At 38.1% G+C, this 118,249-nt stretch overlaps 3 protein-coding genes across 6 annotated transcripts; 1 reads left to right on the forward strand and 2 right to left on the reverse strand.

The window, feature by feature from the left end:
- The first annotated feature begins 9,922 nt into the window (after positions 1–9,922).
- WASL (WASP like actin nucleation promoting factor) lies at positions 9,923–58,841 on the forward strand. Of its 2 annotated transcripts, XM_062583186.1 has the most exons (12): positions 9,923–10,100; positions 32,550–32,684; positions 33,968–34,054; positions 34,625–34,721; positions 39,043–39,066; positions 41,964–42,005; positions 44,139–44,307; positions 47,642–47,684; positions 48,090–48,243; positions 52,412–52,932; positions 54,977–55,085; positions 56,131–58,841. In XM_062583186.1, exons 1-12 carry the CDS (start codon positions 9,987–9,989, stop codon positions 56,190–56,192), a joined length of 1,557 nt encoding a protein of 518 aa, XP_062439170.1. In that variant the 5' UTR covers positions 9,923–9,986; the 3' UTR covers positions 56,193–58,841. The 2 variants fall into 2 exon arrangements, with proteins under 2 accessions (XP_062439170.1, XP_062439179.1); XM_062583195.1 differs by lacking the exon at positions 41,964–42,005.
- Positions 58,842–77,592: 18,751 nt separating this feature from the next.
- On the reverse strand, positions 77,593–84,370 carry LMOD2 (leiomodin 2). The gene is made up of 3 exons (XM_062583207.1): positions 83,958–84,370; positions 78,648–80,006; positions 77,593–78,024 (listed from the first exon to the last, which is right to left on the reverse strand). Exons 1-3 carry the CDS (start codon positions 84,228–84,230, stop codon positions 77,998–78,000), a joined length of 1,659 nt encoding a protein of 552 aa, XP_062439191.1. The 5' UTR covers positions 84,231–84,370; the 3' UTR covers positions 77,593–77,997.
- An 8,876-nt stretch (positions 84,371–93,246) lies between these two features.
- ASB15 (ankyrin repeat and SOCS box containing 15) lies at positions 93,247–112,374 on the reverse strand. Of its 3 annotated transcripts, XM_062601615.1 has the most exons (10): positions 112,306–112,374; positions 105,112–105,249; positions 103,577–103,629; positions 103,345–103,476; positions 102,746–102,904; positions 100,759–101,004; positions 100,001–100,172; positions 99,057–99,627; positions 98,348–98,501; positions 93,248–95,795 (listed from the first exon to the last, which is right to left on the reverse strand). In XM_062601615.1, the coding sequence occupies exons 2-10, from the start codon at positions 105,225–105,227 to the stop codon at positions 95,614–95,616; spliced, it is 1,785 nt and encodes a 594-aa protein (XP_062457599.1). In that variant the 5' UTR covers positions 105,228–105,249; positions 112,306–112,374; the 3' UTR covers positions 93,248–95,613. The 3 variants fall into 3 exon arrangements, with proteins under 3 accessions (XP_062457618.1, XP_062457599.1, XP_062457610.1); XM_062601634.1 differs by lacking the exons at positions 102,746–102,904; positions 103,345–103,476; positions 103,577–103,629; positions 105,112–105,249; positions 112,306–112,374 and adding an exon at positions 101,170–101,221 and having other exon boundaries at positions 93,247–95,795; XM_062601626.1 differs by lacking the exons at positions 103,345–103,476; positions 103,577–103,629; positions 105,112–105,249; positions 112,306–112,374 and having other exon boundaries at positions 102,819–102,858.
- Between the last annotated feature and the right edge of the window lie 5,875 nt (positions 112,375–118,249).

The raw sequence follows: 118,249 nt of genomic DNA on the forward strand, positions 1-118,249 counted from the left end.
CAAATTCATAGTTACAGCAGATACAATCAATATTGATGAATCCATGACATAAACTTAGAGAAAATGAATTTTCTAATTTTGATATGTTTGAAATATCTACCAGGAGGTATTGTGATAGTTATTTGCATTTTATTGATGTATTTGTTTCAAATGAAACTTGCAAGTAAAATATCCTGCTCTAAAGGGATATCAAAAAAAAAAAAATCCATAAGTTTTTAAGTTTTATATTTGCGTAACTGCCATTTTGACCACTATCCTTGTGAGTAAACAGTGCTTAGATGGTTGTTGCTTACTGGTAGATTCTGTACCCACCAGACATCCCATCTTTCTGATGATATGCTTCCGGTGTTTTAGATCAGCAATTCCCAACTTGATCCATTTGCATAGTTATACAAAATCTCTAAAAACTATCTTTCAAGGTATTGCAGCTTAGTGCTCCCACATAAAAGGAAAACAATCTATGTTGTTATCTAAGTATGTTGTTTAACAGGATTATGTTTAAATTGATGATCTGTACAGATTATCAGTCCAAAGCGTACAACCCAGAACAGAAACTTCCTCCAAGAGACACCTTCTTTAACCATTGACTTCTAGATACCAAGTACCAGTGGCACGCTGTAAAGAAGTTATAAACTTGTTGTTGTTTTAAACTAACCAGAATTCAATTCTGAATTTGACATTTTGTTACTTTTTATTAAATGTAGTACAGATTGTCTCTTATTGGAAAGTGCTAAATAGAATGAAAAAGGCAACTTGAAAATGCTTGTCAGGCATATTTTATCATGTATTTTCTATTCAGAGCAATTTCACCATTACAGACTAAACAAAGACTTAAATTTAGATTTTTGACAGATTTGTTTAGAAAGCTATTGTTCTCCAAATCCGTTATTATTTTTATATAACTTTAGAAAGAAGGATTCTAAATTCTTTCCATAACAGAACTGTTTTTAATTTCTATTTTTTAGATGGTAAGATACCTGAAGGACAAATATGAACAGAAAACATGAAGGAATTTTCTGAAGTCCTTTGGTATTAAAGGCAACACTTTATAAAATCCCTTTCATAAATGTATCATTCTCTATCTTAAAAGTTGCTCAATTTGTTGCCCTCAATCACTTGTGATGGAAAAATGTTGCTGACCCTGATCATCCTTATAGTTAGGAATCTGTAAATTTCTGTCTAAATGTATTCATTATCAATTTCTTACCTTTTTTTTTTGAACCCATGTTGTCCTTTGCTTTAAAAAAGATATTTATCCTCTGATTTATCCTCTGACTTCACAAAGTCCCTCATCATCTGATATATAAGGATTCATTCACTGTGGATTAACTGTTTAAAAATTACATTTATATACAGAAATGACATATATTCAATGATCAGAAAGTACATTACATTTAAAGTTATACCTTTTTTTCAGGTCTTTTGTTTTTTATTTTGCCATGGCTCCTCTTCCCTATTTTCCCAGGCATGCTGTCTTTCCTCTATACCTGTTTGAATCTAAATTCATCTTCTTGAAAATGGGCAGGCAGAATCATACACATTATTCCTAATAAGGTCCATTAGAGCCTTGCAGAATGATACTAATATTTCTCTGTTTCTAATGGGAATCTCGCTCCTGAGGCATCCAAGATTTCCATTTGCTATTCCAAGACTACGTTGGCACAGTAGCTCACAGTCATTCTCAGGCCCTCCTAAGTTGTTCTCAATAAAACATTTGACCATAACCCTTTTTACTGCTGGATTTCATCTCATCCCTATAACTCATCCTCAAAGCCACTGTGTTCTTTCTTTCTAATATTCTGAACCTATTCCTATTAGGAGACAATAAATAATGGATAAAGACAGCTTATATTGCAAAATTAAGCAGGCTGCAGGTTATGGATTGCATCATATTTGAAATAAAACACACACATGATCACAGAGGCTTTGGCAAACATTTTGTATACTCAAGAACAGTATTAAAATTAAGATTAAATTATTTTGTCCAAAACATTTTTTTCAGTATAAATATGAAATGACTACAGCTTCTCTTTTGAAAAGGTAGTGCTTATGCATTTCTTCCACTCTATCTGTTTTACCCTATTCCATGCTTTATACCATACCATTAGGCAATCAGCTAACAAAGGATTATTTCAGTGTGAGGAAAGTCTCCATATGACACAGATCTGGTGTAATACTCTCTTGCAGGATTGACCTTGCATACAGAGAGAGACAGAGAAAAGGGCAGTATGGATATAGTTCAGCAGTTAAACACACCTAAGCCTACTTTGGAGCTACTCGACTTGAACCGCAATTCAGTTATACTTGATTAGGGATTTGGGGAAATAGGACACCATAAAGCTGGCATGACCACCCCTATGCCCCCAGAGATATGCTAAGCTTGTGATCACGAACAACCTGGAAATGAGTTTATTTCTTATGGTTACATGTTGGTAGTCTAGATGGTGGTCATATGTAGGAAAATGTAATGACTGAAGGCTGTCTCCCCTTCCACTAAGAGTAATCTTTCTCATATTTATTAGTTTTGAGACACTGCAAAATCAATCACTGCAGCTATTAGAAATCAAAACACTTATCCAAAATAATCTCCATAATATATAGTTATGGGAATGATCCTGTATCTCCTATCTATACTGAAATATCATACTTCAACCTTTGCTATATACAACCTATGAGACACCTCAAGAGTAACAACTTTTTTTTTGTTATTACTGTCAACTTGAATAGTATGCATTGCTACATCTTTACTTCAAAATTTCCCTTACATATTCTGTTTCTACTCTGCATGCTTTGAACCGGGTACTGTTCTTCCTAGAAAACTACTTATTCCTTCAGTAAAATATTCTGTGCAGGATGTGTAACCACAACTGAATGAAATGTGATATTATTAAAAAGCCTACTGACCCTTATTCCATCTGATTTGAACAAACAACTTTCTATACCACCGGTTAAAAATAACTTAGCTTCTAGGAAGTTCAGTGAAAAATTAAACTCCTCTTAAGTAAACACCATGCAGGCTATGCTAAGAAAAATTATTCTCACAGTAATGAGGTGTACATGCTGAAAAACTTTTTCTTTTCTGGGTTGCCTAGCTGTCTACCAACCTCCTCTGGCTCCCTGCCATGACCTCTGAGAAAGAGCTGTTATAGCAGTAGCAAGTATTTTCCCAGAAAGCCTGATTAACTGTGCTCTGTTTCTAGTCTTCAAACAACTGTTCATCTTAGTGAGAAAGTATTTTCAATGAAGAAGTTTGGTTTCATCTTTAAATAGATATGAGAAAACTCAAGGCCAAGAAACATAAGTGAACAAAGCAGGCCAGCATGTACATTATGTGGTTACAGTAAATACTACAAAGTTACATTGAGAATTATGAGTTCAAATAAATGCAAATTTATCCCTCTTAAAATTCACAAAAAAGCCCTCGGCATATCAGCTCAAAATAGTAGGTCAGATCTGAAACTGAGACACACGGGTTTTTTTAACTAATTTGATGGTAACCTTGATTCACGGTGACACCCACAAAAAAAGAGGTATATACCGTAGGTCACACATCTTCCAAAATGTATTTGTCACAAATGAGAGAAAGAAACAAAACTGATTAAAAGAACTTAAATAAATGTGTCTACTTCATATTCTAGCCTACAGGATCAATACTAACTCAATTCTGGTTAGTTTTAAGAGGCAGGTATCTGTGGATGTTTGTCTCCAAGATTAATATTTGCTCCCTCCGGATCAGCTACTGGGTACACACGCATGTATAAGGCACCTAGGCAGCAAAACTATACGGGGCTTTTAGCACTACTGGACTACACATACAACAGTATTGTAATAATTAAAAGATAAAACAATTAGATTAGTTCTTACACAACAAATTAGCAATTAGCATCTCCTTCACATCAGTTTGAGTTGTCAAGTGTGAAAGCAGTAGATATTCACATAAAGCACTAATATCATTTGCATGTGCCATCTCAACATACAGTGGGAAGACTACTTAATTGAAGGCAATAATAGGGTAGCCATGAAAATAACAATTAAAATAACTTGGCTGCCTGGTGTTATAATTCTTCTAGACACTCCTAAGATCTTAAAGATTTGTGATTACTTTTATTTACTAGGACACATTCAAAAATGAAGATTTATTTGTCTCTGAGGTGTCTACTTGTCTCTGAGGTGAAACAAGAGGACCGACAGTTGACTTTCTTGTTAATGTATCACACACACAAGTGGCAGTCAACTGACCATACACATAATTTTGAAAAAATAGAAGGCTGATATAAGCAATCTCCCTGAACACAAAAATCAGGCTAATCAAGATATGCACATTCTCAATCTTGCTTTATGAACTGGACTCATAAACCTTCAAGAATGCTAATGCATAAAGACTGCTCTTTTTTTTAATATTTGCACCAACTAGCAAAACTATGCAGAAGTAAGGCTATTGAAAACATACGGACACTGTAGTGACAGTTTGCTACAACAACGAAACACCAAGGCTGAACATATCTGTCAGATGAAGGATGATCTTTTGATAGAGATTTTGCTCCTTGGCCTAATGGAGGGCGGAAAAACAAGAACTGGCCTGAGCAGGAAGTAGCTCAATGTTACAACAAAATAGGGCAGTAAATATCTGATACAGTAAACCCCAGTAGAAGACAGAATCTAAAGACAAACAAGTCTTTCAGTACAGTTCATGCCTATGCATTATGGTTGTCATCCACTGAACACAGAATTTAAAAAAGGAAGAAAAACTACATGACAGCATCCACCTGCATCCAGATTGCAACTGTTGCTGAATTACATTACATATTTGACAATCATTCAATGACCCCGTCGGTCATAAATTACTGATCCCAAGCCAGCTCGTAGAGGGCAAATACGTACATTGTACTTATTACTTCCAGGAAAAACAGTAGATTTTGAGTATACCTGACTGTGCTCTCCTTACTTCAGTAAAGACAAGGCTTCCTGGTCAGGAACAAGCAGATTGGGAAGGGCGTTCAGTCGTGCTGCAAGGCAGAAGCCAGAGCAAGCCTTCTGTCATCCATGGGATCTGCTACAGCAACATAATTGCAGAATCCAATGAAGAAAAGAACATGTTTTCCTTCTTCTTTTTCTTTTTGTTTAAACTGGTGAAATTCTTGAGTGTTATGGTGAGTGACTAGTGGCTGAAGGAAGATTTCATTACATTTAATTTAAAAAGGTCAGGAAACTTAGTTGAAGGAATAAATGTTCCATTTAAGATCTGTGGCTAGATCGAAGTAAACTAATTTATTCCACTCGCTTACCACTGGCTATAAAACTCAGAAATCACACCTCTGCTGAGGTATAAATCAAGCAAAGAGAATAAAATCAATGTCCTTACAAAACCTGTGGATATACAATTTTTGGAGATGAGCTTTGATGCAAGGCTGGATGCTAGCTAAGTGTTCCACAGTTTCTACCGCCAATGATCAGTATACCTACATAATAAAGAAATATTAAGAGGAGAAATAGGATGTTTCTGATGCCACTATGTGTTTTGGTCTGTCTTCTACACAGCCCTGAAAAGGAGGACAATACAGTCCAATGTTTCAGGCCACTGAGGAAGTGGAGAGGAGCTCCTGGAAAGAGCTAGGTCTCCCCACGGCTGATTTCAAAGTTAAAACGTTACCTCAGAAACCTTGTGCCAGTATATTCAAAATACGATTCTTCATCCAAAGCAAAATCAATGTTTTTCTTTGCTAAGCAGAATGCAAGGATATAAATTCCTCTCCTTCATCTTAAAGTCAACAGTCTGATACTGAAAATGAGAAAAAAAAAAAGGATATAGCACCCAGAAATAAATAAATAATGAGTAGTATAGGGAAAGAAAAAGTTCTAGTTAGCATTCATGCACTAAATGAAAGAATTTATTCTCCTGCTTCGGTGGTTCTCAGGCTACAGCCTGCTCATTCTGGTGGTAAGGACACTTTGATGTGGCTGGCCCATGAAAGGAGATGATTCTTCCTACTAACACTACAGGTTCATATATACAAGGAATTATCAGAGGCTTTGCTGACTAATTAAAACAAAACTTAATTGCCAACTTTGCAACTTCTGTTGCTACTTCATGTCCTTCTGTAGCTGAAATTTTTAGTATATAAACTCAATATGTAGAAAAAAAAAACCTTCATAGGCTCCTGTCCCTGTTTATTCCACACGATTTCCTCCCTCCACCCCTCCCCTGTGAAACAAATAATCAAATATAAAATCTCTGTGAGAAAGGAAATACAGTAACTGCATCTGAAACGAACCATAAATTAATAGATGATTTAGTTACTTCCAGAGTAGGCTGGGATTCCAACACATTTAAAGGTTCAATGCACAGAGAGATGTGAATGAACTTCTTTTCAGTAAAATAACTAATATGTTATTTATTGATTCAGTAACAATCTGAAACAAATTCTTTTAGATGAGTTCTATGTTGAGAAAAAAATACTTAAAAAAGAGAACTTGTATTTTCACAAACATTCTCAAACATTTCTAAAACATTTTTTCAACTACAGTGAGATTTTTTTTTTTTTTTGTTATCACAAGTGGTTTTGCAATAAATGGACTAGTGTCCTCTAAAGACACAATCAAAAAGGGTGCTCAGGGAAACAAGGCCTTCTTTCCTTTTGCTCAGTCTTTTACTGTCCTGTTGACATACCTCTTAAATGTGGTGACAGTAATTATACATTCTTACTTCTGTTCTCCCCCAGCCATATTTATGTGGTTGCTGCAATGATGTACACACTTGTACTGTACTGTTCCACTTCTCATTGAATATCATACAAGATGGAAGAGTGAAGGTAGGAATCTTCCCCTACTGACTGCTTCATTCCCCTTTAAGCCTGCTTTGTGTAATCAACCATCTTTCAGTTTTATTGAAATTAAAAAAAAAAAAGAGGGGGGGGAAAAAAACAGACCGTGTGACCTAACTTCAGTACTGGGACAAAATCAAGATTTGGAAAATGCAGTGCCACTACTAAACAGACAAAATCCTTGGTGAACTACTTCCAAGTGGACAAATTTCATCTCTTTTATTTAGTTAATTAAGCTTTATGTTTTAGAATGTGACCCCCACAAAACCTTTAAAATACACTATGATTCATAGTGTTAGACAGATCTTTAAGTAGAAAGTGTTCCTCTGTTTTTTGCTTTTTTTTCAATTGCAGAATTTTATTTCTGAAATTGTATGAAAATTTGAATTCTTAAATTCAAAGCATGCAACTTCAGAATAGTTGTAGTATTCAATTTTCTGCTTGTGACAAACTGCTGAAAAATGCAGAAGTCCGCATATAAGGGTAGAATTCAGAGATACATATTTCTGTCAAAGATAACTTTGACAAGGATAATAATTATTAAGTAGTTGTTTATAATATAAACCTTTAAAATCATTATGCTTGCTTATATCAATAGATGTATATCACTTTCAATGCAGTTCAGTACCTGGGGACTATGAGCTGGTATCTCCAAAAAATGAAAAAATATAAAGGAGCATCAGACTGCTACGAAGCTTGTAGGCATCAGTAGCAGGTAATGCATTTTCAACTTTATGGACTACAATGAGAAATTCAGAGCAAAGCCTACAATAAAGGACAGCATTTACTGCAACTTCTTTAAAAAATAGCCAGGTAATTCTGGTTTGTGGCTTTGCTTAAAAGAACTTTCCTTGAAATCAGATACCTTATGCTGGAATAGCAATTTTCTGGTGGTATTACTGCTAATGTAAAAATTGAGGCAAAAGTCTATCTTTCAGTGAGTCCCTTGGACTCATTACCAACTATTGACATTTTAATTTCTCTTCAGAACTCACTGTTTTGCCAGGTATAGAAACAGAAATGGCTTTTGTATAATTAATGAAACGGAAGCTGAAAGCAGTCACCTCTCCCCCACCCCCCCCTTTCCTGTCTACCCCTATTAAAAAGGCCAAAAACCCCTAACAATAGAGAAGGCCCTTAAGAATAGCTACTGGCCAGCTGATCTGAGAAGAACACTATGAAGCAAAAAAGTACCACCATTAACAGCAGAACTTTATTTAGATACAAGGATCCACACAATGAGGAACAAACAACAAAAATGAGAACACTGAACTTAAGGGGTCAAAGTGAGGAAAGTACCTATCACAGGCCTACTACATCCTTAATTGAGCTATTTACATTGTAATCACCAACACAACCATATAAATTCCCTTCAATTGGAGTTTTGCTATAAAATAATCGATGGCTTTATGAAATAAAAATACAAGTGCCTTGTAAAGTAGTTTCACGTCTGTTATCTTTTTACATACATTTTCAATCAACGAAATGCTGCCAGTATTCTAACAGGCTTCAACTAAACTAATTCCCTTTCCACTGCAATATATTCTAAGTCTGCACACACTTATACAGAAGAATGAAAACTGAGTAACCTATTAGTGTTGAAACATAGCCTGTAAGTAATTGGGTCCTACTAATTGGTTTTCTTATGTAACACGAGTTCTAGCCACCTATGACATCTGCACATTGAGGCGTCCTGTATATGCCTTTATCTTTTTGGTACCGGAGGCTCAGGATTCCCCCCCAAACTCTCTCTTCCTTACATTTTCAGGCACCATTACAGGCTCTTTTAAGTAAGGGTACAAGCAGCACAGCAGAAGAGTTTGCCATCTGTTCCTGCCTGATCTTTTGGAAGACACGAAGGAAAGTCGGTACAGCTTTGCACAAAGATTTGTGCTCGCGCGTTCTCCTCCCGTGCTTCTTCAGGGTTTGGGGTTTTATTTCCGTACAAAGTAACTCATCACGAAGCGGGGCCGCTTCGGCATTTTCCAGATGGACAACGAATCCACCAGAGAAGACGAGGCCAACGCAGCGTCCACTTTAAAAAACGCTGAGAAAACTAGCAAGGTGCTCGCCTGGCGTCTGGCGGTCACCCGGGCGCGCGGAGGGGCCGCGGGGCTCCCAGAGCTCTTCACCCCCGGCCCCGGCTGCGGCCCACCTCCGGCGGAGCCCGAGGGAGCACACACCGAGCAGGCGAAGCGCCCCGGCGGTGCACAGCTCTCCTCACGCCTGCCCCGTGGGAAGCCTCTTATTTCTGTTTTCACCGGGTATTTCACCGCGGTCGGTAAGAGGCGGCCGTTAGGGCTGCGAGGTCTCGCGCACCCGCTCCGCGTGGGCGAGCGGGCAGGAGCTGCCTCGCCACAGCCAGGGCTGCACAAACTACCCTCCACCGCCGCCCCCTCCGCTGCGGCGCCGCCGGGAGCGGCGAAAGCGACCCGGAGATTTCCGAGATGAGCCGTACGGAGGAGGAAACCTTCTCCCCTCCGCGAGGAGCGCGCAGAAGGTTTCTGAGCTTTACATTAAACCACACGTGACCAAGAATTTAACGCGGATCCCGGGCCCCCGCCCCGGCCCCTTCCCCCGCGAGCGGCCGAGCCGCCCCGGCAGGTATCTGGGGGCGGGCGCGGGGCGGCCCCCGCCCGGTGCAGCGCGCGAGGCCCGCCCGGGGGCGGGCGGCAGCAGCAGCAGCAGCAGCAGCGGCGGCGCCGGCGGGGCCCCGCGCCGCGCCGCGCATGGTAGCGGCGGCGGCGCGCTCGGCGGCCTCCCCTCTGGCTGCCGCCGCTGTGGTCTCGCCCGCCCCCGCTGCCATGTTGGATTGTGCGGCCGCCGGAGCCGGGCCGAAGTTGGAAGTTTAGTGCCTGCCGCGGGGGTGGGCGCGATCCGGCGGCGCGGCCCGGCCTGGCCCGGCCCGGCCCGGCGCGGCCCCTCCCTGCCCTGCCCTGCCCGGCGCGGCGCCCCGCCGCGGGCCGCCCGCAGCTCGCCGCGGCCCGGCCCGGCCGCCGCTCTCCCCCCGCCCCCTCCCGCCTTCGCCGGCCCCGAGAGGGAGGCTCGGCGATGCGGCTGCCGTGAGGCCGCGGCGGCCGGCGGCAGCGAAGCGGCAGCGGCGGGGGCGCCGGCGGTCGCAGCGCGGCGAGGGCAGAGCCAAGCCCCGCGGGGCCGGCCGCGGCCATGAGCGGCGGCCAGCAGCCCCCGCAGCCGCGGCGGGTCAGCAACGTGGGCTCGCTGCTGCTGACGCCGCAGGAGAACGAGAGCCTCTTCAGCTTCCTCGGCAAGAAATGCGTGGTGAGCGCCGGGGAAGGGCCGCGCCGGGCGCGGGGCGCCTGAGGATAGGCCGGGGGCGCGGCCGGGGAGTTGGGGGCCGCGGCGCTAACTTGTCCGCCCGGCCCGGCCTCGCCCGGCCCCGACGTGGGTCCCAGCCCGGAAGTTTCTCGCCGGCGCCCGGGCCGGGGACGGCGCTGCAGGCCCGGCCTGGCCGAGGAGCCGCGGCCGGCGGCAATGAATGAGGCGAGCGCGGCGCCGCCGCCGGCCGGGCCGGGCCGGGGAGGCCGCACGCAAGTGGCGGGGCCTGGCCCGCCCGCGGTGCCGAGCCCCCTCCGCGCCACCCCGCAGCCAGCCGCTGGCGGGGGGGGGCCTGGGCCGCACGAAAAGTCTCACGGCTTGACAAGGCTGACCCGAGCCCCGGGTGCACCTGCGGTGCAGCAAAGCACGGCTGGCAAAGTTGGAGAAGGGCTCCCGGCGCTCCGAGGCCTGCCTTGGGTTCAGCCCCTGCTCCTGGGAGCCCGAACAACAGGTTTGCGTTTTCAGGCGCAGCTCTGATACTGTATCTCTGCCTGTCAAAAAAAAAAAAAAAAAAAAAAAAAAGGCAGTATCAAAATTAAGAGGGGGGGAAGTGTACTAGATGTGTTCAGGTTTATCAGTAAGTTCTTACCTTCCTGAATAGCTCCTTGCATATTAATACATTGTATTTATGAAGTATATTTTAAAGCTGTATTAAAAGTAAACTGTTTCAGAGCTTCAAAAGTTAACTTTTTTTTTCCTAAAGCACCTATTTTTCAGATTACCTTTTTGAAGGCACTTAAAATGATGCTATCCTGATATCTTCTGCTGCTTCGTGTCCAGTGCTTAGATTAGTAACATTAGGCACCTACACCTTTTTGTGGTGCTATTTTAAAGCAGGATGTCAGTGTAATCATAATAGTTCCACATAATTCTGTGGACTTTGAAATGGTATTGTTGATCAAACCGAATGTTGCAAGTAAGGCAAGAATTGTAACTGAACAGGAAGTAGGTGATATTTGCATTGGAATGAGTTAAATAACATGATGTCATCGTAATTAAATTATTGCCGTTTAGAGATAGGTCAGACAGTGTGATCATGAAACATGTAAAAAGGCTTTTAAAAAGTAATAAATTTGTAAGAAACAGCTTTATTTAACACTTATCATGCTTTTGGTTCCATTGCAAGGAAAAACAAAAGTGAGCTGTTGTCTATATTAAAAAGAAACACATGAATTTGTGTATTTAAGTTGATTTCCAGATTGTTTTTCCTGTGACTTAAGGGTGTTTTTTTTTGGGGGGGGGGAGTGTCAAGGAAAAGTCTTTTTGTTATGCTCTGCTGTAACACTTATCTTTAGTTTTTGAAATGTGTTACTTGGGATAAGTTAAACAGGCCTCAAGGTAACTATCTTCATAGTGTCTGGGTGATGTGTGGTTTGTGACACGCTGATAGTTTTATAGATACATGTAAGACTGTGTTTTGTTTCTGAGACTAAACATTTTTGTCATTTAGTCTGAATCTTGATTACTTTCTAACTGAGGATTTTATTTATTGTGCCCAGCTCCTTTACCCTTTTCCTCCTGCATTGAATGTTTTCTAGCTTAAGCTTAGGATCATCTTACTGTAATCAAGGGTCTGTATCATATGCTTGAAGACATGGATCCAGAAGACTGTCAAATATGGTAGTCTAGACCTTTTGGCTGTCTGAGCCAAAATGGTGGCAACTCAGAAATTAATTTATGAACAAACTGAACATCTCTATCCCATGGATATCAGTATCTCCTAGAGAAGAGGGATGGGCACCTAGGGATGGTAACAGCTTCAAATTTCCAATCTGAATCTACTACATCTGACAGAGCTGTGTGTTACTCTGCATACCATTGACCTTCTGGCTTGATTACAGCTTAATATCAGGCTGCTGTGCTGATTATTATTATTTCTTTTTAACTGTAACGTACATATTTGATAATGTTTGGAATTAGTCATTGTTGAAGCCTTAGATAGTAAATGTTACTAGTATACAAAAATTTTTACAAGTTTCGCAGGCTACAGTTAAAGTATCTTTGAAAACCGAATCTGCCATGAGCAGGAGTGAGCTATTTGTTCATAATTAAAGTTGCACCTATAACTAAATCAGATTAAATTTTTAAAAGTTTGCTTTGACCTGAGTTGAATTGATTGTGCTACTTGGATACTGTAGGTGGTGTTTTCATCACTTTGGGCATGAATACGCTACCAGATGTGTACTTCAGCATCTTTACAGGTTATGTTTTACTTAACCTTGTGTATGCATGACTAATAAAATGAATGACAGAGGAACAGTTGAGGCATGCAACTGTGCACCTAATAATTTTTTATAGTAATAATTCATAGTACTTTCATGGAGGATGTAATGATAGTATCAGTCCTGAAGTCAGGAAAACTTACGGAGTTCTGAACATGGCATGTTTCAACAATCTTTATTTTATAGACTGATGTATTTGGCTGCTTGCAAGGCAGTTACTTTGAAGTTATATTGAGGATTCATCTAGTCAGTTCTTGTTTCATGGAAAAACAACAGAATTTAAAGAGTAGTTTTATTTTAAATTAGTACTGACAAGCTAAGAATTTCAATACTGACATAATTTCAATGGAATCTTTAAATCATTATGAGTGGTAACCACAAAAATTACCTGGGAGTGAGGGAAGTGGTGAAAAGGCTGCCATTGTGTTGGTGATACTGATATCACTCTCTGGACTTCTTCTAATACTCTGGAGATTTCATTGTCTAGCAGAAAATATATACATAAATAATATTACTGATTCTGGCGCACACTTTTTTCATTTGCGGAGCTGTAATGCTTGCCTGAATCTATAAACAGCTAAAGTATCTTTGAAAACTGAACCTGCCATGAGCAGGAGTGAGCTATTTGTTCATAATTAAAGTTGCACCTATAACTAAATCAGATTAAATTTTTAAAAGATATTCTTTTTGGCAGTAGGTATCCAACATACCTACTGTGAAATCCATCATACTGTATTTAGTAGCTTCTGTCATGCTTAAATGTACCAAAAGCATGTAACTAACTTTGATCCAAGTACATCTTGTTAACTATGTCAGGGGTAAAATTTAACATCTGTAGAAATTTATCAATAACTAACTTTTTATCATACTGTAAATGTATGATAAACTGAGCTATGAGATTGTTTACGGTTATGTTAATGAACTGTTTCTCTGCATGTGTTAAACTTGGAAATTTTTTGCTGAAATCTAAATTTAATTACAAATCAGTCACTCTAATATTGTACTGAACAGTAAGATTTTTTTTTTAAGGGAAGGTAGGGTCCAATTAACCATTTCTAATAAAGAAAACCTCTTTAGTAAATTGCAGGATTTATTTGTCATGAATGTCACTGGCTGAAAATCGGTTTAGTCTGTAGAAACAGTTTTATGTTTATATATGAGGAGCTTTAGGAAAGAATATCAGTGTATATTTAAGATTAGATGCACATAATGGAGTGTGGATATCTTACACTTCTCAGAAGTTACTTGAAGCTTGGACAACATGTAATTAATAAATCTAGTAATAATCTATTATTGGCAAGATCTTGCCTTGACTGATGTGATAAATGAGAAATGCTGGAGGAATGCAAAGTGACAATAAGAGTCATAAACTGAGAAAACTGGTTTAAAAATGCACTGATCAGAATACAACTGTATTTGTCAAAGCCAAAGTACAAGTCGCAATAATAATTGAAATAAGACAGAATAAAAATCTGAATGGGAGTTTTAGTTCTTAGTTGATAAGATACAAAGATTTTTTATCAGGAAAGAACTCATAAGACTTCTTGTGCTTATGAAAACAGCAGGAGCCAAGACTTAAAGACGACTTGCAAGCTGAGTGACAGGCAGGTTTATGTGACTGAGAAGTGTTTCAGTTCGTGCTTATGCTGCTGTCTTTGCATCCACAAAGGTATCTGAAAGGCTGAGATTTTAGTCTGAATAGAAGGTATCTCTGGGGGAGAGAACTGATTCACCATTTTGGAAGTGGTAGATGAGATGAGAAGGGAGAGACAAAGTGCAAAGGATAAGGCCCTGTGAAACATGTGAGTATTAAGGAGTATTAAGAGTTATGTCTAGATTTCTTTTGAGGTCTCTGTCATGTTTTATCAAAAGTCGTGCAACTTCATGTGCCTCATTAGTATCCAATTGAATAATTTCTCTAAAACAACTTGTCAGCAATCATCTTCCCTTCTAGTGAGAATCTCATTGTTTTTTGACAATTCCTTTGAATCAAACTTGTGCCTACAAAACTGATCTTCACAGGAAGAGGTCAAATCAGGCCTTTTGCTGCAAGTGGCTGCCTTCGTGTATCTACAGTAGGATTACTTAACATAAAATATTTCATGCTTATTAGCATATATTCAAGTATTTCATGCTGTAGCTTGCTTTTTGACTGCAGCTGTGAAATGTGCTGTAAAAAAAGGTTGTTTAGTTGTGGATGAGAAATGTGTTGAGACCACATACGAACACTCTGGTAGGCATTGTGTCCTGTAGTTTTTCACATTTGAAACAAAGCATCAAGTCACCAAGAATGGGATTTGGTTTGGGATTAAGAGGCAGCACTTAAGGTGTTTGAATTTCATTATTGTCAATAGACATCACTGGCTTTTTTCTTGATTACTTATTTTTACTTGGCTTAAGGTAGATATGTATGACTATGAACTGAATTTCTCTTTTGGTTCCTGTGAGTATATTGGTTACACCTCTCCTGACTGTGCAGGTAGGGAAGAGATGTAGCTCACATCAAACACACGTGTGTGTGTGTCTGGACCTCTAAGTCCTACAAATTTCAGTCAGTGTGTATCTCTGTTATGGAGTGTTGTGTTGCTAAGCATGGGGAAGGCTTTTCTATTCAACTCTTAAAAATTCTTGAGAATTCTCCAGAGCTTTGGCATTCCCTTCTGAGCTGCTTTGCAGACCTTTCCTGTTTTGAAGGTAGTCAAGTGTCAGAAGTCTCTGAGCATCTTTGTGGCTAATTAGCTGGTAGAAAACACCACCCATGCTCCTGATAATGTTGACTGGAATCCTGTGGTGTGCAGGTGCAACAGGATGAAAGCAATTTGCAGTCACATGCTGCTGTGTTGTAATTTACCAGCTCTTCACGGCTCAGAATCAGGTGGAGTTTGGGAGAGTACAAAGTTGGAGCGTAAGTTTTAATATAGGATGCAAATGAACATCCACAATATGTTTTGACTGCAGAACTTCCACCGAGGTGTCCAGATCCCCCTTGTTCAGGAGAACACAAAAGAGAGAGCTTTTTGTGAGAAGATAAATTGTTTGAGTTTGCTATTTAATATAAATGTGTAAATAGAAAGACTCTGTTTTGCTTCTCCTTTAGTGAAGAATTTTTGATTTCTCTGCATCATCTGATTATAAGCATCTGTTTGTCATCACTGACGTATGTCCTCTGGGAATGTTTCTTTTGGGACTTCAAAGGAATTTAGTATGAATCCTATATACTTAATACACTATCCCATTTCAAGGTTAAAAAAAAAAGCGGGAGGTAATCGTGGAGGATACTCAAACTTTAAACTTCGAATCTGTTATTTCAGAGGAGTTCTGGTACTTCTGCCGGCAGAAGCTTCCATGTTTCTTCTGTAGAGCTTTTTATGTGGCTATTATTGCTCTACTGGTAGTGTCTCTAGTAGTGCAGGGATTCAGTTTGCTTACAGCCATCACTGGTAAGTGTTGGCTGTAGGTACCACCAACAGCAGCAACTGATGTGGGCAGCTTCTGGGTCTGTGCTTGAGCCTGTGTAATGTTGAAGAGGATCGCATAGGATGAGCAATAGTCACTTGGAAACTGCAGCAGAAGCTCCTCAGCAACTGACATAGCAAATGACTTGTTTCTTTCACGGATCTTTTATAGGCAGAGCTTTGCTCAATGGAGGCAGGTTTTGGTGAACTCTTAAGTATTTTGTTTTTCAGAGAATGTGTACCACTCATTTAAAGGAATGTGGTAAGATTTATGGTGTCCTTCTGATAAGAATCTTTCACAGACTCTTCTCCTGAGAAATCTTTAAAATTTAGTATAGTGCAGAAGACTCATGGTTTCATGACCTAATGCCTTTATTACAGTAAAAGGAAGTGTTTTTTTTTAAAAAAAAAAAAAAAAAAAGAGACAGAGTGAGTGAGTCCTGGGCACTAGGCAGTTGTTTTTTTCGTGTGTTAGAGCATAATTTCCTCAAGAAACCTTGTCAGTGTGTTACTTGTTACTGGGGCACAGAGGGAATCTTTTATTTGCTGGTTTGTTAGTAAATAAATTCTACAAACTGGATTTAGCAGAACTAAGTCTGTCTTAATGGGTGGTTTTAAGTATCCACTTCATCAGGACATGATTCAGCCATAGACAGAAGCTGTGCAAGATATCTTTGTTTCTCAGTGTATTTACTTGGGTACACTGCCATGCTGACTCCTGTGGTTTTCAGGCGTATCGTTTGTGCCTGTCTAGCTAAGGAAAATAAGTGAAGTAGATATGCCATTACCTTCATAGATAAATCACAAATTCTGAAGTGTACTGTGATCTTTGTGTCACAGGAGCACTGTACTTGAAGGGCCAAACTGGAAAAGGAAAGATGTAATGGAGATAGTCATAGGGATGCTTGCTTAGAAAGCTGCTCATTTGCTTAATTCTTCAAATTTGGTTATTTTCAGCTACTTTTGCATTAAAGGTAGACAATTTTTCTGCTACCTTTTTATGTGCCTGGCATTTTAGCAATCTCAAATTAAAATTCCTTTATTAAGAATATGTGGTTCTGGAAGAAGCTCATTAAAGCATCTTACAAATTACTCAGTTCCTGTAAACTTAACATTCTATAAAGGATATAATTGCTGGCAAGGAAACTGTTGCTATAAGAGCTCCATGTTATACTGACAAATGCACTATACCAGATTGAGACTCACCTTTGGTGCTTGCTTTCGCACACAGTCTCACTGACATGGGAATGTATTTACCCCGTACTGTTTATTCAGCTATCTTTAAAATCCTTAATTTAGGTAGTTCCCCCCTGCCCCTCATATGATACAAGTTTGCTGAAAAACAGTGTTAATGTATTTTCTACTTCTCCCAGTATGTGTAGTTTAAAGCTAGAAGATTGCATTAGAGCTTGTTAATCAAGGTCATGAGTGTTTCCATTTCTGTAACATAATTTCCCACACTATTTTTTCCCCTTCATAAGCTTATACCTAATTCAGAATTCCCCTGCATTCATCTCATTTGCCTTCAAAGTGAATATGTTATTTTTGCCCTGTTCTCTCCTTGCTAATTAGCCTGTATGCAACATCCAAGTGATGTAGTTGTACAAGAACCTATTCATGCTCACTAGGCGTATTTTGTATGCTGGGGCATTGTGCCTGCAGTTTGAAAAATACTGACCTAATGAAAGAAAAAATAAAGTTTTTTTTTGCCTCCTTGAAAAGCTAGGATGACTTTTCATTATTTGAGCCCTTAACTAGGGAAGAAAATTCTTGTCTTTAATTTTACAAACATTTAAAAAATGTGTTTACTTCAATTGTAAAAGATGACAGCTTTCCCGAAAGTCAAACAAGGCACTTAGGAGGATTATTTACAAGAAAGGTCAAGTTAAAATATGTATTCCTAAATAACATACTGTGAATGTTAAGTAACAAAGCCTAGTAATTGTATTTCTATCTAGCCTGAAGAACAGCAAGAACATTTGAATGTGGGAATTTGTCACTAAACTGTAAATGCTTTCTGTTGGATTTAAGTTAGAAAAACATGAATCTGCAATGGTATAAGAGAATACAAAAAAGTGTAACATGTTTCTCACCTTTCTTGTAGAGTATATTTTACAACAGAAGCAGTGTATTAATTAGTTCCTCAGAAGAGTCTTAGTTTCTATATAGAAAATGGAACTCTTTATGTTAAGAATTTTATCCAACAACTTACAGTAAAATTTGTAGTGATATTTTTAGGAACTGTTTCCCTTGTTAGCTGCCTCTTGCAGATTTCTTCCATTTCTGCTCCTTGATCTCTGTTCCCCAAATCTCATATTTCAGCTTCCAGCATGGGTTCCTTGAACCATTGTTGTTCACATCATTTTCTGCTCCTATGTCCCAGCCAAAGGCTCTTCTCCCTGATTTCCTTTTCCACCTTGTAGTTCAAGTACCTCCAGAATTTTTCTTTCTATCTCCAGCCCCAGCATACTTAGTTTGCATAAAGATTTCAAGGTGTTTCCCCTAAATTCTTTTTTTCCCTCAACATTCTTTCCTCCACTGCCTTATCATGCAACTTCTTTCGGTTCCATAACTTTTTTTTTTTTCTTGAGAGACTTGATGTCTTATAGGAAATGTAGCCCTACCTATTCCTGGTGCTGGAGTAGGAACAACCTATATACTCCTTACTCAACAGAGCGTTGCAGGAGGAAAGTTAAGGAAAGGAGGCAGTCTCTATGCCAGCCAGCTGTCTGCTCTTGGATATGTGGAGTGCACTTCAGCCTAAGACAGATAGACCCTCTAGGGGACTATTCCATCTTCATTGGCCCAAAGTAAATCTTAATCTTTCTACAGAAAATAGACTCTCTGGTGGATGAAAGGGAGAAACAAAACATGGACATAATATTTCTCGAGCTTCTTGCCCTGCTCCATCCTTCTCTACTTTTTTTCTAGGCAGGACCAGACTCTCTTGTTTGGAAGTTCCTATATTATGGAACTGTATAGTGGAAGATATAGCTTCAGCAACTCTACAAGCTGAAATTTGAAACCACAGAAATGCTTAGTACTGCCTTGAGTGAACTGTAAGTTATTTCCTGCTCCTCTATCCATGTGACAGTTCTCTGAGCTAAGATGTGGTCATCCTTTGTAAGTAGGAACTTACTCTTTTACTATTCCTCAGCCATCCAAAACAAATAGAACCATCACTTAGCTTATGACACTAAATATACATAAATATGTCCAAATAGGCTCCTGTCTATAAAACTGTCATTGATTTTTGTGGTTAACTGAAAAGAGATGAAGAAAGCTATGAACATCCTGTAGTGGTATGTGTTCAGTGCAGTACCACAGGCAAGCTTCCTCTTCCATTTGCAAAAAAAGGAAGCAGAACATTATAATAAATAAAGTGGCGATCTGCCTTTTCTTTATTTGTCTTAGTAGCTAGGAGTGTTTCAGGTAAGAAACTTGTTCCATAATTGGACATACAGGATTATTAAATGAGTTTTGAATAACCTGCCAATTAACACTTTCAAAAAAGTATAAGTTTATGGCTTAACTTTACAAAATTTTACATCAATTGGTATTTTTTTATCCATACAGTAGAAACGTGGTGCATTCTGATAGTTTTGACCTTCTTTGAACGTACATTGGACTATTGAACAATTTTATTGCCCTGCTAGTCACTGTTTTCAATTTGTATATCTGGAACTTTTCATTTAAAACTGCAGAAGTTTTTAAAGTGTTAGTGCAACAGGAAGTGTTTGTTGCACTTGATTCTACAAAGAATTCAGTATTCATTCAACAAATCACTCACCTATTTAAAAAAAAAGTTGCATTTTTAAAGATTTGTCCATATTCATTATTCAGATATGAGTATTTATATAGCTGAGAGACTATGTCTGTACTTCTTTATGGAGCACGCTATTCCTTATCGTAGTTCATAATTATATATGATGAATGCCTAGTGGTATTTTAATTTCATTTGGTAAGTTGGGTAGAGTTGAGTTTGACGTTAAACGTTTCTCTAGAAGACAAAGCTCTTGCTCAGTCTACCTCGTGCTTTCATTCTGTGTTTTTATGACATTTAGCAGCTATCTCTTTCAGTGCTTCATTTCTTCGTTGAAACTTTTATTTAACAGCATCTTTGAACATCTCTGGCCTTTACTGCCTGCAGACAACAAATTCTGTTAGTTACTCTGCGCTCTATTTATACTGTTTAGATGAGGGTTGCTTTTTGAACAAATGTTCCCTTTGCTGCTACTCTAGACTTCACACAGTGTACCCAGAGAGTCTATGCCTTGCAGAGTCAACGCAGATTTTCTTGCCAGCAACAGAATTCAAGTCTTGCCCCTCTGCTCCTAGAGACTGCCTTGCAAACCTGAGAAGATTCAGATGGCTGGAAGTTTCCAGCAGATGAAAGTGTTCCTCTGCATGTAACAACTTACCTCAGTTGACAAATCATCAAATGCATTTGACATACTGTGAATACAAACTCATCAGGCTCCTAATCACCTTTTCTGATTTCAGAATGTGTTTGGGGAGTCTTCTGGTGAGGAGAGCTGATTAATTTCCAGCTATTCTTTTGTAGGCTGCGTTATACACAGCAAACATTATCTTAAGGGCTGCTGCATTTCATTTAATATGCTTCTTGATTACAGAGCACTGGCCTACCAAGAAAATGTAGTATTGTCCAAGGCTTTGTTTTTTGATGGTAACAGCTAGTTTGTAAGTAATGTACAAGAACTGTCCAAGTTACGTGTGATCTTTCTCTTTCCCTCTCCCACCCCCTTTAAGGCCTGCATTTATAAGTCAGCACTGGCAGGAACTGGACCCCTGGTGATGCTGGGTGCTGTATAAGCTCTTCTTCCACAGCAGGTGGTCTTTGCTTCAGAGTAGAAGGGAGATAATAATCCATCATGGATTTAGCAGCAGAATGCTTTTAGTGTTAGTTTTAGATTGTGATTTAGTCATCAGTAATTATAGCTGCAATAATTGTGCTAGAAATCAAATAGTGCAGTACCTATATCCATACGCTAGTGCAGTTTATTGGAGATAACTTTGTTGCTCTGGGGTCACTATGTGTGAATTAGCAAAGGGTATTACAGTTGACTTGTACCAAATAAATGAGCTGTAAATGAGGATGCCAGCCATATATTCTAGAGGCTGTTTTTCAGATAAGATTAACGCTTTTTTCTCTCCCTCTCTCTCTCTCTTTTTTTTTTGAGAGCTGAATACTGCTGCAGTGCAGCATCACGTCCTGTTATGTCAAATTAATCTGGTCTTGAAGTAAGGTAACTGACAGTTTGATTCTGTGATTCTCCAAAGAGCTATAATGTCTGTCTCAGAGAACTAGTGTTCTTATATCAATATCGGGAGGGTCTGTGATCTGAGGTTCCAGATCAGCTAACGAATTACTCTGAAATTCTGTATCATGGTCTTCATCACACAGTTGATATTAGAGGCCTTTGTCACTTAAAAATGCTTTCTTTTGAAGCATATACTTTTGAATAAAAGTGTTCTACAGGACACTTCAGTCACAGAGTTGGCTAGCTTCACTGTATGTAAATAATCTATGTGCCTGGGATTGGGGTCTGGGGCAGCAAGAAATCTGTATTTTTTTTTTTTTTTGGTTTAAGAGCTACATATGTTACTAGTGCTGCCCTATTTGTGTTTGTAACAGTGTGAAGCTTCTAGCAAAAAACTTAATTCCTAGATCTTTCTGGAATTCAGTTATACAGTAAGCCTTTAATCTGATGTTCACTAGATTGAACCTTTAGCAACCTGTCAATGCGATGCTCTTGTATCTTGCTCCCATTCTTGTGATTGTTTCTTCCAGGATACTGAAAGAGTTACTCTATTCCTATACCCACATAAAGTGTTTTGTGTAGTGTATCACTTTTCTTGAGCTCCTACTCATCTCAATCTGTAGGTTGAGAACCTTATCTTAATCGGGATATCAACTCGTTTTCTCTAAACTGTATACTTCTGGGACTGATGCTATCTTACGTATTGTCAACATGAAGAGCTTTCTTTTTTTTTTATGTTGACAGAATCGGATGATTTAGGTAGAGCTCAGAGGAACTGCTGTATTTAGCTGGTCACAAAGAAAAGGAAAGTTCATGCAAAAATTGGCAGTCCAGTGTCTACTTTGACAAGGTGGAGCTTTTTTCAGTCATGAGGATTTCAGTTGCATCAGTGCCCTTATGGAGAACTATCTCCTTTGTACTGTTATGTTTGGAATAATATATCACTATATGTCACTAATAACCCTTTTTTCCCTTATTATTTAATGATCAGTACTAATAAACATTCTTATTCCATTAGTAGGTGTGTTGCTGTACTAACCTGTCTTTATATACCATCATGAAACCACTGTAACTTATCATTGCATAAGTGGAGGTTTTCAGAAAGGTGACAAACACTTGACCTGACAGTAAAGCTGTTGCCAGTTCTCGCAAGCAGCAAGAACTACTGGCATTAAACATGTTAGCCTCATTGTCAATAGCTCCAGAACAGGTTGAAATACTTCAATAAAAAGAGTTTGGAATCTGAAGCACATAACGCTTGATTAGTTTAATGATACTGGCTGATTAAAGTGTCAGTGCAATGCAGATTGTGTTCAGTATTTCATTCTCATTAGGACTGAGAAGAAAGCTATCTTAAGTTTTTTCATTAATTATTCTTTTGGCACAATTTGTTGCATTTTATTAATTCAGGCAATATTAACCTAAAAGAATAAAGTTCAGTGTCAGTCTTACTAATGCTTCTTCTAAATGTTCTTTAAAACAGCTATTTTCTATTAAGAGTTTATTAAATAACCTAAACTACTGTCTTTGTGTTAATTACATTGGTGACTTTATGGATTCTAAAAATTCCTATATTGATCTAATCTTATATTGATTTTCTTTAAGCGTTGCCCCTCACACAAGATCTAATGGTACGTTAGTATAATATATATCTGTTATAGTAGAGTAAAATCACTTTTGCATTATCTGTGAATTCAGACCAGTACATACTTTTATTGTGACATGTAGCATGTTTGTTTTTAAACTACTGAATAATATTCACAGGTTATGTTCATGAACAGGAATACTGAACAAATGCAAAGTTCATCATCTTCAGTTTTCACAGGGGATGCTTTTATTTTACCACATCCTAACATATTAATTTTTAAGAATAAAAGTTTGACAATATCACTGCCTCTGTTCCTCAATTCTGTTCCTAAATAGCTTATTAGAAATGCTATCTAAAGTTACGCTACTAGCTCTGCACTAAAAACAAAAAAAGTATGTCTTATGATTTAAAGCAGAAATTGATGGTTTTTTCATGAAGAATAAGTAAATGTAGACACTGAAGTGTTGAGTGTAGAGGACAAACACATCCTGCTGCCCCCTCTCTGCAAGATCCTTATTGTATGAAGAGACAACTTCTCAACTGCAAATTAGTAAATTCTGTGCAGATTTTTTGTGCTCTAGCTTTGCCTAGCAGAGTAAGCAGCCTTGTGATATACTAAGTGACAAGCTGGAATTGTGAGGAACTACGGAGCAAGAAGTTGGCTTCAGGAAATGTGCTTTCCCATCTAGCAGTCCTCTGTATTTATTTTTGAGTAGTGGGTAGTAAGTTCAAAAAGGCAAATGTCAACTCCATTGTTAATCTTGAGCTACAGAGCCCATGTCATGGGATGTCACTGAGGGCAAGATCTCAATATAGATTTTAAGAGGCAAAAATAGCAATTCCAAAATTCAGAGCATCTATAGTATGTTATATTATGTAGCTAGAATACTTAGAACCTAAATGTGTGGGGTAATGATTACTGTCTTGTTGAAAGGCTCTGTTAGAACTAGTCTAGAGAGCCTTTTGAGAAGTACTTTTGTTATGTGATCATCTAGTTCCTTTGAGGTTTAGCTTAGCTGGTTAGAGCATGGTGCTCATAATGCCAAGGTGTAGGTTCAATCCCCGTATGGGCCACTCATTTGAGGGTTGGACTAGATGATCTCCAGAAGTCCCATTCAGCCTTACCAGTTCTGTGATACTCTGTGATACTCTATGGTATTGCCAGTGTCAGACTTTCTTTGTCCCTAGTCTCATGATTTGCTAGATCCTTCTGTCTTAAGGAGGTAGTGAATGCTACTACTGTTAGTTATAATAAATATCACTTTAATCAAGGTTTCATTAATCATGATGGAATGATATCAGTATTTCCTGGTCTTCATGATTATAACATGTCTGAGACAGTTTGAAGCAGTCAATTATAACTGCAATATTAATGGGCATTCATGCATTCTGGGGAAAACTAACTCTAGCAAGGGTTATATAGCTCCCCTGAAAGTAATGGATTTGTGTCTGTAGCAACTTAATCCTTTTTTTCTGTAAGGAGTTTTCAAAGCTCTTTACAAATACAGAGGTCAATATCTGTATATTACAGAGGAAGCAACTGAGGCACAGGGGACATCTATTTGATGCTTTCACTATTAGATATCTGTCTTCCTACAGAGGTTTTTAGCATTGTATCCTTGGACTGAGCTTTGAATTTGGCCAGGGATTGTATAACTACTAAATCTTTGTGCTTTTTTTTCCAGTGGCATAACTACTTTTAAAGACTTATAACGGGGAACAATTTTCTTCATAGCAGACTCAAAGCTATTGATATAAAAAGTCATATGTAGAATTAAGAATTTCCTCATCTTGACTTGAATTATCAAAACTGTTCTGTTCAAACATGAACTGCTGAAGGAGGAATTAAACGTTTAATTGTTGCACAGCAGAAGTGGGAGGAGTTGCATCTGTAACTACCCTTATGTAAACGGATTGAGTTTGCTTTATGGGACAGGACACAAGTCATACAGGATTGCAAGAGACCGGTTTTGGGCTATTATTCAAAGAGGTTTTACTTTTAATAGCCTTTTCTCAAACTTGGTTTGTATTTTGAAGGGATTTCTTTGTTTTGTGTTGGCATGAAGTTAATGTTCTCTTACAAAAGAGATTTTATTTTAAAACAACTTAAGCTGTTTCATTGCAGTGTTCTCTAGGTGTCTGAAGCTAGCATTCCTGAATATTATACTCTGTCCTCAAATGCAAGGACCTTAAAAGTTCATGTGAAACTCATTTCTACAAAGCAAATGTTCGTTTTTTTTTTTAATCTGTACATGGGAATACAACTAGATGTTAAATAGAATTTTCAAGGGTTCATTAATGAATATTCCAGAATGAGCACAAGTGAGGAATTCCTGAGGTTTATACTTTGCATTCTTTCTTTAATCAATTTAACTTGCTCTGAGCACTTATGAAAGTGATGATGCAGATACCATTGAGTGGGTCTATAAAAAACATAAGTAGGTCTAAAACGCCTTTTTTTTTTTTTTTTTTTAAGTTTGTGCTGGTGTTGGTTTTCTTAGACGAGAGGTCTGCATTCTAATTTATTTTCTCAAAGGCATTTTCAAAGTAATGTGAAATTCTACTCTATGAACCTTCATTAAATATAGAACTAGCAAATAACATTTGGAAAAGAAGTTAATGAGTAGAAAATGAAGTGCTTCATGAGGCACTGAAGAAAGACCTGCCTGCATGAAGGAAAAGGTAGTGCTTGGCAGAGGAGCAGAAAATGTTGAGACAGAATAGTTAGTCACTATTATAACTAAAAAAGCAGTGGTACAAGATAAAATAGATTCTACCTCCAATTTTGTCTCATGGATTGCTTTGAAACTGAGGTGTTTCCAGCCATATAAGATTCATGGTACAAATCAGTTTGCCAGTCTCTACAGAACCATAAAACATATTCTTGGGAACCAATTAATCTAAGTATCTGTATAGGGCTTAATTCATGTAAGGGTCTCATTAGTCTTGGGAGCTGTAAGGGTCTCATTAGTCTTGGGAGCCTTGGTTAACTTAAAGTGGCTTAAAATCAAATGTAAACATTTCATCTAAAAATTGTCCAAACTTTGGAAAAGAGCGATCCTATATATGCCTCAACTTTGAGCTCCTTAAGGGAGAATACAAGACAATGGATCTTTCATAGCAATAATTTTTGTTCTGTGGCAGTAGGACACAGACAATTTTGTCCAAGATCTGTGCACTCCACCTTTTCATTAGTTCTGAAAGTAACTAAATGTTTAATTGTAAGAGCAGGACACAAATACTGGAGCATTTTGTCATGTGCTTGCTGCTTTCTCTTCAGCCAAGATTTCGAAATGTTAAGGCATGAGACACAGCTGATTAAGCTAGTAATAATGCTATCCAGGTAAACAGGAAGTGACAGTATTAAAAGGTTATATGTCATCTAGTAAATTAACTGCTACCTGAGATAGACTAGTTTGGGATATTATAATTTTCATTGGGGCGTTGTTGTGTTTACAGTTATATCTCTGGAAGGGTGAAGACTTGTGTTTATTTGAACCAAGGTTGTGGGATTCAAAAATATCTTTATTCTATGTCTGATAAAACCATTTTCATTTTAATTAATGATGTGTTATTTGATTAGACTAAATGTTATGTTGCTTATTCACATCTTAATTGTTGGACTTGTGACCCATAGTTGAGCAGCTTTTGTGATGTGACTATTTTAGGAAGCAATGAGCACTTGAAAGGTAATCAGCTAGCTCTGTCTAGCCAAACTGGAGAGTTCTCTAAAGTAAGTACTAGAAATGTAAGTGAAATTGCATCTGAACACACTCAAAACACATGAGCTGTCTGTAACTGCCTGAGTGTTAGGAGTGAAAGATCACTTTTTTAGATAACTACAGACTTGAACCTGGACAAGCACTTTTATAATCACATGGTTAGAGAAAAGAAACAATTTTTAGTTATGAAGCAGAGCAAAGATATGTTTCCCCACATAAGACTATGAAAAGAGTATCAAGATCTGTGGGCTTTTTCCACTTTCCCACTGTGCAAATCACATTATAAACTCAACCTAGCTTCCAAAAACTTACAAACCAGGCATAATTTATCAGTTTGTCTGAACTTATAGATGTGTGTGCAAAAGTAAACTTAAGTTAAAATATGAAGCATATAAAATCCTCTAAGTTTAAAAAAAAAAAGTATTTCATGTCTTCAACCTGTTTTCACTAATTAAAAATTTACTTTCTGAGAAGTTGTGGGAGAGAGAAGTTCAAAATAGTAAATTTGCACTATTATTTATGCTTTGTATTAAGTTTAGGTTTGTCAAACACTTGTTTCATCCCTTTTTCCATTATAATGTCACTTGTCACTGGCAGCTTCTCTGCATCAGTAAAAGTTTTTGAGTCAGGATGTTGCAGCTGATCAGAATAAGGTGGGGAATCTGTTCTCAGATATTGATATTCTTTAAATTGTTTTAGTCACTTGATTCCTTACTGTTTTGGGCTATGGTGAATGGACCTAGCTTAGATTAAGATCTTCATATTTCTAGGATGATATGAAATACCTCAGGTGGCTTTCTGTTGAACAGAACTTTCTGTTCTGTTTTCAGAAAATCCTGTTCTCTGATTTTTCCTTTCACATAAGTAAAAGGCAGCATCTTTAATGCTATGGCTTCATTTAGCATAGCCTAACTGTGGGTAGGTGGAAGAAACATGAATTTCTTAGCAGCTATTCATAGCTGTTGGTAATTGTGGGAAATTAAGGAGTGAGACGCAAGCTTTAAGCTTAAATTGAACACTGATTTTAACAAAAAGAATTCTATGAGTGATAGAACTAATGAGGCCCCAATGTCTTGCAGTTGAATAATTTTTTAACTTGCGTGAAATAAAGCTTCTCATGTGTTTGGGCATTTCCAAAAGCTTTTTTTTTTTTTGTGGATTCTGTCAAATATAATACAAAATCTTGTTTCAGTCTTCTCCTCCATGGAGTAATCAAAGTCTATCTTCTCAGAATAATTTCCTATAAGCTACATTAAAATTGCAAAATCTGTTTCCAGCTGTTTGACTTTGTTGAAATCTACAAGCAACCTTCCAAAGTCCTATATTTGTTTGTATGGAAAAATAATTGTAAATCCTATTTTTGCATACATTTTAAGATACAATACGCAATTGTCTTTAAAGCTAAAATTATTAGTGCTTCTTGAAACAAAACCCATGAAAGCTGTGAAAGTTTAGTATAGTTTTCCTGAATTGTAAATTATTGAAATCCACAATCAATGAACATTACTAGATGTAGGACTTCTGTGTGAAGATTCAGAGGATAATCTGCTGCTAAAATACAAATTGTAAGCCAGCCTGAGAGTTGCAAAATATAACTTACTAAAATCTAAATTTAATAGTCAAAATATTGTAGGGTCTTTAAAAGGGATATTTACAGAAGAGTCTCCATGTATCTGCTGCTGAGGCAATATCATCATAAGCTAGTTATACAAGATTCAGTGATCATAAACGGGCTAATCCCTGCTCTTGAGGCTTCCCTCAGGAGACTAAAATGGCAGTTGATCACCTCTGTTTTACTTCTTCCATCATCTTATTTTCTCAGCATTGCTGAGTGATGCCACAGTCCTTGTGATTGTTCAGATGGGGTCAGCAGAAAGCAAAACCAGTCTACCCTTACTGTTACCAGCCTCTTCTCTATCTGCTACTTCTTCCCATCCCCTTCCCTTTGTAAACTGCAAAATTAAGTAATTGGCAGTTGACCCTTGTGTATATTTATTAATAAATCTTTAAAATTTGATGAAGGAGTTGATTTACATTCATATTTTTAGCAATGATGCCTGAGGTAAACCTAAACTGCTATTGCTGGCATCTGTGCTTAAGAGATACTTGTGTTACTTACTATCTGGGGCTATCAAATATTCTGAACTTAATTAAGGTCATATTTGCTAAGTTTATGTGAAAGTGCTAGGAAATCTTTTTTTTTAATTTATTTATTATTTTTTTTTTCCCTGATGTAAAAAGCACCTCTGCTGCTTACAATGTAGAAACTCTTAGGGAAACATGCTTACAGGTCATTTAAGTGGCCTAATTAGTTACGGATCATCTGGATAGTGACAGGCATATTCAGTTCATCTAAAAAGACTAGTTGGAGACTATTGCAGTGTTTGCCTTCTGTATGAATCTCTTCATGATTTGAACACTCACGCTGGAATTGATTATTTGCCCTTCCTAGTAGGAAGGGATCATGCTGTTCCCACATGGCAGAGAACATGGCAAGGCCAAGAAAGTGGCACCAGTTTCTCTTAAAACTGGACCACTGTGCAGAAGGGAATTGAAATTACCAGAAAGAATGAGCAGAATTCAGTTATGTAGGCTACCAAAGGCATTCCCTGGGGAAGGGGAGGAGGTTCCTGAATCTTATCCTTGCATCAGGCTTTGTTTGTGCTTTCTGTGTTAAGAGTAATGCGATAAAACACACAAGCTGTGTTGAGCACTACACACACTTTTTTTTTTTTTTTTTTTTTTTTTAACAATCACAATCTATTTTTGACACAGCTAATCATAGAATATTGTTCAGGTATTACATTGCCTGACTCTTAATTTTGTTTGCTTTGAATATCGTGATTTTTTTCTTTTTTAAGTATTGACATTTAAATGCCAATAACTGTGGAACATCAGTTATTCTTTTGACATGAGCAGAGCTAATGCGTCAAGTGATATTTGTGCTTGATCAGTCAGTGCTACATGTTATCTCCTTTTTTTTCCCCCTTCTCTAGATTACAGGGGTTCTACTGGAAATACCAGCCACTGAATTACTTCTGGTCGACTAATTTCTTGTGGATTAGGGTGACTACATATTTGACTACCCTGCATTTTTCTGCTTCTTGTCTTTTTCTTCTATGAGTCTTAGTGAATTTCCATATCTTCTGGGATTCAGATAATGCTAGGCTGTTAGAGACTTTCTCAGCACTGAAGCTTCCCCTACCTGCTGTGGTCAAGATTAGGGTTATACATCCTCATGAAGTGTTTACCTCTCTGAAGTGGTACTTGACTCTAGCACCTCTCTTCCTGAGCCCCGCCATCTGAAGAAGCCTATTACTTACCACTGTTTTAATGGGATTGAATAACAATAGCCCTTTTCTTGAAGAGTTACTCTAGAAGTGGATGAGTGATGCAGTAGGAGCAGCCAGCATCTCCTGGTCAAGATGCTCCTGCATGTTGGCTTAGACATAACAGGGATTTCCACCATGGTATGCTTTGAAACAAAACATGCCTGTCATGGGCAAGCTGCACAACAGTAATATTATTGAGGATAGCTTGCGTTGCCTTGTTTTTTATTTTTTTCGGAGAAACAGGCTGAGTTGCTGTAAGCCATTATTTTGACAGGTTACTTCAACAGATATTCACACTAGAAGCTAATCAAAGTATTTGGATATCTCCTGCCCAGCTTCTAGGCAGGAAACTAACATTGGCTGATAGGATTACGTTATTCTACTGCAAGTTAGTTCTGGCAGGCAGAAGGTGGTTCCATGAACCTTGTGTTGATAATGCATGTTCTGTGGTGTGCCTGCACAGTGATGAAACGAGCAGAGCAGCCAGTATAAAACTGGCAATGCTGATCTGTTTCTGCTTCATAGGTAACCAGTTTGAGGTGTGACAAGAGTACAGGTATCTCCAATCAACAGCTTGTCCTCCCACAGAGCATTGACTTTGGGAAACATGGATGGAACTGAAGGGTTTTGCCTCCTCCCCACCTGACCCTCTCCTCCCCACCTGACCCTCTCCTCCCCACCTGACCCTCTCCTCCCCACACACACACTGTTGTCAATTTGTGGACTAGCTTATTTCTTTTTCAGTCCACCCTTTCAAACCTTATAGATATATAAGAAAGACAAGGTCTCAGCAGAATTGTTAAACACAGCAATAGTGTCAACTTTAAAATCCTTCTTCTGAAAATACAGTAATAACTTTAGGTATTAAGTAACATCAAAATTTACTATAGCTAATGGAAACTCCCCACACATACTAATTAGAGTATTTAAGGGCACTCCTGTAAAGTCAGTGGCATGACCTCTCTTGAAGAAACATTTGTACATAATTAAAACCAAACAAACATTTTTAGATGCAACATTCTGTTCAGGAATGCTATGCGAGAAATGAGCTGTATGTTATAACTGACTTTACAACAGACAAATTGAATGCTGCTTCAGAAAATGCAATTGTATGTTTAAATTATGACATTGGCTTAAATGTCCGTAGGCCCTGCAATTACGCAATTAAAATTGAAAAACTTGTAACTGAATTTGTTTAGCTGAAATTCATAATGACTAGTGGTGGATGAAGTTTAGTCATGTGTTTTTGCAAGTTACAGGTTTTACTAGTAAGTTTGTAAGTTTCTGAAGTCAGTGAATGATGAGAAACTAAATGTGTTTGTCGCCTGTCCTCCAGAAATGGAGTAACATGAAGCATAACAGCATTGCTATGTATGGCAAAAATCAACACTAGCTGAGTAAAAGAGCTGGATTCTTCCCTAATTTGCCCCCTTCCTTCCACCCCCCTCCCCCAAAGATATGTCATTAGTTTTTCTGTGTTGTCCCTTTAGTAAAAAAATAGTAGGGGCATGACAGTGGAATTTGGAATTATGTTCTGACACGTGAAAACTTTGTTGTAGTCTGAATGCTAGGAATTTGCATAATACTAATTAATAAATTAAAATGTAATTGAATTCTAGACTTAGTCTCAAAACAACACCTGAAACACAGTGAAATTATTCTTTAACATTCCAAGTAAGCTTTACATGCCAAAGGGCACCCAAGTGTTAATTAAATCTGTCATGATTATGCAGAATGAAGGTATACTCTCTTTTTGTGTAGTAGTCTTCCTTCTGTTCAAGTGGTAGGTGGTTTCCATGACCAGAAAATTCATAGGAATGAGTGAAGAATTCTGTGCTGGATCAAGGCTGTCGTGGAGTTAAACCTATTACTGATTTACTCAAATAATTCAGTTGGTGCTTTTTTTCAGTAGGTGCAATAGGAGGTGATGTCTGGAAGGAAATCCTTCTTGATACTGATCAACCATAGTATTCTATGCTTTAAAGTTAAGACATATAAGTCTTGCCAAGGCCTCCTACTACTTTGGTAATGGAAGCAGAATTGGACTTGTTTTGGAGGGTATTTGCCAAGCTTTCTTGGAGTCAGTTCTGCTAAGCTTTTTCTAAGCAACCTATTCCAGTGTTCAGTCACCATCACAATAAAAGAAAAGCTTAGATTGAGACCTTAGGTTCAGAAGGAGCTTCCTGTGTTTCGGTTTGTGCCTAGTGCCTCTTCTCCTGTCACTAGACATCACTGAAAAGAGTCTGGCTCCATCTTTACACACTCCCTTTGATATTTACACACGTTGATAAGATACTCCCTCCATCCAGCATCTCCAAGTTAAACAATCCTAACTTTCTCAGTCTTTTCTCATCTGGGAGATGCTCTAGTCTGTAATTTTGTCCATAATTTATTATGCATAATTTATGCCTACACTAGAAAGTATATTCAGGAAAATTTGAGTGTTAAGGCCATCTGGTATGGAATAATCTTGATCTCTATCACTAATATTTCTTAATTTGAAAACATGGTTTTATACTGCTAGCTGGGAATGATCATAGCTCACGTGAATTCTCAAACCATGCCCAGGAATTTTAGCAAGGGGGTCACTTGTGCTCTTTCACTCACACTCTATTATTCTTTCCTCATCATCTAAATCATCTTGCAAACATGCATTTAATGGAGTCTGATCTTGACAGTTTTACCAGGGTTGCTATCCAAAATGAAGAACAAAATTAAGAGATACTTTGCTAAAAGGTGAAATGTAGACTTGTAATTTAATCCTAAAAATAATAGCTTCTTTTCCTTTTAGACAATGTCTTCAGCAGTTGTTCAAATATATGCAGCAGATCGCAATGCCATGTGGTCAAAGAAATGCTGTGGTGTAGCTTGCCTTGTAAAGGACAATCCACAGAGGTCATATTTTATCAGAATATTTGACATAAAGGTAAGTAGCTTTTTTGGCTTTTTTTTCCTTCTTTTTAGATTTTTTAGACTCTGTATTCATTCACCATTTTAAATTGAATAAATTGTTAGATCTACAACTTCATACAAGAATTCTGAAGTAAATAAATGTCATGCTGTGAGCAGTATAATTACAATGCTTATTAATAGGTATTTGTGCAATTTTCTCAGCTATTCTGAATTCAGTAATGTCATTAATGTCGGCTTTTGTGGAACAAATAAAGATCAAGTATTTTTCTTACAGTTCACAGAAGCAGTTTTCTACTAACCTGATTAGTAAAACTAGTAAAAGTTAGTATAATGTCACCAGTGTGGATAGTTGTCAGAATTATAGCAGATGTCTGTACATTGTGTAATCTTTTCAAATTAGGTGTTGTCTTTGCAGGGATGAGAAAAAGAAAGTTTAAGATTGGTTCGGTAGTGCACATGAAAACTGCAGAACAAATGAGTATTTTGCATGATGTTTATGTTCATATTGAAGATCTTCATCCTGCTGTAATATTTCACTCAAGACACAATAGGAAATAAGAGCTGAAGTGTGCACATTACATCTTCATAAACTGATATGGAGAAGCATAAGTGAATTATGTGACTTAGTGACTTCCACTAAGACTTTGGAAGGTTTCCCATTATCACTACAGCTAAAAGAAGCTCATTAGCTATGAGCATTCAGGGCTTGACTTCTGTCATTTGTTCAAGAATGCCTTTTGGCATTCTTTGTGATGTGGCCACTTGATTGTTAGATTTGAGTAAGAAGTTTGTTCCATGGGTACTGAACTGCATGACCATTCAAATATATAAAATTTAAAAAGGTGAAATTTTTGGTTTCCTGAAGTTGCTATTTGAGGGTTGACCTGGAAATAGTTAATGTATTAGTAGAAGTCTCCTTAATTGTTATTACTATTATAACTATATTATTGCTGTAACTGTTATCACTGGTGACTGTTACTGCTGCCAGTATTGGAACTGCAGATTTGTAGAATTTGAAAGTTTTTTTTGTTTTTTTTTTTTTTTTTTTTTTTTTTTTTTTTTTTTTTTTTGAAAACATGCAGGAATTTGAACAGGAGACAGTGACCTGGAATAGTCTGGTGCCTCTACATTTCCCAGTGTACTTTGAGCTTGTTCTTTGGGTGAATTGGCAGGGTAGATGCTTAACACCATGGAGCTTCAAACTCTTAAGTTCTGTTGTGAAATAAGTTAAATTTGGCAGATTGTTTTCAAAATATTTTTCTTTTTTTTTTTTTTTCCTTTTTGTTTTCTTTTCAGGATGGGAAATTATTGTGGGAGCAAGAGCTGTACAATAACTTTGTATATAATAGTCCTAGAGGATATTTTCATACCTTTGCTGGAGATGTGAGTCTCAATGTCTTTGAATACCTATTTTAAAATGTCTTTTATTTGCACAGTAACTTCTTCTAATATAACTGAGGTCTCCACCTTTATTCTGTAAATTAGTTATAAAAGTACAATACTATTCCTTGAAGATTTTTGTTTATAAACAGTTTGTTTGTGCCTCAACTGGAAAATTTAATCTATAAGACAGAAGCATAAAATGCACTTACTTTTAGCTCCCTTTAATAATAACACATTTAATATATTTTCACTTGAAGATGATACTTGTGAAGTTTCATGTGTCCTTAAAACACAATTTTTTGCTTTTTTTCTCCTTTTGAGTTCAGCCTACAAGATTTTGCTCAAATTTGATAAACTATGAGCTTCAGAAACTTGATTAGTAGATGAATGTGCCTAAGTTCGAATATATTTCATTAAGACTTGGAGCCAAATTTAGTGTGGTGTTTTTTTCTGTGGGTTTTTCTTCCTCTCTTTCCCTCTCCTCTCCAATTAAACCTTCAAAAGGTAGTCATGAAAACTTTTGAAGTGTTTTCTTAGTCATGGGTGGGGGGGAATATTAATGTTTTTCAGACATGTCAAGTTGGTCTTAATTTTGCTAATGAAGAAGAAGCTAAACTATTCCGAAAAACAGTAACAGATTTACTTGGACGACGGCAAAGGAAATCTGGTAAATACTCAAATTAATCTTAAGTTCAGGCTTGTTTATGCTGTTTTTTTTTTTTGGGGGGGGGGGGAAGGAAATTACTTCTACATCTGAAAGCTCTTGGAGGCGTTACTGCCATATTTGTATGTAGAAGTAATTGCATTATGAAACTTGTTTCATTTTTCTATTGTGCAAAAAAAATTTTTTTGAAGTAATATGTTGCTCTTTGCTGTAAAGAAAACTATAGGCCAGAAAGAAGCGAAAAGGGTAAGCTGTCAGTGGGAAAAGTAGAAATCTTCCCATAAGCCGTTTTTGCATTTGACTAAACACTCTTTTAGCTCTGGGCTGTTGATAACTAATTTGTTTAAATTCAGCCCAAGTGGGTTGTGACAAAGATTTTACCATCTGGTATATTCAGTAGTCCATGTGAATGAATTATTGGCATTGGTACAGTGTTTAGTAGAGAAATGTGTTTTATTCACAAGCAGTAATCTTGTCAGAAGCTGGGAACAGAAGACATAGTGTGTCTATAGTGTTCCTAGCAGTACAGGACAGTCTGAAGCACGACATGCGTTTTGTCAGCTGCAGGATGCCTTAGAAGCACGGTCACTGTTCTAAAGGGAGCTCGGGCTTCTTATAGATCCTGTCTGGGTCCTTTTATGAGGCGCCCATAAACAACTTGCCTGTCTGACAGCCACGTGGCCATGAAGAATAAGCTGACGTTAAATGTGGGCTGGGCACACATGGATGTTCTCAGGTTTACTGTAAGCAGTAGCATGGACTTATGTTGAAGAAGCTGCAGGATGCATTTTTGTACTCCATTCTGGACTTCAATAGCACTAGGAATGCAGTATAGTCCAATGTAAAAAGAGGGATCCCTGATCTTGCAATGCCATCCCTGCAAGTGTTTGCAGTAACCTACCTGATCTAGGTAGACATTTAGATTTCTTTCAGGTATGGTGCCTCTGACAGAGCATTCAGCCTGGGAGCTTAAATGCTTTCTTTAAGTTTACCTCTAGGTAAAGTTAGAATATGTTAGTATGACTTCTTGAGAAGAAGTGAGGACACTAAAAAATGACACTAATAATGTATATTTCTGATTTGTAGACTAAAAGTGATCTTGTATCAGCTTGCATCTCCTGTTCCTGAAGTTTCATTCTATTAGTTATTATCTGCCTAAAATACTGCTCTACTGTGCACAGACATGACTTGTGAGGAAATATGTGTCTGAGTTGTTGGCCATGGTAAATGGTATTTGAAAACAGTGGTTCAGTCAAAAAACCCTTTTTGTGTTCACAGGATGATCATAATCCTTCTGCATTTAGGTTTTTTCTTCGCAGGACAACAAAAGTACTCCTGCTTACACTTTGAGTAAATGTTTTGGTTCATGTACTCAGTCATGCTGTAGAATGAGCTTACTAATTTTAAATTTATTTAACTATACGTTGAAGACAATTTAAAAAAACAGTTCTTGTTCAGTTCAAGAATCAAAAAAATCCAAAGAATTCTTTGAAAAAGCCACCAGATGGAGTTCTGTATTTATGCCACGGACAGGATTATATCTAATTGTGATTCTAAAATAATGGGCTTTACACTTACCCAAGTCATAACCTGATTTGCAAATTGGTGTAATGCTACTTAATGCAATTAACTTCTCAAATAGAGGTATAGTATAGTATAGTATGTATAGTTTGGTATTCTTGATACTCTTTCTATTTAAAGAGTTTTTGTCACCCCTGTACCTTCAAAATAAATTTTATTTCATCATGGTGCACCTAACGTATTTTCTACTGATGTGAGTACTCTGTATGATCACTTAGCAGCATCTTTTGACATTCAGGGCTTGCTAAGAGATTTTCCAGGAGTCTTTTGTAAAGCCCTTGTCTTTGGGAGGTAACAAGAACAACAGTTCTGCCTCAGAAAGCTTGAGGCTGACCCTAGTACGCAGAATATCATCTAACAGCTGCTAGTTTTCTGCTCTTTTTCACTGTGCATGAAATGTATTCCAGTGTGCAGACAGCTCTAGAGTAAGCGCATCTGGACTTCCATGGAGGTGAAAGTACAGGTCCACACTGAATGTACAGAAGCAGTTTGTTTATGAGGTGGGTGTAATAGAGAATAGAATGAGAGAGAAAGGAGGAGAAAGAAAATGATTGAGGTGAGGTCTTCATATTCTTAGTATCAGTCTGGTTTTCATCTAGCTAAATTCTCTGCTTCTGTGCAAGCTTTAGCTCCTGATGCCCTTCCTAATGCACTTCAGGAACTTTAGACAGTGAATGCTGCATATGGAGAACATCTTTTGACTCTTTAGTCACAGCTTTCAATTTTACTGCCTGGGAGACAAGCATCTCTGAAATATTCAGTTTGCATGGGTTCAAGTCTACGCAGAGATCCCTCTCATTTTCAGGAATACTTACTTACTGAAGGGATCATTGCATTTCTTAGACACAGGGAGTTGGTGCAATTGATGCTTCTTTTTGGGTCTGTTTCTCTTCAAGAGAAGAGAAATTACTGTGATAGAGTACCCCCTCTTGAGGTTGCTCTCCAGTCAGGTCTTCTGCACATCTGAGTGGGAGATCATACTTTTCTTGTGTGTAGTAGCAACTGTAGGAGAACAGAACTAGTGGCTTTCACCCACAGATTAACCTTCTTATACACACTCAGTGAATATTACTGGAAAAAAATATTTAAAATGTCTCATTTTGTTTTCCATTACTTTATCTCTTGAATTCTATTTCTGCTAATGAAAATTGCAATGGTTTCCCTTGATTTAGCACAAGATCACTCAACATTTCCTAAGAATGTGAAGTGCTTCTGCCAGCAACCCCTCCTGTGCCAAATGACTTGCTCTCAATCCTACGCTTTACTGTCTCTGTGAGTTGTTGCTTCCTAGATAGGACTGTGAGTATGCTCTGAAGGTTGAGCAGTCTTTTTTTGGCAGTCCAGCATGAGTAGTTTCTTACCCTGTGTATGCTCAGGGAAAGAGAGCATAATATTGGGCAGAAAAGTCCCTTTTTGTCCCTCAGACCTGATACCATCTCTGTGCTTAAAACTAAAGCTCTCTTGTGAGCTAGGAGGCAATACCTGTCCTCGAAAGGCTTGCTTGGCCAAAGATAATTCTGAGAGACTTTTGGTCATATCTGATGAAAGTTCCATGACCTTGAAAGGTTCTTTACTCCCACCTGAAGATCAGTATACCAAGTCAAATTGCCTTGAACACTTAGCATGGGTTGGATTTTTTTGTTTGTTTGTTTCTGATTTTAGGTCAAAACAGTCTAGAGATGCCTGCTCCCTTCCTTGGAGAAGACTGTGTTTGTGTCTTGAGAAGAGTAACGGATTGGCAGCTTTAGAATGGAATGTGCTGAAAACTCAAATATATATTACAAATTTGTCTTGCCACAAAACTCTTTGGAGTCCCTCTTAGATTCCAGATACTCTTGATTTAAAAGGGAGAATGTAGAGTCTTTCTTAGGGAGCCATGTCGTATGGCAGGGGAGATGATAAGCCCATATGAGTACTACTAAATCCAAAACTTTTCAGAATGTGTGCATACCTATAGTGTAAATGTAACTGTGGACTATGTGTCATGAAGTTAAATGTCTGAGGTAGAAAGCAATTAGTAGTGAGGGAAATGCCTTCTAAAGGAGAGTTTACCTTTGTAGGCTGACAGTAGTGCCTGAAGCTCCTGAGGTGTGAAATGTTTGCAACTGCACTCTTAACATGTGAAACAAAATTCTTTATGCTCAGTGAAACAGTTTGGCTTAGTGAATAAAATAACAATGTTAGTACCTGAGAAATTGAATTCTGTTCCCTGTTTTTCAGTTATCTGGTGAGTAACATCAGGTAAAATGAGTTACCTCTCTGTCTTATTCTTTGCATATAAAACAAAAATAATTGTGAAGTGCTTTGGGGTCTGTAGGAGAACATCACTATTTAAAGTAGTAATTGTATTTCAAATTAAAATGAAGGACCTGTCTCATTTACTAGTAATCAAAAGTATAACATACTATGTAGAAATTCTGTGTTGATAGGTTGTATCAAAACAAAGTCATTTGAAAGCTGCTTGTTGACTGAAATTTGGTGAAGTATTCAAAATGTATGGAACTCAACCATTTCCTTATGTTCATATTTAGTTTGCCCACTTCAGATTGGTGCTTATTTCTAAGATGGTTTTTATAGTTTTGTAATGCTTAATTTTGTTCCAGTTGGGAGTAGCCAGTAGGCTTTAAAGATGTTCTTAGGTTCGAGTTCAAGGTCATTCAAAACTTCACCAGAAAAGTAAAATTTAGAATGAAAGTTTCCAGTGATACCGATGAATAAATAGCTCTTTTTCTTCTTTCAACAGAGAAAAGACGAGACCCACCAAATGGTAAGCTTTATATATGAATCACTGCATTTTATTTTTTTCTCAAAATCTTTCAACTACTGTTAGTGTGTATCTTTACTTTGGACTTGTTCAGGATAGTTATGTGGTGGAAAAAGCAGTAAATTTGTATTCTGGAGGTTAGTATATTTGTTTTGCTTTTGTTCTTTGGTATTTGTTTAGTTCTTGCTTGGAAGATTTGTGGCTTAGCTGGCACTTGTAAGGTATGTTTTTGGAGGAGCATGTTTTATTGCAAGTAGAACAGAAGCCCTTCAGCTTAAACTATGAAGAAGGCTTTGTATTTTTCATTTGCTAGTGGGTCTTCGTAATACACGTATATAAGGTTGATATATAGAACCTTGCTGAAATTAAAAGGTAGTTACAGGGGAGGGTATTTATTTAAAGATAGGTTTAGTCATGACAGAGCTCATAAAATATCCATAAAATCTGAATTTCAGTTTATCCAGCTAACTCTGTAGTATAGTCTTTTGGACATATATTGTTCAACTTCAGATGTTTTTCTTCACATAAAAGGATACTTTGGCTTTATTTGCCTCTCAAGAATAAATCTTACTTATATGAAGGTGCAGGCTCCTCCTGTCAGGATAGGAGATCCTCCTATCACTAAATTGATGGAAAGAATCAAAACTAAATGTAACTTTGATTGAAATAAAATATTGTTTATTCCAAGATCAAGTGAAAAATGCACATCAGTGAATATGAAGCTTTAATCTCATTATGAACCCACACTGACACTAAAAAGTGATTTAATCTGTAATATTTCAGTTAGTGATTCAGAGTGTAGGTCATGTTACCATGCCTGTTAGTTTACTACTTGAACAAGGATATAGTCAACTGATTATCTGATGCTCCTAAACCCTGAGGAGAAGTAGTAATCTTAAGTCTCTAAACCCAGTCTTGAGGAGGTAGTCTTAAGTTCGTTCTAGCCAAGATGTCTAAGCATCTTGGTAGATCTCAGAAGTAGTTTAATTGCTAACTAATCCTGATTTACGGGAACTACGAATGGCCTTTATTTCCAAGTAAAGCCTCTGCAGTGTAGAATTTGTCTCCAAAAAATGAGCGTTCTCGTAAACACTTAAGTTTTGAGGAAGCACGGACGGTAATGCTGGTAAATCCTGCTTAACCCAGCCTTTTCTGTTATCCATTTCTTCAGTTGGATTCCTTTGGTTACTTTATGGTGATACCAGTCTGTGATCCTCTAAGTTTCCTGAGCCTTCAGGTTGTAATCTACCTTTTCAGCAACATTTGCCTCCCCTCACCTAAACAGTATCAGAAGATAGCAGTGTCTGCAGGGCAGGAAAGAAAAACAGTAGTTGTGATGCCATATAGCACCATGTGCCACAAAAATATTATATATATATATATATATAAAATTTACAGCAGACAAATACATATATATATATATTTTTTTTTTTCTCTGCTGTAAATTTTTACCTACAATAACACAGACAAATCATTTGCCTGACTTACTATCTTTGACTGGAATAAGATTTAAGAAAACTAAATCTGTGGAAACTTCTGTACTGAAAATATAAATGGTAGTCTATTATTCGTCCTGTCGTAGTTCAGCAACAGCAGCTTCTTGGAGGAAAAATATCTGATAGACTCATTTGCATGCTTTGATCCCATGCATTTGTGCTGAATTACTGTATAAAAGACATAAGCTTACGCTTGGTGTTTATGCTTTACAATCACTAGTCAAAGCTCTGAGCATCTCTGCATTTTACTGACCTCGTATGTCCATGTTTCTTTCGTGATCTGTCTACCTCTCTTTTATGATTTCCTTGAATTCTGTAAAGCTTGGCTACTTTAAAGGTAAAGGAATTAAGATTAGATTGGCTGAATTCCTGCCTTCTGTAGTCTCAGGTGAGACATGCCCAGGACATAGATGAGATGCATCAGGTGGTGATGGCCTTAAGACTCTTCATTTCAATACTTGCAGTTCAACCTAGAACAGAAATATACTGTCAGTATGTAACTGAAGAAAAAGCTCTTGTAGAATAAGCTGGTTTTTCTGTTGCTGTCTGTGACAGTGATTTTTTTTTTTTTTAAGAGGATTACCTGCTTTTTCTGTACTGTGTATCAGTACACAGTTACTTTAAAACTGAAAAACAGGAACAGTCACATTTCTGTAATCATATGATCTATGCTTGAAGTACTATGGGGTATTTTGTTTTAGCTGGGGCTTGTTTGGATTTTCTACGTATGTTGAGGTAGATGTAGAGATGTATAGGAAAAAGCTGTATTGTATGATCTTTCCAGTGGTATAGGTTTAAGTTTTTGGGGGTTTATTTTGTTTTTGCAGAATTGCAGGATTAATCAAATTAGCATTAACAGTTATGTAAAGTGTATTAGCCTGTAATTTCCTGGGATTTACGTTCTACTCTCATTTGTAATGACGAGGTCTCTTCATGCAAATAAAGAGGAGTTACTGTAGTTGAACTGACCTCTTAGTGAAGTTCCAGATGAAAGAAGGATTTGTCAGAGAACTGGTCTTTGAGGAAATCTCTAAAAATCATATGACAAATTTATTTAAACTGTTAGCTAGAATAGTTTACAGTTATTCTAAGGCATCTTTTCCAGGCTACAGACAGCCCAGAGAAGTTCTATCATATAAGGAATTTTATAAAGTCAAAAATACTTCAAAATGTTTTGTACCACATTTGCTGGAGCGCCTTCTGAGGATATCACAGATATTGATAACAGTGGATGCTTATGGCCACTGTATTGCCAGGTACTTCCTAATGATGAGCTCTATATGCCTCTCTCATCTTCATTTATTGAGCTGTCTACACCTGATGGGGAAGGTGCATGTATTATGATGGGAAAACTTTTACTGGATATAAATATGGCAGTTCTAGAAGAATATAATTCTTTTCAAGGTTCTTGTATCCCTCGTGGACATCTAAGAACTAAAGCTGACGGTAAGAATAACTTTATCTTAAAGATCTTTCTGTGATATCTAGAATGAATATTATTAGTGTCAAGGAATCAGGCTATCAACCCTTAAATTGAGTTCAGGTGAATAAAATCTCATTTTGAAAGTGACTTTTTCTTCTCGTAACCTTTTAATGGTTAATTTAGGGTTTTACATGCCAAAAGCAAAGCATGTATCAAAAAACTGTCAGTTGTGAGTATAATGAGAACTTGCTAGCAGTTTACATACTTCATTTTATATTTCAGTACAGCTTGAAAATATAAATATAATAGTGAGAGAGTATAATCAATGATTAAATAGAAAATGAACTGCTACAGTGTTTCATATTAAGCTAATGAAATAAAGACTATAATTGTCCATTCATCCTGAAGATGTACTTAGCTGTATATTGTTAAGTTTTGGCTTGATGGTATTGGACAATTAGTGAATTCAATGCTAGTTTTAAGTGTTATATACAAATTGCTGTGCATAGTAATATGTGATCAATTTGTGTTTTAGTCTCTTAGACCACAGCACTTCTAGTTTTGTAATTGCTGCTAGCAGAAAACATTTGTTGTTCCTTGTGCCATTTTCATGCAGTTTTAAATCTTGTCCTCAAACACTTATACTGGAATATAGGAGCTACCATACGTTTTCAGATGAGCTTTGTCTAGCCCAATGTCTTGTTTCTTTTCTTGTTTATTGTTCTGGTCAATATTAAACACTTCCTGCAGAGGTATTAAACTGCAAACCTCAGATACTTTACTTATTACAGTGCCTGCTTTTTTCTGATCCAGAGTCTAGACTGTGTAATCTAAGGCTTCAGAAGGGTGGTCCCTTCAGAAAGTTTGTGATGATTGAGTACTCCATACAAAATGCAGTTGTGGATAGATGATGTCGAAATAATGTTCTACTTTACCAAAGTCTGATAGATGTTTTTCTCCTCCATTTCAGTATAAGGTTGAAAGCCTGAGTTTAAGATAAAATATTTTAATTGACTTGCAGACCATTGAGTAGCAACTCAGAGGGGAATGGAAGATAGCTTCAATTTTGGAAGAATGAGATTACTTGTAGATGTTTTGGTTTGGGTTTTATTTTATTTTATATTTTTTGAGGGCTTAACACACACACACACAAATGCACATACGCCCTATATATAATAGATATTAATGTACAACATGCTTAATTAAAGTATGTATTTAAACACTACTGTCATTTGCCTAAGAGCTATCTTCAAAGAAAATTTAAAATTTGGAGTGGAAAACCTGCTAGGTATGATTCTTTACCAGTATTATGGAAATAACATATACAAATAGAATGTTAAAATTGGCAGGAATATAATCCAGATATGTTTAAAATAACTAGATTAGTAATTCAGAGTTCTTTATCTCAAAGAAGAATGAGGTGTGAGAACTTAATAAATTGAGTATTTAATTTGTGTTTTCACTACTGCTTTTATTGCTAGTACTCTTCAAGCTCTGTTTTTATCTTAGTCTTTGATTATTTTGCAAACTTGTCAAAGAATGAAAAATGAGAAGTCCTGAGTAGCTCTATAAATGCTCTGGTGCTTCAGAGGCTTGATAATATATACAGAGTGAAGTCTATATACAGCTTGAAGTTCTTGTGTTAAGTTCTGTGTGGTGTAACAGACATCATTCCCATTTGATGCTTGCTAAGCAAAAGATCCCCTTCAAGATTCAGTTTACTGTGCCATCAAGGTAATGGCAAGCTGATATTACTGTTTTATTTACGGAAGTCAGAGTACCTGTATCTAGGATTGTAGTTAAGCTTGTTTTTGTGTACAAACATACCTTAATGTTTCTTACTCTAATGATTAAAAACGTTAATGAATTCTGTATGCATCTTAGTTCTTTAATTTCAATATATTTCCTTTACCAAATTTGCAAAAATTAAATTCCAGTATACAAACCTAGTCTGGCATTGCTGTGCTGTAACAATGCTTTTCTTTAGCAAACACTGTAGTTTATGCTTCTGACACCCAGAACTCAGAAGCATGTGGCATGTAGAACAATACAGGTATTTTCCCATTCCAAAAAAAAGTATTCAGGGGAGCAGTTAGTAGGTTAAATATAGTTTTGTAGAAATATAATGGTAAAAATCTTGTACTTTCTCTTCACAGGTCCAAATCTACCAATGGCAACTGTTGATATCAAAAACCCAGAAATTACAACTAACAGATTTTATACTCCACAAGTCAACAATATTTCATATACCAAAGAAAAAAAGAAAGGAAAAACTAAAAAGAAAAGATTGACAAAAGCAGATATTGGAACACCATCTAACTTTCAGTAAGGACGTTTTTTGAGATTTTTTCAGTTACATATGCAAATGCTCCAGGCTTAAACTGTGCGACTGTTGTGTCATCTCAACTGTAGTGAATATGAGTGGGCATACTGTGAAGTTTAAAGCAAGTTACTTTAGACACAGGTGGAATTTGGTTCAGTTCTAAACAAACACAAAGTAACTTGCTATTTTAAAGTAACTTAGGAAACAACTTAGGTTTATAAAGATGCCTTGGTAAAGTGGTCAGTTTAACAGCTTCAGTGATCATCTTTTTATTATCATCATTCTTAGGCTATGCCTCTACATTGTCATACAAAATGCACATGCAGTTTTGACTTGGCATGCTAGCAATATAGCCATAGCTAGCAATATAGCCATAGCTAACAATATAGCCATATTTGATATCTTTGACTTCCTGTTTGTAATGTTACTTATTCTTATATGTGGGCTGGCATCTGCATCTTGTGATGAAAGTACAGTATGCATTTGTATACCTGTTAATCAATTGAGTTTGTGTTTTAGCATTTGTTACATGATTGCTATTGTTATAGATTGAAGATATTATTTTGAAAAGCTCTACTTTACTGGATTGTTAATGTTCTTTTAAGCTGTAATTTGATGATTTGATCTTCTGCATTTTAAAACAAGTATACTTTAAATTCCTGTTGCTTTAGCAAATAAAAAGCTTGAGTTAATTAAGATCAATTTCCTTGAAGTCTTAGAAAAGCAATGTTAGGATTACATCCCAGATTAGTAAGTCCTGTCCTTTTGAAGCGTTCTTTGACATCACTTACACTGATATGCTTTCCTAGAGTAAAACTTCATAAAATACTGCTAGTGTTACCAGTCATATAATATTATTATAATTATAATATTATAATAATATTATAGTGTTTTGAGAGAATATTCTGTAGAACAGGGCAGAGGACAGAAAATGAGAGGGGCTAAAATGCATCCCTGACCAGGTTGTCCTTAGACAATCCAGACATCAACTGCATCCTTCCTGAGCAGAGAACTGAAATGCTGCATCAATTAATGTCACTTAATACTGAAAAGCTCAGAAAATAAGAAAGTGAGACTTAACCTGTAAGGAAAAGTGAGTAATGATTGGTAGTTGGTCACTGCTGTAGCTGTTCTGATAAAGCTGGCACAGGCAGACAGAACTGCAGTTCACAATTTGCCTTACTGCACCTTGCCTCTGATCAGAACTGCAGGAGGGGTGTAAAGCAGCGCAGATAAATACTGAGTATGAGACTTCGTTTATAATGTCTGTCACGCTTTGACAATTGTGGAACACTTTATGTGCACTCATAAAATATTAAAATTGTCCTAGAAAAACCAAGATGATAAAATATTTAATGAAGTTCAAACAAAGGCTGCATTCTAGTTCATGTCAATATTTGTATACAGACTAATGTTAACTGTAGTTTTAAACTGCGTGTAGTGGACCTGCAAAAAGCAGCTTGAAAATATGTTTTGGGTTTTTTGTTTTATTTTATTTTTTCTTTCCCTCCTCTCTCAGGTTCTAGTTAAGTTTCCTGTGAAGTGCAGCTAAATGTCACCATAGGATATACGATATTTTAATTACTGTTTTTATGCAACTACAAGATAAATAATGTTTGCAGTGGTTAGGAGAACATATCAGTTGAAGTTGTATGTAACTTGAATTGACAGTGTTCTTCATCAGTATCACAGTGTTCCTTATTCTGGATCAAAGGGGTGATCAGTAAATACAATTTTTTAATTCCTCTTGTTATCTGCATGTGGACTTTGACTATCCTGAGCAGTTTTCTAAAAAAAAAAATGTACTTAACATTAATGTAACATTAATATAACTGACTGCTATATACACTTTATAAAAATAACACAAATTATGGCTACCTTATAAATATAAACCTTTCCAAAGGTTTGTTTTTAATTGCAATGCATAACGTGTTGTGGTCATTATGTACAAATAACTTATTTTCTTCCATTTGAAGGATGAAAAAATAAATGAAAAATAATATTAACGTTTTACTTCATATGAACTTTAATGTCAATAAAGTGCAATAGTGATTTCTGATCAATAATCTCAAGCTTGTAAAAGAATATTATGAAATGTACAGGTGTGCAGAGAAATAGCTGTAAGATTATATTTGCTAGTAAACTTCTGCTAACTTGCCTATGCCAATTAATGTATTATAAATGGATATGAGACTATACATATTTGGAAATACACATCTAGCTTACATGAAGCAAGCTGTATTTTAACATCCAGAATAATACTGTAGTGATAAGTCTGACCATACGTTGGTAATGGAAGGAATTTAATATGCCTTCCGTTTAAGACACGTTAAGTTGTATTAACAAACATTTAAGCAAAGCAGAGGGCTTTCCTTTCTGTCTTTTCTGTAGCATAATGCAATTTTTAAACCAGACCACCTCCTTTTCTCCTTACCCCTTGAGCTAAGAAGTCAACTAATCGTAGTTATACCAAAGACCAAAAGCTGAACATCGAACAGCATTGTCATGAAGGAAACTTTCACTGTGGTGGTAGTTACAGACCCAAGCCCAGATCCAACAACTGTTGTGCTAAGCACTGTAAAAAGATGGCAAGGTGGCCCTTGCAATTTGGCAAGCTTAGTCTAAGCTGTATTGGCTAACAACAGCTCATCTGGTACTTCTGTAACTGAACTGGACTTTGTGAACTCTCAATGTCTTGTTTTTGTAGAGCTGACTGTTGGCAGGAAGCAACTCAGAATATGGAGTCTTTTTAGCTGATTAGAATATCAAATAAAATAATTCTTTAATATCCAAAGGAAGTAGGTACTAGATTTCTTTTTAGGGCAGTAAAGGAGGTTGGAGTGAAACCTGGGAAGATGGCAACTGAAAATTGTCCTTACTTTATTTCTCTGAAAAAACAAAGTGAATGAGAGAAATGTCAGGAAAGTGGTTAGACAGCAAACCATGATGGGAGGGAGGAGGAGGAGGAATCCAACTGTATGACATTAAAGACGTTGGCAGATGCTTTCCTTGGTCTTTGTGCAGCCCTTTTATTCTGCAGTGCACACTGATACTAACGGCATGGAGCCTTAACTTTTTGCCATAGGCTGTAACCTAAGGGGAAAATTGTTTTCTCTGCTTTTTTTCTTACAAGACAAAAAGTGAGAAGGGAAGTACTGTTATTGCCCTCACAAGTGAGGCACTGATGGGTCTAATGAGTTTGAAGTAAAAGCTAAATAGTAATCCAGATAACTGTCTGTTATTTTCCGAATTTTAAAAATATTATTTTAAAATAATTATTTTCGTTAACAAGATCCTTTTTATTCTGTGGATTAAATGAACTCTTCTACTTTTTAGGCACATTGGACATGTTGGTTGGGACCCAAACACAGGTTTTGATGTAAGTAATGTAATCCATTGTTCAACATACTGAACGGTTAAAAGCTGCAGAGGCTTTTTAGTTTAAGTGGTTGGAGACTGGCAACAAATAAATGTTAACAGCACATCACATGATTTTTAATTACTTTGTAATTCAAATACAAAGATGATGGAGGAGCAGAATGAAACAGGGATTTAAGATTGAGGGGAAAACTTGGAAAACCCAAGGTTTTTGTTAAGTATACCCCACTCTTAAAATAGTCCTTTTTGCCTGAAAATTCAACCTAGAGGCATGTGCTTTTGTCTTTGCTGTTCTTAACTACATGGACCTTTTTCCAATACAAAAAGAAAAAATGTGTAATTTTTAATAATAATAATAATAAGCTGCTATTTCAGTGTACTTGGAACTAATCTATTTAACTTGCAGGTGAACAACTTGGACCCAGAATTGAAAAACCTATTTGATCTGTGTGGAATTTCAGAGGCTCAACTAAAAGACAAAGAAACTTCAAAGGTCATATATGATTTCATTGAAAAAACGGGAGGTGTGGAAGCTGTTAAAAATGAACTGCGCAGACAAGGTGGGCTTCCTTTTACTTCCACATCAGATTTTGCAGGGTTTATTTTACCTTAAAAATTGGACTATAAGCTGTTGAGGATAATTAGTTTCTGATACTCTTTGGACTTCATGTCGCTGCAGATGTATTGGATTTTGTAATGTTTCCGTACATCATACACTATAGAAGAAACAATCAAAAAAAACCTGTGCATCACCCATGAGAGTACTTTCTTCTAAAGACTAAAGATCTTTTCTGTGTCAGTTTAGTAAATTCCAGTAATGCTTTACTGACTGCAAAGCTATGCAGTCAGTATATGGATTCATATGGATTTTTTCAGACTACAAATGTTGTATATTCTATTTATAGTCTTAATCTCATAAATAAATTAAAATCTTAAAAACAGTATTTCTGTTGCCAGCTGTAGTAGTGGTCTATGACTGACAAGTACATGGTGCCCATTTAACCTGAGCAGCACTATATGATGTGCCTTGCAGCAGCCAAAGGCCTGCAAATTTGATATAAATGTTTGAAGTAACCAAAGGTGTCGCCTTCCCATTCTACTCTCTCCTCTCTGTTTGAAGTAAAAAGTAGCACTTTTTGATCAAGTGGGTCTAATTTAGGTTTCTGCTATAAGAAAACTCTAAAATAAGTCATTTCCAGCCTGAAATTTAAATACATTCTCAGCCGATGGATTATCTACTGCAACATGACAAGTCAATCTGAAAATTACACTGCCAATATCAAACTTCAAAAAAGATTGCCTAGAACACAGGAGAAGTAGAATATAAAGCCTGTTAAAATTATAACCTTTTCAAACTGGTGAATAACTTGTTCTCATGTCTGAATAAATAAAAGATTCAGAGTACAATAATTGATTACATTTATTCTCTAGGTCCCCCACGTTGGAGTGGTATGTATTTGAACTGGCATTCAAGCATATATTTCAAAATATTCATGCTGCAACTGTGTGATTCTTTCCTAGTAGATAAGAAATCTTAGTCCACCTTTGCTTGATGGTGATAGTATATGTTAGTCAAACTTCTTTGTTAGTTGAATTGCAAGCAAAATTTGAATCCTTAATTTTTGTCTCAGTAACAACTATCAGTTTCTTTGTATAATCTTAACTCTGTTTAAATGTGTACAGAGTTCTTGATATCATACTGCCGATCACAAATGTCTTAGATCGAGAAGATTTGCCTTGGATTCCTATGACTAGTTTTAAATACTTTAAAAATGCTAGTTTTTCTAATCTTTATGCATTAACTCCAAGTTATGACCACTTTGCATGCATGCATTTGAAAGATTAGCTGCCTCATCTTCAATGTGCATGATGATTAAGATCAGGCTTTTACTTCATGGTAGAGGTAGATCAATGCTCCTAAAAGTTTTGAATTCATCGTTTCTGTAGTTTTATCCAGAAATATGTTATGTGGTGTGTAGTCTTGACTGCTCTTTGAAGTGTTTGGTTTTCCATTGAAACGCACTTTCCTGTGTTGTGTTGCAAGAATTTCTGTGCTTACCTGTTCTACCTACTAAGATGCCTGAAGAGAGTCACAGTCAACTTACTGTTCTATTGAAACACAAGTTACTTCTTGTTTTTTCCAACCCTTTTTCTGTCTTTGATACTGCTTTTTTTGTGATGATACCATCAATAGACTTCACACCTTTTTGTTAATACCCTTGTTCAAGTTAATTTACATTTATAAAAACTTCTGGTTTTTTTGGTTTTTTTACTTGTTGTGTGTGGGAGATGAGGTAGAAAGAATGCAGTAATGGCCTTTCCTCCTTGCTTAAAGGAGAACAAAGCTTTGTTAAAGATATTACAGCTAGCTGTGGTCTGGGGCAGGGGGTTGGGACTCCGATACAGGATATGTAATTTTCATTCATTTCACTTATCAGTTAAAGTGCAGATAAGCCTTAAACCTCCTGAACTGTATTTCCACAGTTTGGATGTTGCATATTGCTCTGGATATAACACAAATAAAACCTCCTTAGGAAGACCTTTGTTGAAGATTTGCAGACCTTACAGACTCTGGAGCGTGGTGATATTGTATATTTGTGTATCTTTTCAGTAATACAGCAAAACTATTTGTATTACTTACTGAATAAGTTCTATTTGAAAACAATTGTCTTCAATGGCCAAGAAGGAAACTAAGTTAAAGGAAACCGAAAAGTGACTTTTCCTGTCTAGATATTTATTTCTGGCAAAATACATGAGGATGAAGTTTAAGAGGAGATTCTTGGCTTGTGGTTTTTTTGTTTGTTTGTTTTGAGGGGATGGGGAAAAAGGAGAAATGTATATGAAATTTAAGAAAATGATACTTGAGAGGAATATGCAGGGAAGGAAGCCTTGCTGTTTTCTACTTCAAGTTTCCTTTTCAGGGATTCTCTTCTGTTCCATTGCAGACAAGTTGCTTTCTCAGCAGTTAACGGGAAGGGGATAATAGAAGAGGTAAAAATCAAGCATCTTTCCTGAGGACCTTTCTTGAAGGCAAAATCCTTTTCACAACCAAAGCATATGCAATCAAATATGATTATTTTTTCTAAAATAATCCAGGCACTATCATGTTACTAAGTAGTTGTATAAAACAACCACACAAACTATAGTATTATAAGCCATTAGATGCCTAATGGAAGAGGAAATCGAATTGTGCTATTTAAAATACTATTAGCAGAGGAAGTACCTTTCAACACACTTGTAAAGAAATGATCGTATGTGCTGAGGTATCTGAAGCTGTTTCCTTCCTACAGTCTTTTACATAATGATATTGTTGTAATTTTCAGTAAAAGGGAGTAAGAATCAGAGTTTATAGGGTTTTTTGAAGGGAAAGGGATTTCATACATTTTATTCAGACATTGCAGGCATAAAATCTGAGGGAAAGGCTCAGAGTAGCTTCCCTTAGCAAAAATAAAGATCACATAAAGATCACAAAGATTTTTTTGTTAATATTTGCCACTTTCTTCAAGATTAATCTGCCCAAATACCTAGAATAAAATATATATGCATAATTGTAAGAAAGATCATCCTCATATTTTTCATGAAGTGGGTTTTTAGGAATACCAGAATGAGTTACTTCACTGAAGCAAATTTAAAAAATGCTTGTACTACTAACAAAATAACATTTCTGGGTAAATATTAGATTATTTGCTTATTTTTTTATTTAAAGAAGGACCTTTTCAACAACAAGTTTAGAGTGAGAGAAAGCTTATTGCTTAATGATGATACTGAAAGGCATTTGTTTGGAGGTACTTTATATGACAGAAAGAAATGAACTTTGAGTGTCATGTGAAGGCAGCTTTGCTCTAGTGAAGCAATAGTCAATGGAGAGAGATGTGGTTTTATAATAACCTCACTCTGCTGTTGCCATCGGAGGAAAATGAACTTCAGTAGATAAAGTTAGTCCTTCTGAATAGCCCCTGTCATCTGTAACTTGAGATGCTGTATCAGCAATACTACTTCACTGTTTGCTGTGCAGGTCCTGGTTAAGATGTGAATCCATATGGTTGAATGCACTTGACATTGTATGCTACCTTCTTACAATATTAATGCATTTCCAGTTTTTTAGTACTTGAAGATGATGCTTCAAAAAAAATTTCCCTTGGTAATTCTGATATAAATTAATAGATAGTCTACAGAGTGGAAATTCTGTATACTTACCTTTAAGCGTATCTTTTAACATCTTTCTCTTTCTCCTTTCCTTCTGTTGCAGTTCAACAAAATTTTGAAGGTTTCTTTTGAAATCTTACCTCATTTTGTCAAGGGAAACAAATGTTAACTTAAGGTATACTTTGGATTATGAAGGAAATCACTATTGTAGGACTCCCCACACTAAAATAAGTAAATAAATAATGACACAGCTTTTTTTGTGGCTTACATAAGAAAAGCGTCTTTTTACATATTGCAGTTGTTCCCAGAGCTATTGGTTCTGTGCTTTCAAAATACGTGACAGAGACTGTGCAGCTTAGCTTATGTTCATATATATGTAGTTTATCTTCAGTTACTTTGAACTTAATCCAGGTTTGATAAAACTTGCACAGGCACAGAGATCCTTGTAAAAGGCAAGGCAAAGCCTGGGTGGTGGTGTTTAGGGGAAGAAAAACAAACTTGTTGTCTCCTTCTCTAAATTGCCAGAATATTTAAGAGTAGTAAGTAGTATGTAATTTTATATTCTGTCTTGTTCTGTTTCAGCTCCACCACCACCACCACCATGCAGAGGAGGACCCCCTCCACCTCCACCACCACCTCCCCATAGCTCAGGCCCTCCTCCTCCACCTGCTAGGGGCCGAGGGGCACCACCTCCACCTCCTTCAAGAGCTCCCACAGCAGCACCACCACCTCCACCACCATCTAGACCAGGTGCAGCAGTGCCCCCACCTCCTCCAAACAGGATGAATCCTCCTCCACCACCAGTGCATTTATCATCTGCACCATCTGGCCCTCCTCCACCGCCACCACCACCAGCAAGTGGGTCATCTGTGCCCCCGCCTCCACCTCCACCTCCACCCCCTCCTGGTCCTCCTCCACCACCAGGTCTTCATACAGAGGTTGACAACCAGCTTCCAGTTCCTGCAGGAAACAAAGCAGCACTCTTAGATCAAATCAGAGAAGGTGCTCAGTTAAAGAAAGTAGAACATAACAGTCGACCAGTGTCCTGCTCAGGAAGAGATGCACTATTAGACCAGATACGACAGGGTATACAACTAAAATCTGTAAGTAAAGCTGTTTCTTATCCAAGTCCCTAATGGAACTTGTAAATGGAGAGAGTACCACAGCATGAGCAGTAACTTGTGGCTTTCTGTTTTGGGCTGGGTCGTATTTTTTTTTAATTTTTAAACTAAAACTTTAAACAATACTGCTGGAAAAATGCTTAGAAAGTACATTTGCCAGATGAGTAAAGATACATGAGTTTTTCTCATTTCAAATTCACTTCTCACTTTACTGAAAAGCTGAAATTTACATTTTAAGAACTTTTGCAAGAAGTACTATGCAAAGATTGCTGATTTCTTGCATACTTTGTGAAAAACACATGCAGAGGATGGGTTCAACAGTAATGGTACTATAAAGCATTCACTAGATGATTTCTTGCCATCTTAGAAGAGGCCTGTGCCTCAAATGTTGAGGCTTGTAAGAAGCCTGCACCCATAGGGGTTGCCTCTGCTATTCCTGCTGCAACTCAGGGTATTACTCAGTCTGTTCTTCAGGACACTGAGTATGTGCAAGGTAATTTTTGCCTGCAAATTGCAAGTATTCCTAATCTAAGACTAGCCAGTAGTTGGAATAGTTGTAGAGGGGATGTGAGAGGAAACAGAAAGGAGAGGATTCAAGATCACTGTTTTCTGTGAAGCAAGGAAGTCAGCATCTTCCCACCTCAAGCTCCATCAACTGGTCCCAGCTTTTTTTAGCCATGCTAAAAAACTTATTCCATTGCAGATGACTGAATACTTTTTATAAGCAGATTACGTACACTATAATACATAAATTTAGAACTTTCTGTAATCACTGTGTATTTAGAAGTATGCTTTCTTTAACAAATTTGAAGTCTGCAGAGAGAAGCTTTATGCTGTGAAAGTTGCAGAAATATTGAAAGCAGTCATAGTATTGAGTGTTCCTTCCAGCAAACTTGGTGCCACTTAAGTACTGTGGCTCGAGGAAAACAAAGGCTGTGAAACTTTAAACAAAAAAAAGGGAGGAGGAGATGAAGCATGTTTAACAGTCTTTGATTTACCAATAAACATGTAGATCCAGGACTTATTTCAGTTTGAAATGCTTGAGGCTGCATATTTCTTTTTTTAAAAAAATCTTAAACTAGCACACACACCACACCTGTGATAGATGCACAAAAGACAATACATCTCTCTGGCCTTTGAGATCTGAAATATGAGGGTTTCTGAGAGTTTATTGATTTGCTCACTGAATTATTCAAACTTTTAAAAATTTATGAGATTATTCTAACACAAGTTGTAGAAAATATTTCCAACCTTTCTTATATCTCTAAGAATAGGCTGTGTCTCCGTCTCTCCCATATACTTTCTTTTTTTTTCTCACCAATTTTACTGAGTCCTTTCTTCAGTCCTTCATACTCTTTTAAGTGCAATTCATTTCTTTGTCTCTCTTCCGTTATTGCTTTCCGTCCTTCATTGTCTTCCTTAACACATTTGGTTTAGACTGCTTATTCTCACAACTTTCATTCAACCCTCTGCTAATCTGATGCTCAGTACAAGTTTTCTGCTCAACTTCATTTTTACTGTTACAAACATCATTTACTCAGTTCTGCTTTTTTGTTATTCTTTTGTGCATTTAATGCTTCTGGTGTAAAAAATGTAAGGGCATATTAATATGTAATTGTCAGTACAAGTATGCAGTATCAAAGTTTTTATTACTTTCAGAAGAAAAAAATCACTCCAAAACAAACTTGGCGAACAAACCCAAACAAGAAAAAAATTTTGTTATGTACTAGATATAGGTAATTTGCAGGGAGGCTACACATGATTACATTAAGAAGCTTTCTGTTAGCTGAGGGCTTGCTCTCTGATGTATGAGTTGTAATACTTAATACTAGTTCATACTCAAGATTATCTAGCAAAAAGTTTTTTTTTTTTTTTTTTTTTAAGTCTAACTAAGGCTAAGGAAACTGGAACTGTACTTTCACTTGTCCTTCTACCTGAAAATAAACTCATCAATTTTATAAGGAGAGTTTGTCTAGAAATGTACAGATTGTTTTGCGATTATATCTTTATATCCTTTTTTTCCAAGGTATCTGATGGCCAAGAGAGTGCACCACCTACACCTGCACCCACCTCAGGAATTGTGGGTGCGTTAATGGAAGTTATGCAGAAAAGGAGCAAAGCCATTCACTCTTCTGGTAAGTCTGATAGAATTTTTCTGACTTCAGTGCATCTAGTTAAGCCTTAACATTTCTGTGGAACATAAAATATTAATAGAAGAAATGGATTTCAGAATATAATCAGATGCAAAATGTTTTAGACACTATTAGTGATGAGTTCAGTGGTTAGACTGTGCTACTTTGTGAATTACTTGGTGTATAGTAGTTTGCAGTAATACTGAATTAAAAATTACTAATTAAGGTTAGTAACCACCTCTTCTAAAGACTTTTTTTTTTATATCTGATCTTTTTTTATCCACTAGATATCTAGTGGAATGTTAATCAAAAGTATGTTTTGAAAGGAAACGTTTTTTTAAAGCTTTCTGTTTTTTCAGCCAAGGCTCTTGCAGAGAAGTACACTCTTAGAGCTGTCTGGCTTCCAGTGTACTTTGGATGCCACCTGCTGGTGGATGCATACTTTTTACTGAATAAACTTCTTCAATGTGTGGAAAAAGTAAGACTACAGCAGTAACAAGAGGATTTGCATTTTTTCAAACACCAACTTGTAATGAATGCAGTTCAGTAGCTTCAGTGCACTTATTTGACAGCATCTCTTCTGTTAGTTTGTGATACGCTTCTTTTTTCTTCCAGAATTTGTGGTAGAACCAAATCTGCACTTGCACTCTGCAGACCCTTTGACTGGGTGCAATGTGATTTATGGATTTGTTGACCTTTTTAGTAATTTCTAATTTTACACAGATTATTTTACACAAATTAAACACCAAAACAATGCTAAATTCGGAGCTGTCATAGGGGAGAATGCTTTAGCCTTACAAATCGGTACTTTTATATGTACGATAATTTAAAAATTGTAGTATACTAAAATGAAAAAAGTGGAAGATGGGATAAAGTTAACAAAAATGGAAGCTAATATGCATTACACAGTCTAGAATATTCCAATAACAATAACAATCTACCCATTCACCCCCTCCTCTACCGCCAAAAATTGTGGAAGAAATAGGTAACACTTTTTTGTCTTGTTGGTTCTGTGCATGCAAGTGAGTTCTACTTTCTTGCCTTGTAGATGAAGATGAGGATGAAGATGAAGAAGAAGACTTTGAGGATGATGATGAATGGGACGATTGATCATATATTATATATATATATTTTTTAAGGTGAATGATATACTAAACACTACTTTCTGTCTATGGATTCTGTAAAATTATCATGTAAATGTTCTACCAATTTGCTGTATATTTTTGTTGCCTTTTGCTTTTTTATTAATCTGTGCAATACCTCATTTAATCTGTAAAGGTTTGTCATAATCCTCTACAAAGCTACTCCCTGTTAATGTGTGCGAGTTTACACCTGGATGATCATGTACATGTGAATACTTTTCCATCAATAAGGGAGTTTAAATGTAATATGTGAGACTGACAAGAACCTTAATGTAATTTAGTTATAATGCAAGAAGGAGAACACTATTTTCATACCCTACTTTTTCTGTATCTAAAATTTCTTATTAAAACCTAGTATAGCACTATGTTCTTTAAATGATGCAGCTCTTAGTTTATTTAGCCCCTTCATTTCAAATGGAACATTACATGAATGTTGAGCCTGGTTTATAATATTGCACAGTTTCAAATACATCACAATATTGCAGTTCAAATCTTAGCAGTGTGCTTTATATAAATCAAAATCACTACAGATATGCGCAGCTAGTTGTGAAGATTACTTTGCCCTAACTGTAGCAATACAGACTGCCTTTGAAGAGCAGTAAATAGTTCAGTGCTTTAATTAGGGAACAGTCTGTCTGAGGTCAAACAGGGTGGCTTTACGCTATAGTAGTGGTAAAGGCATCTTTGATGCAGACCAGTTCAGTCCTCTTTCCAGCTCTTATTTTTCAGAATGAAGAAGTTAAATTGCTGGGGACTGTACTGGAGTCTGGCAATTGCTACGGTTTGATTTATTTTTAAAATCAATTTTATGTGTTTTTTGGGCTGAAGGGCTGCATTTAATGCTTGCTTCAATAATGTTTAATTACATTTTAAAACGTGTAGGGCATTGGTGTACTAATAAAGTAAACTTCAGTGATATTACTTTGCAGTCTTTGAGTTATGGTACATAACAAATGCTAAAACACCAGTCCTACATCCAGGAAGTCGGAAAGCCATTAACTCAGAATATACACTTTGAATGCGTACTGAACTTTATGGCAATATTCTCTCTTCATGTGTTGGCTTTGAGACCAAGGGTTGTGATGAAGATCAAGGACCCTATTCACAGGAATGATATTTGAGTAAGTGGACAGAAAATGGGTTTCTCATTTCTCAGCTTGCACATATATATAAGTTGTACTTCATAGTGTGATAAACATTGGCATGTCTGCCTGTTACAAAACACTAATCTATGCTAGGTGGGTATTTAATATCTGCAGCAGTAATTACTGTTACTTACTGTAATTTTCAGGTAGAGAATCTTTTTTGAGAGAGAGAACCACAGTATCTGACACAGAGTATTTAGTTAAGTTAGTCATATTTGGAGCATAGTTAACGCATAGTGTCCTGGGTCTTTGACTGTAGTCAAGGTATCAAACTAAATTTAAGTTATCAGAACTGTATTGACTGAAACCCAGTGTTGACCTGATCTTGACAGGCTGGACCTGTATGATATGGCTTGGATTTCTAGCTCAGATATAACCTAGTATTTAGAGAACGAGTTTAGACATATAAAAAGAAAGGAAAGTTGCTGAAAGGTAGTGGGGAAAGGTAAGGTTATAGTTAAATTATTCCGAGGATTCTGACTTCCTTCCAAGAGTAATTTAAGCACATAACTTGAGGAAAAAGAAAATTCTAAGTTGTCCAACTTTCTTGCAGTAGCTTTTGCATTGCCCTCTGCTACTGGAAACTCTTCCTACTAGCTTTGCTGCTGTAATGGCTTGAGCGTTGAGTCAAGTGCAAGTGCAGCCTGGGTTAACTAATGTCAGTGGAGTTAAGAGCTTGTGTACAAGGAAAACAATAGTGTGTCTTTCATATAACTTCTGGCACTGCTTTCTTATTCTTACTGCATATAGAGCATTTAAAATTAAGCAGATGAGGCCTGTAGGTTTTCAAACATGCTACTTACTAGCTGTGTTTAGCTCTTCTGTTTTCTGAGTTGGAATTTCTGTAATATAATTATGCATTACAGTTCGTTAATCAAATTTCTATTCTAAGTTTTGGGAGCTGTGGTGAAATTGTGTTATTGAATAAAATTGATTTGTAGATACTGGCCAAAGAAAAGGTTTTTGTTTAGTTTTTCTCTTCATATGAAAAATACCCTCACGTTCTGTGGTGCCCAGATTAGTATTTGCTTTAAAGTAGTGTGTGTACATGATAAAAATTCAGGCATAAAGGCTGCAGTAGCAGTTAAGGTAAAGTCATAACCGCATGCTTCCAGCGCTCCACCACTTGCACTATGAGCAGAAGATAACATTTCATGATACTGGTGCGTTGTTGCTAAACATTGTAATGAAGGCCTCTCCTATATACTCTGGTTAAATGACTGTCCAGGTAGCCTTAGCAATTAACAGACTAGCATGAGGCTTTTGTATCTCAACACTCTATGTGCATAGACAGTATCAGCTAGCCACTTGTACGTATGAAATCCATAAAACTTCTCAATCATTCACTTTCCATTTATCAAACTGAAATTTTTAGTATGTGAATTTTTGAAATGTACAGTGAATAGGATGTTGCACTGGTGGCAATTCATCATGGATCATAATAAAATTAATTTGACCCAACTAGTGTAAAACTGTGGTTGTTTTGGGTTTTTTTTTTTTTTGTGTGTGTGTGTGTGTGTGTGTGTGTGTGTGTGTGTGTGTGTGTGTGTTGGGGGGGGAAGTGCTAATTGTAGCACATCTTTTAAAATATCTGTACATATTGATTACACACCTAGAAAGTAATTTTGGTTGCCTAGCTAAGTTCACAAAGCAGTAAATAGTTGCTTTCAAATCTGAGTAGTTTTCATGTCTCTGGAAAGTTAGATAGTGCTGGTGAATAAACACAATGAGGAAGAAAATGTAACACCCTGCCCTCCTGGCAAGTCTGACCGCCGCTCAGCAGCTTCTCTGGAAACAACGTCTACTGCTGCAGGCAGGTTCAGTCGTACAATAACATTTCAAGGTTGAACAAATATAGCTTCATTAATAAACATTTCAGAATGAATACTGTAATTTATTAACCGTTTTCAAGATGAAAATACCTTGTACATAAGTCTAATGTTTGAACTCATTGCATCTCATAGCTCTGCTTTTCTACTCTAAGTCTGAATAGTCTGGCATCTCAAATATTTATCTTGTGCACGCTTTCTCAAAACTAGAAAAGTAAGAGCCTTAAGTACAATACAAAGTTCAAATTGTTACTTACAGGGCTTGCTTAGCCATACAATTATTTCCTCTCTACTTAGTGAACAAAAGTTTAAAATACTCTTTTCAAAAGAAACTTTGAAAGAAAAGTTGCATTCTTTAGTTGATAACACCTACTAATTGTGTTCCCAAGTAAGGTATATGTAAAGAGGAAAAAGGAGGAGTGGACCAGGTTTTTGGTTTTTTATTTATTTTTATTTTTTGGGGGGGGGGGGGGGGGGAGTTGACAACTGTTGTCAGTCCATTGCAACAGCCTTTATCTAATCATTAGAGGAATTCCTAGTCCAATTAAAGTTCCTGAAGCTTAAGTACAGTGATAAGCAGCTTTATTTATAGAAAAGTGAAAATGGTTTAGGGAAGCTTAGAAGATATTAAACCTTTTTCTCTCAAAAGGACAAGTGTTACTGCGTAGCACTGCCATGAGAATGCCTGCTACTATGTGTTTGTTCATTGGCTGGAGTTTTCTTGTGTGTGAGAAGAAATAAAATACAGGGTAGTGTGAACTAGAACGTTAACTGTCTAGGTTTAATGAAAATGGTTAAACTTTGCTGCCAGTCAGTGACACCAGCCTGATATTTTTCTCTTTCAGGTAATACTTAAAAGCTTGAAGATGTCTATGTAGATAAGGAGGCGCTTATAAAAAGATAAATAAATAACAAAAGCAGTAAACTACATATGCTATGTTTGCTTGAAAAAAAAATAATCCCTTGGTTGTCTGAAATCATAGATAGGAAAGTAATACATGTTGAGAAGAGAAATGGAAACAATAAACACTTACTGAATCAAGGTTGGAATATAAATAATTGGAGTTGTTTTCTGACAAGTTTTATGGCATGCTGAATTTTACAGTATTTGCAGAGTAGCCTGCTAAGATGAGCCAGAATAGTAATTTGTCAGGTATGTTTAAGTTCTTTAACGTGATTTTAGGTAACACCTGCAGCACTTAACCATCTCTAAACAGTTCAGTGTTTTTACATTTGTTATAAGTATTTTACCTATTAGTGCTGAAAAACATACTTAAAGGCCTTATTGCTCATGCTCTGAAGTGTTGTTGGAGTCTTTTGGAGTGAAATTTTGAAGCCATTACTTCGTGGGTTTTTCCCCCCCTCCTCCCTAAAGGTTAATTGTCTTCGGTCTGAGTTTTGTTATTCAAGGAGTGTGAATTTTAAACTTGAGGAGAAGGGAGCATAAACTTTTCTGAGAATCTTCAGAGAAGTTTTAAGAACAGCAAATTAGGGAAGAGCAATAGCCAGCACTGTATTTTTGCTTGTGCAGACTGTTGGACATAACAGTCTGGAGTTTAAAGCTTGAGACATTACTTGTGCAGACACAAAGTATTAAAATACCATGGTCAGACACTTAAAATCGCAAATCTGCTCCTGTGAATGTTGACGCCAAAGAATAAACAACTGCCAGCGCGGTCAAGCTGGCTTTGAAATCCTTTGTTGGTAGGTGGGACTTTCCTGGATATTTGGGATATAAGGTACACCGTTTTGAGAAGTTTACATCTGAGTTTTGTGCGTTTGTGAGAGAGAGAATCTTTCTTATTAGATACCATTATAAATCTTCCAGGTTAGAATATTCTTTTTGGACCAAAACAGCACCTATTTCTTTGTCATTGAGGGAGGAAATAATCCTCAGCCAATAAATCCGTTGGCAGAGGTTATTCTGTTCAACTGTCAGTAGAGAATTCATATTTATTTTCAATTCAACATGAAATGGAAAAAACACTCTAGCCCCAGTTTAGATAAAATACATTATTCTCTGGAGACTAACTACAGAAAACGTTTTCAAGCATGAAAGACTGGTGGCTAGAGCAGAAAATTGCTAAGAATTAGTATTTGTGAAGCACCCTCATAAAAAGTAAGATTTTCACCTGTAGCAGTTAAATAAACTAGTTCTCAGAGAAAAAAATACTGAAATTTATCTACTGTCCCCAACGCCTGCAAGCAAAATAGTTCTGGAGAGCATGTGAGATGCTCTGATACCACTTATGTTAAACAGTGATCACATTTGACAATGTTTATAGTGGCTTATCTAATACAAAAAAAAAAAATCTTGTATCAAAGTTGGTGCCAAGGCCACATGACAGCGAAGGTGCAGGCCATGATATTGTTGTTGGTATTTTTTTTAAGGGGATGTTGTTGATTAGTTCTGAGCATCTCATCAGAGTCCTACCTAGGTAATATGCTGTCCTTTTCATGTATGAATAAATATGATTTCTGGAAGAAAAGCATAGTGAATGGTACCTAGACTTTCTTGTTTCTTCAGTGCATCTCACATTCTGCCAAAAAAAAATAATACATCTTTAGAAGTGTATCCCGATGACTTTTCCAAAACCTCTGTCTAAATGGTATACTCTGGTTTAGAGAACGAAATACAGACTTTCTTGGCGGGAGATCTCCCTGCAGACGTTTTATATTCTCAGAAATGTTCCCATGGTGGTAATGTGTTTCTTAGCCAGGCAACCCATCGCGTATGGGTTACTGCTTATGAAAAGAATATTTTTTAAAAAAGAACGTATTCCTTATGAATTATCTTAATTCTAACACAAGCTGTCAGATAAAGCAAAATTCTTTAGGGGAAAAAAAAAAAAAAGAAAATCTGAGTCCTCAATAAATCCTCAGTCAGCAGGATGCTTGCGCAGAAGGTAGAATGTGCTGGGTTCTACTTGCCAAAAGAATCTGGAGCAAGGTCCATGCATACCAAAAGTGTCCTGAGACCATCAAAAAAACCCTGATTCCAGGTCTGCAGAAGGAGCTTTTCAGTCGAGCAGAGAAAAGTGTGTGTGAGGGGGGATGTACGAAAACATTCTGTAGCTTTTGAAAGGATTCCTTTTGTCCTCTAACGTCCTCGGTACTGGCCTTACAGGAGGCAGGATACTCTTCTGGGATACTTTTCTGACTTCTGCTGAACTAGTACCCTACCCAGAAAATTGAAAAATATTTTTTTTTGTTCCAGATACAGTGTCACATCTCAGCCCTCACTACTCTTTGTCACTCTGGTCTTCAGTACAAATGTCTTCTTCCTGAAAATTTCTGTAAACATCATCTCAAAAATCCAGTTAGCACAACTGCCTAACAAATCCCTTCAGCAACCCACAGAATATAGCCATTGTGTAACAGAAGAGCCATTTTGCAGTGGACAGAAGTTGTTCCTGATGTGGATTCCTCTTGGAGAAAAGGAATGAGCTCATGTATTTATCAGAAGAACGCTCAGTAGCATTCAATGACCAAAAGAGAAAATTTTGCCCCAATTGCTGTAATGGGCAACGTGAGAGATGGGTGGCTAGGCTCTATAAGCGAAGATGCATTCCTCAAGGAGACAACCTAACATAGATCTCTGCTGGCATAGAAAATACAGGAAGAGCAACTGATTAGGAGTTATTCCAGGAATACACCTTTGCTGTGGAGTGTATTGCCTGGTTCGTTATATATGCTTACTCTCTGCACTATTGACCTTGTGAAATCCTGAGAGTTTCCGACAGCGATCAGTCAAGAGAGAGATGGTAGTTGCGATGGTCCAGGTGGCTCGGACTCACACATGAGGAACCACTCTACTCACGTCTCCTTTCAGAATTGCCCTTCCAATCTAGTTACGATATCTGAATTTTAAATAAATTTAGAGCAACATTCCTTATACCTCACAGCATGGATGCTAGCTGATTAACACTGGCATAGCAAGTCCTCTTCAGCTGAAGTACAAAGCAGTCCTGCAGCATAAAGGACTTAAAAAGTCTTCTATATTCTGCCATGTAGAAAGGGATCGTTGCACTGTTACCTGTAGACATAAGATAGCTCTATTTCTAGTCTGGAAGCAAATCCAATAGAGCACACAAGGCTTCTCTGACCAGAGCAGGCCTTTCATGGGAGCTCCGTCAGCACCTCCCTTCATGTCATCTTCACATTTGCACTCAGTGGTAGCAGGATTTCTGAAAGGCTGCGGTTATTGGCTGCCTCAAGTGTAGTGGTAACTGAAGTAATTTGCCCATATTACTTGTGTTTCACTGTGAGAACAGCCTTTTTGTTAGACCAGAAGTCTTCTCAGAGAGTGATTCAATAGGAGAATATAAAAGATCTTCATAGTCCCTGACTGTCCAATAAAACTAGATTTATGTTTCCTTATGCCTTTCCTAAAACCATTTCCAGGGCTAAACTTCTTACTTTTAGACTGCTCTGAGAATGTTCCTTCTCTGCATAGACAGAATTAATGCCTTTAAATAGTCCTTTAGGAGGGTAGTAAGATGTCAGAGTACCCAAAAGTCTGCTATCTTGTTTATTTTTTTCTGTGAAAACTCATGTAGTATGTTAGTGGGAGGACAACGCCCTGGATAAAGCTGTGTGTGGCAGAAGCACCTCATCTAACCTCAAGCAGAATAGCTCTTGATTCAGAAATATTGGGTGAGACATCTTTATTTGTATAGGCCTGGTTTTCAGAATCACCAGCCATTTTTAAGTTTTAAAAAACACTCTGAATAGTATCTGTAAACCACTGAGTTAATCCGAACAGTTAGATTATCTTGGTGTGCAAATGTTGGGTCATCCTCTAGGGCTGCCTTAAGCTTTGCTTTTGAATTCAATCTCTCTTGTTTGATCAAGACATTGGAAACCCAGCCACAGTATACATTTCCTCCTGGATTTAGTTTTAATGAACTATATGTGAAAGATGTGAGTTGTGAACAATATTTGGGACTTAAAGTTACAGTGTCATGGCTAATCCTATGATTTATGAGTGAAGTGTACTCTCCAGATTCTGCAGCTCTTCGTAGCACAACGGTTTCCATCAGAAGTACTTCACTGTGATTGACAGTGTCAGAAGCTTAACTGGTCTGGACACAGAGTCCTTCGCCAGGGTGAGCCACTGCAGATTAAGTCTGTGATTACAGCAGGCAGTGTTTGTACAACCTGCGGCAGCTCTCCCCCTATCATATGGCCACTGAGCGCTGTCTATTAAAAAAGAAAAATAAAAAAAAAAATCAGACCTTACTGCTGATTGGCTGTGAAAAGTCACACGTTTCTCCTCAAAGGGGCAAAGAACATTACAGGTAACGGGGTATATGTCATTAAAAATCACTGGACTCAGTTCCTCTTCTGAGTCCTTTTGAGTCCACAAGACCAAAGTATGCAGCAGTGCATTTGCCACACTTTTAGAAAGCTCAGGGGCCTCTGAAGATTGTAAGTATAGAAGGCATTTTGTTTATGACTTGGATTTATTGCAGCTCTGTGTGTGCTGGCTCCTACTGGTTTCATCTTACTGCCTTGTCTGTCTGTATCATCTTGGTTTGAAAGGGGCCATCCTGTTTCCATCAGGGTGCACATTAAAGCTCTGACTTTATTTGAGGAAAGGCAGCCAATAACTTTGAAGTGTGTGATAATATTTTTGCTGTGTGCTGACAGTCACACTCTATATTCCTGGACTCTCAGCTCATCATGGACTATTATGAGAAATTGTCAGTGGATATGGCTGGAATTAGACTCATTTCTTTTCCTCTTTTAAATTTCAGCTTATTTTACTATTTATCCTTGATAAATAAGATACTACAGCCACATGGAAGAAACGTGTCTGGTCTCTAGCTCAGCTGAACAATTTGATCTGCACTGTACTTCAATTTGTTAGACTTGCCATATAATTTGAGATTGCAACTAAGAATTTATTAATCTTTCTGCATAATTTTCAGTGAACAGCTGCACTGTCAAGTTAGGGACAGAGAGTTCTTCCAAGAAACACTAGGGCATCTGTAGCTTTTTAAATCTGACCTCCTATTTTTATTACTATGAAGGTATTTTGGTTCTAATTTAGCAGTATCTATTTTGTAGCGTTAAAGAAGGAAAAAAAGAACCAAAAGCTTTGTCTTTTGTGCTGCTAACTTGACCAAGATTGGCAAAATGTTCCTGTTGAAGGCAACTTCTGAAGTTCTGCTGAATGGAAGTTCGTACATATACTAACTCCAAAGTTTTTAATTCAATTTAATTGTTGATTGTGTATAGTGTCCCAGCATTTTTATCAGGACCGCTAAGCATTTTCTCACCCTGACAAGACAAGATTACAAGAAGAGTTCATGCAATAAAGTGTTACTGCTCAATCTCCAAAGGGGAAAGTGAGGCACAAAGGGTCAAAAACAGTTCCATCAAGGCTCTTATAGACATTTGTGACAGACATTCACAGTCATTCTATTACTCTTTATTTCCAGCATCATATTTTATCCAGTCATTAAATCTTTCCACCAACTGATATTTAGAACTATTAAACTCTTAAACATTGTATTAAACATTGTATTGACTTGATCCATTAAATTATTGGCACGTTCTGGAAACACATGAATGGAAATTCTGCAACAAGAAATGCAGTGATACAGTGCAATTAGCAGTTGTTTTAGGGAGTCAGAGTCTCAAGCAGAATATGGGTTTAATTGGTGTGATATTTTAACCACAAGTGTGGTGAGGAATAGAGATATTGCAGTTTATAGAGAGTGACTCCCCACAGTTTTTTTTTTTTTTTTTTTTGTTATCTTTGTTCAGCAACTTTCATGTACCATAGCTACCTGTTAAGCACACGCTCTATGAAGTAGACTGTATTTTGTCATTGTTTCCTTTTAAATGCTTGTTATCTCAAAGAACCTAACTGATGTACCAAAGATAAGGTTACATGGAGATGGGAAGTGTCTGCATAGTCTGTATGATCAAAGCTCCCAAACTTCTCCGGAGGGCACATGAACATTTGGCAGAATTCATAAAGCAGAAACAAAGACTGGAATTACAGGCTCGAGAAGGGATTTGTTAGGCTATCTGAGGTAGTGCCCCATTACACAGAAAGATATCAGTCTGTACAGGAATATATTGAGAAACCACAAGTTCATATTACAGTTTTGGCAGTTCTTAAAAACTGCAAAACATTTGGCCTTCATAACATAGGCAATTGTTTGGCTGTCCAGAGGCTGGAGATATATAAAGGATGTGCCCCTATAGTACTGAAGAATAGTATTAAAAAGTATATTAAAAAGATTCTACATACTGCATTATTTTTATTAAAATCCTTTGATAGAATTTTTTTAATATCAGATCAAACTTACTTTCTCCTCTAAACTGTAATTACATGTTGTATATGTGGTACAGGGGATAATGTAGCTACGTGCCTCTACTTTCCAATGAAATATGCAAGAGAGAATTTTAGAATATAGAAAATCAGGACAGCTATATTGAAAAATGCAGTGTGGATTTTTCTTTTTGGCGCTAGAGAAATTAATCATAAACAATATTTATTTACATTCGCAGTGGAATCTATAGTTTTATCTGTCTTTATCCACCAGGGAAACCTCTCATTTCTGTTCATCAACCTTCCAGCCAACAGGACAGAACCCTCTACCTGGTATGTATTCAGGGGTTTAAAAACTTTCTGTAATATGATGTCTGCTAGGAAGTATTTTCTTCATAGGTAGTGAGACATAAGATCAAAAGATGTTTTCTTCTTTGTTTCTGGATCAGAGGTAGTGGTAAGGGAAAAGTGTCTTGATGGAGCTTTGATTCAGACTGCCTTCATCGTCTTGAGCTGGCTCTTCTTTACCTCTGGTATTTACATCGCGCATGACCTGAGTAATGCTAGAGGAGGATTAAAGCGAAAAGGAAAGAGTGCAGGGTGTCTTTTCACTTGACAATGTGTAGCCCATCACAGAGATGCATGAGGAAAAAATTGACACTGATGAGAGCTACCTGAGCCCAAAATCATCCTTTGATCACCCTGAATATGTCTCTTAGAGAAGCTATTGAATAGACAGATGTCCCAAAGCAAACATGGAAGAAAGCAAGTCTCTTCTATGTGAAACACAGAAATGAAGGGAAGAGGAAAAAAGAGAAAATGGATGCTATGGTGCATCTTCCCTCCATGATTTTGAAATAGGAATGGGAATGGACACAAGGGGAAAAAAGGAAAACTAATTGTAGTTAAACTTCTCCCAGAACAATGCTGTGTAGAGGCAAAGCTGGTGACCTGGCCCCTCAAATTGGGAGTCTGATCATTGGCAGCATGGTGCACACCTCCACGTCACTGCAAGATGATGCCCCAGATACTACTTACTGGAAAAACTTAAGGGCATATAGTATATTAATTTCATTTTGCATCTTTATGCAGAATTCCTCCTTGAACTGCCATGGAAAGTCTAGTTCAAAAGCAGTTGTGCTGATATCATGTAGGACGTTCTGTCACTTGTTAGTCTACCTGTTTGCGTTTGAAAATGCGATAGAGTATCTATTTTAAGAGGCAGCAAAACAGAGAAGAGCTACAGCTGCAACAGCATTTCCAGGCTAAATACCTATTTTCACCTAAAAGCTCTTTGTAATAAATTATACAACTGCTGAACTGCCTTCAGGTGATTACCAGCCAGTTTCAGCTAAACTAAATGTGCTGCTTTTAAGATACGATGTTCCCTGCAAAATCTGTATGTTCATATTGCAAAAAATATGTCTGAATTAATGTGCTCCAGTCCATTACTTGCCTGTAAATGCTAGCAAAGGCCTCAGAGGCCTCCCCCAAGACCTCAGCAGCAGGCTAGCAAGGCAAAGCTGTGATGAATGTCCATAACCAAGCAGAGCAAGCATCCTTTTCTGAGAAGTTGGCAGAAAGGCTAGAACTAGGTGGATAACTTTCTAATCTTTCTCCTTCGCACTGAGATCATTGCAGCTCTCCCAATTCCAGCGACAGGACTGAATAATCCTGCAGAGGTTTTCCAATTCATGAATTTTTGAAGAAATAAGCAGTTTCACCATTTTCCTCATGAAAAAATGAAACTTGCCAGAATTCTTCATGAAAAGTAAGTGACAGAAAGATAGAGATCCTTGATCAGCCCGAGAGAGGAATTAACCTTGAATTTCAAATAAGAAACTACTTTGTAAACTAAACTACGTTCATATTCAAATTCTGCTGAGGCTATCGCTCCACTCAGAGAGAGGGTTGAATATTTATCAGGGCCCTAGATGTTTAAACATTCACTGAAATACCACAGAGCGAAAATTAGGTCTTTGTTTTTTTATGGTTTCTGACATGTGAGTCCCACTGCAGAACCAGAACTCAGCAGCCAGAGGGGTAAGGCTGATTCCCTCCCTCTGATCGGAAAGTCCACCCTGGAGGTGAGAAAAATTAGCCTTTTTCTGATGAAAGAGCCACCTGTGTATCAACGGCTTGATTACTAGTTTATCCCAGGAAATCCCTGTTAGTGTCAGTGCAATCAGAAAACGGACCAGAAAGGCAAGTGATGGAAGAGAAACCTTGAGTCCTGCAAACTGGCATGTCTGAGTTGCAGAGCAGTACGCTGCAGGCGGAATAGCTGCCTGCTCCAGAATGAACCATATATTGGTCAGATCAGGACTAGTTAACATATGCAGTGAGGGCACATTCGCTTTTGCATGGATGACCCTCAAAGAACCTAGTAGGTTCTTTGGTTAACCTTATCACTGAACTAGTCTGCTTTCTCTGCATTTAATTAAGTAGTAGTGATATACATTATTTTATAAGATTAATATGCTGTACACTCACTCACAGACATGGCCAAACATTGTCACTGTGAGGCAGCTAGATTAAAATTATCCAGTTTAAATGGTTCTGCATAGCCAGTGTGAATGTCACAAGAACTAATGACTTATCTTCCACAGGGAGATATAGACTAAACACCGAGGAAAACTTTCTAGCGATATGAATATGTGATGATTGTTTAGGGAGACTAGGAGCTCCACCCATTATGTATTTTTAGGGCAGATTTAATTATATTTGATCTTATCTTGGAGCAAAGGCAGCTCTGGAAGCGCTTTCTAGACCTAATTTTTATGCTTTACAGAGATACGAAGCTGACACAACGTGCTCAATGCCCTTGAACTGCACTGTGCCGCAGTGAGCTAGAGCAGCGGGATTAGAGCTCGGGATTGTTTGACGCCCAGCTGTGAGCTCAGTTTCCCATGTGATTCGAGAGATTCGTGGCAGCGGGAACCTGAGAGCAGCAGCCAGCAGGACGGTGGGATGAGGTAGCCTGCTCAGCTGTGCCGGGCTATCAACATCCAGGAGTCTGGTATCATGGGTCACCAAGCGCTTAGGGTACGGATCCATAATAGTTTAAGCCGAAATAAATCCATGCTGCCTGGATACTACTCTCGTGCTGTTCCCAGCCAGAGGTTCCCCTCACCTCCCCTGTGCCAGAAACACACAGCTAGCCTGGTTTTGAGAGGTCTGGGGAACGAAACCAAAAAAATAACATTCCTTTTTCCTTTTTTCTTTCTTTCACCCCTTTTTTGCTAGATTAGATTTTCTGCTGGTTTACCTAGTTTGTAGCAAGAGAGGAGGCAAGACTTCACAGGTAGGCAGGCATAAAGGGGGCAGCAGGTACCACAGCAGGGATGAGTTAAAGCTGCAAAAGTGCTCTTGGAGCTGCAAAGACAGGTTTTTTCACCTAAAAGTCAACTAAGGTGTTCAAAGTGATTGGCTCTCACTTACACTATTTTGGATTACCTTCAAGGTATAGCAGAGACTGAAAAGTCTGGACCATAAATGGCTGGACAGAAGTTAAGCCTGACAGGACATATGGCCGGCAAGTCTACAGAGCTCATTGGAGGCAAATGAGTATTAATCATGTCAAAGTGGCTAGCCAGGCACCCAAACCTGTGATAAACCCACATGAGAGGCAGGAAGCGTTTGCACAGTCTGGAAGCTGGCCAGTCGCACACCTTTTGGACTGGTGTTGGCACCTGTCCCCCCGACTCACCATATGGGCAGAGCTCACTCGTGTCGGCCTGCCCGATCCGACGGAGACTAACCTGCCGTGGTAACGAAAGACCTGGTGAAGATGGAAACGGAAGGCTGGAGGCTGCCATATAAAACACAGTGCCCTGTCCAGCCTGGTTGTGAAACAGCAACACGTGTGCGTATCACAGACTTAAAGAGCAGTAAACTGAGACCCAGTAAAAGGAATAATCTTACTTTGTACACACATAAATACTTCCTTCAGGTGCCTGTGAAATTCATTGCTGTAAGTGTTGCTCATTTACAGCCCTGAAGAACGTTTGTGAGTGTGTTAACAAAAAACAAGGCTACGATTCCAAGTGTTTCTGAGAAATTGCCCGGGAAATTAAAGCCCATGAAAACAGCCCTTTGCGTATGGATTTACCAAATACCCTCAGCAGAGTGGCATAAAGTGGGCGCAGAAGGAAAGAGAGGTTCTTACCTATGGAATTGAAACCTCTGATATTTCCCATACAAGAAAAATGGTCTGACAACACCCTTTTACATGCCACAGGCAGGTTTTACTTGGCTAGTCTTATGAAATTATCTCCTAGGTCTCTCCCAGAAAACAGCCCCACTTTATTCTCCTCAGAACGGATAAATTATTCTGGTTGTCCTTTCAGTTCCTTACATGCTTGTTTCTTAGATAACTATGTGACAGAAAGCACTTTACTTCCTTTTGACAGGTATTCTTGCAAAGCTGAATCAGCTTTGGAATTCATATGTTTGTGGCTTACTTTACTTTTATTTAGAAAATCTTTCATAGGAGTGGCCAGAAAAAGAACATTTTTGAGCTTTGTGCTTAGTTATGGGACCTGTGTGACTGCTTCCAACATCCAGATTGGGAGGATCCATTCGAGAGGACCATCCTACATTTAGTAATAAATGATGCTTCTTTTACAGCTTAGAATTACACTGACACTAGTTATATTTAGTTAGAGGTACTCTGCCAGCCAAAATTCTTTTATTAGTTTAATAACAATAATAAACATACATCTTAGATCTCCTGCTATCTGAAGATCTTGGAGCATGTTTGAGTCTACATGAACTTAGCCTTGCAGTACTGTGAGACAAATCAGTGCTTGTATCTCAAAAGCAAAGTAAAGGCAAAAAAATAAAGCAATTTACCCAGAGTACACCAAGAGCAGAAGCACAGCTCAGGCCATAATGCAGCAATCTTGGCTTTGATATGCACATGAGCGTATGCACGTATGCATATGACATTCTGGCTCTTTCCAGAAACTCCCTGAGAAATTTTACTGTAATTCTTTTTTAAAGATAAGCAAGTTTCCTTGTGTTAGGGTGCTATAAAGAATCATCCATTTGTATCATTAAAAAGGCTTTTAAAAATTCATATTCATTTGAAATTAAAAAAAAAGTAAAATGTTGCAGATGATAGATAAAAATATATACCTGATAGGCAGGCTGTTGTTGCTCTGGTTTAAATAAGGACAGAATTTTTCCATAACCCTTTGGATTGATTCACCATTTTCAAACAAGAGTAGTTACATCTGAGTCTGATAGTACACCATCTCCAGCTAGTTGGTGATGTTAGCTGAAAGTTTACTCTGACTTCAAGAAGACCTGTTCACTAGCTATAATACACTCTTTCACCTCACTGATTTCAGTGCAAGGCCACACGGACCCTGCAAATCCAAAGCTGTGCTTGAATCTCTTACCAGCATACCTGCTCTGCTCAACAGCCCTGGCAAACTGGAGCTTAGTGTGGACGTGGGGAAAACAGGTAGCCCATACTGGGAGCTGCACTGCCACTGTCTCCTGTGACCCTACCTGTCTCCCTTACATAATCCAAATTCATATCTTCATTCATCTACAAAAACTGTGACCAGAACCTTCACTTGCAGCTTGGCCACTGCTTAACCTTCCTTCTTCTTGGACCCAGTGATGCTGAGGGAGGAAAGCCCAAGCTGCTTCCCTGAGAGGTGGGATTTGGAGATGTGCCCCCTCAGGTTTCAAAGGTCTTTTCTGGCTAGCAGTTATTAAAGATGAATCCTCTGTACTTCTAAGAGCAAGACAATTGATAAAATGAACTGACTAAGGTATCACAAAAATCAGAGCTGAGTTCAGAAACGTCACTTAGATGTGCCTGACTTGCAACCCCGTAAGTGGGCTGACATTTCACACAGCACAGTTAGTCATGTCTGAAAAGTTAGCCATGTCTGAAAACAAAAGTATTTCACGCTGCTGGTATAAAAGCAGCCAGTTTTCTAAAGAACATCTCAGGGATATTTACGGGCACACAATTTCAGCTTTAAGCAAGATTTGTCTCTTGATGGCAGATTTTCGCCTTGCTTTTAAAACATCATTATCACTATCGTTCAATAACTTAACATGCAAAATGAAGTAGTTGAACTGGCAAATTGAGGGAAAGTTTTGTTGTAGTTATTAATGAACGCATCTAAAAATAAATTGTATCTTAAGTGAATGAGAAGCCAACAATCAGGCAAGAAATCTGTCAGGCCATGGTACATAGTATAAAATTTGTCAATATGTGAACTAAATTCTGCTCTTCTTAGTATGTATTTGATTCCTAATGGTATCAAGTGCAAATGGTAACAAGCTAGAATCTAGTAGAACACTTTGACTTCCACGTAATAGTCTCTTTTTAACACTACGTATGATTGACATCAGTTTGAAAACAAAGCATTTTGCTACAAATGGTAGGAGTCCTTTGCAATTTTCAGTTCTATTCTATTCTAGCTTGAAGACCTTGTGGGAGCTATCACTCTTAAGAGTGTTAGAGTAACAGTGGAAGGACCTCTGTGGTATCAGGTTCACATTTCTGCTACTGAAAGCACCACACCAAGCTATCTTTTTCATAGGCTTCTTGCATTATTTTAGTAATAAATTGATGATTTTGTCCACTGTTCTTTAATGATAAAATTGTTTCAAGAACCTCCTTGTTCTAAGAGTTGGGAAATTTCTTCTAAATGCATAGCTGGTATCTTTTTATTTTCCCTACTGCTAACAATGTCTTGTAGCTGAATAGCTGTTTCCCCTTTGCAGTATTTATAGACAAGAGCTGAAATCCTTTAGGGCTTTTGTTTGGCTAGACTGATCCTACCACCTGTTCTCATCTCTTTTCATCTCTTCTCATAGGATAGCCTCTCCAGTTCCCCAGTTACCCTAGCCAATTGTTTTGCCCATCTTCCAATTTAAATTAATTTTTTATGACTATTAGTTACCAGAAATGTGTGCAATCTTCCAGACGATGTTTCACTTGGGTCTGTACCCATGCATAGTTCTTGGAATTAGCTCTCCTGTTAGATCCAAGGGTTCCATTTACCTTTTCATGATTATCTCATTTTAAGGTAGTAAACATTCATCCTGTCATTAACCTACAAACAAATGTTCTCTTCTTCAGCTGAGGAACTCCTCTTCCTTAATCATTTACTTCCATATGTCTTTCATACATTCATATATGGAGATGGGCTTCTGAGGGAAGAGTATGAATGAGGGAGTGAAAGTTGGGATAATCACTTTTTTTTTCAATGTTGGATGATTCTGTGTGTGTGCAGCTATGGTGGAAGTGAAGGAGAGGCTCTGGACATAACCTCCTGCTCCCCTCTACCTCTCAGCCACTCAGGTACAAAGACACTGACCTTCCAACCACGTCATGCTGGAACAGTGCTGTGAAAGCTCCTCTGGCTCCTTGACTGCCTGCAGTGCAGATACGGCCTGCAGGAATGTATGTAGGTCCACCTGGAAGGAGCATAGTTGGCCATCTGTCCTGTTTAGCTCCATCCACAGCCTACACTGCTACCGGAAGCACATCTATATGACTGAGGAGGATGGATAGAGAATGCTGTGGGAGCAGCACATCTACTCCACAGCTAAATTCCCCAGCTGCAGGACAACATGGGTCACAATCCGTAAGTTTCAATTAAGAGATTCAGCAGAAAGGAGGACTTTCAGAAGATGTGGAAATAAAATCTCTTTCACAAGCTGTTTTTTCTTTCTAGGAACTAAGATACTGCAGTTATAGGTAGTAGTTAAGCTCTGACCTTTCTGGTGCTTGAGCAGGTCAGTCCTTTCACACCACATCATATCGCATGGCTTTTATTATGTGGAAGGGCCAAAGCAGTTGAGCTAGTGCCCTCCAGCTGAACTACCTTGAGCTCTGCAGAGAGTTGTGTAAGGTGACGCAGTCTCTGGCCACCACGCGTCACTGCGGCATTCCACCTGCTCCCTGTGCCCTGCAGCAGACAGCAGATCATCAGCGTGACTGCACCATAAAGGCAAACAGTGAAGAACAGCTGTGGGGCTGCATGAAAATGAATCTCAGACACAGCGAAGCTTAGGTGGGCTGCACAGTGCAGACCCCACTCCAACCCTCAGACTGAACTCAGTGGGGACACTCACAGGAGAGATTTGTGCTCAGAGTAATTAGAGAAGGCAGATTTTGCTTTTTTCTTTCTCAGAAAACTATAGTGTTTCTGCTCTTCAGTGGGCTGGTCATTTCTGTAACTGACTATGAGATAAATGCTGTTCCTAAGGTTATATAAGCTGTTCCTAAAGACATATAACCTCTTCTCCTCCCTTGTCCCTTTACCTCTTCAGTAACAGCAAGCACTGGGTTACCGTTTGCAGCATTTCATTCATCTTTTATGTTGCTGTCCAATTCATTTTGACAAATATTTTTGCATTTGCTTTGTTTGACCAGTCTTTGACAGCAAGTGGCCTGCTTCCTGCTGCAGGGAATACCACGAGTTCAAACGAGGAATGCACCCGCATCCCTGGGCTTCCCAGTCAGGACACTGCATTGTGCTGTGGCAAGGGCACAGCACTGCGCACGTGGGATTTGACCCAGGGGCCACATTCCTTACAGGTCAAACAGGAGGCAGTCAGGCCTTCAAAGGAGATTATTTGCCTCCATATGACTCAAGAGAATGTGAACTGAGCCTCCGGGCAGGACCTGGGCCCCTGGGGAAATGCACAATTGTAGTGATACGTGTTCCCAAGGGGAGCTTAAACTCAGCAGGAACATAACTTGGCAACCTTCCACTTCTGGCTCAGGCTAAACTGGCTTTCAGTCCTGGAAGGTAGCACAGTAGCCCCCAGAGCAGTTTTGTACGCTCTTCATATGGTGCTCACTTGTCTATCTGAAAGGAAAACAAATTGCTTCTTGGAAGCTGCTTCTCCATCAGGAGGGGAGCTTGGTGCCACCTGCAGCAGGGCTGAACGCCATTGAGGAAGGAAATGTCCTGCTGTTCCCCTCCACTAGGCAGCAAAATGTGTGCAAAACAACATGTTTTCAGGGACCCTTTCTAACAGGTCTGCAAACAGGAGATGGGCTTTGAAATGTCTCCAAGTAAAACTACTGTGAAATTTATGTAAGCAGAATGTAATTACCCAGATTAGAATTTGGCTAGGACAGAGTGACATTTCATGAGAGAGTGTGCCATAGGATCTTAAATAACCACAAATGATCAGAGCTTCCGTGACTTTACATTTTAGCTGAAATACTAATCTCCATTAGCAGAGAGACATTGGTACCAGACAGGACTGATGAGCAACTTGTCAACAAACACAGTCAGCAAGTCAAACTGAATCAATCTTCATAAGGTTTCTGTCCATTCCCGTGTCCCCTTTCCCTCACCCCACAGAATATACAAGTTTTAAAAGAGCAATTCAAACAATTGTTACTGACCTGAAAGTAGTTTTACCTTCTTTTTCTTCTTTTTCTAGATTTTCTCCTTCTGCATTTTTCTTGTTTCTCATATTTGCAGTACTCTTTTTTTCCATACTATCTTCTTTTTCCACATAATTTTTCATCTCCTGTAGTTTGTTTATTTCCTCACTTCTTGCTCTCCCTGTTCACTTACAGTTCTTTCTTTCATTTTCTTGTCTTCCTCCAAAACCTCTCCAATGTGCTTTCCCTGAGTCCTGTCCCTGTCTTTCATTCTCCTTTGCAACTGCTTAGGTACTGTTCATCGTTTGATTACACATTTTGCTCTGTCCCATCCTTTACAAAGTTGCCAGGGGCAAACCCTGGGCTTGCAGATCTTCTCCCAGTCATGGTCTGCATTCCAGGAGGGAGGGTCCAGATGTTATTGCATTGCTTCCATCCCCAAAAGATCTCAAGCTCCAGCTTCCTTGAGGTCACAGAAGACCAGCCATGGGTTTGGTTTTATGCTATAGTAGCCTATGTAATTATAAAGGCAGCTAAAGACTAATGGCATATACCATATATCCTGCTGTACTGGATCTAGAAATATGCGTGAGTTGTTGTGATCCTGAGACAAGAGGAAAAATTTTGGAAAGCATTTCAGTTACTTGTAAACTGGTTTTGGTAGATTCTACTCAGTAATTCTAAAAGTAAAAGAATTTTAAAAAGGAAAGGTATCTTCACTTTACCATTTTCTTGCCATAGCAGTAACCTTTCTGACAATTCTCATAGATTCCCCTCTCCATTAACATTTATTTCACTCAAGCAATTTGCTCCCCTTTCTGAGGAAATCTATCTCATGAATATTTCAGGATACAAACTTTTTTCACTGTATTTTTTTCAGGAGCACTGCAATGTAGTTGTTCGGTAACCTTAAATAATTACTTTTCTTCAGCACGGCTTTATGCAAAACAAATACTAACTCTGTTATTTATTGTTGAAACGAGCAAACTCATTAATAGTTAGTAGTGTTTCAAAAACTTAATCCTCCTATTCACCTTCAACATGTTGGCTACTGCTCAGTTTTCTTCACGTTATCAGTATCTTCACACTAGCTGAAGCACCCAGAACTGTAATTAATCTGACAGACCAAGACTATCTAGTACTATATGAGGAAGCTATTCATGCATCGTCTGTGATGTGATACCTCATGCATCTCCAAATCATATTGGCTCTGCTTCCACCATGCCATACTGAAAATTCACATCCAGCTTGTTGTTCAGCTGATATCATATGAAAATCTTTTTCCACCTGAATGCTAAACTGCTCTTCAAGTTTCTCTGTCTGACTGAATCTTTGCATCAGGGTTATTTCTGCCTAGATACACTTGTAATTTGCACTCATACTAAGTGGATCTCATTTGAATAATTCTGCTGTATCCTTAAAATATCCAAATATCTTCAACCTTCAGTCTTCAATTAATCATCTTCAACATTAACTACAGGTCTACTCATCACCCATTTTCACTTTATGTTAGATCAGGGATTAGAACCTTGCATACCAGTGGCTGGATACAGCTCACAGCTTAATTTTAGTTGTATGTAGCCTTAGGAACTGCACCAACATATGGGCTCACGTACCATCCTCCAGACAAGCTTGACTGGCGCAGCTGAGAATGGTCTCAGATATTTTTCTGTAAGACTTTCCTAGTGCTTACAAAGTGGAAACAAACACTCACAGGAATCCAGGACTATGTTTCTGCTTTAAAGCTTCAAACCACATTTATTGTAAATTCATGGGGGGGGGGGGGAGAAAAAAGAAAAAGAAACTGCAGGTCAGTAAACTATTACATCTCAGTGCGAAGAACTTGTACATGATGTGCAATCAGAGATTGAAAGGAGTATCTAAATAAGCAGAAATTTCTCAATAGAAATCTCATTAAATAAAAAAAATATTTCCATATTTACAGATTATAAGGCAGATGTATCCTTAAAGCATTGTTTAGTGGATTAATTTCTATTAAAAGAAAATAAAAATGGTTCCAATCTAAGAGTGTACTTAGGAAACAACTTGCTATACAGTCTATTTTTACCGCCAGTGAACGGATCAGTAACCTCCCCTTGACCAGTGCTCTGGTTCTTCTGTTGTCCAAGCTCTCACCGAAGGGCTTCTGGAATCTCCACCTACAAAACCAGGGGAGGGGAGTCTCGTTACATTTGCTATTCAGTCTGGAAATCATCAACTGAGATGTCTGTCTGCTTATCGGTGTAATATGATGATATGTAATTGTGATTTAAGTATGTTCCTAAACATCTAGTCTTCCTAATACCTCTGCCCACTATAGATTCTTAGAAATACAATCATCTACTCCATAAAACTAAAATTCCCTTCCTCTCCTCTTTTGTCTAAAGTTGTTAGAAAGGGTATTAACTCTGAGTTAAAAAAAAGCAAGTCCATTTCTTGGGAGGCACTGTGATAACAGATTTGCCATGTATTATGCTCCAGAGATGGCAAAATTCCTATTTGAGTTCCAGGGACACTCCCAAGGGCCCAGTGCTAAGCATCATTTGCTGTAACATGCCTGTACCTGGGTTGTAGCGGTGTCTCACTTCTGTCAAAACTACAGTCAAACAGAAATAAAACATGTGCTAAGAAAAGCCTAATCAGAGGAAAGCCTGCTCACAAGTATTTTCTTGTATTCATATTTCTAAAAACCCTTTTTATAAAATATATAGGTACTAAAGTTAATTAAACTCATGCCATATCTGAGCTATAATCAGGTGCAGAAATACGACCTCCTACTTACCCGCCTTAACTGTTTTATGCTGCTTGCTCGAATTGCTTCCATGAGATTGTCATGGAGAGACCTTTGTGGGGTGGAGGGTCGAGTAGAGGGTCGTGAACCTTCTTCTGATTTTCTATCTGAGACTGATTTTAGAGAATCTTTAATTTCTTTCAATATACTGTTCTCATGCTTTTTGCTCTTTTTGCCTTTCTTCTTTTTCTGTCCATTTTGTAAAGCTTTTTTTGAGCTTTCTTGCTGCTTGATGACCTCAGCTATATTCCTAGTTGGTACCTTCTTTTCTGGAAAGACGAGAGGAGGAGGAGGAGGTGGAGGGGGTGGAGGAGGTGGAGGGGGTGGAGGTGCTGGAGCTGGAGCTGGGGGTTGACTTTTCATTGGTGGTGCTTTCTTAGAGAGCTTTGGAGAGGACCAAGGCGAGCTCTTAGGTGATACATAAGGTGAGGACCGAGGAGTTCCTTTCTGCAGGACTTTGGTCTTGGGATTGATTGCTCCATCACAACTAGACTCTTGTTGCCGTTGCTCCTGCATACGCTTTTGCCTTTGTTTATCCATGTTTCTTGTCAGGATACTTGTCATGCTCATTCTTGGTCCAGCAAGCTCAAAGTGGTATCCCAGCTTGACTAGAGTGGTGTTCTCTTTCAACAGTTTAACTATGTCCATTTCCACCTGGCTGCCCATTATGTGCCTTTGATTATGGAATCGTAACTCTGTTAGAACCTTGTTATTCTGCAAAGCTCTCATGATGGCCAGTATCCCTTTACCTGTGACAAAATTTGACTCAATGTTCAGACTATTTATACACTGATTCACCTTTAACATACCAGCAATAGCTATTGCAACATTGTCATCAGCACGTGTATTAGCTAGACTGAATGACTTAACCACTGTGTTGTCCCTGAGGGCTTGAGAAAACTGTATGAGTGTCTGTGAAGTGATGTTTTCAATGTTATTCAGATTGACCTCTGTGGTGTCAGGATCATTGTTCTTAACTTTTTCCAAAGCATCCTCAATAACTGTAGGATTTCCGCAAGGGTGGATGGCACTAGATTTAAAGCTCAGACTGTCTGTGTCCTTTCCATCGTGGCCATTGAGTAAGCTTTCACTGTCCTTCTGGCTGTTACATTTCTTGCGTTTAATGTGGTCAGAACTCCTGCCACCTTCACAATTCACAGTTCTTTCACCAGCTGCAGCATTTTGCTTTTCTTCATCCTCATCTTCATCACTTTCATCTTCATCTTCCTCATCATCTTCTTCCTCTTCCTCATCCTCTTCAGTATATGCTTCCTCGGACACTTCACTATTGCTTTCTGTGAAATATTCTTCCTGAATGTCTTCTGCATTGTTTTCCTCTTGCTCTGAATCCTGAACAGGAATGTAGATGTGGGTGTTAAATATGATTACAGTAATGTAGCTACTATCATTCTGAACAAGAAAAAAATTATCTCAAAACTATACAAGTTAATGTTAACAGCTAAAAATAAATCTCCAGAAACAGAGACAGTTAAGAGAATAAAAACATTATTTCAGTGCCTCCTATCTTTTAATTACTATTTCTTTCATTTTCTTTAGAAGACAAATGCTTAGTGCAAATTAAAATAGTTTTACTGACGACAAAGATTTCTACCGAGATAAAATTTGATATAAGATACTACAACATGAATATACTTCATGCTTTCTATGTGTTGGCATGTTCACAAGGGATGTAATGTAGATCTGGATGTATCCTTGCCAGCAGAGACACAAGACTGCAGTTTCAGAATGGACATGATCTATGAGATATGAATTTCTTGATTTCGTAAAGACTAAACACCTGTGCTAATGCTCAGACTTCCATGCATGTATTAGTACATCCATACAGGCTAGAGAATGTCCTGATTGAGTATATAAATAGTGTGTAAACATGCATACTGACTTACAAAATAATACAGAATTACAAGAGTTACATAAAAACAAATCTAGATGTACTCTATAGGCTGTGAACACTTGGGATCTATTTGTGGAGAAAAGATTCAGACACATTCCCACAGGTACCAGGTAATCACATGTCAGTAATCCCCAAATCACTTCAAGTTTGCCAAGAGCTAAGAATATGCTCATAAACAGGTCAGCTGCCATACTGTAACTAGTTATAACTCATTGCCTACACAGTGTACTGCTCTTGTCTAAACCCTAAGGTATGTTAGTGTGCTTAGTGCACTAAAAAGGCAAATTTGGATCCACTTCTCAAAGTTCTGCATGGTGCTCTAACCAGTTATGGTGGCAAAGCAAAATTCTCCACATGCAGAAGCAGCAAATGTCGTTACCTCTGTAAAGTCTCACCACCACCTGGAGAACTCCAGAAGCATGGAAGTGTTGTGTAGGCCATGACTGGATCCTCACAGTGCAACCACCTTTAACCTCTTGCCCCAAAAGATCTCACATGTCCTTTTTAGTCTCCTAGACAGCATATACCTTTTTATGTATATTTTTAAATTTTGATAAAATTTTGCAGAAATATAGTTGTTCTGCATGCATTGCTTTATCAAAATTCATATTTTCTGTGTAAAATACTAAAGAAAGGACATTCACTGGAGACATAATGACTATTCTGCACTTTTGGCAAACTGAATTGTTACTAAAATGACAGCATATTTTCAGAAAACATGTACAAGTTTAAAATTGCTTAATTATTTGTTTCTGAAAATGTGGTTAGAGGTTAAAATAACCTCTCCAGTAATGGCAGATTGCATGGCACTGTTTCAAAATCCTAAGCAGATTTCTGCATCAGGACATATACAAAACAGCCAGTAACTCTAACATTTCCACAAGCTTGACTCTAATGAAACAGGACGCGTAACTGCCAGTCGTGAGTGTGCTCCACAGAGGGTTTGGGGTTTGGAGGACTTGCTGGGTCCTCCTGGAGGACCCACCACCGTGATTGTGCTGTGAACTCTGTGCGGGAAGGGCCTTATGCTAACAGACACTCTGCTGCATATAGGAACAGGGTTTGTGACGGGACCAAGATTTATATCTGCAAATACTTCTGCAAATACATGCGAACATCTAAAAGATGAAAATGCATTCAGAAAGGCCTCTTTTTTGCTATGCTTTTATCTACCTGGGCAGCAGTCGTCAATAGGACTGCTTATGAGCAGAAGTTTGTGCCTCTGAATGGACTAGTAGTATGTTTTGATGGCACTAGATTAATAAAATAAATTACTTGATTGTTTCAATTTATTTATTTTTCTTTCTTTCTATTTTTTTTAACATCTATGGGAGCCAAGGGAGATTCGGTTTCCTGTCATATACATCATTTGGTGTCATAACTAATAACAATTTGAACAGCAGTTTTGAAATTAAATCTTCTCCTAGCAGTTGCATAGAGGTATGCTCTGTTACTGTGTTAGCATGTCACTAATGGACTGCCAAGGCAGCTTGCAGGATCCCCTCTTGCTTTTACCCTCTTACCCTCATAGTAGTAACTTGTTGAAGAGTTAGGCCTAAGAGAGTCAGTACAGAGAGGTAAATATCTTGGGAAAGTAAGTCATTCAGCCTAAAAGGCTACCTAAAAGATAGGTTGGATGCTTGTTTTCTGGAGGTGGCAATCTCTCTCCACTAACTATAGAAGAACCTCAAATACTTATGTTAAATTAGGTGCCTAATTTTCAGACATGTAAGGGCAAGAAGAGCTCATCATCAACTCATTTTCATATTTATGGATGCATTTACAAATTCTCGTATCAGATTAAAAAGTAGAATGGTTTTTGCATGCACTTTAAGGTTTAGCCAGTATGCACTGCTTATGCCATCTAAACAACAAAAAAGGAAAAAAAAAAAAAATCCTGCCTTCGTATAAGACACTAAGCTAGATCTGTTCAGGACAGTCTTTGGAGCTGCCCAGATGGGAGTTAGAGACTCAGCTGGAACAAAACATTAATTTTGCTGTTCCCTCCCTACAATTTAACAAAACAGATACTAATGGTCTGCTGATAGCCTATGTACTTGCTTAAAGAAAGATTATATCACCATTCTCTAGTACTTTAAATCAATCCTGTATATTATTATTATAGGCTAATTTAATCCAGATGATTTTTCTCTGATTAAGAAAACATTTTACCTAATGTACAAACTGCAAGTTATTTCCTGGGCAGATGAACTGAGTTCTGTGAACTGAGGTTGTTGGAAATTCTGACTGAGTCCCTCACCTCTCACTGGCTGCCCTTATCTTTTTTATGTTCTTTTTTTTTAAAAAAAAAAAAAAAAAAAAAAAAAAAAAGAAAGAAAGAAAGAAAAGAAAGGAAAGAAAAAAGAAAGAAAGAAACAAGCAAACTTGTCTCCATTAGCAGAGTCAGAATTTGATATGAAGCAGTACATAAAAGTCAATGAGCTACACACATCCCAATATCTTCGTTTTGCTTTGAAAATACATGGAGCCAATGTGAAAACAAAAGTTGCTTTTTGAAAGAATGCAGTCTCACAAATTGTTTTTGCAGTGGCCCAGGAGATGCCAGCATGGGCTGAAGTTAGACTGAAAACACTCATCAGTTTCTCGGACTGAGACCTTCAGTCCTGCCAGGTTATACTGGTCATTCGTAGATCAAGGACAAGCATTTATTATTGTAATTTATATTTTGGCGGGGGGGGGGGGGGGGGCAAATTGCATAACAAATACTATTGGTTGCTTTTTGAGGAATATAGATAAATACTTTGACTAATTACTCCACGCCAGGCCACTTTTCAAGTAACTTCTACAACTACGCTCTGATAGTGGTTGCCAGAAGAACTCTGCGCTGTGCTGAAGGCGCTCAGCAAAACAGAGCAACTTAAGCCTGCTGACTGCTGTGCACCTCATCTGCAGCAAGCACAAAGTCTGTTGGCCACCTTGCTCCACTTCTGACATATTTTGTATTCAGAATTCCCTTCCTGACGTGCTTCTTAGCAATCTATATATACATATATTTTTTTAAGGAAAGAAAAAAAACAATCTATTATCTTTCAAACATCAAAAGTTACCTAAAAATCTACATCACTACCTAGAAGTAATTTCTACCTAGTCCTTTAAAACTTTATTCCTATATTATTTTAATCACTAATGATAGTTTTTACAGGATTTTCTTTTGCTGTCAACTCAGCTTTAAGGTACTTCCAGAGAGAGAGAGAGCAAAGACTCTCTGAGCTAATTAATATAAAGCACTTTAGCAAATGCAAAAGTATCAGTAACAACATTCTTAAAAATATTGAAAGAAACTGAAAGAAAATAAAAACAGTGAGATCACACTATGCTAAGACAAGCCAAAACATTCTTAGAAACCAGTGAAAGCTTTAGTATCGTACCTTGTCACATGCACCCAGCCTTTCTTTTTCTAAGAGTTTTCTGGTCTCCCTCTCCCAATAGGCCATCAGGGCTTCCCTGCTGAAAGTCCCTGTTGGGGTTTTCTCGGTCAGGCTCTTTTGCCGTTGTCCCACTGGCAGGTTGCGGTCGGGCTCTATGTCCTCCAGCTCCCTCTCCAATTCCTTCAGCTCCTCTTCGGTCAGAGAAGCGAGGAGCTCATCTTCATCAATGTCTTCATATTTACTGAGCTCTCTTCTGTAGCCAAAGGTGGACATGGTCCCGTTTGATCAGGCTGATATAAAACTAAAATGACTAGGCATTCAAGAAGGCTGAATCAAGTATGCTGTATCTCGTTTGGTCAGCAACTGTTTCCCTGCCTAGCTGAGGCACCCTTTTAAGAGTAATCATCAGGGGCTTACGACAATGTGCGAAGGGATGAAAGCATGCTCTGTTTTAGGCATCAGACGTCAGCTAGACATCTGAACAGAAAGAATGTCCTAACACTAGTGTTTGTAGGTCTCTTGAAGAGGGGGATTATTGACACACTGACCATTGCCATATTTAGAGCAGCCTGCTACCGGGAGAATACCAACTTCACAGAGGGGAACGGCAGGAAATAAAATCACAGGCGCAATTACATTGACTTTTATTCAAACAACTGTAGAGAAAGAACAATAAAAATACATTTAATCCTGAGCTGCCCCAGGGGCTGGAAATAAAACGAGCTCCCAGCTGCGCAGTGAAGTTGTTCTCATTTTCACGGCTGTCCCGTGGAGCTATACCGTTATCGCGCCGAGGCATTTGGAAGACGTTGTAATCGGTAGGAATGCAACACGGACGGAGAAGGTTGGCGTGCCGAAGTGTGCAGGAAGCACCGCTCTGGCAATGTCATGCCCAGCCTGTGACAAATCACGCAGCTGGATTATTTATTGATTCTCCTTTTCAAGAACGATCTGTGGGAGAATCAACTTAACATGCTTATTTGAAGCTCATGCTTTTTTTTTTTTTTTTTTTTTTAATGGAGGATTACATTGCCCTGCTTGAAGTTAACAGAATTTCACAGAGCTTTAGGGTCTATGCACAGACCTGGGCCCTCTGCAAACAACATAATTCTGGCTATTAAATCTGTCAGAATCTAGCAAATGAAGGCCTCTAGTGGCCGTTCTGTTAAAAGGCTGTCGCTTCCTGTAGCCCATTGGTTTGCAGCTAGAGAGTGCCCTTAAATCCTTTTTTTATATGAGTATATACGTTCTCATGTCCTCTAATAAATGATATATTATTCTGATATTATCTTTTAATGGATAGGTGTCATCCAATGTAAGTGAATGATGGCCAGCTACAGATGTTTTTCTGAAACACTGAGGCCAGTAATGCCCCAAAACCTCTTTCTGTGTGAGAGGGAAAAAGAGAGAGAGCGAAAAGATTGGCTTTGATATAGTAAAGTAGGAGCATATCAGTAATGATAAATGTTAATGTTAATAAATGATAAAACTTAGTGTTTCTATTCTCAGTTAATATTGTAACAGACCATTTAACGGAAGAGGAAGTGAAAAGAATTTGGACTATTGTTCCTGTCCAGGATCATCTCTCTTTGGTTAGTAGGAATTAGCTGTTACTATTGAGTGCATGATGTTTAGCCAAATTGTTCATTTATTTTTATTATTATGCATATTGTTTTGCTAGCAATGGACAGAGGAGATTCAGCATGATTCTCACGGACAGATTTGGTTAATAAATTCCATTTTTCCTCTTATCACTTTTTTGTGTGAATTTCATCTGTTTTGGTTTGCTAAAACAGTGGAATCGAAGTTTAAGCTTTCGTAAAACAGGAAATATTAATAAAGCAGACTAAAGAATATTGTGCATTTGTAATCAAAATAAATATTTGTAGGTTATTTGTATTGACCAAATCTTTGCATAAAATGAGAAATATGCAAAATAATTTGGCTTAGGAAGATCTGAGTGTTATCATCCTGATTTCATAAAATATTGCAAAGAATAAGAAACTTGGGTCAGATGTGTCTAGATGAGACTGTGAGTAGAGGTTCCATTCATTTTTTTACTAGACTTGCAAAATGATGCTTAGACCAAATTTCTGTAAAATATGAAACAAAAGAAATAAATAATAAGTAAGTACTTTTTTTCTCTTAACCCTGCATTGTGTACTGTGATGTTGGAATTAATTAAATGTATATATCAGAACTTCAATCAATTTTATTTCTTCAGTATCACTAGGACAATGGTTTGCTTTGTTATCATTTGATTTACTGGAGAAGCAGCACAATAAAATTAAATTTTTTGTGAACATTTTTGCAGGAAACATATTTTGTAAACATTTTAGTTGGAGCAGGTTAAAAAAACATACTGGACAGATTTTCTTTTGGAGAATACTGATTGAATGAAACAGAAATGATGTTTGAAATGTATCATATTTTGTAAGTAAGAAAATAATGTACAACAAAAATATGTACAATAGTAAAAGCAAAAATATACTGACAAAGTCAAAATGAAATCTATTCAAATATGTTGTTTTCTGGAATTCCTTTGATTTCTACTTTTCCTTTTTTTCTCAGATAAAAAGAAGTCTCTAAGTCTCAGAACTTTCCTGGGTTGAGAGCCCACAGTACAAGCCACAAAATATAGAGCTGCCTAACCTATCCATTTCCTATTTCTGTTTTTCCAAACTCAAACAACCTTCAAAAAGGAACATGTTGCTTATTTTTAAAATAAAATACCAAAGGATGATTTCTTCCAGCCCTTCACTGTGACATGAACATTCCCGTCATTGCTACTCTTGCAAGATATGACATTAGGCCAGTGACAATGGTTTTCTATATACAAAATCCAATGGATTTTAGGGATGCTAAAAAATACAGACAAGCTATTTTATTGTAAGTGTCTGCCCTGGATGACAAATGATGCTAAGACCAAAAAAAAAAAAAAAAAAAAAAATCAAGTATTCACAAGTCAGCAAACACTGAAATTATGTTTCTTATCACTGACCTGTTGATGTGCATTGCAACACAGTTCTTAACTTCCTAAGTCTGTAGTCATATATTTTGATCCTGGACACCTGAGTCCCCAGGAGCCTTAGTCTTGTTCAGTGTACAGGAAAGATCACGCACATTTAACAAACAGCCTTTCAGTATTTTGTTTTATCCTTCCTTCTCAGCACACTACGATTACCAATGACTTTATTTGTCCATGAGCCCCTTCAGGAGAGCTGGTGATATTATTTCCATTGTAAAGACGAATAATAGAGGTAGAGACATTAAGACCAAAAGTATCTATTAAGTTGAAGTGCTCTTTATGAAACATTCAGGATTCACTTTTTCAGAATACTTGGCATAATTACGCAGCACTTCGGCTGCTCAGTGCTCAGCTCCTGTGAGCATCAGCTGTTTAACTGACTTGTCTCAGGAGCTTTCTTGTAAAGATAGTGGTAATTTTGTTTTCCTAGTACTAGCATTCCAGCATGAAACTTTTCATTCTAACAGTTCAATTTCTGAGACATTATACGTGTTCCAATTTCTGCAGAAAATGAGATAAACAGCAGTCTGAACATCCCAGCACATTTCCCATTCTAGGTATAGAATCAGGCAAGGGTCAGCTAGAAACCTCAGTGTTTTGAACTAATGTTGAGTGATTGAATGTCTAGCTTCTGAAGGTTTGTTTTGCTTTTTGAATAACCTTTTAATAAACTATTTTGGATATAATTTGGGAATTTTTAAAAGCATCTCCTAAACTACTACCTTATTAAAAAAAAAAAAAAAAAAAAAAAAAAAAAAAAAGAGAGAGAGAGAGAGAAAGAAAGAAAAGAAAAATCCAAAACTGTGTTATAAATCTATTTCTCATGTGGCTTCCTGTACAATTCTTACTAAGAAAGAATGCATAATGTTGATATTTTATTTCCTGGAATATTCCAGTTGAAAGTGTGATACCATTTTCCTGTCCAACATGCTCTAGGTGATCCTGCTTGAGCAGGAGAGGTGGACTACTTGATCTCCAGAGGTCCCTTCCAACCTCAGCCATTCTGTGATTCTGAGATTCTGACCGGCTTAGGAGGGGATCTTGTGCTAGTGAGGTGTGAGCTGACTGAAAGAAGTGGTGGCACAATGAACTTCCTGCTGATACAGATGCAATGAGAATGGAGCATGAGCTAGATGTATACAGCATATGTAGATGTTATAATGGCTGCACTGACAGCTGTTTCGGGTCAGTCCTCCCAAGTGCTTTGCCACATGTTAACAGAAAACCCAGATTATTGTCCCTAATACATGGCTGAAACCCTGAATGCAGGGAATAGACCATGTATTACACTTACAGGCCACAAAAATTCATCATTCAGTCAACAAAAATGACATATTACAATGTAAATGACAATATACATGTTTCCTTCAGTCTCTGGACTAAAACTAGAGAAAACTAAAGAACAGAAAGCGCATTTTATAGGAGCAGGAATCATTTAATCACTTCAGATGCTTGGCATGCAAGTTTCTGGCTTAAAGTGGGACTGAATCCATTCATCAGCAGCTACATTTTAGATAAGACTTTCCAAACTTTTCTAACCTAGTGATCTATTTTATAGGTTTCAGAAGAGGGAACATATCTAAATGTTCATCTTTTCTCTCTTTCCAAGCAATGAAATGTTTCAAGCAACAGTTCACGAAATTTTGTTTTGCTCCTCACAAGCTTCTACACTTTGGCCATGATGGCCCTGTCATTGAAGGATGTGATCAACACCTGATGGGTGCTATTCATACCTGAGGAGGGCAAAAACCAAAGTTCAGATTATACTTCCCATTTGCTGAGTGCAGGGCAAACTGCAGGAAAGCAAAGCGAGTGTTGTGCAACCTTGTCCTCAGGAGTGCGATACGGCCTCTCCCCAGGACGTGGCTATTTCAGTCGCAGAGCCTGAGGACAGCTCATCAGACAGATGCTCTGGCTTGTTTTGAACTGCAGTCCCACACTGTAGGAACGGGTCCAATTGCCATAGAGCATGGTAAAAACAATGTAACTACAGCACACGTCTGGGATTTCCCATCCTCTCCTTTTGCTTGTCTATCTGCAGTGTTCACTCTCTCCTTTTCCCACCTCTTCTGCACCCGTCATTCCTCAGCCAGTCTCTTCTTGACACCGTGCCTTATGTGGGCATCAGCACCCCCTCCCTTGAGCTCTCCTCCCTTGCCCTTCCCACCACGATGATCTTGCATGCCTCCTTCCTGCTGGGCTGCTTTCACCACCCCTGGACGCAGGCCCCTTGCACCCCTGGGCCTGGGCCTCCCTGCATACCTCACCCTGCTGTCCTCACCCACCTCCACAGCATGTTCCCTCCTGCCCTCTCCTCGGTGCACGTCCCTCTTCTCCCTGTCCGGCACCCATGCGCTATCCCCCCTCGCACTCTTCTCCTTCCCGCTCACAGAGCAGCCCTGGGCTTCTCTCCTTCCTTGTTGTGCGTCCCCTCCAGGCCCAGCCACTGCACAGGACACAGCCTTCGAGCGCCTGGTCCTTGCCCTGCAACTGCCCTGAAGAGCCAGAGGGTCAGTAATCTTGCCTGACTTCTAAATAGGACCATGAGGTAGACTGATGGGACAAGCTGTAGCTCTTTCTCCCTAGAGACTGGCATAACTTGAAAATTGTGCACACAGTACTGTTCTTGAAAAAGATGCGTCATCACCTACATTTAACAGTGGTATCAGCAGAGCAAACAGGATAAAGCACGTGCTGAAGGCATTTGAAGGAATAATTTTTCAGCTGCTTTTCTCTATGCCAGATGATTCTATTATCCAGACCGTCTTTCCTGGTGATGTTGTAAATGTGGAGTCACAAGGGAAAAAAAGATAATTTTTTTCATGCATGCTGGGGAAAGAAAAAGTGAGATAAAGATGAATTTGAACCCAAACCAGTCATTGCTTGGGAATTAGATTCAGCATCCTAACTCAAGGACAGATTTTTCCATACAATTCCCAGCAGCACACCATCCAAGCTGAACACGCCAGGCTGTTGGGAAGGCAGATTCCAGATCCAGACTGTAGCTTAACAACCTGGCTGCATTGCAAACAGGGATCAGCTTCCACTGAAAAACATGTGCATGTTTCGTTTTGAGATTCGTTTTGAAAACAGCATTCCCAACAGCTGCTGGGAAGTTTACCAGAAGTTTAGAGAAAGCTATATAGAAACAAGCCATGGGGCAACCACTAACCTAATGTATTTTGATGATGAGAGTATACAGGCTGACTTGCTTATCAAGAAGACAAAAGAGTCATGAGTAGTAAAAAAAAGTGAATGAGTTTTGATGGTGCTGCTGATAGGAAGTGGCTGAGGATACATCTCAGAAGGCTGGTCAAGAGGAGAACCTGGCTTCAGGGAAGAACTTGGAAAAAAAATCTGCTAAGTGCAAACAGGAAGATTTCATGACTCACAGAGTCCTTTGCCTTTGACTAAAGGAAGGAAAACTCACTGTCCCTGCTGTGCAGCCACCCAGTATGCTTTGTTCACTGATCCTGATGGTTTATTTCATTATTCAGCAACACATACAGTTGGGTGCAACAGACTTTGTTACCTCTTTTGCCTGTCTGAATCATAGTAAAATAGGGAACACAAGGGGGACAAATAAATTCTACTGAATAAAGGTCACCCCATTCCCAGTCTTCTTTCCTTTTTACACAGCCAACACTTTTTAATCATGTTGTACCAGTACATTGTCATGTTCTGTAACAACAGTGTGAAATGAGCCTGCTTATCTTTGACAGTACAAACCATTCCTGCCTGGGATTTGCTCAGACCAAGTGCTTCGCCCCTACTCTGCTGACTATCCCTTTCCTCAGTGCCTGTTTCTACCACACAGGAAAAGATAAACTGCATTGCACACAATGACTATCTTAATGCTCTTGCTTTCATATAGCTGCTCTCATCCCTCAGGAAGAATCCCACTGTGCTTTACAAACATTGACAACAGATTTACAAACTATATATAGAAATCATTTCACTCACTACCGATGTGCAGACACTAGGTGAACACAGCAGCTGTTTGGAATTACACAGCAATATTGCTCAACAGCGTTGGAGAGGAAGTAGAGGCCACTATATCACAGTGAAAGTATCAGAGGAACTATTGCATGTACACATAAAGCAGTTATTAGATGTGCAGTTTGAATGATACACTGTTGAGATATCTGTGCGTAACCTACTCTTTCACCAAAAGTAAAATAAAATATACAATATCCGCCAGTTTAAGCTTTGCCTTGATGGCATTTGCAACTATACAATAATTTCTCTGTTCAAGTGAGAGCCCAAAAATTCATACTGATTATAAGAAGTGCATGGACTTAACCTTTCGTTGAATGCCTTAGGCCCAGTTTTTCTGTGTGGCTTATCACAACCTACAGATTGCCCTTCAGATAAAAAGATGCTCTGTTTCTTTATGCCCAGAGAGCAAGGCAGTTACTTATTTCTGTGTTTAGCATTTCCCTTTTTGTCAAGTTATTTTTAACAGTGTGTTTTTATTTTTAAAATAGATTCTAAATATAAAATCTTGGCAGTATAAATAAATGATGAAAATCATGGGGAATTAAAAACAAGAAGATGTAGTAGGTAAATTCTCTACTGTATTGTCTTCATTCTTTAAGAAGCCCATATTAATGACAACGGTAATTCTGGGTACCACATTTAGTATACGCAGAATATGCAGTCAGAAGGTTTTACCCTAAGACTGGATCAAATGTAAAGACTGCTACTGAAAATATGAATTCTAAAAATGAAACGTAAACACTTCATACATGTTACCAGAGCTACACTGTTGTATATCAGCCTTGTGACTACTAGCAATTTAGTAACTTGTTTTACAGTTCTTCAGGAGAACCATGAAAAACAGATTCGTCAGGGAATATTCCTCCTGATCTAGGTGCATCTTTTGCTGGTGTGAGTAACACTTAACGGAGCATTTCAGAGAGCAAATGCTTCCCATCATAATATATACCTATAAATATTTTTACAGTGCATCAGTGCACTTAACCAATCTTTCTGATTAATCCTGCATTTGTCCCAGTAAAGAATCAGAATGGCTTTTTTTTTTTTTTTTTTTTTTTTTTTTTTTAAAGATTGTCCCATGCATTTGGAGGCAGGAGATATTGATTTTTGAATCAAGGTCATATTACCTCCAGGGAGCAGAAAAAAAGAGTCTGAAGAACAGACAAGCCAGTCAGAGTGGAAAGGTCAGGGAGGGAAGCAGCCCAGTATAGAGCCATAAAGGTCGAAATCCGCTGTGGCTGATTCTGCTTTTCCTGCTGCCTTTTTCCTGAGCAGAGAGCTATCCGTTCCAAGGCTCACGGGGAAAAGAGTAGACAGGGGAGGCTTTAAAGGGACTGACTTAGCAGACAGCCTAGAGCTGTGGCAGAGTACACCAGAGAGCCAGTACCGGCTACACAGAATAAGACACACAGATGAGAGCAAGAGACTGTTTGCTGACTAGGTGCACAGTGAAAGGAGAGATGGAAAAGCCAAAAGAGAAGAGAGTGGTTCTACAGAGATAAACACCTCTGAATTTATGTTACTTTTCACCATGCAGACCATAACTAAACTGCTGAGTATTTTAGAGGCTTCTTTCTGTCCCCAAAGCAGACACAAAAGACCGCTGTTTCGTGACTCTCTCTCTCCACACACAACTCCTGTTCTGTTAGCAATAATCTGAGAAGGAGCATGAAGAGCCCGAGCCAGAACGCTGACTCCTGCAGCACAATTTTCCCCCACTGATAGCACGGGTCAAGCATCTACCGCACCAGCTTCCAAGATTAGATGGTAGCCAGCGCATGGAATTTGTGTGGAGCACACACAACAACGTTATGGGCCTGACAGGGAATGCCTGATCGTACCCAGAACTTGCTGCCATAGTTTGGTGCTTGATTGAGCTCTGTAAAAAAACTTAAAGCTACAAAGTCTCTCTCTCTCTGGTGCTGCAAAGGCTGATGTAACCACAGTTGAATGTCTGGCTCCTTGGAGAGCTCATCAGTCTAGCGCAGCTGTTTGTGTCAGATTTTATGAGAAACAGAGACTGAATTATACCCCTGCTTTCAAACATTGTTTCCAACCTGATAGAAGTCCTTACCACAGAACATGCTTGAATCAATGCCAGGGCATTTAATTACTTCTGACCATTTAATTACTTCTGACTTCTTGCTGATGGGGTGGACATGCCATGGAATTGGGTTGCCATGGAGCACCCCGTGAGTCACACCCAGAGAGCTGAGAAAACAAAATCCCTAGATCGCAAGGGTTCAATCAGAGTCCAAGTAAGGAAAAAAAGTAGTAGTTTTCCCTAGCACTTTATTCTTGCAGCTGTGGCTGCTGCCTTCCTCTTTTCACAAAAAGGCCAGTCCTAGACTACTTACTTTTCCTGCTCCCACCAATGCACACTTAACTCTAGAAAAGTAAAATTTAATGGTCTGGCTGCAAAATATGGCATTCAAAAGACTGTGTTCAATTCCTAGCTGTGTCATCAGCATGACATGAGGTAAACAGTTTCCTTTCTGTATCTTTCTCTCCTTATGTACCCTTCAAAACTTAAGTATTGCCTCCCCCTTCCTTTGCAGTTCAGAGATGTCTTAGAAGCATCCCAGATGCTTTCTCATGTCATGATAATTTCTTTAACGCTTGGGGGGGGGGGAAGGTCTTCAGTAAATAAACATTTTAAACATTTTCAATGTTGAAGAAAAAAAAAGCTTTAAAACAGGATTAGGCCACCTTCTGTCACGGGCTACCGAACAACAAAAAGGGTTCCAGTTGTATTGGTTAAAGGATGTATCCAATAATATCATGGCTTTTTAGCTTACCTCATGATATTTCAAGGACTAGTCCATGATATTTTTAACATTTATGGCAATATGCTGTCCTAGAGCTGAATGCTGTGATGCCAGAGGTGATTTCACTATTGCCTGAGGCATGCATAGAGTCCTAAATATAAACCTCATCCCATGAACTAAAATTACTAATGGAATTTGGCTCTAGCCACTGAAAGGGTTTAAAATCATCTGTCTAAATCATCATGTCCTATTTGATCATGCTTCCTTTGCTAGTTGCAGTATACTGTATTAGATACGTGACTATTCAGATTCTTATACTATGGTCACTGTATTCATCAAATACTTCTTTTTCATCTTGGACAAAATTTCTGACAAAAAACAGAGGACAAGTCTTGGAAATCCAGATGACTAGTAATCCTACTGAAACCAGAAGCAATAATTAAGTCATCTCTTTGACCCTCTACATGTCACAGATCAATAATTTTTATTCTTTACATTTGGTCCGTTACTTCTGTTACCAAGGAGAGATCCACAAAGGGACTGATGAAGTTGCCTCTGGAAATGGAATTTACATCTCTAACCAAGTTATTTGTGGTAATTATATACAGTAAATAAACAAAAAATAAGGAGAAATTCTGAAGAATGAGGAAAAAATCCCCAGCCCACTGAGTAGGGCAGAAGGATGCTTCAGCTGATCTTTTGTTTGTTTGCTTGTGTGTGTGTGTGTGTGTGTGTGTGTGTGAAAGACAGACAGAGAGAGAGAGAGAGAGAGAGAGAGAGAACTAGGACTAAATGTTTTGCCACGCTCTGACTTAAGCACTATATAATGCTGACATCCACCATCTGAAATAATTTGTGAATTTAGGGGCTTTGAATGCCTTTTTTTTTTTTTTTTTTTTTTTTTTTTTTTTTTTAAGGGATGGTGGAATTGCAAAAGGTGGAAGTGCTGTCCACTTTTAATAGTGTAGTTCAAAGACTATTTAAATAGATGTATTTCCCTCTAGGCATGTACAGAAATATACTGCCAAGTGCATCACAGCATGGCTAAAAGTGTGGTTTAGTCAGATTTGGAAGTGATCTGACAACTCTGTAGGAACCATAATTAAATTTACGACATTATTTCTCAACTAATCAAGCAACAATATGCTGCTTGATATATTTTTTTGTCCATTAAAACCCACTTTTTCTTTAAAAAGTCTATATAAAGTCTCTCAGACTTTGCCAAGAATTATACTATGCTGTCCTGCATGCACAGATGCTGTACCTGGGAACATACATGCAAAAACAGCAGAAAAGGAATCTATGAATTTTTTTGGAGACCTTTATAATAGGATCATGATTTTCAAAATACAAAATGTGTCATATTTCAGGCCAATTACGTGACAGAAAAGTGCAGTTAGTGTGCCAAATTAAATTACACATTTCTTTTCCTAATAATCTGATGCCAAAAACTGAGAGTAGCAATCATGTTTATCATCTTCATTAAGAAGTCCATCAGGAAAATTCTTCCTGAAGTAATCATTAAACACGATTTTTATCCTTTATTTACCTAAATTCTCATTTAGTGTTCTAATCAATTATTATAGTCTCCATATTCTAATTTTAACCTGTAATTGAATAATACAATGTTGAGTTAAAACATAAAATCTTAAGTTGAGCTTTAACATGCTAGCTTTTGAAAAAAAAATTGTTCCCATAAAAAAAATCTATTTACAACAAGTATCAGGGCATTCTGAGCCACAAAACAAACTAAACAATTCTCCAACTAGTCAAAAATAGTAAAGAAATGAGTTAAAGTACAGATTGTACACATTTAAAAAAAATATTTTTTTAAAAAAAAAGTTTTTTTTTTTTTTTTTAACTAATCTAGATGTATCCCTTCTCCATACAGATCATATTCTTTATATAAGATATAGTTCCTGAGGACTGGGGGAAGTGGAAACTTCTTCATGGACTTCATGGACTCCAGTTTCTGGAGTCTCCTTAATCCCATGAGTTTACGTATTTTCAGACGACATAGATGCTTCAATGAGCGAGGATTATCTAAAAAAATAGCAAGAAAGAAACAGTGGGAAAAGTGCCATCAACAATGACTGAATCCCAATTCATAATCTCAAAACATGCTCTAATAAAATTAATATCAAAATCTATTGCCTTGGACTGCTATTAATTTGCCACTTCTGAATGAAATATTATTCTTTTACTTCCAAAATGTGATGCTATATGTTGTTGATATTTCATAATCAACCTTCATCTTTCCTCTATCTGCCTAACATTATTATCCGTTTTTGGAAATATGCACACAGTACTGCATCTCCAAAGTATCTGAATAACTAAACCAGGACCTTATTTAGAATAGTAAAAGGTGAGTGGTAAAAGATCTCTCCTTTCTCCAGGTGCACATCTTAAAAAAACGGATGCCGAGGCCAGCCATGCAAACAACCTGGCACTTTCAGTTTCTGCTGTATCAATATGGCAACATGACCAGACCTTATCATGCTTGGAACTGTTTAGTCTTCTAAATAAACACTTATACGAGAATTGACATCACTGTAAGAGCTCAATTTAATTTAGCTGTCCTGAACATATCAATGCATTGCAACATACTTGAAGTACTAGTACTTAAGACAATCAAATTATTTTGATGTTCCTGTGACAATAGTCAGAAGGATTTCCTCTATATGCTGGTATAAACTATCACAGCAAAATTAAATATAGAGTATCAGCTTTAATTCTAAATATTTTGCTCTTAAACAGCTGATATTAAATCAAGTTATATTTAAAAATTACAACATAAAAAGTTAATTAAAATTAATGAATGCAAAAATAACTATTTATATGTTTCCCCAACAGAACAATGTATAAGAAAAAATAAGGAAAAGATAGATAAGAATAAAAAGGTTATTTTATGTTAGACGTGTTAGATGACCCTCCAAAGGATTTTATCAATAAATACGCAAGTTTAATAAACTTCAAAACTTGTATTAAAATTCATTATCTAAATTTCAAAACCATAATCCCAGTTTATCATCTGGATATTTATGGAATATTTTCCAGTCAATTTGATCATTCATTATGCAAAGCCTACAGCAGTCTAGTTTATATCCTGGTATATAAACATTTTCACATACCAAAAGAAATTGCCAGATGATTTTCTAAGGACAATTAGAAATTCATTCTTTGCATTAATTGAGTTTTGGAGATCTAAAAGTATGTTTATGTTTTCAAAATATTATTGCAAAATCTATAAAATAATTCATTTAAAATAATTTTAAAAAATTGCATCCTGTATTACTAATGCATTATCTAAATTTACTATCCTTCAAAATGTGGGAGTAAGTTATCCCACATAAACATGCAATCACATACTCTGAGTTACCAGGTGAATATGTCAAATTTTGTGATCTGATTTATGAGGTTAAATGAGAAGCTAATTAAAATCAAAGGAAGTTTCACTTCCTTTGGTGCTTCCCAGTGTATTTTTCCCAGGCTCATTTTTTAAATGGGAAAGGTTTCATTTCACCACTGAATTGGAAAGGAAATAAAAACTCCTAACTTTCAAAGCTTTCTTCTGAGATGCTGGCAGATCTTGAAAGATCTACTGGACCTAGGAAAGGGAGGTTGGACTAGATGATCTCTTCATCTAGTCCCTTCCAACCTTACCCATTCTGTGAAAACTATAGATATATAACTAAGAAGCAAGATTCAGCTAAACTAACTTATGGTATCCACAATATAAATATCCATTAAACTGAATTAGATGTCCATACTCCCCTTGTAATAATGAAAAGAAATAATTATCTCAATTTATCTCATCTTAATATATGTCTACAGTAGGTGAGTTACTTTCTAGAAGTTTTTCTCCACACAGCTAGCTCAGATGTAGACACTTATATTGTAGATTTTTAAAGGTAAGGGAGGTGAAGCCTATCTTTGGTGTCACCAAAGGTGTAAGGCCCAGGATAATTTGTAGAGTTTTAAAAATAAAAGCATATACAGTAAATATTATACAACTAGTGTACTAAAAATGACAATCCTAAATGTGTATCGTTTAAATCAGAGTTCAGAAATGATGATACAATTGTGATGGTGCACTTACTGTCACCACCTATAACGCTGAATAATCTGGGATGTAAAACCTGCTCTTAAGATATTCAACAGACAACGAGTAGAGCTGAAGGATCAAGGGAGCAAAAAGAAAGACAAACATGTGAGCAATATTCCTCATTAAAAATGTTCTGTCTCTCACAGCAGTGCAACGGCTGGTGTCATAAAAATGCATGCATTGATACGGAGCTTGAGAAGGACCTCAACAGTCCCAGCGGACTAACGGGGCTTCCCGCAGAACAGTGACGTTCTCCGTGAGAGTAATTCTCACCAGGTGTATGCTTGCTGTATCTCAGTGAAGTTAGCTAATGTATGAGCAGTGGCAACAGGCAAAGATAAGTCTCAATGTGAGAAATGGATGAAGGATAAAACCTGCTGCTTAGCTATTACATGGGAACTGTAAAATATTTTGGATGAATATGGCCTATTAGAGGCAGTTAAAGTCTCCAATAAATCATAAAGTCATTAACTGCAAGTTAGGTATTTACCCAGTATCTGACGTATTTCTGGCCATTCCTTCTGTGTTTCTAGGACAAACTTAATTTTTGTGCATAGAGGAACATAATCCATATAGTCAATGAAAATACGAACCACTTTTCCTGCTAAATGTTTCAACCAAGGAACGGCAATAAAGTCACAGAACTGAAAGGGAAAACACATTAAATAATCATTTCAAAACCTGTGCAAAACAATGCCAAAATAACAAATTTTAAAGCAATTATAGAGGATAATTAAAGTATTAGAAATAAACTAATACCTAGGTACATTACTTCAAAAGTCACTTGCTTCCATGCTTAATTTTTGTGATCCCTTAAGCTGTCTGGACAGGTTTGAAGGCCAATATCTGTGATAACATTGCTATAATTTCCTGCACTATTCTGTTTGACAGTGATTTCTCTTTGGAAATACATCTATTCTATCAGCTGGGACAGAAACAGAAATTCCAATTTCTTGCCCTGTGGCATCTTAAATCTTTCTTCCTAAATCTGTAATATACAAGCCCAAAACTAAAGTCGCTTCTCACATATAATTTTCTCCATCTCAGAGTCAAAACTGAAGAAAGGCTCTTTTATTTTTTAACATCTTTTAAAAGGGTATTTTGCTAGTATCTTAATCTTAATTCTGCACAATAATCTGGAAATTTTAAAACTGGCTAATGAAAAAAGAAAAGTGAAGAGAAGGAAGGTATGTATTTACTGGATTATCCTTAATTACAGAAGAAGTCCATCCTGGGAGAATTTCTTCCTCTGGAGTTGACCACACAAAGGAATTTCCAAAGATATCCTGATGCATACAGTCAAAACACATCTCCACATTGTATCCATGATTGAGCAAGAGCCTTAACATCACCTCATCATTCAAGGCATACTGAATGGCACTGGGGAAATGGGTATCATTGACTAGCATAAAGTAGCAGTTGACATTTGCTCCGTGGGATAGAAGCAGCCTTACTATTTCATGATTACCAGCTCTCACTGCCACAAGGAGACAGTTTAAAGGATCCTTGTTCGGATTTGCACCGGCTTTGAGTAATATTTCAGTGCAGAGAATGTCATTGTTAGAAACGGCAAAATAGAGTGCTGTTTTCCTTTCATCATCATAACTGTCTGAAATATGTTCAGCCAACAGAGTATTGACATCAAAATCACTTTCAATAAGGAGCTCTAGACATTGCAAATTCTGGCCATCTGCTGCTGAGTGAAGAGGGCTTAACCCACTTTTCTGGATTGCAGTTTGGGATGTGACTGGAATGAGATATTTCAGGGCCCTAAAAAACAGTGAAGAGAATTAGTAAGGCATCACTCTCTTGCATGAAGAAAACAGACCATCATCCAGCTGTATGCTAACTCAGTAGACACTTTGCACAAGAAGGTTCCAACACAGAAACATCTGTTTTGAGCCATGTCAATGGGATCTTGTGTTAATTTTGTTTCGGTGGTTTTCACTTAGCTCTAGGTAGTAAGTTTCACATTTTGTAGTGTATGCACTAAAATAACATTTAAAAATGAATTCATATTAATGAATACAGATAATTCTGAAATATAAATCTATATATTTGCATGTTTAACACAGTCTTCTCCCATTTGACCTTGAGCCACAGAGTATCTTAAATAAAATGTGAAGCCCAAACTCATACTCACAAGTAATGTCCCTCATAAGCTGCTTTGTGTATGGGAAGCAGTCCTGCATTATTAGGCACGTTACCACTTCCTCCATACTCCAAAAGAAGTGCTATGCAGTCTGGATTACCTCCTCCAGCTGCATCAAATAGTATCGATGCACCGTCATCTGCTAAGGCCTGGACATCTCCACCTTGAAGGATAGGGAGTTTATTGTTATATCCCAGTTAATTTGCAGATTATCACAAATTATTTTCCTCCTCATTTTCAGAAGAAAAGAAGAAATATTTCTTGTGGTAAATTTTAACCTCAAAGGGAAAACATAACTTGAACAGATACAAATGCAAGTGTTGGAAAATGCTCACTTGAGTGAGGTCTGCTTTGAACTGAAGCTTTTAACTGAGGTTTTTCAAAATTCAAAATACATTTAATTTCAGTAATTAATACTAATATAATTCTATACACTTTTGGAGGGAAGGAAGGGTAAGAAGGGCAGGCGAAGGGAAAGGAATGAAAGTCAGAGAAGGAAAGAGAGATATAGCAGTAAATCCCTCTTTGACTGAAATGGATTGATAGCAAATCTATCACTTTTTTTGCATACATTATGGAAACGCGTAACTATCATTCCAGTCCATATTCACATATGCTTCCTTTCCTTCCAAGAATCCAAATCTGATACATTGATGCACGTCCTTTCCTTTTCTATTATTACCTCAAAAAACCTCAGCAACCAGACAACATATATGTAGGTGCATTTTTTAAAAAATTTGACTACATACCTTTATGAATAAGATGCTCCAGGACATCACAGTGACCATATTCAGCAGCAACACCTAATGGTGTTACTCCATATCCATCCCTGAGATTTGCATTTCCACCATTCTTTAGAAGAAGAGAAACAATTTCTTTGCAACCCTGTTTTGCAGCTTCATGCATTGCTGACCAACGTTTCACGCACGGCTGGTGGATATTACAATTGTGTTTAATCAGAATAGACACCATTTGAAAAGAGCGCCTTCTTATAGCTTGAAAGTATTAAAAAAGGAAGAAGATGATACAATTAATTTTTCAGACATATTGTCTTGAAAGTTAAAAGAAGATTTAGTAAGTCTAGAAAAGTGTTTTCTTCTGTACTAATACGAGGAAATTAAAAAGATTTCCAGTTCTAGAAATCTGGGGATTAAACTCACTGGTAAGTAAGTAGTGATATCCACTACACGGGAAATGAAGTTTACAGCACAAGTTGTAAAATATATTAGTTTGGAATACTGAGAGCAAAAGCAGCATCAGTCAGATTCTGAGTCAGATTCTGAGTAAGCAGTAGTGATTTCTAGAAAAAAAAAGGAGCAATAAAAATGATACAGTATTAGAACCAAACATTAATGAATGATGGTACAAACCTCATAATGCTACCAGAAAATTACAGTTGTTACTTAGTTATCTGGTATCTCTAAGCCTAGGGTGTACTCTGTGGCTGCTGTTAGCCAAAGTACAATTGACATTTTTCACTCTTACAGGCCACATTCTGCTCTTTTGAGGGGAAGTTTGAAATTTTCATGGATAACTACAACTTGAACTTATCTACATAAAAGATCCAGAGTAAGAGTCTAATTTCACTTCCGAACTATCCTTAGGAATAATGGATCTCTCCACTGGTTGGAAACGAGCATTAGGAGTTAGTAAATTTAACTTTTGTGAATGTTCCATTATATAAGCCAAAGGTATTTAAGAGGCAATAGTCTTTATAATTATGCATAATTGCTTTGAGGTAGAGTATTATTTAACGAACCTGAAAGTAGAAATTATCTCACTAGATAGATCTCACTTCTTCAGCATTTACCTTTGTTAGTACTGAACAACCTTTTAACCAGTTTTAAAATTAAAAGGAACAACTAAATCATAACTAACTCTGAGTATCATCTATTAAGTGTTAACCACCTGATTCTCTGTTATGCTGAGTCTAAGACTGAAATACATGATGCAGACCAATATCTACTTGCACATCTCAGCCTGCAGTGATATAAAACCACAAAAGCATCATATAAACAATACATAGGTGATGACCTCATTTTCAGGAGTTTGTGTAGGGAAATATTTATGGAAATAAATTGTCATTAAAAGGGAAAGTATCCTTTACATCGGTGTTAGTTGTTCTTTCCAGGATTCATTAAATAGCAAAGGCTGAAAATAGTGTAGAAGTTTCAGACTTAAAACAACTATAAAGAGCTGAGACAATATAAAGCAAGATATTTCAAAGTAAGCCCCTAGAAACACCTTAGAGCCTTAAAATCTCCAATAAAAACTACAGACCCCAAAGTTGAAGTAGCAACTTACTCTTTGTACAATACTCATACCTTAAGATGGTCAAATAGGATCTAGCTGCTAAAGGCCTTAAGGTATCTGAAGATACAGAGAAGTTGTCTTGAAGAAAATAAATAGGTATCAGTCTCTTAGGAGTATCCTTAAGAGCAAAGTTTCAGGTTGGTGATCACCTTGGGCATAGCTAGTGCTGAACGGAATGCAGGGCACATTTTAAAAAGTGCTGGATATTAGTTTCACCTAAAAAGATGACCATCGTTTAAAACATATAAGCCGACAGAAGTACTTAAGTGAGTAAAGATTACTCAGAGTTGTAAGTATTTGCAAAAAAATGGGCATAAATTGTTATAGTCAGGTTTTGAGTCTGCAGAAATAAGACATGCCAGTTTTGTTGAGGGGAAGCTCTGTAATTCCTTTTGCTTAAACACAGGGAAAGGAGGCAATTACCAATAAGAAGTGGAGTTTCTCCTTTGTCATTTGTGGTATTTGGCCAAACGCCCTTTTCCAGTAATGTTCTTACATTTTCCACAAAGCCAGCTTTTGCTGCCAAAGTTAATGGTGTTTCTCCATCACATGTTTTGTATTCCCACATTGTTTTATAAGATGCTAGAGTTAATAAAGCAAAAATAAGATAAAATGAAAGCATGAAGCTGTTAGGACATAGACATACACCAGAAATCCTTACATACCAAATCTTTATTAAAAGTAATTATGCTTAATTTAATCTAACTAATACTGCCAGACTGAGTACTGAACAGTAATTTTTGCTGTACGTATTTGTAGATTTTTGAACAAAGCATTAAGAAATGACCCAAGTTCTTTGTTCATGTAAATTCATATGACCTCCCGAAAATAAAATTTGTCTGATATTTGAACAACACAGCAAGATGCTCCATGGAAGAATTTGTTCATACTTTCTTTAGTAATCAGTCCCAGCCTATTTCTGTGCATGCTTGCCTATTGTTTGCCAAAACAGCTGCCAAAAGCAGCTTGCCTTTGCTGCTTCCACTATCTTGGGTCTTATGTGATATCTTTACCTTACTCACCATCCAAAATGACTTCAAGTATTTGCTGAATTGGCTGAGCTGCAGCCTCATGCAGTGGAAACCACCCTCTTTCATCAGCTTCATCCAAAGCATATTTCTTTTTCACAAGGTCTTGAAGCCCAAATACTTGGCCTTAAAAAAATCCAATAGATAAATGAGATGCAGTAGAAAAAAAACATATGCTAAAAGCTCAAAATTTTGCATAAGGGCTATTTTATTTTAAGGGTTTTACCTTGCTTTATGGCTGTTACAATTTTCCTATTTTCATCACTAGGTGGTACAAATCTATCATAAAAAAAAGCAGAAGATAGAAAATACAGCCAAATAGTAGACATATTACATGAAAATATTTATTCAATATTTGTCATTTGCTTCTTATCGGAGCCAGTTTTCCTTCAAATACATTAGCTGCAAGATTATCCTTGTGACCTCTTCAGTTATGCCTGTATTATGGAACTTCAAAAGTATTCAAAGTTCCTAAGTTAGATGCAATTCATGTTGCCAGCTGACCTCATGAGGAATCCCCAGAGCATATTCTTCATGTTCCTTTCTCCTGGTATAGCAGTTTCCAGAAGCTGTGAAGTGATCTGATAAATCTTCTAAAACTTGGAACAGAAGTGGATTAAAAAGTGTATTTGTCACACAGTACAGAAACAGGCCTTTCAGATCCAGAAACATTAGCTATTAAAGGACAATTTGATGGCATCAGAATATCAACATTCATTAATGAAAAAGAGCTTGATGGCATCAATGTTACAATTTTCTCAGAAAATGAATTGTCAAAATTTTTAACAGTATCATATAAACCTGCATGTGGTAGAAGCTGAATGCTGATGCTTGCTCATGCCTTGAGATATTTTGGTGATGAATACATCACAATAACTAGATCAGAAAATAAATAAATGAATAGTCAAATAATAGAATATCTAGTGGCTTTACTGAGAGCCTTCAGTAAAAAGAGATTGATTTCAGTCTTACAATAGGAGCCTCTCATGAGGACCTAAACTTCCTTGAGAGCTCACAGGAAATTAGCCAATTGAGACTTAAAGTTCTACGTCTCCCTGTCAATTTTAGGTAGAACATTCTGTAGAAAAAAAGAACAATTATGGGATTATCACCAAAGAACTTCTATTAAGGTCACATTTTGTTTCACAAATATATTTTTTAAAAGAATACAAATGGCCTAACAAAACAAGGGCACATATTAGTTAAGCCAATTGAATTTAATCTTCCTAAATTCTCTCTGTAAATCCCAAAGAGATAGGTTGCTCTAGCAGGCAATTCAGAGCAGAAGCTCTGTTCAGCTTTTAGAATGTTGCCTGTACAGCACAGATCCTGAGTAACTCCAGGTAGATAATTTTTGCCACCCTAAATAGCTCAGTTGAGGCCAACATTTTCTAGTCAAAGGAACGAGTCTTAACCATATCATTAGTCATGTATGAATCCTTGAGGGATCATTCCTGAGGGCTTTTTGTTGTTATTTTAGTTTGGATTTTTGTTGTATAAGCAGTTTGAGAATTAACAAATCAGATGTTCTTGTCTTTTAAGTTCGATCCTTCAGAAATGGATGAAAAAAAAACCCACAACATTTTATTCTGTTCACTCTTTTTAATCATTGCTTCAGACAGTGCTTCATTAGAGAGACAGGTAATGGCCACACTAAGAATTCTCTTTAGGAAGATATAAAGCACTAAAACAATAGCAGTGCCTCAAAACATTCTAAACATATGGCATAATCTCTTCATGTGTGTATTGAATTCACAGTACCTGTCATTATGGCTGGAAGATACTGATGGCCTGGGTGCATTTGACTCTTGAATGCTAAGCTGTATGGCATAATCAGTGAGCAGATCTTCAACCAAATCTTCACTTTCATCCATCATTTATTATGGAATAATGAGCTCTCTTGAAATACACACAAAAAATGCTTGCTAAGGATCACATGCTGCAGAAGGTATATCTGAATATTTCTTACAATAAAATCAGGTGTTTCTATAAATTTGTTTTAATTTAATAATATTTTGGTGAGTTATTCCTGTTTGAAAATGATAGAAAAAGAAACAACACTGGAAACATTTGAATTGGGAGTACTGGACGTGCTTTTTTGGAAAAGCTCTTTTTATTACTCACACATTACATTTACCATCTACAAATAAATATTAGACAATGTGTGAACCATAAAACAAGACACTTCCTCTTTAGAAAGCTAAGGTCATCAAATCAGTGGATGTATGATTTCTACAAAGCATGAATAATGAACAATAAACAAAGTTAAAACCTTATGAATGTTTCCTAATCTAAAATAAGCATTCACAAGCAATTCATAAACAAACCATAATACGTACACATTTAAAATTTGTAGTAAAAAAAAAAGAAAAAAAAGAATTATTTACAGAGAAAAACAGCTATTCAGAATCAAATATGATCAGTTAAAAGGATGATGAGCCTAGGGGTGGAGGAGGAGGAGGCAGTTGAGAGCTTATGGGTAAAGATCAAAGGGCAGGCCAACGTGGGGGACACTGTTGTGGGTATCTACTACAGGACACCTGACCAGGAAGAGAAAGTTGATGAGTTGATGAGGCCTTCTACAGACAGCTGGAGGTAGCCTCACAATCACAGGCCCTGGTTCTCATGGGGGACTTCAACCACCCTGACATCTGCTGGAGGGACAACACAGCAAGGCACAAACAGTCCAGGAGGCTCCTGCAATGCATTGGGGATAACTTCTTGTCACAAATGGTGGAGGAGCCTGCGAGGAAGGGTGTCCTACTGGACCTTGTCCTTACCAACAGAGAGGGACTGGCTAGGGATGTGAAGGTTGGGGGCAGCCTTGGCTGCAGTGACCACGAGATGGTGGAGTTCAGGATCCGGCAGGAAAGAACTAAGGCAACAAGCAGGATTGCAACCCTGGACTTCAGGAGAGCGGACTTTGGGCTCTTCAGAGACCTAATTGGTGGAATCTCATGGGTTAAGGCCCTAGAGGGACGGGGGGTCCAGGAGAGCTGGCTAGTATTCAAGCATCACTTCCTCCAAGCTCAAGAGCGGTGCATCCCTATGAGCAAGAAGTGCAGCAAAAGGGGCAGGAGACCTGCACGGGTGAGCAAGGAGCTCTTGGCCAAATACAGACAGAAGAAGAAAGTACACAGACTGTGGAAGAGGGGACAGGCTACTTGGGAGAATTATAGGAATGAAGTCAGAGTATGTGGAGATGCAGCGAGGAAGGCTAAGACCCAGTTGGAATTGAGTTTGGCAGGGGATGTTAAGGACAACAGGAAGGGCTTCTTCAAATACATCAGCAGCAAGAGGAGGACCAGGGAAAATGTGGGCCCGCTACTGAATGGGGTGGGGGCCCTGGAGACAATGGATACAGAGAAGGCAGAATTACTGAATGCCTTCTTTGCTTCAGTCCTCACTGCTGAGGGCAGCCCTCATGATTCCTGCAGCCTGGACATAAGGGAGAAAGTCTGGAGAAGGGGAGACTTTCCTTTGGTTGAGGAGGATAGCATTAGAGACCTTCTGGGCAGGCTAGACATCCACAGATCCATGGCCCCGGATGGGATGCACCCACGGGTGCTGAGGGAGCTGGTGGATGTTGTTGCCAGGCCGCTCTCCATCATCTTTGAAAGGTCCTGGAGAACTGGAGAGGTGCCTGAGGACTGGAAGAAAGCCAGTGTCTTCAAGAAGGGCAAGAAGGAGGACCCAGGCAACTCTAGGCTGGTCAGTGTCACCTCCATCCCTGGAAAGGTGATGGGACAGCTCCTTCTGGATGTCATCTCCAGGCATATGGGGGAAAAGAAGGTGATCAGGAGTAGCCAGCATGGATTCACCAAGGGGAAATCCTGCTTAACCTATCTGATAGCCTTCTCTGATGGAATGACTGGCTGGGTAGATGGACGTTGTGTACCTTGACTTCAGCAAGGCTTTTGATGCTGTCTCCCATAACATCCTCCTAGAGAAGCTCTGGAAGTGTGGGTTAGACGAGTGGACAGTGAGGTGGATTGAGAACTGGCTGAAAGGCAGAGCTCAGGGGGTCGTCATCAGTGGCATGGAGTCTAGTTGGAGGCCTGTGGCTAGTGCCGTCCCCCAGGGCTCAGTCCTGGCTCTCATCCTGTTCAACTTCTTCATCAATGACCTGGATGAGGGGACAGAGTGCCTCCTCAGCAAGTTTGCTGATGATCCCAAGCTGGGAGGAGTGGCTGATGCACCTGAGGGCTGTGCTGCCATTCAGAGAGACCTGGACAGGCTGGAGGGTTGAGCAGAGAGGAACCTCCTGAGGTTCAACAAGGGCAAGTGCAGAGTCCTGCACGTAGGGAAAAATAACCCTAGGCACCGGTACAAGCTGGGGGCTGACCTGCTGGAGAGCAGCTCTGCAGAGAAGGACCTGGGAGTGCTGGTGGATGACAAGTTGACTATAAGCCAGCAATGTGCCCTTGTGGCCAAGAAAGCCAGTGGTCTCCTGGGCTGCATTGGGAAGAGTGTTGCCAGCAGGTGGAGGGAGGTGATCCTGGCCCTCTACTCAGCCCTGGGGAGGCCTCATCTCGAGTACCGTGTCCAGTTCTGGGTTTCCCAGTACAAGAGAGACATGGAGCTACTGGAGAGAGTCCAGCGTAGGGCTACAAAGATGATCAGAGGGCTGGAGCACCTGCCCTATGAGGAACGTCTGCGAGAGCTGGGCCTCTTCAGCCTGGGGAAGAGAAGACTGAGAGGGGATCTCATCAATGTCTGTAAGTACCTGAAGGGAGGGTGTCAAGGGGACAGGGACAAACTCTTTTCAGTTGTCCCATGTGACAGGACAAGAGGCAATGGACAGAAATTGAAGCACAGGAAGTTCCGCCTGAACGTGAAGGGGAATTTCTTCCCTGTGAGAGTGACGGAGCACTGGACCAGGTTGCCCAGAGAGGTTGTGGAGTCTCCTTGTCTGGAGATCTTCAAGGCCCGCCTGGATGCAACCCTGTCTAACATGCTGTGGGTGACCCTGCTGAGCAGGGAGGTTGGACTAGATGATCTCCAGAGGTCCCTTCCAACCTTACTGATTCTATGATTCTATGATGATCATCATATTTATTCAAGATTACACAAAAATCAAATTAATTCATAAAGATTAAGAACTAACTTGACTCTTTTTTTTTCATGGAAAAACAGGTTTCTTTTCTCTTTTCTTCATCTAGTGTGGTATTGCCAGCAGATATAAACGGTCCACCGCGTAATACTGTTTGGACACAGTATCTCAGACTTAGAAAGCCCATGTCATCTCATTACTGTTTGTGTGCTCTTCACCCAGTTCTGAATTCAAAAGAACTTTACTAGTTTTCAATTGCAATCTGTATTCACTCCCCCCTTTCTTGGTGGAGGTCAGAACATGGGGATGCCTTCTCAATTAAAAATATATGGGATTTGAGAGACATAAAATCAAATGCAAAAAATAATAATGTTAATATATTAATGTACAATATTTTAGACTTGACAGGTAATAATGTATAACAAAACATCACAATGATCTTGTATCATTAATTATCACTTGTAACGATCATTAATATGGTCAAAAAAGTATCACTACCAAATCTTGCTTTACTCTTATACTGCCAATTATGTACAAATGTTTGCAAAGATCTTTAACTCTCTGCACTATTCCTGAGGTCCTGAATTTTATCGGACATTCAAAAGACAAGCCATAATGATGCTTAAATTTTCCTGGATTAGGTTCTTAGTGATTATTTTCAAGGTTTGAGAGTATTTGGAAAGTTCAGAGAATTAGTAATGGAATATGCTGCATCTTTTAACTATAGTCACTAGTTTAAATTTGATCTGCTCGTATCACCAACTTTAACTATAGCTGATGTTCAGTTGATGGTCAGTATGTTTTGTGCTAGTGATATCACATCAGTCAAATGCCTTACTAGCAAATTATATGTGGAAGGTCAGGAATGTTGCCTGTAACATCATTTTCCTGTAGGTTCTTGAAGTTTAAAATATGGTATCTATAGATCATAAGAAGTTTGTAAAGAACAAAAGCTTACAAATTAGTATTTGAGATACAAGAAAAAATACTAACAGTATTTCTTTCTAGAAGGAAGTTTCAGTAATTAATAACTCAATCAAAATATCATATCCTGTATTATAAGCCCACCCATAAACAGTTTACTATTTAGTGTAGTATGATAAAGCCCACAAACAAAAAATTAAATCAGTGAGATTCTGAAACAGAATGACTCCGAAGCTAAAAGTCTCTTTTGATTCAGATTCATTAAACTAACACTAACTACAGATTCACATCTCTTTCAACATGTATGCATTAGTAGCAGGGCCCAAGCTTTTTAACCGCACAGATGGCCAATCTGAAGGCAAATGTGTGTGTTGGGGGAGAACACCTCAGTCCCATTTCATCATAGAGAAGTCTAGGCTAAAGAATTCTCTCTACTTACTTTTGTGTTTCTAAACAGGGCTTCAGTATAATGGGTTGAAAAAGATTTCATACCCTAGCTAGCTGGAGAACTGGTCATCATAATGCAGACACAAGTACTAAGACATTTCATATGCAATCTAATGTTAAATCTTCTGTAAGTCATGTTCATGCTCAGAAGTTCTGGAAGTTATGTTCTGGCACAGTGAACTTTAGGTAGAACTCCTTCTGGAAAAGGATTTCTGAAATTGCTGAGAACATTGATCAAGTTTCCCTTCAGTTGCAGAACAGTGTAAACTTCTCCATATTTTTAAAAAGAATTATAAAGATGTTCTGAAACTCTTACAGTCAAACCAAGCTTATGAAAGCTTATCAAAATTGTAGGAGCAAAACAATTAAGAGAGTTTTTTCTACATTTCCCCCCAAGTTTGCTTTACGCAAAAGGAAGATATCCCTTGTCAAGCTTTCAAGGCACAACAGAAAACATGGGAATGTCAAAAAACTATGTAAAATAAAGTAGGTGAAGATATATTTTCTAAATGTTGTCACGTTTCTCATTAACAAGAATCTAAAATTTTCCTTATCACCAACAAAAGCCATGAAACTGAGCCTCCGCTCTTCAATTCTTACTGCTGGCAATGCACTTTGTTGACATGCAGGAAAATTTTGTCAGGGTTCTTTTGCTTTATTTTGCTCCCATCTTCATAAAAATGTTTCTAATTTTGATGGTAAACTCTTTGTGTAACATTTGTAATTTCTTGTTTCCACCACAGCAGCTTAAAGGTAAAACAGTAAACCACCTTCCTTTTCTTCATACCTTCTGTTTAGAAAACCTTCTGTCTGAAGTCTTTGTGCTTGTCAAATGCTCTCCCTTTCCATTACTGAACCTTGTGAGAGTCCTGCCTTTGAAGCAGGATAGCTAAATTGTATCTGTATGGGTGGACTTCCATGCTCTGCAAAGCCTACTGAAGTTGCAATTCTTAGGAGAATCAAGTGCTAATGTTTGTTTACTATTACATTACAGTCCCATCATATTATATTTACTTTTGAGATTGAATCAAATTATGTGAATGGAAAGATTGCTAGAGACTTATATAGGCTTTGGATTAGGCCCTCACATTGCAAGCTTTTTTGAAAGATGGATGGTTTGGTATATTCCTGTTACTTTATTGTTCATAAACATTCCTAACATTTGATAACAAGTTTAATCTTGTGAGGTGATAAATACCTTCCAACTTTACAGATTCCACAAAGGGATTAAAAGCATACAGCAGTTAGCAGGATAACTCTAGTCAGAAATTTAGTAATAAAATCCACATATTTTGTGAAAAGAATATATTGCCTGTCCACATCCTCCTTATCTCTGGATTATAAAAATAAAACAGTTTACAGGTCATCATATAAATTTGTTTTCTTTTTGCTGATTGTATAGCTTTTTTTACCTATTTGGTCAACTAACTCCTGCTTTGCTGTATTCCCCAGAATTGATTATGCCACAGCAAGTACTGAGCTCTGCTTGAACACAAACTTAACTGAAAGTTTAACTCAGTTTAGCAATGCTTTAAAAATGTTGTGTATGCTGTTCTCAAAATACTTTATCCCACAAAAACAAATATATTATAAAAAGGAAAAAGTTAAGAAGGTAGCAAGTGACTGTGACATGGTAAAATAAGTATGATAAAGCAAATAGCTCGTCATACCACAAGTGGTGGACGCATTACTAGAGGTTTATAAATGCCCTGAGAGCTTGATTTGCTATATCATTGCTGGTAATATGCTGTGCTGAGGTGACAAGATCCAAATGAAGTCTGGATGTTCCACGGGGATCACAGTGGAATATAACAGTGGCTAGTACACTGAGCAGCGGTAGAAACACCCCTCTTACATGAGGTAGCAGTGAAAAAGTTAAAATACTCAGTAGCAAAATTTTCTTTCATTTGCTCATGGAAATTCAGTTTTTCTATTACCAGAGATCACTAGAAACAACTGCAAATGCTTATTCTGAACAAATTTTAGTCTTTGCATTACCACGAATATTTTTCTGAAAAAAAATAAGAGAGTTCTCTGTCCTTTTACTGACTTTGTTTCCATTGTTTCCTGATAATAATTACAAAGATTACTTATTGTTGCTTTTTAACTTTGTATTATGGGCATACTTACTGTGAAATAAAAATTCAGTGTTTCCTAAAAAACAGTTTGGCTTCCTTGAAGTTAATGTTTTTTTCATTGCAAAGGGTCTGAAATACTTGTTAATCATGGAAATCGGGTCTTTTTGTAGAAAGAAGTGTATCAAAGGTTTATCACTGTTAAACACACAGTTACAAAATTAATGTTATGTGCGTGTTAATGTTATTCTAATTTCTTATCTTTAAAATAAACAAGGCAAACCTAGCTTAGCTCCCTATAAATAGAAGGCCCTTAGGCATGCAGTCTCAAAGAGGTTATTCATAGTAATAAAATAATTAATAACACTCTAAATTTGGATTCAGTATATTAAATGTTATTCACAGTTTTAAAGTATTTCACTATTAGTCAAATTGGCGAGCACAACATATTCTCACCTTTTCAACCCATTATCTTGTCACTGTTACTCTTGGGCCTGCCTTTCGAATAGCCAGGAATAGGGCCCTGCAAGCGGAGGTGTCCTGTGATATTTCTAAAATTAAATACACAGTTGCTAGTTAAATTAAGGTCTGACCTTGTGCAACTGTAATATAAGCATGCTCGACCCACAGGAAAGTATTACACGTGACTTCTCTAAAATCTCATGAAATGTAACTTCAGGTCTAGATGGCATAGTAAGATTATCTGCGTCCTCATTGGTTCAAAAAACTCTCATTAAGAAAACAAATTCTTTGCCAACTTACTCTCAATGGCTGTATTAACAAAATCTGGTAACATATCTACATAAATCAAAATAAAATAGATCTGAGGATTAGCCTTGAACTAGTCTTGGACCCTGTTACATTACATCACCAAATATTAATCACTTTCTCTGAGGATTATATGCAATGCTTTCTAGACTGACTGAGTCAACCACAGTACTTATTTAAATAGATCTAATAACTTAAAATTGGACAAATAAGCATGAAACAGAGCACCAAAGGCACTAGTAAGGCAAAGCAGAGTAACTCAAGAGTAGTATCAAGAACAGCAGTGCCCAACAAGATAAAAACACAGGCATAGGATAAGTAGGAAACCGATTTTTTTTTCCTAAAGCTAGACAGACACTAATGCAATATCTATTAATCTGACCTGGTTTTATTAACTAATTAAAGTTAAAAAAAAAAAAAACTAAAAAAGAAATACTGCAGATCATAGAATCAGTAAGGTTGGAAGAGACCTCTGGAGATCATCTAGTCCAATCTCCCTACTCAGCAGGGTCACCCACAGCATGTTAGACAGGGTTGAATCCAGACAGGCGTTGAAGATCTCCACAGAAGGAGACTCCACAACCTCTCTGGGCAACCTGTGCCAGTGCTCCGTCACTCTCACAGGGAAGAAATTCCCCCTCACGGTCAGGCGGAACTTCCTGTGCTTCAATTTTTGCCCATTGCCTCTTGTCCTGTCACATGGGACAACTGAAAAGAGTTTGTCCCTGTCCCCTTGACACCCTCCCTTCAGGTACTTACAGACATTGATGAGATCCCCTCTCAGTCTTCTCTTCCCCAGGCTGAAGAGGCCCAGCCCTCGCAGACGTTCCTCATAGGGCAGGTGCTCCAGCCCTCTGATCATCTTTGTAGCCCTACGCTGGACTCTCTCCAGTAGCTCCATGTCTCTCTTGTACTGGGAAGCCCAGAACTGGACACAGTACTCGAGATGAGGCCTCCCCAGGGCTGAGTAGAGGGCCAGGATCACCTCCCTCCACCTGCTGGCAACACTCTTCCCAATGCAGCCCAGGAGACCATTGGCCTTCTTGGCCACAAGGGCACATTGCTGGCTCACGGACAACTTGTCATCCACCAGCACTCCCAGGTCCTTCTCTGCAGAGCTGCTCTCCAGCAGGTCAGCCCCCAGCTTGTACCGGTGCCTAGGGTTATTTTTCCCTACGTGCAGGACTCTGCACTTGCCCTTGTTGAACCTCAGGAGGTTCCTCTCCGCCCAACCCTCCAGCCTGTCCAGGTCTCTCTGAATGGCAGCACAGCCCTCAGGTGCATCAGCCACTCCTCCCAGCTTGGGATCATCAGCAAACTTGCTGAGGAGGCACTCTGTCCCCTCATCCAGGTCATTGATGAAGAAGTTGAACAGGATGAGAACCAGGACTGAGCCCTGGGGGATGGCACTAGCCACAGGCCTCCAACTAGTCTCCGCACCACTGATGACGACCCCCTGAGCTCTGCCTTTCACCCAGTTCTCAATCCACCTCGCTGTCCACTCGTCTAACCCACACTTCCAGAGCTTCTCTAGGAGGATGTTATGGGAGACAGCATCAAAAGCCTTGCTGAAGCCAAGGTACACAACGTCCACTGCTCTGCCGTCATCTACCCAGCCAGTCATTCCATCAGAGAAGGCTATCAGATAGGTTAAGCAGGATTTCCCCTTGGTGAATCCTTGCTGGCTACTCCTGATCACCTTCTTTTCCTCCATATGCCTGGAGATGACATGCAGAAGGAGCTGTCCCATCACCTTTCCAGGGATGGAGGTGAGGCTGACCAGCCTGGAGTTGCCTGGGTCCTCCTTCTTGCCCTTCTTGAAGGCTGGAGTGACACTGGCTTTCTTCCAGTCCTCAGGCACCTCTCCAGTTCTCCAGGACCTTTCAAAGATGATGGAGAGCGGCCTGGCAACAACATCCACCAGCTCCCTCAGCACCCGTGGGTGCATCCCATCCGGGGCCATGGATCTGTGGATGTCTAGCCTGCCCAGAAGGTCTCTAATGCTATCCTCCTCAACCAAAGGAAAGTCTCCCCTTCTCCAGACTTTCTCCCTCATGTCCAGGCTGCAGGAATCATGAGGGCTGCCCTCAGCAGTGAGGACTGAAGCACAGAAGGCATTCAGTAATTCTGCCTTCTCTGTATCCCTTGTCACCAGGGGCCCCGCCCCATTCAGTAGCGGGCCCACATTTTCCCTGGTCCTCCTCTTGCTGCTGATGTATTTGAAGAAGCCCTTCCTGTTGTCCTTAACATCCCCTGCCAAACTCAATTCCAACTGGGTCTTAGCCTTCCTCGCTGCATCTCCACATACTCTGACTTCATTCCTATAATTCTCCCAAGTAGCCTGTCCCCTCTTCCACAGTCTGTGTACTTTCTTCTTCTGTCTGTATTTGGCCAAGAGCTCCTTGCTCACCCGTGCAGGTCTCCTGCCCCTTTTGCTGCACTTCTTGCTCATAGGGATGCACCGCTCTTGAGCTTGGAGGAAGTGATGCTTGAATACTAGCCAGCTCTCCTGGACCCCCCTTCCCTCTAGGGCCTTAACCCATGAGACTCCACCAATTAGGTCTCTGTAGAGCCCAAAGTCCGCTCTCCTGAAGTCCAGGGTTGCAATTCTGCTTGTTGCCTTAGTTCTTTCCTGCCAGATCCTGAACTCCACCATCTCGTGGTCACTGCAGCCAAGGCTGCCCCCAACCTTCACATCTCTAGCCAGCCCCTCTCTGTTGGTAAGGAGAAAGTCATGCAGGAAAAATAGAATTATCTATATCAAATTGAATAGTCACAAACTGAACATAACAAATTGAAACAATAAACTTGTCCTCAATTGTTCTAATCAAATGAAATTTTTAGACTGTGAACTCTGAGGAGCTGACATAAACAGGCAGATACTTATTGCAATAAATGTTCAGAACTCTACTGCTTCTCTGTGCCCCATGCTTTGTTTGCATTTGTAGAACTATGAAACTGTAAGCCTAAGCAGAGCACTAAATGCATGTCACCTTTGGGCATAAGATCAATAAAACAATTTAACGCTAATAAATAATATTCACTTCAACTGCTTTTGTAAGTGTGTAACTGTGAGATGCCTCCAAAACAAAACTGTCAATAGAACAGAAACAAACAGAAGCAGTGCTGAAAACCTACTCCACAGCTGGCTAAGAAATAACACATTTTTATATATTAAAAAAAATATATATAATATATACAATTATATAAAAGGTACATGTATGTATATTATTTGTGTGTGTGTGTACATACATACATAAAAACACAGATGTTTTAATTGCTTACCTTTAGCTCTTTCATTTCCATTACATCAGCAGGACACTACTAGAAGTAGTACAAATCCATATTACAAGCATAGTATTATTTTGCTTTTCAAATTGTTTTCAATACTATTTTGTATTGTTATGTAAACAGCGTGTGATTCTGATCTTACATAGCTATTAGGCTTCAATCCATCAGTCAATTATGTTTCATACATGTAAAGCCAGAACAAATGAAATAAGACTCTTGTCCAGATATTCAATCATATGGCAATTTTCAAGACTTCACATTGTGAGATAAACTCATTGGTGAGACAAAAAAGGGAAGAGAAGTCACAGCTATAGCAAGACCTTCTTAGGGTGCCTACACACTAGGTACTGAGAACACATAGGATTATACTCCTAATGGCATCCCCAACGTTAAGACAAGTAATAAACTGTAAAATGCTATGCAGGTTTTTCTTTCAAGCCTGGTAATTATTGTATGTCACTCTGATAATACTTACGCACTTATGGTCTGGGAGTTGTTATATTTTAAAATACATAAACTACCTTTTGAAACATGGTTTAACATTTTAAGGAATTTGTTACTGAAACACTTCTGGGTTTCTGATAGATTTTATCAACCATCTTATCAATATGTCTTAATACTTTTATCAACTGTTTTATCAGTATGTCTTAATAATTTGTATTCTGTGCTAGGATGTGGCAGGGACACCTGTCTGCTCAGGTTGTCTAAACAGATGATTAAAACTAGTATTTGGATGTAGCTAATTGGGCTAAGGAGGACCGCCAACCACAGAATAACTTCTGCTGCGGTTGGTTATGAATCATGTACTAATCTGGTTGAAACACCACAGAGAATGGAAAAATACAGAGATGGCCCAATAAGAAGGCCTGAAATTTTTAAAGAATTTCACTTTGAACAGACAGATTCCCCGCTTCTCAGAAAGGCCATGTTCAGAAATCTCAGACCTCTTTGATGCAATTCCAAAGAACACTCAAGCATGGAGAAGCACAGACAGCACATTCTAATAGTAACTTTGTCAATCAGTTTGCTTCAATCATGCACCTCAGGTAGCCCATGTCTTATTAAAAGACTGATTTTCAGTGAACATTTTGTGGTAGTCTGTAAGCTCAGTTTGTTTTGTTTTATCAGTTACAGGGGAAAGAAAATAGAGCTTAAAAGTAGACCAAAAGAATTATACAGAAAAAATTATACAGAATAAATACAATAGGAACAGTTACAGCAAGTCCTACTGTGCAAAATTTACCCTTTAAATAATCAGCTAGATCATTAAGATAATTCTTAGTACAGTGCCAACTCAATCTTCATCTGAACATCACATCTATCTCTACTGTTAACTTAAAATGTATTTTTATGGCTTATTTCTTCCATTCTATTACAAGTCCCTTAATTAACAAGTTTCTGTTTTTCATAGGTATTCTACATCTTTTCTGTATTTATGAACTGATTGCATTAAATCAGAAATTATTGATTTCTCACACTCTATTACAGTTAACCTTTTTGATTCTGCAATGAAATTTGCTCCTTTTTAATGCAATTTCCTAGTCACCCCAATGTCACAGCTAAAATTCATAAAATGTATATGCATTATTCATAAAATGTATATGCATCATTAAAACAATTCCAAAAGAGTTAGTAATTCTCATAAGTATTGCTGAATGGAGGTAGAAAGTTATTGACTTCAGTATAATAACTACATGTGCATACAGCCTTTAATACAAAAAGGAGAATTATATTAATAATCTAATTGTTTACAGGCATATGTCTCATTTGGACCCTATATTGGACTCTATTCCCAGAAATGGAAAAAGTTTACTGTTACACATTGCATCAGTAATTATCAGCAAGGTCTTTATTTTGACATGTATGTTGCAGAAATCTAGAACTTACTAGATACTTCTGCAAAGCCTAGGTACTTGTGTGTTTCTTGAAAGAATGACAGAAACTGAAGCATATTGAAATCTCATCAACTATATCAAAACCTCACTTTGAATGAACTTATGCCCCTAAGCGTTTAAGAAAAATCATACAGACTGCTTTTCAGCAGCTGAAAGGCTTAACTGTCCTTTTATTTGCAAAAGCAAGCTTTGAAATTAATTTCAAGTTGTACTAAGCTTGGATACTGAAGGAACATTGCAAAATGTTTTGCCAAAAAAAATGCCAGTGTGTGATCCCACAATAGTTCTCAGAACACATTACTGGCAGTTACAGCTAATGATTGCTTTCAACTGTCACCAGTGATATAGAAAACGCTGACTGCTTGTATAGCTACACCTTTTTATCTTTGTTTACTAGAAATAAAGTGAAAATCTAAATGCAATATGTGATTTCTGTTAAGCATTTC

This window comes from Rhea pennata, chromosome 1 (genome assembly GCF_028389875.1).
Source record: "Rhea pennata isolate bPtePen1 chromosome 1, bPtePen1.pri, whole genome shotgun sequence".
Lineage (NCBI taxonomy): Eukaryota > Metazoa > Chordata > Aves > Rheiformes > Rheidae > Rhea > Rhea pennata.

What these genes read in the sequence shown, in the direction of transcription:
- LMOD2 (XM_062583207.1), bottom strand. Translation starts at nt 84,230, where the DNA reads ATGTCCACCTTTGGCTACAGAAGAGAGCTCAGTAAATATGAAGACATT. An exon ending in GGCTGGGTGCATGTGACAAG is followed by an intron (nt 80,007 to 83,957) that starts GTACGATACTAA and finishes ATTCCTGTTCAG; the next exon opens with GATTCAGAGCAAGAGGAAAA. An exon ending in GCATAAAACAGTTAAGGCGG is followed by an intron (nt 78,025 to 78,647) that starts GTAAGTAGGAGG and finishes CTGGTTTTGTAG; the next exon opens with GTGGAGATTCCAGAAGCCCT.
- ASB15 (XM_062601615.1), bottom strand. Translation starts at nt 105,227, where the DNA reads ATGATGGATGAAAGTGAAGATTTGGTTGAAGATCTGCTCACTGATTAT. An exon ending in TCTTCCAGCCATAATGACAG is followed by an intron (nt 103,630 to 105,111) that starts GTACTGTGAATT and finishes TTTTTATGATAG; the next exon opens with ATTTGTACCACCTAGTGATG. An exon ending in TGTAACAGCCATAAAGCAAG is followed by an intron (nt 103,477 to 103,576) that starts GTAAAACCCTTA and finishes GATTTTTTTAAG; the next exon opens with GCCAAGTATTTGGGCTTCAA.
- WASL (XM_062583186.1), top strand. Translation starts at nt 9,987, where the DNA reads ATGAGCGGCGGCCAGCAGCCCCCGCAGCCGCGGCGGGTCAGCAACGTG. An exon ending in TCTAAGAACTAAAGCTGACG is followed by an intron (nt 42,006 to 44,138) that starts GTAAGAATAACT and finishes TTCTCTTCACAG; the next exon opens with GTCCAAATCTACCAATGGCA. An exon ending in CAAAGCCATTCACTCTTCTG is followed by an intron (nt 55,086 to 56,130) that starts GTAAGTCTGATA and finishes CTTGCCTTGTAG; the next exon opens with ATGAAGATGAGGATGAAGAT.